Raw genomic sequence first — 117,220 nt, 5'->3', positions numbered from 1 at the left:
CCTCTCTCTCTTGAAAAGCAAATCATTTTGCCAACGCCAGGAAAAAATTTTCGGGTGTTAGCGGGCGAAAGACTTTTTTCCCCTTCCAATGGTATCACTTGCGTTTTGTCTCCTTGGACTGGAAGAGGGGATTTGTGAAGGTGACTGGATCTCCAGACTCTTCCCTTCCCCTCTCCTGCAGGTGCACTGCTTTAGTCGCTTCTTATTGGAGGGTGGGCCTGGGGAGACCGGACGTGAATCCTTGGCTGGAGGAGGGAAGCCAAAGAAGGTATGGATGTGCTCCTTTGGAGTTTTTTACTTGGCCCTAAAGGCCAGGTGACAGTATAAAGGAAGATGGGAGATGAAGCAGTGGGGATAAACCAGGACCCTAATTTGCACTGCTTCCCATGTTAGAAAAACGTGTGAATATCTCCCCCTTATCTTAGGGGGAAATTACTTCCCTCGATGGTTAAGACACACTTGGTTCACAAGGGAAAGCACATTTTAGTAGTTGAAAATTATTGGAAAAGAGATCTTTTACTTTCCTAATTCCTAATAGTTTTCATATTTTAATGAATGTCCTTGGGGTTTGAAATAGAAGCCATTTTCTTGTTTCAAAAAATAAACAACTGTTGTGACTATAAAATCCTCCCTTCAAGGTAACATTCATCTCAGTAAACATTTCAAATTCTTGCGGTGTACTCAAGAGAAAAGGAACATCAGAATCGAGGAACTTATTCAGATCCCTGATCATTCACCTGAGGATTTTTCTGTCGACAGTGGGAAAGCATGATGGAGTCATCATATGACAGGATTTTAGTAGACATTTTTTTTCCTGCTTAGCAGTCTTTCCCTAATCTGATCATTTCCTTTGGAGAACTATCCTTTCTTCACTCTCAGACCATATGGCTGGGGCAGGACTCCAGAGGAAAACATATTTGAGTTAATCCTCTGCCTTAGGTTAGACTTACTAAGAAGGGTGATCTCTCTTTTCCAATGGATTTAAGTCTGGAAAAATGGAAGCCTGAAGCCATCTTCCCACTCACAGATTCTGAGAAAGAAGGCAACATGGAAGAAAGCAGATTCAAAAATGGAGATTTGGCCTGGAGACATGTTTGATGCCCTGAATCCATTGTGGACTAGATAATTCTGGAAATTTCAGCTAAGTTACTCAATAAATTCTTTCATGTATTTATTGCTTAAACCAATGAGAAGTTTTCTGTCACTTGCGATCATGAGTCCTAACATACTGGTAGCAAGAGAGGAGGCAAGATTAATAATACTGATAAGGAAGGTTTCAACTAGACAAGAGGGTTTGAACGCTTTTCCTAGGATGTGGATGTTTGGATTTTATTCTAGAGAAAGTGATCTCATATTCTGCATCATCTAGAACCACATATCTTCAAAAATACCTTTGCCCTTTTTAATGGTTCCATTGTCCTCTTACTCACTAGGAATATATCATGTTCATCTTTGACTCCTTCCTCTCTTACTTTATGTATTTAATCATTTACCAAGACCTGTTGATAATCCCGTTTTTCTGCTCAGTCCTCTGCCACCACTCAGCCATTTCCCGTGGCTCAGTTCACAACTTATCTTTCTACCCATATTCTCTCCAAGACGAAAACTGTATATTTTTAATCACATTTCCAACTGCCAGACTCCACTTTTCCCTAAAAGAAAAATCCTACCTCATAGTTTCATAGACCCTAAATTGTCCTCCAGCCTAAATCCTCTCCTTAAACACAATTTATGTAATTCAAATATTGTTCATTTCTTCTTGTCCACCTTGCTATAATTTAAACTGAGCATTTCCAACTCCCTTCCCAGCTGATCTCCACAGTTGATGTCTTGATGGAGGCAATATAGCTTAGTGGCTAAGAGTACAGAATTGGGAATTAAAGGCCAGGATTTATTCCAGCCCCACTACTTAATATCTGCATGACTCTGAGTAAGTTATTTCTCTGTTCTTCACTTTCCTCATCTGTAAATAAAGGATAATAATAATCCTGTCTCATAGGATAACTGAGAGAAGATAAAGAATATAGATAGTGTGTGTGTGTGCGTGTGTGTGTGTGTGTGTATGGTACTACCTGGTGCATAAGAAATCCCACATTGGCTATTATTAATAATGTTCCTTTTTGTGTAGGTCTTAGATCTCTTGCTCAATTTCTTCCCCTAGTTCCCTGTGTCCTTATGTCCTTTCTGTTCTTTCATAATACCTCTCTCATCCATCCTTTCCTTGACATTCCTAGTTTTACCACTATAGTTTAAGGTGAATTAGAACATGGGAACTTTGATATGCATAATAGGGAATATATTGTTAGGGTTTTTTTTTTTTTTTTAAGAATCCTTCATGGTTTAATCAATTACTCTTATCCTTTCTAGATCCTTTAAAATAGAGGGAAGTCAATAATATGAGGTGGTATTATAAACTTTGTAATCAAAAGTCTAGGCTTAAATCCTGACTAATACTAAGAGACACTGAGCAAGTTAAGTAATTTCTCTGAGCATCAGGGTATTTATCTGTAAAGTGAGAAGAAAAGCATCTCAGAATTGTGATGATCAAGTGTAAATTACAAACTACTGCAGAAAGGTTAGGTGATAAGGATGGGTGGTTTTAGATTTTTATGATTTGTTGTTGAAACCCTAGGAATGGTTGAAACAACTCATAGATTTGCAACTCCGGCCTACACCTCTCCTTTGGGTTCCAAACACATATCCAATTGTCTATCTGATGTCTCCTCTTGACTGTCTCAAATATCTTAGATGCTCCCTTCAATCTCTTCTCCACAGAGCAACAAGAATATTCTTTTAAAAATATAAATAAAATCACATGTTCCTACTTAAAATCCTTATTGTTTCCCATTATATCCAAATTCCTAATTGTGGCCATAATAACCTCTTTGATCTAGCCCCTGCTACCTCTCCAACCTCATGTCCTACCATTTTCTTCTTTTCCTGTAACACTTCCAGTTCCTTGCTAATCTCTGTGTATTCTCAGACTTTGGTACATGCTGTGCCCTTGCCTGGACCACCCTCCTACCTTTTCTCCTGGCTGGTTCCTACTCAATCTTCATGTCTCAAAGATCTAACTACCCTATTTAAGAGGTCTCCCTCCTACCTCTCACCTGCCCCCCGCACATAGTGCCCACAGTTATTCTCTATTACTGTGCTTTTTTTGATATTTGTTTTCTTACCTATTAACTATCTTCCCCGTCACCACTACATGGTAAATTCCAGGAGGCAAGAACCATGTGTTTTCTTCACCACTGTACATGCAGCATCCATTTCAATGCTTGAGTTAAATGAATGATTGAATGAATGAGATGAAAGTTAAAACATGCTAGAAGATTTTTAGGATCATTCTTATATTCCAAATTATGATTGTAGGCAGATTATAGTCTTGTCAGGAGGTAAACTTAGCAATGTGTATTAAAGTACAAAGGAGAGATAAACTGAAAACGGTTAGTGAAACACTAGTACTGTGTTAGTAATTGAGTATTTGAGGACCCACAAGAATATATAACACTGTAATAGACACAGCTAACACCTGTATGAGAGGCTGCTGAATGAGGTCCAAAATGGGCAACAAAGAACATGAAGTACTCACCCTCTAAATAGCTGCTTACATGTGGACCCAGATACTTACTCCTTCAGCCAAGACTACAAGCTGGACAAAACTGGACCTAACATGGTCAAAACCTCCCACTCCCACTTTCAGGCATATAAGCAGAACACATGAGAAGAGGAGGATGAGAGAATCATTGGAGCCATGTCTTACGAGGTTCCTGGAGAGCACTGTGGCTTTTCATTTCCCATTTATTCCCCACCCCACTCTAAGTTAAGTGAACAAGGCTCCAACAGAATCAGCTAGAGAAACTGCAGTGACTGTAAGAAGAGACTGGCATCTCATCTCTTGCAGATTGTTGATATGCTCTGCATCCAACTACATGAACAGGAGGATAGAGACTTGGAGAGAAACAGCTAGCCAGGAAGTTGGCTGGAATAATGTAACTCCTACAATTTGGCATGGCAAGGATATGTAAATTTCTACAGGGTCCATCAGTGCTGCGGAGAAAGTGCCGTCCGGGTTTGAAACATCTTGACACCTAAGGGGAAAAGAAATTCTAGCAGCAAGAGGCTGGTATACTTCTGGGAGTGGGAACTGAGAGAGATCAAAAGAGAAAGAGCTGCAGACTGATCGCCCATATCAAGGAACCATGCAGTGGAGAGGCTGCCTCTGAGTTTCTAGAACTCAATGTGCCCATTAAAGAGTGAACATTTTGATGCAATATGGATTGTATTTACCCAGTTAAGAGAAACTTATCCCTTTCTTCCTTAATCTCCCTCCCAGTCCCCAAACCACAGAGAATGGACCTTGAAAAGAGAGGGAAGTAATTGGCTAAAAACAAACTCCACCTTCCATCTTGAGAGTTCCTGAGTCACAAGTTCAGCCAGAGAACACTTGCCTGGGAACTGAGATTGGAGTTTTAAACCAGACAGACTTTTCATAACCAAAAGTGTGAGAGAAGAGTTAAAGAATATGTTCAAGATGTCTTTAGGGGACTTGCTAACTAGTGCAGCTTAATCAACTGAGGATCTCATTAACACAAAAATTCCAATTCAGCTACTCTGGGATGGGGCCAGAGATTGCATTTCTAACAAGCTCCCTGGGGAGGCTGCTGATTCTAGGACCACACTTTGACTAATAAGAGACACTATAAAGTAGGGAAGGGAGTTTCAGTACAGCATGGTTGGCAGCAAGGAATAGAGAAAAATATTAGGTTGGCTATATGAAATATCCATTTTTGTAGGTCAAAAATGTTTGAATATTGGCAATTTCAAAAAACCTTTTAAGTGTTTATCCCAGCAAATAAAAATTCATTCAATAAAATGGGAAACACAATATTAAATATTAAATAATTCCCCCACATTCTAACAATTATTTATACCCTACTTAAGTGAGAATGTATAAATGAAGTAGGGTATGAAATAGCACCGACCTGTATTGGCAAGCACGAGTACTTGCTAGAAGAATGTATTTGTGTGTGTGTGTGTGTGTGTGTGTGTGTGTTACTTGAAAAAGGCTGAGGCTGGAATCAAAACCAGCCACCTCTAACATGCTATAATTTTATGAATTTTACAAATGTTAAAGTTTTCATGAACTGTGCTTGTATCTAAAAACTACTGCCACCTGGTGGATTTGAGTTAAGAGTTAAAAGAAATATGGATCTTTTTATTCAGACATCTTCAATACTTTTAGTACTTCCTCTGTTAATTTTAACTTAAAAATGGAAATAGGAAAATATGGATTTACTAAAAAAAGATTACATTTAGGGGAACCTTTTGCATTTAGTTTCAATTGGAAGGAAAATAATGTTTATACTTATATGTATTAGATGGCATTAAAGTTACATTTTAACTTTATGATAATATGGCTTTTCCCTTAATTTCCACAACTGTTTTATCCTCAATAGGAATTTTTCCATCCATTTGTTAGAGAATTTCAGGAGTTGGATCTTATAGGTAATTATGTCTCTGATATGTGTGCATAAAGCTATAATAAAGACCACTGTGTGCAACTCCCAACTTTCCTTCCCTTCATCCCAATATGCATATTTTCAAAACCTTTCTTTGCTATCTCAGAAGGGGTCTTCCTGATTCTTTCCAAAGTTAGATCATTTGATTTTACCTTATCTGGTGAAATAAATTATCATTACCTTACTCAATCTGTATTTAACTTTCCTCTACTTCATCATTCTCTGCAGCCTCTGTGATCCCAACTCACCCCCAAGAACAGCAAAGAGCCTTTTCTGATTCCGTGTTAAACTGCCTCAATTCTCACCAATTTATTTTTGTAATCTAATCATTTAAAGTCTAGATTCTCTCACAGACATCAGTGAATATCCATAATCAGAATGATGGGTCATCAATACAAAAATAGTAGAAGAATAAAATCTGTTATTGAACTATTATTACATGCTGGATTTAACACCATTTTCTCTAAAAGTGGTGTTAATTATTAAGCCAAGATAAAACATCCTGCAGGTCTTCTTCAGTGTCCTCGTATTACATATTTTCTCATGATGAATTCTTCTGTGATTACTATTAAAACATACGTAAGCCTCACAATATATTTTTCTCACTTCTCCTCATGATTTAGAAACTTACATTGTATGACTTACAATGTCATACAGTTCTAATGATTCTGTAGCCTAACTGTGAGTGAGTATACTTAGTAAGTCAATATTTTCTAACTTAATAATAGAACAACTATTAAAAACTACAATAATGAGTGGAGAAGTTTCTTGTGTACTTTTCAGAATCTTTAAATTGCATTTTTTCTATTGATTGGTTAATTTTTTTAATAGGTAAGAGATTTCAAAGAAAAGTCGTATGGTCATAAATTTAAGTATTTTCATTCAAAGCCCCTAAATAATAGACTTTAATATTGATTGAAGTAAATTAAATTAAATTTCATGGTTCTCTTTCATCATTTTTACCCATAGGCCTCTTTGGAAGTGAGCAGGCAACACAGAGGACTTGTAATATTTTTGTTTTTGTCCAATAAGGCCCCGAAAAAGGATAAATCACAAAAAAAATTAAGGGTTCAGTACAAATTCTAGTTTTGTTGGAGGCAATGAATATTCTAAAATAACTGAAAGTTTTTATAATGACATATAAGCTATAATTCTAATACAAAAAAGAAATTTATTTATGAATTTTCTGATCTTTGATTATAAAGGCAGTGGCAAATAAAATATTCCATATATAAACACTTTAAAGCTATTTATTAAATATTTCTATTTGGTATCATCATTATCACTGTTTGAACTATAAGTGTCATCATAAATAGAAGTGTTTCTAATTGAAGATACCATCACATCTACAATGACTTTTTTGGGGTTTTCTTCCAAATCAGTCTGTATTGCTCCAACTTCTGCTAGCTTCCATTCAAGTTCTGAAATAAATAATCCATCAATAAATCAGATAAAAATCTTGGAACATCTATATGAAACAGAAGTTGACTCTAATAAAATTAATGTGGAAATGATGATGTATTTAGAACTAGATTACAATGAAAGTACTACAATATCAAGATACACATTGGATACAGAAAAGTTATACTTAAAGGGAGAAATTATGGCTAAAATGTTTATTTTAAAATGACTGAAAATAGTGCTTTGAAAGTACAAATCAAGAAGTTAGGAAAAAAAACAAAGTAAACCCAAAGAAAGCAGAATGAGGCATATAATGAAAAAAAGACTTTAGCAAAAGTAGAAAAACAAAATCAGTAGAGGTGACCAACAAAATCAAAAGTTGATTCTTTGAAGAGACTAATAGACACACCTTGGGCAAAAATGATCACAAGTAAAGGAAAGAAACCAAATAATATAAAGATTTTACATGGGGCATAACCAAGATAAAGATTTTAAAGCCATGAGACTACTATGAGAAAAAAAGTATACCAATACATTTGAAAATTTTAGTGGGAAAATTTCAACAAAAATCTGAATTACGAAAACATATTCAAGAGAGAAACTGAAAAGAATTGAACTGATAACCAAAATCCCCCAACCCTGCAAATTCCTTATTTGTTAAATTTATTCCTAATCACTGTATAAATGAACAGACCATTTGTGAAGAAAATTACAAAATACACTTATGAGGAAAATTACAAAATATATTACATTATGAAAAGTAATACAATTGACCCTTGAACAACACAGGTTTGAACTGCAGGGGTTCACTTATACGTGGATTTTTTTCAGTAAATGTATATTATAGTACAACATGATCCATGGTTGGTTGAATCCACAGATGCAGAACTGCAAATATACAGGGCCAACTGTAAAGTTATGTGTGGATTTTCGACTGCATGGGGTCAGTGCTCCTAACCCCTGTGTTGTTCAAGGGCCAACTGTAAATATATTATATTTATGAGGAAAATTACCAAAAAATGAAAGAAGACCAAAATAAGTGACATGCTATATCTTATTCATGGATAGGAACATTCACTATTATTAGGATATCAAGTCTCCAACAATTAATCTATAAATATAATTCTAATAACTAACCAACAGTATTTCTCACAGAACTTGACTAATTCCAACATTTATATTAAATTTTGAAAAAGACTTGCCCTACTAGAGACAACTTGATTGTTAGAAAGGCACAGTAATTAACACAGTGCTATATTGATTCAGGGATAGACAAACAGACCAGTGGAACATAGTAGAAATTTCAGAAACAGATTGAAGCATTTTTTTTAATCCTGAAAAATGACACTGGAAATATTAAAAGCCAGTGGGGGAAAAACACATCACATACATTAGGATGGTTACTATTTTAAAAAACAAAACAACATAACAGGTGTTGGTGTGGATGCAGAGAAATTAGAACTCCTGTGTACTGTTGGTGGGAGTGCAATATGGTGCAGCCCCTATGGAAAACAGTATGCTGTCGCTCAGAAAACTAAAGTAGAATTATCATATGATCTAGCAACTCTACTTATGAGTATACACTCAAAAGAACTGAAAACAGGGACTAGAACAGGTTATTTGCACGTCCATGTTCATAGCAGCATTATTCACAACAGCCAAAGATAGAAGCAACAAATCTTTCCATCAACACATTAATGGGTAAACAAAATGTGCTATAAAAACATACAATGGAATATTATTCAGGCTTAAAGCCTTAAAAAGGAAGGAAATGCTGACCCATGCTACAACATGGATTAACCTTGAGGACATTATGCCAAGTGAAATAAGCCAGTCACAAAAGGACAAACACTGTATGATTCATTTATACGAGGTACTGAGAGGAGTCAAATTCAGAGGTAGAAAGCAGAATGGTGGTTGCCAGGGGCTGGAGGGAGCAGAGAATAGGGAGTTACTGTTTAAGGATGTAGAGTTGCAGTAATGCAAGATGCAAAGAGTTCTAGAGATGGATAATGGTGATGATAGCAGCACAACAGTGAAAATATATCAATACTTAATGTCACTTAAAGATATACTTAAAAATGATTAAATAAAATAACATTATTTATAAATTAAGTCCCAGGTATGTAATGTATACCACAATAACTACAGTTAATAATACCGTATTGTATATTTTCAAATGGTTAAAATGGTAAATTTCATGTTATGTGTATTTTACAATTAAAAAATTTTTTTCAAATATAACAATTTTAAAAAGCATGGACCAGATAACACGCTATTCATGATAGTGATTGCTTAGTGAGGCAGGGAGGGGAACAGGATTAGGAATGGAAATACAGGCAACCTCAACAATATCTGTACTGTTTTTTCAATAATAAACAAATAGCTGAAGCAAACATGAACAAATGTTCACATTTGTTATTTTTGGTAATGATTACATGAATATTTACTATATTATTGTCTGTATTCTTACGTAGTTTTTAAATTTAGAGGATAAGGTACAAGCTGAAAAAACAAGGTAGTAAAACAAAGAGGGGTCTTAGAGACTGGGAGAAGGAAAATTCTGGAACAATCAAAATACTGGAGGTCTTAGTAAGGCCAAAAGCAGTTTTAGGGGAATGAGAGAGTGAAAGAAAGAACTGTTAAAAATAGCTATTCACAATGGCTTTAATACGATTGTCTGAGAGAAAGATTTTAATAATACAGGATTAAAGCAGTTCCAAGAAATGACTAACTGAAGAATATGGTCTTAGAACTAGGTTAGAAAGTAAACATTATTAAAAAAGGTAAAAATATAAAGTCCTGTGCTGTGTACTATCAAAAAGAAAATAGTAGTAGGCATAGTCCTTGTACCTGTTAGGGAGACAAAACTCAAAGGGAATTGGTTAACCAACAAAATCTGACAGTATGTAGGTAAGTGGAAAATAAGTTGTATAGAGAATATATGCTATAGAAATTCAGTAGAGAAGATGAAAACAGATTATAAATTGGTCCAGAATCACATAATGGAATAAATGGTAACCTAGGAGACCCACGAAGGAATAGGGTTTGGATGGAAGAAAAAAGTAGGGTAGGGTATTTGGGGTACAGGGAAAGAGTATGAAACAAAGTAAAAAGCCATAAATGAGTTAAGTGCATCTGGGGTAGTGGTTGAAGACCAGCCTGGCTGGAGCAGCAACTAGGAAGCACTGAGAAGTATAATTGTATAGACGGGCTGAAAGTTTCAAGCATATGATTCTGAATTTTTAACTTATTTGAAACAAGGAACCATTAAGGATTTAAGCAAATGCATGTTATGATAGTATTACTGTAGGAAAATTAATCTGGAGGCATCTAAGAAGAAAGAGAAGTAAGAGGAAATAAGAGGAAAAACCTTATGTTTTATGAAAATAAACTTTCATGATATATGTTAATTTATAGAAGTTTTTTTACAAATGAATTTAAAAGTAACATCATTACCTTCCAGCTTGAGATTTATCCCTCCACATTCTATAATTCCAATGAATTTGCCTTCTATCTGACCATTTTTATAAACAAAAATTGTTGGTAAACAATTGTCATGGTAGTGTTGAATACAGCTATTCACAATGGCTTTAACAAATTTAGTTTCAGGAAACTTTCTTGCTAGGAGACTAAGATGCTGGTTAACCAACGAACACATTGGGATGCTAAAAAGAGAAACAGTACACACAACGTCGTTAAAAAACAAGATTACTCATCTCAATCTAATAAAATAAGTGAAACATCTCCATGACAAAAATATATCTTTAGATATTCTTTTAATATAAGAGCATATCAATTGCTATCCTCTATTTTTACCTTTAGTAATGATGAACTATAGAGTTATCTGATTTTTATTTAAAAATATTTATTTATTTATTTGCCTGCACTGGGTCTTAGTTGTGGCACACAGGATCTTCGTTGCAGCATGAGGGATCTTTTAGTTGCGGCATGCAGTTTCTTTAGTTGCGTCTTGTGGGATATTTAGTTGCATATTGTGGGAGCTTTAGTTGCACCTTGTGGAATCTTTAGTTGCATCTTGTGGAATCTTTAGTTGCATCTTGTGGGATATTTAGTTGCATCTTGTGGGAGCTTTAGTTGCACCCTGTGGAATCTTTAGTTGCATCTTGTGGAATCTTTAGTTGCATCTTGTGGGATCTAGTTCCCTGACCAGGGATTGAACCCAGGCCCCCTGCATTGGGAGCATGGAGCCTTAGCTACTGGACCACCAGGGAAGTCCCAAGTTCTCTGATTTTTATCACAAACACCGTTATAGCCTGGGAATGAAGCTTGCTAACACGGGAGTTTGCTGCCTAACTGAAGCTAACCACATCTGACTTAGCATCAATTTAATCGAGCCAGTTCCTAGTTTATAGCACATGGCGGCGGCGGTGGGGGGGGGGGCAGTGGGGGGGAGGAGAAAGAAAGAAAAAAGAAAAGAAAAAAACAGGACATATCTAGGGACTCCTTAGCAGCTCTGAATTGAAACAAGGGGATCCCAACTCTTCATCAAGGGTTTATTTCCACATGAGATCATCACATCTGAAGTTCTTATTTCAAGCTTCCTTGAATTCCTTTACTCTAACAAACTTCATCCATCCTTCTCTTTGACATGGCATACCCTGTTCCCCATCATCCAGAACTATTCTTTATCAGAAATTTAAAATTGATTGGAAATGTAACCAAAACCTACAATTCTTCCTGCTCTATCACTTAACTCTCATCACACTCACACTTTAATTAGTCCCTTTTCTCTCAGTCTATCACTCACTCACAGATTTATCAAATTCTTTCAAAGCTAATGCTCTGCTTTATCCCACACTCTTTCCATTTCCTATGGGGCCTTTATTTGTTATTCTGCTTCCCTCTCTTCCTGTTTTCTTAACCTTTCCTTCTCCACTTTACATAAACATATTCAAATTACTAAATTTTTTAAAAAGTCCCTTCTCACTCTCCCTCTAATAAACTACTCTCTCTCCTTCTGGTCACAGCCTAGATGAAAAAGATAAAAACAAATCTCTATGTTCTGTTCGCTTCCCTTGTTAAAGGGATAACACTTTCTATTAATTTCCTTTTTACTCCTTTGACTTCCTTCTTCTGTCTATACCTCAAATGTAGATATTCCTTGTAATTATGTCCTAGACCCTTTTCTAATTCTAGACACATTCACTGGGCAGTCTTATCCATTCTGATATCAACAGCTGATGAACTTCATCTCCCCTCCTCCCTCAACCAAAAAAAAAAAAAAATCTGATCTTTATCAGTATTTTCTTTAAAAAAAAAAACACTGAATTTGATACATGTATTTCTCCTTTGTATGCATTTTCTCATCATTCATATAGAGCATATTTGAAACAACAGCGTAGAGGAAAGAAATATTTGTGTGAACTGATGTTAATTTGGGAAAAGTTCTTTAAACAGACAAAATTAGTACTTTTTTCTCTTGTATTACACTTTATATGTCCTTTCAAAATATATATATAATGTTTAATTGGCCTCTTGTACTATACCATAAAAGCATCTTATTCCCCTTTGTATTCTGAACTCCTAAAACCTGTCACACCTATACTTGAAGTCGAAGCTCTCTTAACTGAGTGGCTCATGCCAGGGCATACTGCATGCCCCAGACAGGTGGTAACCCTTCTGGACTTTTGTCTGTTTTTTCCCTCTACACCTATTTATGCCCATTGCGCATTTTATTATAATTAACAAATAAATAAAAATGGGACAACAAAAATCATTGTAGTTCTTAAGAAAATCAAATGCATGCTTTGGAAAAACTTGATAAAGCTGAACCACTAAGAAAAAAAGTGCAGTTTAGTTCATTGTAGGCCAGACAAACATAAATGATAGAGGAAGAATAAGGATTTCTGCACTCAAAGTGCTTCGCATGTACTTTTGAGTTCTTGCTCCATTTTTAAACAAACCCTGAAAGCTGAAATCAATGGTAATGCGCTAGGTCTTATCAATATTTGGGGGAAGACTTGTATATTTTTTAATTTGGCTTTTCTTTACCAGTTTCTGGCTTTTATCCTCAATATATTTTGCTAAACTTGTTTCACAAATTAAAAAAAAAAAATCTCAACAAAGTGGGTATAGAGGGAACGTATCTCAACATAATAAAGGCCATATATGACAAGCCCACAGCTTATGTCATACTCAACAGTGAAAAGTTGAAAGCCTTTCCTCAAGATGAGGAAAAAGACAAGAATGCCCACTCTTACCACTTTTATTCAACATAATATTGTAAGTCCTAGCCAGAGCAATTAGGCAAGATATATAAATAAATAAATAAATGGCATCCAAATAGGAAAGGAAGAAGTAAAATTGTCACTATTTGCAGATGACATGATATTATATGTAGAAAACCCTAAAGACTCCATCAAAAAAAAAAACTGAATAAAAGAATTCAGTAAAGTTGCAAGATAAAAAAAATCAATCCACAAAAACCAGCTGTGTTTCTATACACTAATAATGAACTATCAGAAGGAGAAATAAAGAAAACAATCCCGTTTATAATTGCATTAGAAAGAATAAAATACCCAGGAATAAACTTACCCAAGGATGTGAAAGACCTGCATATTGAAAATTACAAGACATTAATGAAAGAAATTGAAAAAGAAACAAACATGAAAGATACTTTGTGCTCATGGATTGGAAATTATTTTTGTTAAAATGTTCACAGTACCCAAAGCAATCTACAGATTCGATGCAATCCTTATCAAAATGCCAATGGAATTCTTCACAGAAAGAGAACAAATAATCCTAAAATTTGTATAGAATCACAAAAAACCCAAATAGCCAAAGCAATCTTGAGAAAGAAGAACAAAGCTGGAGGCATCTTGCTTCCTGATTTCAAACTGTATTATAAAGGTATAGTAATTAAAATGTTATGGCATTGGCATAAAAATAGACACAAAGATCAATGGAACAGCATAGGGAGCCCAGAAATAAACCCACACCTTATATGGTTAATTTATGACAAAGAAGGCAAGAATATACAATGGGGAAAGGACAGTCTCTTCAATAAATGGTGTTGGGGGCTTCCCTGGTGGCACAGTGGTTGAGAGCCTGCCTGCCAATGCAGGGGACACGGGTTCGTGCCCTGGTCTGGGAAGATCCCACATGCCGCGGAGCAATTGGGCCCGTGAGCCGCAATTACTGAGCCTGCGCGTCTGGAGCCTGTGTTCCGCAACAAGAGAGGCCGCGATAGTGATAGGCCCACGCACCGCGATGAAGAGCAGCCCCCGCTTGCCACAACTAGAGAAAGCCCTCGCACAGAAACGAAGACCAAACACAGCCATAAATAAATTAATTAATTAATTAAAAAAAAAAGACCTAGGCCTAGAACTGCCAATTCATTATTAAAAAATAATAATAATAAATAAATAAATAAATGGTGTTGGGAAAACTGGACAGCCACATGCAGAAAAATGAAACTTGATCCCTATCTTACACCATACACAAAAATTAACTCAAAATGGATTAAAGGCTTGAATGTAAGATCTGAAACCACAGAACTCCTAGAAGAGAACATAAGCAATGACATAGGTCTTGGTAATGATTTTTTGAATCTGACACCAAAAGCAAGAGCAATGAAAGCAAAAGTAAATGAGACTACATTATACTGAAAAGCTTCTGCACACCAAAAGAAACTATCAATAAAATGAAAGGCAACCTACTGAATGGGAGAAAATATTTGCAAATCATATGTCTGATAAGGAGCTAATATCAAAATATATAAAGAACTCATATAACTCAATAGCAAAAAAAAATCTGATTTAAAAATGGGCAGAAGATCTGAATACACATTTTTCCAAAGAAGACATACAGACAGCCAACAGGTACATGAAAATATACTCAACATTATTAATCATCAGGGAAATGCAAATCAAAACCACAGTGAGATATCACCTCACACCTATTAAAATGGCTATTATCAAAAAGACAGGAAATAACATGTTGGCAAGGATATGGAGAAAAGAGAATTCTTGTGCACTGTTGCTGGGAATGTAAATTGGTACAGCCACTATGGAAAACAGTATAGAGGTTCCTCAAAAAATTAAAAATAGAACTACCATATGATCTAGCAATTCTACCTTTGGTTATTTATCTGGAGAAAAAAAACACTAACTCGAGAAGATACATACACCCCCATATTCATTGCAGCATTATTTACAATAGCCAAGATATGGAAACAACCTAAATGTCCATCAATGGATGAATGGACAAAGAAACTGTGGTATATATACAATGGAATATTATTCAGCCATAAAAAAGAACAAAAATTTGCCTTTTGGGACAACACGAATGTACCTAAAGGGTATTACGATAAGTGAAATAAGTTAGACAGAGAAAAGCAAATGCCGTATGATCTCTCTTATATGTGGAATCTAGAAAGAAAGAAAAAAAGAGCTCATAGATACAGAGCACAGATTGGTGGCTGCCAGAGGTGGGGGAAATGGATAAAGCGGGACCAAAGGTAAAAAAGTCAAAGCAGGGAATCACACAAAAATAATTTTAACTTAAATATTTTATTTTCATCTGACATATATAAACATACATTAATTTAGTAATCTTTGATATTGGCTCATGAGCTGCTCATCTATAGCTTTTCTCATCTAAACTATACCATAATACATTGTACCATAATACATTGTACCATAATACATCTGTATTTTCTCAGTGCACTCAGCCCAAAAAATCTCCATTTCCTCTATAATATCTAATAAGTAATCAAGTTATATTGATTCTACCTCCTAATCTTATACCTAACCTCTCCTCTCTTTCTCTACTGCTTTCCTCCTTTCCTGTCTCATCTGAGCAACATCAGATTGTCCTAAGTGGTCTCTGTGTTTCCAGTCATGGTTCCCCAAACCCATCCTAGACCCTACTGACAAAGTTGGCTCAGCAGGAAAATCTCATCATGTAACAAATGCCCTTCCCTCGATTCTAAAATCCTCCAGTGGCTCCTCACTGCCTTCAGGATAAAGTCTGGGATCCTCAGTGTAGCTTTCAAGGTTCTCTGTGGTCTGGCTCCTGCCTATCTCTCCAGCATTATTGTCTGCCTGCCACCATATTACTCAAGGTCCTCTAAAGCAAGATGACCCCTCTTATTTCTGTACCTTTGTTCAAGCTGCATACCCCATCGGAAATACCCCATTCAGTCTGTCTACTTCCTCCAACTCTGTAAACTCGGGGAATCTTTTCTTAATTTTTGAGGCCAAGACCAAGAATTATTTCACAGAAAGTTCTGTACTTCCACCCTCCAAGAGTAGAACTTACTACTCCCTCTTCAGTGCCTTTACTCTACTCTGTATAGAATTCAATCATAGCACCTAAAAGACATTATTATTACATCTAATTGTCTCCCTCTACTGAAATTTCTTTAATGGGAGAGATAGATGCCTTATATGCCTTTGCACCTCCAGCATCTACAAAATCCTCAGAAATCAGCTTAACGCTAAGTGATGTTATATATCAATTTATGTAACAAAAAGCTAAGAGAAAAACAAATTAAATGCATTATATGTTTAATTTACATTTCAGAATATATGTATACATATATATCCTGATAAGTATAACCTGCTACAAATCTAGATACTGCTTTATTTTAGTGGATAGCATACTAAAGGTCATATTAGAAAAACACGTACTGCCTAACTTAAATCAGTTTTCCACACAAAGCAATGACATAAATACTTTATAAGTTTCAGTTTCCCTCAAATAGGTGAAATGAACCCACAAATACCTAATTTAGAAGAATTTTATGATTACTATCACAATGAGAGCTGAGTCGGTGGTATGACCCACTTATGGGGTGGGTGGTGTTAATGGCAGAAGGCAGGTGGGCATTGGTGGTGGCAGTGGAAAGTACGGAATTCGGAGAGTATGGCCCAATAGACTGCAGTGCAGGGAGAAAGTGGCTACCTGAAGGCAGTTCTGACAGCAAGCGGTAGGGAAAAGACTTGGTGTTGGGGTTCAAGGGCCAGAATTCAACCCCAGAAGAACTGCAAAAACTAAGGGAGACCTCTGACATCCAAAAACAAGTTAAGGGCCTTGTTTATGATATTTGAGGCTCCAAATATACAGTTGGGTACAGGAATAATGTAGAAGCCCCAAATTAGAACTTGGACACAGGCGTAAGATTGAATAAGATCGAAAACAAGGCTGACTTGAAGTTAAGCCACTAGGTTCACTGGCCCAGAGTGAACTAGATCCCTTTAAGGTACCCTAAGCAGGCTGAGCCTATAAACTTAATGGCAAAGAGACATTAAAATTACAGAACTTAGGAATCTAGTTAAAAAACAAACTCTTACCCTCCTGTAAAATTTTTAGAAGGCAGCTAGAAACACAAATTTATCAGTTATACTTTACAATATTAAAAAGTTATTAAAAACTAGACTTTTCTAAAGAACGTGTAACACAAATAATTGTTTTCTGTTTTATAACTTTGATTATAGATTAATTTCTTAATTTTGTACCAACACATTAATACATTTTCTTAATGTCAAGAAAACTAATTTTATTTTTTCTTGGCTGCACTGGGTCTTAGTTGCAGCACGCGGGATCTTTGTTGCGGCACGCGGGATCTTCGTTGTGGCGTGTGGAATCTTTTAGTTGCAGCATGCGAACTCTTAGTTGCAGCATGTGGGATCTAGTTCCCTGACCAGGGATCGAACCCGGGCCCACTGCATTGGGAGTGTGGAGTCTTAGCCACTGGACCACCGGGGAAGTCCCAAAACACGTATTTTATGTAACTATCTTAGATTGCCCCCCAGGAACCTTCTGAGAAGGTCATAAATACTTAAAATATTATGAAAACAGATTCTTACTCTTTGAGTCCATCAAAGCATAACAGTTTGAAACAGCCTAGATGAGACTAAAACACATTCAACCTCTTTTATGAATTTTTGAAAATTATTGGTCAAAACTAGTTATTTATCTAGAAATAACCATTAAAGTAAATTTCATACTATGGTATGAGCATTCAAAACCAACATCTATTCTGCTAATCAGAATGGGTCTCAGAAAAGACATTCCGTGAATCACTTCAGTATATAACATTTATCACACACAGATCCCAGTATTATAAATGTCAGTGTTTCTCATACCTATTTGTGAAGAATGAAAATCAGCAGCATTTACACATTGGTTTTACCATATAAGTGGTATAGGTAAAATGGGAATTGATTCTTTCTAACGCTTTAAACTACTCAAAAATTAATTACCAATCTCTTTAGTTACAATAAAAGTAATGTCTTCTTTTATGGGGCATGGTGTCCTATTAAAATTTGTTTGAGAAACTGGTGAGTTGGTAAACAGCAGGGTTCTAATTTACCTAAGTTGCTCTGTTCAGAATTTCTCTGAGGATCTGAAGAGAGAAGAAATTTTTTATACAGAGAATGAGATGAGGACATGAGGGCTACTGTCATGACCTCTGTTCCTATTTGGCTTGGAGCCCAGGCAGAGGGGCTGGGACCAAAAGCTAGAGGGGCTGTTTCCATGAGAGATGTGTGAAACTATGGGAGCTGGCAGCTCCTCTGGCCAGGAGTTAGGGAAAAGTCCACTCTTCCTGGTAACTGTTACAGCAGGCTGGTGAGGCCTGGGGACATATGGGTTATACTTAATACAACTAGGCACTCTAAAATTATCTGTTTTGGGGGAATAAGGGAATGCAAGGGAATTATTCAGTTAAAAGAGACTTAAGAGCGGAATTCCCTAGCGGTCCAGGGGTTAGGACTCAGTGCTTTCTCTGCCGTGGCCCCAATATCTGGTCATGGAGCTAAGATCCTGCAAGCCATGTGGCTTGGCCAGAAAAAAAAGAGAGACTTAAGAGACCTGATATATCCAAATGCACTGCATGATCCTTGATTGGACCCTTGTTCAAAAATATATGTATTTATGAAAGAGATTTTGAAGTCAGTTGGAGAAATTTGAGTAAGGACTGCCTGGGTATTAGGTGAGAAAATGGTTATATAGAAAAATGCCCTTATATTTTGAAGATGCATGCTGCGGTACTTCAGAGTAAAGCATCGCGTAATTTATTTTGAAATGGTACTACAAATACACATATAAACAAAATGATACAAATATGGCAAAATGTTCATTGTTGAATCTACCTGTCTGGTATTTAGGGTGCTCATTTTATCATTCTTTTTACTTTTCTGTATGTTTGAAATTTTCTATAAGTTTTTTTAATTAACTGTCAAAGAGTACTTATTTTTCTAAGAAGTATGACAAGTTCTTTAAATTAGACATGAAAATATATTAAAATACCTAATTTAATCCCTGAAGCCAATGACTCTACACATATATTTTCCTTTATTTATTTTTGGCTGTGTTGGGTCCTTGTTGCTGCGCGCGGGCTTTCTCTAGTTGTGGCGCGTGGGCTTCTCATTGCGGTGGCTTCTCTTGTTGTGGAGCACGGGCTCTAGGCACGCGGGCTTCAGTAGTTGTGGCACGCAGGCTCAGTAGTTGTGGCTCACAGGCTCTAGAGCTCAGGCTCAGTAGTTGTGGCGCACGGGCTTAGTTGCTCCGCGGCATGTGGGATCTTCCCGGACCAGGGCTCAAACCCATGTCCCCTGCATTGGCAGGCAGATTCTTAACCACTGTGCCACCAGGGAAGTCCATATTTTTCTTTTTTTAATTGAAGTATGGTTGATTTACTTTATTTTTCTTGATTAATCTTTGTTATATGCTTTATAAAACATTAAAACCAGAAATACGTATATTAAAAATTAGTATATTAGCCTTTTGCAAAAAGCTATGGTAATTACCTTGATCTGTATAGGTGAATTATAACCCACACATCCTTTTCTGCATTTGTGACTTCATTCACATACTGATTTCCAGAAATTTCTCTTAATTCCCCAAATTTTTGTTTTTTCTTAAGAGCTTTCCATTCCTGTAACCGCTTTTCTCTAGTTAAGAAAAAGAAATTAAATTACATAAGAATATTGTTATATTCTTAAGGCCATCCCCATATACAGTAATAATTTAGAGCAATGAATGTAATGCTAGTACATATCAAACACTTTAAAGAATAACTATTAACGGCTTTACAATGCCAGTTTCTCTTTTTATATGGGCATTTGCTTTATCATGGGTATTGTAAAATATAAGAAATTAGCTATTGACTTTATTTTTGTTTAAGACTAAGTCAATCATAGCTATAGAGAGTTTATTTAGGCATTGGGCCAACAAATGCTCATATACAGCTTAAATAAATAAAGGGAGAGTATACATAATAACTAACATTTATTGAGGGCTTACTATGTTGCTAGGTGCTGTTTTAAGTGCATTAACTAATTTAATCCTTGCAAAAACTTTATGAAGTTAGTACTATTACTATCCCCATTGACATGCTCTTAACTATCATGCTAAGCTGACTTTCAGTTCAAAGCCTTTGTGAATAGATGCAATTAATTGTTATAAATGTATTGCAGGTAGAGAGGTGGTAGAGAAATGAGTATGGACTCTAAGGTCAGACTGAACTGGGTCTAAGTGCCAGCTCCCACTTACTAGTAGCGTGGACTTGGGCAAGTTATTTAATCTTTCCAAGCTTCAGTTTCCCCCAATGTGAATAAAACTAAAATCTGCTCTCATGGGATTGTTCGGGATTAAGTGTAAACATATAAATTTCTTAGGGCAGCGTCTAGCACACCATGAGCCTTTCATAAAGGTTACCTAGTTATTCATCTATAGAGAACCTTAAAACTTTGTTAAACAAATCTCAAAATTTACATACTTTGATTTAGCTGTTGAATACTTGAGTTTATGAAGCAAATCCAAATGGTTCTGACATATCTGCAAGTATGTTAAAAGTTACTGACTGTGTATCTCTAAGTACCTGGAAGTACTTACTCCCCTTCCTTCTCTGGGTATTAACTATATTTTCTTGTTTTCTGTACAGTAAGTCCTCTACATACGAACGAGTTCCATTCTGAGAGCACATTCATTAAATCCAATTCGTTTGTAAGTCCAACAAAGTTAGCCTAGGTATCCAACTAACACAATCGGTTATATAGTACTGTACAGTAAAAAGTTTATAATACTTTTCACACAAATAATACATAAAAAACAAACACAAAAAATAAAACATTTTTGATCTTACAGTACAGTACCTTGAAAAGTACAGTAGTACAGTACAACAGCTGGCATACAGGGGCCCTTTGGCATCTTTGAAAGTTCGCAACTTGAAGGTTTGTATGTAGGGGACTTACTATATTCAGCTCTGGCATCTGGGGTCTTCCTGATCCTAGAGAGACTGCCCCTCTCTGAGCTAGCTAGTTCCCAAAGATAGCAAACACTCACCAGAAAGCACAGCAAACCAACCGATCCAGAGCCCAGTCCCTCAACTACCTCCTTTACTGGGCTGAGCCACTATCCCCCTGCCCAAATCATACCCTGGGCTTGGTACCACAGAATTAGAGATAGGCACTACAGTCCAGAGCCTGCCCAACTTTTTTCAAACTAGCCAGTCCTAAGTCTGCTTACCCTGCCTAGCTCGTCTTTCCCACAGAAACTACATAAAGGCTCATATCCATGTTAGCCTCTCCCTCCTCCTGCCTCTTGACCAACTGGTGCTTCCCTGTGTGGCCCTGCATTGTGGGGCATGCCCCCTACTCTTGAGACCTGTGAATAATAATGACAATTATCTCCTGATCTGTTGGCTTCACCATACCTGAATATATATAAAATCCTGGGTCTATTTTAAAACACTGTGTCCTTATTTCACATATTAGAAACATGTCCAGTAAGACCACTCACTTTATGTAACAAGTAATCCAAGCAAAATTAAGCCTAGAGGAGAATGTCAAGAATAGTAATCCAAGTCTAGGGCCCTCTCAGTTTTCAAACTGAAGGTCTTCAATTTTCCTTCTACTGGCCCAGATATTCAGAACTTACAGTCACTCCAGAGAGCTTCTGGGAGCCCTATTTTGTTTGCATTGAGTATTTGGCATCACTATCATTAACGTCCCTCAATTTGATCTCATTGGCTTAATATCTTTGAGAATTTTCAAAAAGTTTTTGTTCCAGTGATGGCACTATGTCCTACTTAATGGTGCAGCTATCAACGACTTTTCTTCTTCCTCCACTCTTCCACCTTCTCCTCCTCATTTTTCTTTACTTTCAACAGAATTGGGCAGGGAAAGACATAAAAACCTGGGTTAGCTTTGCCATCAGGAAGTGACAGAGTGTTCAATGGCCTGCATTTTTCACCTAACAGTCATACCCCTTGTGATTCAGTCACATAAACAGAAAGCCCTCTAGCTATTTTAAGCAGCAAGAAGCTTAATCGGAGGAATTAAGTGCTTTACAAACTTAATGGAAAGGTGAAGGAGGAGGCTCCAGACTGGGCTACCAGGAAGACTCCCAGAACAACTTTGCAAAACTGGTCTGCCAAGGGGACAGCTTTCTCCGCTGCAATCCAGACACTGGGGCACCTGGAACTAACGTTCCAATTGTGCCCTAGTATCCCCTACTCTGGCGATCAGAAAACCCCTGTAACAGTTGTCTCTAGGAACCTATCTCCTTAGCAGAGACTGGGAGAAAATATTTGCAAAAGTCGTATCGGAACTGGACTGTTACTTGAAATATACAAAACTCTAAAAACTCCACAATAAGAAAACAACCTGATTTAAAAAATGGGCCAAAGGTCTTAACAGACACCTCACCAAAGAAGATACACAGATGATAAATAAGCATATGAAAGGATGCTCCACATCTATGTCAACAGGAAAACAAAATTAAAACAATGAGAGGCCACTACACACCTATTAGAATGGCCAGTATCTGGAACACTCATAACACCAAATGCTGGAGAGGACTGGAGAAACAGGAGCTCTCGTTCATTGCTGATGGGAATGCAAAATGGTACAGCCACTTTGGAAGACACTTTGGCCGTTTTTTTTTTTTTTTTTTACAAAACTAAACATACTCTTATCATTTGATCCAGCTATCAAGCTCCTTGATATTTACCCAGAGGTGTTGAAAACATGTCCACACAAAAACCTGCACACAGATGTTTACAGCAACGTTACTCATAATTGCCAGAAGTTGGGGACTTCCCTGGTGGCGCAGTGGTTAAAAATCCATCTGCCAATGCAGGGGGGACACGGGTTCGATCCCTGTTCTGGGAAGATCCCACATGCCACGGAGCAACTAAGCCCGAGCGCCACAGCTGCTGAGCCTGCGCTCTAGAGCCCGCAGGCCACAACTACTGAGCCTGCAAGCCACAACTACTGAGCCCGCGTGCCATGACTACTGAAGCCCACGTGCCTAGAGCCCGTGCTCCACAAGAGAAGCCACTGCAATGAGAAGCCCGCGCACCACGACGAAGAGTAGCCCCTACTCGCCGCAAATAGAGATAGCCCATGCACAGCAACGAAGACCAAATGCAGCCAAAAATAAATAAATAAATAAATAAATAATTGCCAAAAGTTGATAGCAACTAAGATGTCCTTCAGTAGGTGAATGGATAAATAAACTGTGGTATATCCAGATAATGACATATTATTCAGTGCTAAAAAGAAATGAGCTATCAAGCCATGGAAAGACACGGAGAAACCTTAAATGCATATTACTAAGTGAAAGAAGCCAATCTAAGAAGGCTACATACTATATGATCCCAACTATATGACAGTCTGGAAAAGGCAGAACAGTGGAGACAATACAAACATCAGGGGTTGGCAGGGGAGAGGAATGAATAGGCAGACCACAGAGGATTTTTAGGGCAATGAAAATACTGTGAATGGTACCATAATGATGGATATATGTCATCATACATTTGTCCAAACCCAAGAATGAACAGTAATGTACATTATGGACTTTGGGTGATTCTGATGTATCAGTGTAGGTTCATCAATTATAACAAATATATCACTCTGGTGGGGAATATTGACAATGGGGGAGGTTATGTATGTGTGGGGCAGGAGGTATATTAGAAATCTATACCTTCCATCAATTTTGCTGTGAACCTAAAACTGCTTTAAAAAAAGTCTTAAAGTTTTTTTTTTTGTCATTGCTCTTTTGTTTTGGCTTTAAATGAGGAATTTGCTTTAAATCAGCACTATCAAGATTACTACAGAATTTTCTCTTCTTAAGAATAAGTAAAATTTTAAAAGGCTACAGGTTCCTTTTTCCTTAGATCCAAAGTGACAGCAGAGATACTGAAATACTACTAGAATTTGGTGACCAGAATTAGAGTTGTACTTTTGATGTGGAACATGCAAGGGAAAGAACTTCTGTGTATAATATCTCTTTAATCTCTGTGGCAGAGACTGTTTGGGTGTTCATCAGTATAGCTTCCTCTTCCAGGACTCACAGGAAGACTATATTTGCTAGCATCCTTGGCAGTTAGATTAGGGCCATGAGACTGGATTACGTCCAATGGAACATGTGTGAAAATGATATGTACATTTCTATGACTTATCCCTGAAATGTCCCATCCCATCTTTCATACTGTTTTCCTGGTCCACAAGCCTGGATGTTAAGGATTCTGAGATGATGAAGCCCCTAATGAAATGTTCATTGCAGCACTATTTACATTAACCAGGACATGGAAACAACCTAAATGTCCATCGACAGATGAATGGATAAGGAAGATGTGGTACATATATACAATGGAATATTACTCAGCCATAAAAAGGAACGAAATTGGGTCACTTGTAGAGATGTGGATGGACCTAGAGTCGGTCATATAGAGTGAAGTCAGAAAGAGAAAAATAAATATCGTATATTAACACATATATGTGGAATCTAGAAAAATGGTACAGATGAACTTATTGGCAGAGCAGGAATAGAGACGCAGACGTAGAGAATGGACTTGTGGACACAGTGGGGGAAGGGGATGGTGGGATGAATTGGGAGATTAGGTTTGACATAAACACACTACCACGTGTAAAATAAATAGCTAGTGGGAACCTGCAGTATAGCCCAGAGAGCTCAGCTCGGTGCTCTGTGATGACCTAGATGGGTGGGATGGGGTGGGGGGTGGGAGGGAGGTCCAAGAGGGAGGGGATATATGTATACATATAGCTGATTCTTTTCATTGTACAGCAGAAAGTAACATAACATTGTAAAGCAATTATACTCCAATTAAAAAAAAAAAAAAATAGAGCCCAGGTCCCTAGTCATCACCTGGAGAAGAGCTGCTCAGAAGAAGCTTGTAAAACATGCATCATCTGTGAGTGAGGAACTTTCCTGTGTGAAACCACTGAGATTTTGCACTTGTTTGTTACAGCAGCTAGCATTATCTTAATAAATTCTGCTGACGTGACTGTATCAATAGATTTGTGATTGTTGAACGATCCTTGCATTCCTTGAATAAACCCTAATTATTCACTATATATGATTATTTTAATACACTGTTTTATTTGCTAATATTGCATTTAAGATTTTTGCATCTATGTTTCAAAAGTGAGATTAATCTAAAGCAGTATTTATCAAGTTGAGGCATGTGGACATCCCACATGAGAATTACTTGGGAATGGCAGGTTCCACAGATGGGCATATTCCTGAGACTCAACCCAAAGTTACTTAATATTACCTCTTGGTACTGGACTCAGGAATGTGTACTTTTAACTTTATATTATGGATGGTTATTAACACTTAACAGTAGTAAAGCGACCCCAGATGTATGCATCTTCCATCAATAATTTCTATGGCCAATTCTCTTTCATCTCAACCCCCACTAACTCCCCATTTCAAGGGCTATTTTGAAGCAAATATAAGACATCATGTCATTTTATCTGTAAATATTTCATCATATATCTCTAAAAGATGAGGATACTTTAAAATTTTTAATTCACATGGCATAATCATATATAAAACAATGGTAATTCCTTAATATATTCAGATATTGTTCAAATAATCCTATTTTCTCCATTTAAAATTTTTATTTAATTGTTATAAAATATCCATAACATAAAATTTACCATGTTAACCATTTTTAAGTGTACAGTTCAGTAGCATTAAGTTCTGGTCCCATTTTTTTTTTTGAATTTATTATTATTATTTTAAATTAATTTATTTAATTATTTTTGGCTGTGTTGGGTCTTCGCTTCTGTGTGAGGGCTTTCTCCAGCTGCGGCAAGTGGGGGCCACTCTTCACCGCGGTGCGCGGGCCTCTCACCATCGCGGCCTCTCTTGTTGGGAGCACAGGCTCCAGACGCGCAGGCTCAGTACTTGTTGGCTCACGGGCTCAGCCACTGTGTGGCATGTGGGATCCTCCCAGACCAGGGCTCGAACCCGTGTCCCCTGCATTAGCAGGCAGACTCTCAACCACTGTGCCACCAGGGAAGCCCCATGGTCCCATTTTTAAAGTTTGTTTATTCAAATGGGAATCCAAATTAGATTTATAGAGTGGTTATTATATCTCTTAAATCTCATTTAATACACAGACTCTTTTCCATCTATTTTTCCCCTAGAAATTTCTTTGTTGAAGGAAACTAGATTGCTTGTCCAAACTTTCCCACAGTCTGAATTTAGCTTATTATATTATCATGAAATCAATTTGCACAAGAAATCAAAATTTTTAGTAGTAAAGCTAGGTGATTATTTTGACTAACCAACTTAAGATCCATGAGTCTATTATTTCCTGTCTGTACTAGCCTTGTCTGATTGTGATAGTAAGATTATATTATCAATAAATGTAACAATGTCATATGCAATTTATTAGTAAGCTTTTCATCTTAATAAAAACATAGGGATTATCTGTGCCTTGAAAAGTAGAGAAAAATGAGCTATACAATAAATTTTAGGAAGCAGGCTGTCTTCTTAATTATGCTTTTCTCTCTCTTATTGTATCAATTTTGGAAACTATTTTTTCATTTTAAAAATGATATATATGATCATGTATCAGATACTCTCCTGTGTCTTGGCTGCTTTAATTCCATATAATGTTTTCAAATTTCACCAAAGTTTGTGTATATCAGTAGTTTGCTTACTTTCTTACAGAGTAGTATTCCCTTTCATGAACACACTACAGTTTGTTTATTCATTCACCTTGTATTCATTTATCATATTGATGGACTTTTGGGTTGTTTCCAGTTTCTGGCTATTATGAATATTCATGTACAAGTCTTCGTATTGACATATACCTTCAATTCTCTCAAGTAAATATCCAGGAATTTAATTGATAGGTTATATGTTAAATGCATATATAACTTTAGGAGAAATTGCCAAACTATTTCCCTAAGTTATCATATGAGAATTCCAGTGCCTCTAAAATCTTTAGTTTTAAATTGTAACATAATTCATATACAATAAAATTCAATGATTTAAAGTGTATAACTCAGTGATTTTTAAAATATTCACAAAGCTGTGCATCCATTACCACTATCTAGTTCCAGAATAGTTTTACTTACTAAAAGAAACCCCATATCCATTTGTAGTTATTCCCTATCCCCCCATCCCAGGCCCTGGAAATTAATAATCTGCTTTCTGTCTCTATAAATTTTCTTATTCTGAACATTTCATATAAGTAGAATCATATAAAATGTGACCTTTTGTCACTGGCTTCTTTCCTTAGCATAACATTTACAAGGTTCAGTCCTGTTGTAGCATGTACCAGTTCATCATTTCTTTACATGGTTGAATAATTTTCCATTGTATGAATACACCATATTTTGTTTATCCACTCACCAGTTGATGGACAGTAAGTTTCTTTGTACTTTTTGGCTATTGTGAATGCTGCTATGAACATTCATGTACACGTTTTGTGTTTTCGATCTCTTGGGTGTACATATCTAGGAGTGGAATTGCTGGATCATGGTAATTCTATGTTTAATATTTGAAGAAATTCCAGACTGCACCATTTTACATTCCCACCAGCAATGTATGGTGGTTCAAAATTCTCCACCTGTTCACCAACACTTTTGTTATTTTTCTGTCTTCTTTATTATAACCACCCTGGTGGGAGTGAAATGGAAACTCACTGTGGTTTTGATTTGCATTTCCTTAATAACTAATGATATTAAGCATCTTTTCATGTGCTTATTTTCCATTTGTACACCTTCTTTGGAGAAATGTCTATTCAAGTCCTTTGCATGTTTTTAAATTATTTGTTTTTTTGTTGTTGAGTTTTATGAGTTCTTTATATATTCTTGTTAGTAACCCCTTATTGTGTATCTAATTTGCAAATATTTTCTCCCATTCTGTGGGTTGTCTTTTCACTTTCTTGATAGTGTCCTTTGATGCACAAATATTTTAAATTTTGATGAAGTCAAATTTATCTATTTTTTCCTTTTTGTTGCCTTTTGTTATTTTTGGTGTCATCCGAGAAATCATTTCCAAATCCAGTGTCATGGACATATTCCCCTGTGTTTTGTTTGAAGAGTTTTATAGTTTTAGTTCTTACATTTGGGTCTTTGATCCATTTTGAGTTAATCTTTATATATGATATGAGGTAGGAGTCCAACTTTATTCTTCTGCATGTGGATATCCAGTTTTCCTAGCACCATTGGTTGAAAAAATTGTCCTTTCCCCATTGAATGTTCTTGACACCTTGTTGAAAAACCATTTGATTATTTATGAGAGAGTTTCCTTCTGGTCTCTCTATTCTATTCCTCTGGTCTGTATGTCTATCCTTATGTCACTATAACACTGTTTTGATTACTGTTGCTTTGTAGTAAGTTTTGAAATCAGGAAGTATTGGTCTTCCAACATTGTTCTTTCTCAAGATTGCTTAGTTTCCAGGATCTGGATGTGTTTCTTTTTATTCATTCTGCCAATTTCTGCCTTTAATTTTAGATTGCTTGGATTAATTTAAAATCCATTTACATTTAAAGTATGTAATATAAGTGCCTGACATTAAGCTTTTGATTACTGAGGCACCTATTTCAAAAGACATCCATCTTGAAAACCATACTGCCAGCTGTATGACACAGCTACTAGCAAAACAACAAGATTAGGAATTAGGCTGCTCCCACCCATGAAAGTCTTTCTTTCAGAGACCCCTGGGTAACCTAGATAACTGACCACTTGAGTGACCCCTCTTCTCCCTTCCTGTGCTCTAATTCCAGCTCTTATGCTCTAGATTAGCCAATAAAGAGTGAACCCATGAAACCCAGATACCCCATCAATGGACTCTCATAAAGGCACAGACCCAGGTCCCACTCCCACCCCTCCACCAGACCTGGCTGAGTGGCCCTCAGGCATGCTGTGTGTTCTTCAGGATTTCTGAGGAATAAATCTTGTTCCTCGAAGTTCTCTCAAAGTTTCTTGCTGAAGTGCATCCTACAATCATAATACAAACCACAGGAACTGGTCCAGTCACAGCTATGAGTAATCCAGGAGGTGAGTGCCTCAGGCACTCCTAGCCAATAGCCTCACTATCAATAGGCTGGGACTGACACAACAAATTACTGAAAAGGAAGGACTTACTTCTGCCATTTAGCTATTTTCTGTATTTCTATATCTTACATGCTTTTTGTTCCTCAATTCTTCCATCATTGTTTCTTTTTGTATTTTTGTATTGTGGTATACCATTTTGATTTCCTTTCTCCTTCCTTTTCTGTATTCTTTTAGTTTTCTCTTAGTGATTACCTTAAGGATTAAAATTAATATCTTAAAATAACCTACTGTGAATAATGCCAACTTAGCTTCAATAGCATACAAACACTCTGCTCTTATACATCTTCATCCCTCCCTCTTTATATTATTATTGTTACAGACTACATTGTTATATACTGTGTCCATTAACATCGATTTATAATTATTGTTTTATAAACTTGCCTTTTAAATCATATTGAAAAAAGAGTTAAAAACCAAAAATACAGTAATATTGGCTTTTATATTTACCTATACAGTTACCTTTATCTATGATATTTATTCTTCGTATGGTTTTGAGTTACTGTCTAGTGCCCTTTAATTTCAGGCTGACAGACTCCTTTAGCTAATTTTTAGGGGAGTTCTAGTACAGTAAGTCCCCTACATATGAACCTTCAAGTTGCAAACTTTAAAAGATGCGAACATGCGTTTTCATGTCCAATCATGTAAGTTAGTTCACGTGTCTGCTGTACATTGTCACATGCATGCATCCTCTACAAGTGGTTGTACTTTTGGTACTTTACAGTACAGTACTGTATACAGCACAGTAGTACAGTAGTACAGTATCTTTATTTCAAGCCCAGGATGTCAAGAAACAAGCGTAAAAGCAGCAGTGATGTAGCTGGTACTGCTAAGAAGTGCCAGCTGTTGTACTATACTACTGTACTTTCCAAGGTTAAGATTAAAAATGTTTTCTTTATTTTTTGTGTTTGTTTTTTATGTTTTATTTGTGTGAAAGGTTTATAAACCTATTACAGTACAGTACTATATAGCCAATTGTGTTAGTTGGGTACCTAGGCTACCTTTGTTGGACTTATGAACAAATTGGACTTACAAATGTGCTCTCAGAATGGAACTCGTTCATATGTAGGGGACTTGCTGTAGTAACAAACTCACTTAGATTTTATCTAGGAATGTCTTAATTTCTCCTTCATCCTTGCAGCATAGTTTTGCCAAATATGGAATTCTTGATTGACACGTGTTTTTTTTTCTCTTGCAGCCTCTAAGATTTCTGAGGAGAAATTGGCTGACAGTCTTTTTAAGGGATGTGTCTTTGTGTGGGTCTCTGAGTTTATCCTACTTGGAGTTCATTGAGCACCTTGGATTTGTAGATTTATGCCTTTTGTCAAATTTGGGGAGTTTTCAGCCATTATTTCTACAAATATGATTTGTGCCCCTTTCTTTCTCTTTCCCTTTGCTGGGACTCCCATACTATATATGCTAGTTCATCTAGTAGTGTACCACAAGGCCAGTTAGGCTCTGTTCACTCTTCTTTATTCTCAGACTCAATACTTTCAGTTGTCCTATCTTCAAATTTTCTCTATCTTCTGCTGGTTCATATCTGCTTTTGAAGCCCTTTAGTGTATATTTCAATTCAATTATTGTACTTTTTAGTTTCAGACTGTCTTTTTGGTTCCTTTTTATAATTCCAATCTCTTTATTGTTATTCTCATTTAGTTCATATGATGTTTTTCTGTCTTTGTCCATGTCTTCCTTTAGCTCTTTGAGCATCTTTAACTAACTTGTCTTAAGGTCTTTGTCTAGTAAGTCTGACACTTTGGCTTCCTCAGGTATATTTTGTATTGATTTATTTTGTTCCTTTGTCTGGGCCATACTTTCCTGTTTCTTTTTACGCCTCCTGATTTTTTTGTTGTTGTTGAAAACTGAATATTTCATTCAATTGGTAACTCTAGAAATCAGATTCTTCTTCTAACCCATGTTTTTGTTTTTGTTTTTGTTTTTTTTACAGTGGGTATGTCTGTGCCAGGATCAGCCTCAGGTGAAAGCATAAGGTCTTCTCAGGTCTTTTCTGAGTCTTCATCTTTCCCAAGTCTTTCTAAATTCCCCCATATATATGGTTGTTTTGAATGTTAAAAAAAAGAAACCAGAAGTGGCTCCTTAAAATCTCCTGGAAGCCACTTGAGCCAGTGAGGGTTGACACAATGACTGCCAGTCACTGGGTCTGTACCTCTGCATTTAGAGCAGCAATCTGCAATCAGAACACAGAATCCTGATATTTGAGGACAAAGTCCTTATTGCCTACCCTGGCTCCAGCAATAAACACAGGATGCTGTTGAAACAGCTGCCTGCCATGGGGCTGGGGGGTGAGGGATGGATAGCTGTTACTACACCGAGGACTGAAATCAACCAATACTAACTGAAATTTACCAGCCAAGCTTTATGCTGTAAGCTACAAGTGTTCAAATAGACTCCAGAGTTCCAAAGCCATCATTTCAGACCGTTTCTGCCAGTACAATTGCTGCCTAGGTGGACAGATGGATTCTTGGAGCTTTCTACTTCCCTTTCCTGCTGTCCACTTGGCCAGTCATTTTTGGAAAATCCCTCAAATTTGGGTTTCTCTAATGTATTCTTATGATTAGACTGATGCTATGCATTATTGAGAAGGATACTCCAGAGCTGATGAGTCCTCCTCAGCACATTATATCAGGAGTTACTTGATGTCAATGTGTATTACTGGTGATGTTAACTTTGGTCACATCCCTAAGATGGGGTCTGCCAATATTTTACAATGTAAACTTACTATTTCCTCCTTTATAATTACTAAACATTTGGGGGCAATACTTTGAGATTATGCAAATATCCTGTTTCTATTTAAACTTCCACCCACTCATTTTAGCATCTATCAGCAGATCTTGCCCATGGGGGATTATTACTATGGTGTTTTAATGGTGATCTTTCTATTTTTCTCATTCTGTCTACACTTATTAATTGGAATTCTTCAGTGAGGAAGAATTGTTACTTCCTCTGAATTTGTTCATGTATTCATTTACTTATCTATGTCACTATGGACTCAAGGATAATTATTTTATTACTTATTTTACAATTCAATATTATAGTAATTAATTTTGTTGTTCAAGTTGTTCCAACTCTGGCCATTCTGAGATCTTTTAGTTTGGCTCCTGTGCCTTGAAAAAAGTTTTTAGCACTTCCTTAACTTTCTGATACTACAAAATGCCCCAGACTCATACTTTTCTTTCTCAGCTCACACTGTTGAATAAAGCAGTTCTTTAAGAATCACTGGTTCTGGAGGAGACCTTCAAGATGGTGGAGGAGTAAGACGTGGAGATCACCTTCCTCCTCACAAATATATCAGAAATACATCTACATGTGGAAAAACTCCTACAGAACACCTACTGTACCTGGCCACGTGGCTGACAGGGTCTTGGTGCTCCGGCAGGGTGTCAGGCCTGTGCCTCTGATGTGGGACAGCCGAGTTCAGGACATTGGTCCACCAGAGACCTCCTGGCTCCACGTAATATCAAATGGCAAAAGCTCTCCCAGAGATCTCCATCTCAATGCTAAGACCCAGCTCCACTCAACGACCATCAAGCTACAGTGCTGGACACCCTATGCCAAACAACTAGCAAGACAGGAACACAACCCCATCCATTAGCAGAGAGGCTGCTTAAAATCATAATAAGTTCACAGACACCCCAAAACACACCACCGGACACGGTCCTGCCCACCAGAAAGACAAGATCCAGCCTCATCCACCAGAACACAGGCACCAGTCCCCTCCACTAGGAAGCCTACAACCCACTGAACCAACCTTAGCCACTGGGGGCAGACAGCAAAAACAATGGGAACTATGAACCTACAGCCTGCGAAAAGGAGACCCCAAACACAGTAAGTTAAGCAAAATGAGAAGACAGAGAAACACACAGCAGATGAAGGAGCAAGGTTAAAAACCCACCAGACCTAACAAATGAAGAGGAAATAGGCAGTCTACCTGAAAAAGAATTCAGAGTAATGACAGTAAAGATGATCCAAAATCTTGGAAACAGAATGGAGAAATTGCATGAAATGTTTAAAAAGGACCTAGAAGAACTAAAGAGCAAACAAACAATGATGAATAACACAATAAATGAAACTGAAAATTCTCTAGAAGGAATCAATAGCAGAATAACTGAGGCAGAAGAACGGATAAGTGACCTGGAAGATAAAATAGTGGAAATAATTACCGCAGAGCAGAATAAAGAAAAAAGAATGAAAAGAATTGAGGACAGTCTCAGAGACCTCTGGGACAACATTAAATGCACCAACATTCAAATTATAGGGTCCCAGAAGAAGAAGAGAAAAAGAAAGGGACTGAGAAAGTATCTGAAGAGATTAGAGTTGAAAACTTCCCTAATATGGGAAAGGAAATAATCAAGTCCAGGAAGTGCAGAGAGTCCCATACAGGATAAATCCAAGGAGAAACACGCCAAGACACATATTAATCAAACTATCAAAAATTAAATACAAAGAAAAAATATTAAAAGCAGCAAGGGAGGGCTTCCCTGGTGGCGCAGTGGTTGAGAATCTGCCTGCCAATGCAGGGGACACGGGTTCGAGCCCCGGTCTGGGAAGATCCCACATGCCGCGGAGCACCTAGGCCCGTGAGCCACAATTGCTGAGCCTGCGCATCTGGAGCCTGTGCTCCGCAACAAGAGAGGCCGCGATAGTGAGAGGCCCGCGCACCGCGATGAAGAGTGGCCCCCCACTTGCCACAACTAGAGAAAGCCCTCGCACAGAAACGAAGACCCAACACAGCCAAAAATAAATAAATAAATAAATAAAATTAAAAAAAAAAAAAAAGCAGCAAGGGAAAAACAACAAATAACATACAAGGGAATGCCCATAAGGTTAAAAGTTGATCTTTTAGCAGAAACTCTGTAAGCCAGAAGGGAGTGTCAGGGCATATTTAAAGTGATGAAAGGGAAAAACCTACAACCAAGATTACTCTACCCAGAAAGGTTCTCAGAAAGATTCGATGGAGAAATTAAAATCTTACATACAATCAAAAGCTAAGAGAATTCAGCATCACCAAACCAGCTTTACAACAAATGCTAAAGAAACTTCTATAAGTAGGAAACACAAGAGAAGGAAAAGACCTACAATAACAAACCCAAAACAATTAAGAAAATGGTAATAGGAACATACATATCGATAATTACCTTAAACGTGAATGGATTAAATGCTCCAACCAAAAGACACAGGCTCACTGAATGGAAACAAAAACAAGACCTGTATATATGCTGTCTACAAGAGACCCACTTCAGGCCTAGGGACACATACAGACTGAAAGTGAGGGGATGGAAAAAGATATTCCACGCAAATGGAAATCAAAAGAAAGCTGGAGTAGCAATTCTCACATCAGACAAAATAGACTTTAAAATAAAGACTATTACAAGAGACAAAGAAGGACACTACATAATGATCAAGGGATCAATCCAAGAAGATATAACAATTGTAAATATTTATGCACCCAACATAGGAGCACCTCAACACATAAGGCAAATACTAACAGCCATAAAAAGGGGAAATCGACAGTAACACAATCATAGTAGGGGACTTTAACACCCCATTTTCACCAATGGACAGATCATCCAAAATGAAAATAAATAAGGAAACACAAGCTTTAAATGATACATTAAACAAGATGGACTTAATTGATATTTATAGGACATTCCATCCAAAAACAACAGAATACACTTCCTTCTCAAGTGCTCATGGAACATTCTCCAGGACAGATCATATCTTGGGTCACAAATCAAGCCTTGGTAAATTTAAGAAAATTGAAATCATATCAAGTATCTTTTCCAACCACAACTCTATGAGACTAGATATCAATTACAGGAAAAAATCTGTAAAAAAATACAAACCCATGAGAGCTAAACAATACACTACTTAATAACCAAGAGATCACTGAAGAAATCAGAGAGGAAATCAAAAAATACCTAGAAACAAATGACAATGAAAACACGACAATCCAAAACCTATGGGATGCAACAAAAGCAGTTCTAAGAGGGAAGTTTATAGCAATACAATCCTACCTCAAGAAATAAGAAACACCTCAAATAAACAACCTAACGTTATACCTAGTGCAATTAGAGAAAGAAGAACAAAAACACCCCAAAGTTAGCAGAAGGAAAGAAATCATAAAGATCAGATCAGTAATAAATGAAAAAGAAATGAAGGAAACGATAGCAAAGATCAATAAAACTAAAAGCTGGTTCTTTGAGAAGATAAACAAAATTGATAAACCATTAGCCAGACTCATCAAGAAAAAAAGGGAGAAGACTCAAATCAATAGAATTAGAAATGAAAAAGGCGAAGTAACAACTGACACTGCAGAAATACGAAGGAGCACGAGAAATTACTACAAGCAACAATATGCCAATAAAATGGACAACCTGGAAGAAATGCACAAATTCTTTGAAAAGCACAACCTTCCAAGACTGAACCAGGAAGAAATAGAAAATATAAACAGACCAATCACAAGAACTGAAATTGAGACTGTGATTAAAAATCTTCCAACAAAACAAAGCCCAGGACCAGATGGCTTCCCAGGTGAATTCTGTCAAACATTTAGAGAAGAGCTAACACCTAACCTTCTCAAACTCTTCCAAAATATAGCAGGGGGAGGAACACTCCCAAACTCATTCTACGAGGCCACTATCACCCTGATACCAAAACCAGACAAAGATGTCACAAAGAAAGAAAACTACAGGCCAATATCACTGATGAACATAGATGCAAAAATCCTCAACACAATACTAGCAAACAGAATCCAACAGCACATTAAAAGGATCATACACCATGATCAAGTGGGGTTTACCCAGGAACGCAAGGATTCTTCAATATAGGCAAATCAATCAATGTGACAAACCATATTAACAAACTGAAGGAGAAAAACCATATGATCATCTCAAGAGATGCAGAGAAAGCTTTTGACAAAATTCAATACCCATTTATGATAAAAAACCTCCAGAAAGTAGGCATAGAGGAAAAATTTACCTCAACATAATAAAGGCCATATATGACCCACAGCCAACATCATTCTCAATGGTGAAAACTGAAACCTTTTCCACTAAGATCAGGAACAGGATACGGTTGTCCACTCTCACCACTATTATTCAACATAGTTTTGAAAGTTTTAGCCACAGCAATCAGAGAAGAAAAAGAAATAAAAGGAATCCAAATCAGAAAAGAAGAAGTAAAGCTGTCACTGTTTGCAGATGACATGATACTATACATAGAGGATCCTAAAGATGCTACCAGAAAACTACTACAGCTAATCAATGAATTTGGTAAAACAGTAGCATACAAAACTATTGCACAGAAATCTCTTGTATTCCTTTACACTAATGATGAAAAATCTGAAAGAGAAATTAAGGAAACACTCCCATTTACCATTACAACAAAAAGAATAAAATACCTAGGCTAAGGAGACAAAAGACCTCTATGCATAAAACTATAACACACTGATGAAAGAAATTAAAGATGATACCAACAGATGGAGAGATATACCATGTTCTTGGATTGGAAGAATCAACATTGTGAAAATGACTATACTACCCAAAGCAATCTACAGATTCAGTGCAATCCCTATCAAACTATCAATGGCATTTTTCACAGAACTAGAACAAAAAATTTTACAGTTTGTATGGAAACACAAAAGACTCTGAATAGCTAAAGCAATATTGAGAAAGAAAAACGGAGCTGGAGGAATCAGGCTCCCTGACTTCAGACTACAAAGCTACAGTAATCAAGACAGTATGGTACTGGCACAAAAACAAATATAGATCAATGGAACAGGATAGAAAGCCCAGAGATAAACCCATGTACATATGGTCATCTTATCTTTGATAAAGGAGGCAGGAATATACAATGGAGAAAAGACAGTCCCTTCAATAAGTGGTGCTGGGAAAACTGGACAGCTACATGTAAAAGAATGAAATTAGAACATTCCCTAACACCGTATACAAAAATAAACTCAAAATGGATTAAAGACCTAAATGTAAGGCCAGACACTATCAAACTCTTAGAGGAAAACATAGGCAGAACACTCTATGCCATAAATCAGGGCAAGATCCTTTTTGACCCACCTCCTAGAGAAATGGAAATAAAAACAAAACTAAACAAATGGGACCTAAGGAAACTTAAAAGCTTTTGCACAGCAAAGGAAACCATAAACAAGACAAAAAGACAACCCTCAGAATGGGAGAAAATAGTTGCAAATGAAGCAACTGACAAAGGATTAATCTCCAAAATTTACAAGCAGCTCATGCAGCTCAATATCAAAAAAACAAACAACCCAATCCAAAAATGGGCAGAAGACCAAAATAGACATTTCTCCAAAGAAGATATACAGATTGCCAACAAACACATGAAAGGATGCTCAACATCACTAATCATTAGAGAAATGCGAATAAAAACTACAATGAGGTATCACCTCACACCAGTCAGAATGGCCATCATCAAAACATCTACAAACGATAAATGCTGGAGAGGGTGTGGAGAAAAGGGTACACTCTTGCACTGCTGGTGGGAATGTAAATTGATACAGCCACTATGGAGAACAGTATTGAGGTTCCTTAGAAAATTAAAAATAGAACTACCACACGACCCAGCAATCCCACTACTGGGCATATACCCTGAGAAAACCATAATTCAAAAAGAGTCATGTACCAAATGTTCACTGCAGCACCATTTACAATAGCCAGGACATGGAAGCAACCTAAGTGTCCATCAACAGGTGAATGGATAAAGAAGATGTGGCACATATATACAATGGAATATCATTCAGCCACACAAAGAAACGAAATTGAGTTACATGTAGTGAGGTGGATGGACCTAGAGTCTGTCATAAAGAGTGAAGTAAGTCAGAAAGAGAAAAACAAATATCGTATGCTAACACATATATATGAAATCTAAAAAAGAAAAAAAAGGTTCTGAAGAACCCAGGGGCAGGACAGGAATAAAGATGCAGACATAGAGAATGAACTTGAGGACACAGGGAGGGGGAAGGGTAAGCTGGGATGGAGTGAGAGAGTGGCATGGACTTATATATACTACCAAATGTAAAATAGATAGCTAGTGGGAAGCAGCCGCATAGCACAGGGAGATCAGCTCGGTGCTTTGTGACCACCTAGAGGGGTGGGATAGGGAGGGTGGAAGGGAGACGCAAGAGGGAGGAGATATGGGGATATATGTTTATGTATAGCTGATTCACTTTGTTATAAAGCAGAAAGTAACACACCATTGTAAAGCAATTATACTGCAATAAATATCTTAAAAAAAAAAAAAAGACTCACTGGTTCCTTTTATTGGAGAATAGTATTGTGAATCAAGAGCTGAATTCTAGGTGTGTTCATTGCTACCAGAGTATTGCTGCTTCTAACACAGTTCACTGATTTGTTTCGTGTGGAAACAACCTTGTATTCCTGGGACCAATCCCACTTGATCAGAATGTATTCTTCTTCTTTTAAATTGCTGGACTTAATTTGCTAATATTTTGTCAAAATTTTTCATACCTACATTTATAGGAGATATTTTTCTGTAGCATTCTGTTTTTGCAATTTCTTTGTCAAGTTTTTGTATCAGGATAAGTTGGGAAACCTATGCACCTGTTCTAATTTCTGAAAGAATTTGTTTATGACTGGTAATTAATTATTCATTAAATGACAGAAACCCTTGACAAACATCAGGCTAGAAGGAAAACCATGGCCCTCTTTTTATTGGCCTTCTATTGACATTTTCCATTTATTCACATGTAACTTGATGAAGTTCTACCGTATATTATTGAATAGCTTTTTATTTAAGCAAAGGCAAAAAAGGTCAAGAAAAAAATCCATCTTATATAAGGTGAGTTTTAAAATGTTAATTAAAAATTAGTTTTGTTCTTTTTAAAATATAGTCTGTAGACAAAAAAGGACTTTTTCTTAGTTTCATTCTTACAATACTTCATTCATAAACTCATAAATTATCCAAATGAATAACTGTACCTATATATTTCAATAGCTCTCATATCTTCATCATCAAATTCATCTTCAGCTTCCTTCAACTGTGCAAGAGTCATCTTTTCGTATGGTTTAACTAAAACAAAATAAGTTGTAGATAACTGAGTTATTTAAAAGCCAATTTTACTTTAGAGTCACATGTCTAGAAAAAACAATATATTAGATAAATGGAGATCAAGAATATCTTTAATGTTGCAGTTTCTCCAGCATATTAGCTATATTGTGGCTGACTGCTTCAGGTTTGTTTAAAGTGCTATTACTCCCTCAGAGTTCACAGAACTACCAGGCTGCATTTAAAAGCAGATGTGAAAATCAATTAGACCTCATAAATTTAGATTTCCTCAAGTACCTGGAAATTTTGACAAATAATACATTTTGTATAGAATGATCAAAATAGAAAGTAATCACAAGGTAGAGAAATATGATAGAGAAAAAAAAGCTCACTAGGTTAGATACCAGGGCATTTCAGCTCTGATATTAACTAGCATGTAACTTTCAACACATGAATTAGAAATTTTAGGTGTCAGCATCCTAATTTCAAAAGTATGAGTGGGATTTATATTAAATTATTTCTAATGTCCTCTCTCCCTCTAAATTCATGAAATACATGATCACTGTCATAACTGTATTATTCCCTTCACCCAGCCCACCAAATGCACAACTATACCCATTGCTTCTTTCTGTAAACGTAAAACCATTTCTTCAATTTCATCTTTTGGCTCTTCTTTTGGAGGAAGAATGCCAAAATCTCTTAAAATTTCATTCCATTCTGTATCTTCATTTGGATCCTATATAAAAAAAATAAAAAATCTATTAGCACAGTTGTGCATTTTAATATATGTAAAATCGATTTCCAACCATGTAATTGTTCATGAACTCTACAGGTAAACTAGAAAATTAGTTTCAAAGAATACAACAAAATGGCCTACTTTTTTCCCATTTCCCAGTTCCGTAATGCAACTACATACTTTGATAAAAAGAATAAATCCTCCACCCTCAAAGTTACACTGAGATGTTTAATAAAAAATAAATCTAAAAAACATATATCAAATGTTAATGAAGAAACTTGTAAGTCATGGAAAATTCTCTGAAGACTATAATAGGCAAAACCAATTCACATCATGCAAAATACTGTTTTCTTTTTCTACATAAGCATTGAAGACCTCAAGGTGGACTTGCTTCTTTTCAGCTATCTAGCTTCATGGAATTCTTACTCCCAAGTTAAATCTTAGAAGAGGTTAGGAATCTTTTCATAGTTCAATTTTTGTCTAACCATAATTTCTTTCTTTGAAATGTAACCTTGTTTTCCATGTTACTCAGGCTTTGATGTTTTATTTGCTGCTCTTCCTGTAATTGTCTGTCACATATCAACTATATTGTCTTTCTAGTCTGCTGTACCTTTTCTCTGAGGTTTTCAGAGAAAAGGAGAACTTAATTATATACATGAGTAAATACTGCTGCAAACAAAGTAAAAGATAGCCTTGAATGAGCTCCACCTCCGGGTATTCACATCCTGCATAATCCCCTCTCCTTGATTATGGGTGGGAACCATGGCATGCTTCTAATCAATAGAATATGGCAAAGGTAAAGGAATATAATTTCTTTGATTTCATTCCATAAGATCGTAACTCCCATCTTGCCAACATTCTCTCACACTTGCTGGCTTTGATAAAGCAAGCTGTCATACTGTGAGGTCCCCCATGGAGAGAACTCTGTGACAAGGAAAATGTATTCAGCAATCAGCTAGACACTGAGATCCTCAGTCAAATAGCTCCAAAAGAACTGAATTCTGCCAACTACCATGCAAATAAACTTACAAGGGGATCCTTCAGATGTACTCTGTTGTACCTTCAGATTCAACCCCAGCTCTAGCTGACACTTTAATTGCAACCTTGTTGGAGACTCTGAAGCAGATGGCCCAGCTAAGCAATGCCTGGATCCTTGACCCATAAAAACTCTGAGATAATAAATGTGTTATTTTAAGTCACCAAGTTTGTGGTGATTTGTTATGCAACAATGGATAACTAATACAAGTATCATCTTATTTCTCCTCTTCATCCTATTCTTTGGGCAAAGTTTCGGTTTTTTATTCACACTGGTCTTTTACTGGTCTCTCTATCCACAAAATCTTCTGATCTCCATTCTTTCTATATGTCTTAAAACAATTAAGTCACCATCAGCAGGAGTTCTGCACTTGGTAATGGCAGACTAGATAATTTGATCAAGCCTCTTACTGAGAACAGCTAGTAAAACTGGACAAAATAGATGAAAATTAATTTGAAGGCACTGGAGAATCAACAAAGCAGTGAAGAGAATTATGGTAAGAAAATCCTGGATGAGAAGGAGACCCAGAGAAAGAAGCTCTATGTTTGGGTCCATTCCCCTTCAATCAACTACCAATTCTGAAAGAGGCCAAGAGGCTGAGAAATTGAATAAAGGTGCACAGATTCAAGCACAGTGACCAAAGACAGAAATCAATAAGAAAATGATAACTAGGAGATCATCATATATTTGGAATTAAAAAAAAATTCTACATGACCAAAGGGTCAAAGAAGAACTCACAATGGAAATTTAAAAGCATTAAGAATTGAATGATAATAAAGCCACGTATCAAAAATATGTGGGCTGCAACGAGAGCAGTTCATGAAAGGAATTTTACACCCTGAATGTAACATATTAGAAAATGGAAAAGGCTTACAAATTAATATACAAGCATCCAACCTAAAAAGCTGGGAAAAGAACATCAAAATAAACCAAAGGTAGGAGGAAGGAAATAATAAAGATGAAAATAGAAATTAATGAAATAAGAATCAAATATATAATAGAGTGGGTTAACAAGGCCAAAAATTGGGTCTTAGAGAAGACTAATAAAATAAACACTTGCCAAGACTGATAAAGAAAAAAAGTGAGAAGACATCACCAGTATTAAAAATGAAAAAGGAGAACTCCTGACAGATAATACAAATATTTAAAAAGAGAAGCCTCTCTACTGTGTTTTGCTCATATTTTTTTCTACTTTAAGGTGGAAGCTTAGATCAAACTATAAACCTTTCTTTTTTTTTTTTTTCTTTTCAAGCACACATAGAACTTTTTTATAGTCTTTTTTTTTAATTAAAAAAAATTTTTTAACATCTTTATTGGAGTTCTTTTCTAATTATAACCACTTAAAGCTACAAAATTTCCTTTAACAAATTCTTTAGCTGCATCCTACAAGTTTTGGTATGCTGTATTTTTATTATTATTCAGTTAAAAATATTTCTAATCTTATGATTTTTTGCTGACATTTTTACTTGGAAGGATACTGCTTAATTTTCAAATATTTTGGACTTTCCTAGGTATCTTATTAATAATTTCTAAGTTACTTCTGCATGGTCGGAAAACATACTTTGTTAAGATTTTGATTTTTTGAAATGCATTTACTTGTTTTATGACCCAGCATATGGCATATCTTAGTGAATGTTCTACATAGTGTGAAAAGAGTGTGTATTTTGCCACTGATGGGCTTTTTTCTCCACAAATCAATAGACTGTTGACAGATTTGTTCAGATCTTCTATTCTGTGATTTCTATATCTACTTGTTCTATCAATTACTAGGAGGAGGGGTGTTAAAATCTCTAGTTATGACTGTGGATTTGTCTATTTCTCCATCAGTTTTTGCTTTATGTGTTTGAAGATTGATTATGCAAATCCACAGCTATATTTATGATATTTTCCTGATGAATTTCTCCTATCATTATAAAATGTTCCTTTTAATTTCTAGCAGTAATCCTCATCTTGATGTCTATTTTGTTTGTTACTAATATAGTTTATACCCCTTATTCCTAAGTACTGTTTAAATAACATGTCTTTTCAATCCTTTTACTTTAACCCATGTTTCTTTGTATTTAAAGTGTGTCTCTTTTAGCAATATGTAGCTATGTTTTGCTTTTTAAACTATTCTGATAATCTCTACTTTTTAATTTAAGTGTTTACTCCATTTACACTAACTATAATTGTCTTTTTAATTTTTATTGGAGTATAGTTGCTTTACAGTGTTGTGTTAGTTTCTGCTGTACAGCAAATTAATATAATTGTTAATATTAGATGTAGAGCTACTATTTTCCTGTTTTTAATTAGTATTGTTTGCTTTTTTGTTCCTCTGTTCCTTTTTTGCCTTCTTTCGATTAAATATTTTCTAGAATTATGTTCTTTGCAACTGGCCTTTTAGGTATACATCTTTGCATTATTGCCTTAATAATTGTTCTAGAAATTATAATGGTATCTTTAAAATATTACAGTTAATATTGTAGTATTTTACATAAAATATGGGAACCTCACTTAGTATAGTTCCATTTACCACTATCCCACCCTTTGTCTTACTGCTGTTATATATATTAACATTTAAAATATATTTGAACCCCTATAATACAATGTTATGATTTCTATCGTAAACAATTATGTCTTTTAAGAAAATTGAGAATAAATATATTTAGTTTTTCGAATTTACCCACATATTTACCATTTAAGGTGCTCTTCACACTTACTGTTAGATCCAGTTTTCCACCTGATGTAATTTCCTTTCCGTCTGAAGAAACTTCCTTGCATTTCTTACCCTTCAGGTCTGTTGGAACCTAATTCTCTCAGTTTTCATATTTCTGAAAATGTCTATTTTTTCCCAGTTTTTTTGATGGATAGTTTAGCTGGATATAGAATTTTGGTTTGAAAGTTTTCCCTCCAGCATTTAAAGCATTTTAAAAGCCTTCTGGCCTCCAATGTTTCTGATGAGAAGTCAGCTGTCAATCATATTGCTGTTCTCCTGTATATACGTAACATACACATCTTTACATTATGTCTTTTCTCTGGATGTTTTCAAGATTTTATCTTTTGATTTCAGAAGTGTGTCTATGTGCTTGGTGTGGTTTTATTTGTATTTACCCTGTTTGGAGTTCCCTGAACGTCTTAGATTGTTAAGTTTATGTCTTCCCTCAAACTCTGGACAATTTTATCCATCATCCTTTTAATTTTTTCCTGCCCCCCCACCCCGTCTTTCCTCTCCTTCTAGGATTTTTGACAGGATGTTACATGTATGTTAACCATGTATTACAGTTAGATGTATGTTAACCAATTTAACAATGTCCCTTCAGTTCACTGAATCTCTATTCACTTTTAATATTTTTCTCTCTGTTCTTGAAGTTGGACACTTTCTATTGATGAATCCAAGTTCCCTGACTCTTCTGCCATCTGCAATCTGCTGTAAAGCCCATTCAGTGAATTTTTTATTTCAGTTGTTGATCTTTTCAGTTCAAGAATTTCCATTTGCTTTATTACTGTTTCTATTTCTCTGTTATGATTCTCCAACTGTTAATTCATTTTCCTTTAAGTCCTTGAATATATTTATAATAGCTGCTTTAAAGTCTTCTTTTGCTAATATCAACATCTGGATAGTCTCAGGATTTATTTCCATTGGTTGCTTTGCTTTTGAATATGAGTCACATTTTGAATATGGCTTTTCATTTTTTTTTCTTTTTGCTTATATAATTTTTATTGCATACTAGACATTCAGGAAGATACATCATAGAAATTTATGATTTTTTATGTTCCTCTAAAGTATGTTGATTTTCATACTTGAAGGCAGTTAACTTGGTTGGACTCAAACACCAAACTACTTCAATTGAAATGGGCAGCAGCCAAAACCTCAGATCACTTCAGTTCTTTGACCTTCTAGTGGCTGCTTTTTGCCAGGCACCTTGGGGTCTCCTATATACATATGGAGTTTGGCTGACAAATAAGAATTTGTGTGGATTTTATACGCAGAATTTAAGGATCATCCCTTCTGTGTTATTTTCCTTTCTGAGACTTCCTCATGATTCTCCCACCACTCTACCAGTCCAGGACTTTGCCCTCCAACATCTCTATTAAAATGGTAGTTTTCTGCCACCCCATGCCATATGATTGTAAAACGCCCTCAACTATATCTAATCTTCTTTCTAAACTATTGTGTTAATTTTAAAATATGTTCACAAATTCTTTCATGCACCTTTTTTGAGAGTTGAAGCTTAACCCACTTCCACTGAGTATACGCTGAACCTGCTGTCTCATTTCTAATAAACTGAAAATATGATAGAAGTGACACTATGTGATTTCTAAGACTAAGTTACAAAAGGCACTGCTGCTGCTTTTTCCTCTCAGTCTCTCTCATCACTTGCTCTGGGGGGAAACCAGTTGCCATGTTTTGAGGACACTCAAGCAAATGGAAATTCTTGAACTGAAAAGATCAACAACTGAAATAAAAAATTCACTGAATGGGCTTTACAGCAGATTGCAGATGGCAGAAGAGCCTGTGTTAGTCTGCTTGGGATGCCATAACAGAATATCACAGACCAGGTGACTTAAATAGAAATTTATTTTCTCACAATTCTGCAGGCTGGAAGTCTAAAATCAAGGTGCCAGCAGGGCTGCTACTGGTGAGAACTCTTCTCCTAGCTTGCAGGAGGCCACCTTCTTGTTATGTGCTCACATAGCCTTTCCTCTGTGTGTGTGCAAAGAGAGAGAACATGCTCTAGTGTCTCTTCCTCTTCTTATAAGAACACTGATCCTATCAGCAATGTTTTGTAGTTTTCAGTGTACAAGTCTTTTGCCTCCTTGTTTATGTTTATTCCTATTTTATTCTTTTTGATGCAATTATACATGGAATTGTTTTCTTAATTTCCTTTCTTATTATTCATTGTAGTGTATAGAAATGTCTTCATCAAATTTTATGGTCACTTTTTATAGTCTCCTACTCTTTGAAGATAATTTCAATTTGGTCTTTTGTTTTTTTAAACATAATAAGCATAGTTATTTTATACCTGTTTCTGATCATTCAGATAACTGAAGTCTCTGCAAGTCTGTTTTTGTTGGTTCATGCTCATAGTGCCCTGTTCCCTTGTGTGCTTGGTCACTTTTGACTGATTTCTGCTTGATGTCCTTGAAAACTTATCTCCATGAATTCTAACATAAAGATGTCTTCCTGCACGAGGATTTGCTATTTCTTCCAGGTATTTACAAGCACTAATTAGTATATAACTAATTTTTTTTTAAAGATTTATTTTTTATTGATTGATTAATTGCTATGTTGGGTCTTCGTTTCTGTGCTAGGGCTTTCTCTAGTTGTGGCAAGCAGGGGCCACTCTTCATCGCGGTGCACGGGCCTCTCACTATTGTGGCCTCTCTTGTTGCAGAGCACAGGCTCCAGACGCGCAGGCTCAGTAGTTGTGGCTCATAGGCCTAGTTGCTCCGCGGCATGTGGGATCTTCCCAGACCAGGGCTCGAACCCGTGTCCCCTGCATTAGCAGGCAGATTCTCAACCACTGCGTCACCAGGGAAGCCCCATATAACTAATTTATATCAAATTCACAGTTTGAAGTTTGTTGGATCACCCAGACAATATGCCTTAGGTTGCAATCTATGTGAGAGCTCTCTTGAGCCACAACTTCTTGGGGATAGGTTTTATTGCTTTTCTTTTTCTCTCCTGCTCCACTAGGCATCAAGACGACCTTCCCTGAATTCCCCTAGACATGGGTTTATCTCTGGTTCATACTCCTATTAGTTTCCCATGCTTCCATGGACCATACCCTTTGATTCCTCGTCACCCTGTGATTACACCCAGGAACGAACTGCAGATTGCTAAGATGGCCTTGTGGTAAAACTGGCTTTAAAGCTCTGGAAATCCATTCACCTGCTTTTCCACTTTCCCTTTGATTTTGGTCTCATCATTTACTATCACGTTATCTCTGATGCTTTTAAGGAGATAGGTTTTACATTCTAGCCAGCATTATTCAGCAGGAGAGTTGGTCCAAATAACTGAGCCCTCTATTATCAGAAAATCCAGCAGTCACCTTTTTAAAAAACCCTCCCTGCACTTTGCACCCCCTACCACCCTATCTCTCTTTTCTCCTTCCTACTCAAACTTCTTAAAATAATTGTCTATATATGCTGTAACCACTTCCACCTCCCATTCATTCTTTGACCTACTCCAAATTTGGCTTCTACCTCCAATACTCCTTTCAGAACTGTTCTAAGGTCACCTATGAGCTCCATGTTGTTATTTTCAATGGATTTTCATTGTATTTGATATCTCAGGCAGAACTGGGGAGAGTCTGTCATTCTTTTCGTTAAAACACTCTTTCTTGATATTCATGATATCACATACTTATGGTTTTATTCATACCTCTCCGTGACTGCTCTTCCTTAACTGATCTGGGAGTTAGTTGCAATGGGATTTAATAGTAAATGCTCTATACTCTGATCTTCCCTTCACCTTTAGAAATTATCTATGAAATTGTAATAAGAGAAATAGAAATAGGCATCGCAATCTATTTGATAAAGGTATTATGGCATTTATCATGACACAGTTATATCTGACCCTCTCTTATTCCCCCACAGTAAGCTCTTTTAGAACAAGTCCACAACTACACATAAGCACTGAATAACTGGCTATTGAATAAATCAATGAATAAATAAATGAACAAAGATTAATATGCTGTCATCTCTACTCTCAATTACATTTCAGCCTATTTCTTGAAGAGCAGACAAAAATCAGGACAAATTTGCAATGTTTTTACATAGTGAATAAAATGCACTTGCTAGGAATCTATTATTAACACAAAAGGAATACCCTTTAAAATTATATGTAATTTGTGTTCAAAATATCCTAACAAATTATACAGCATAAACGATTTCCAAAATTAAATATGTAAAACTAGAAAAATCACAGTGGTTTTAATCTGGGATAGCAGGTGGGAAGAAGCTTTTCTGAAGCTGGAAATGAGAATTTTACTCTGATTAAAAAAAGGAAATAAAAGCACAGCCTTCTGCTTAATAATGCAGCTTTAGATAGAGGAGCAACCTTCTTACGAATTAATGGAAGTTTAACAGAGTTTTTGTGTTCAGGTAGGAGAAACTCCAGGGACAGCTGGTCTTTCTCAAGACAGATGCGACTATTAGGGTTCCCTCTCTGACCTTTTTAAAATGTAGTGGGGCAGGATACTTAAATTTAATTACACTTGGGCTAAAGCTGATGGTCTATTTCTTAAGTCAGAAATAGCGCAGCAGTAAGATTTCCAGGACATAGGTGTGAAACGCAGTCCAAAGGCTTCCTCCAGCGACAAGCGGAAGTCTTTCTTGAGTGTTGAAAAAACGGCGTTCTCCTAGAGGTAATTTGAATTTCTCTCCAATCGTGACAGAGACGCAAGCAAAATTCACCTCTCACTGAAAACAAATGTTAGAACCTAACCCCGGTAGGCCGCCCTCCCCATCGCGCTCAGCCTCAGGCCCAGCCAGGGACCCCGCTGGGGTGTCCAGGTTCCCCGGAAGCCGCGACTCCCACCTGCATGGTGTTCCGCCTCGCCCCTCACACGCCGGTGTCGTCTAACTCCTGGCGGGGACTCCTGGCTCCGACGTCCCCTCGAAGCCACAAGGGAGCCCGCCGAGGTCCTAGCTAGTCCCACTGCCCACGGGGAGGACGACGGGAGAACAAAGGACTCTGACGCACGTGCGCCTGGCGCAGCTCTGTTGCTAGGCAACGCAGAGGCGTGGCCTAGGAAGTGGCTGTGGGTACTGACGCACCTGGACTTGGGCATTTATCCCAAGCAGCGCCTCTTTCGTTCATGATACTGGTGCCGGCATTCCTCCCACCCTTCCCTCCACCACCTCCAAAATCACGCGTTGTTTCCGTGCCTCCGGCACCCTTCAATCCCTGAGTCCTGTCTTCATGGAGAAGTAACAAAATCCTGGGGAGAGAACTCTTCAGAGTAGAAGTTCTTAACGTGGAACCCATAGCCTATATTTGGATGGACTTCAGGGGGTGCCTAGCCCCAGCCCTCGATGCACACATAATTGTGTTGTATGTGTAAGTTTTGGGGGGTATTTAAGGACCAGAGCTTTCATCAGATTCTCAAATGGCTCTCTGCCGCCACCTTAAAAACCCATTGCCTTAGGAGACAGGAGCCCAGACTTTAGGTAGGAAACCTAGACAGTTTGGTTCCTTGGTGTTTAGATGAAGGAAAGGATGTTTACTGGGAGCTGCCAGGAACATGAGGAAAACATATGATGTTATTGCCAAATAAGGTTATACCCATGGTCACAAAGATGCGAAAAGAGTTGGAAAAGAAGAAAAAATGTTTTTAGTGACACAGTTTTAAACTCGGGCTCAGCATTGGACTACTCCATCTGTAGTGCCCAGTTAATACAAATCGTACATTCCTAACAGCCTATATGTTTTGTTTTATTTGTGTGTAAAATATTAATATTAAATATAAAATATTTTAAAAATCACACTATTTTTGTAACCATGTTTTGTTTTCTTCTTTTTCTCATTCCCCTCCTCCTCCTCTCCCCTCCCCCCTTCCTCCCTCATTCCCCTTCTCCTCCTCCTCTTTCTTCTTCTTCTCCGTCTTCTTTCTAATATCAGGGGAACCCCCCAAAATGTAAGTGGCCTAAGTCTCTCTAGATTTCCGACAGGCCCTGGGAGCTGCTGCTTGAATTAGCAGTCAACTCCCTTTCTTATTTTGACAATCTAAAATCCAGGCTAGTTGAATTACTGTGCATAGCACTAGCTAACACTGCCTATACATTTAGAGCTTTAGAGCCCTTTTGTTACCGAATTAAGTCCTACGGACCCTGCTCAGCCCCTAGCTGGGCAATGGCTCTCTGCCTTGGCAGGGGGAGGGTTCTTTTTCCATTCACGTTCGAGCAGCCAAATAACGAAGCCAAAGCTGAGATCAACACAGCACAAGCTTTATTCAGTGGCCAAAGAATGGAGAAGCAGGAACTAAGTTCACAGATCCACTTCTTGCCCACGTGTCCAGAGGGCTTTAATTTTAAAGAGTAAAGACAAAGGGAGGAGGAGTGAGGTTAATGATGGGGAGGCATATGCATTAGTCTACTGGGGAAGAGGCAGAGTTTTTTCCAAGGGAATGGAGTGCCACCCCTTTTTATCCTTTTTTGGTCCTTAATATCCAGTCTTGGCCACCAGTAGGCATGTCATTTAATATGCTAATGTAGTAAAATCAGCATATAATGAGATTCAGGGTCTGTTGGAGGTCAGATCTGTCACCATCTTGGTCCTAGCTGGTTCCATCTGGTTTTTGTTTGTTTGTAGCTTCCTTTTTTATTTCTGGACCCTTTAAAGATTTATGTTAACTCTTGCTAAAAGTGGGGGTTGGCAGGTTTTGAGCAAAGACCTGGAGCAGCTCTGGCAACATTCTCTGTCTCAAGTCCGCATCTCATCAAGGCAATTCATTTTTTAAAGAAGATACTTTTTGTTCTCTTCTGCTCCTTCTTTCTCATGTTCTTCACGTGGGTTGACAAGAAGTGAAATTCAGGGACTCTGTTAGAAAAAGGCATAATTTAAGCTATAATCAGTGGTCATCATTAGTAAGACAAAGGCTTGTTAGATACTCTGAAGAATGTAAGAACTAATCCTACCCACACAGAGAGCCAGCCTTCTCTAATCAGCCAGCAACCGGCTGGTAGAGTAGGCGGTTATCCAAGAGGCCAGGTCAGAAGGGAAAATCCAGGGGAATCTGAAGGGAAAACCCAAGGGAACCTGAAGGGAGAGAATCTCAACATCCATATGAGATTAATTGTGCCCACTAGACACTGATTTGATGTAAAAAGTTCACCCACTGTGTTCATGATTCTCTACTAGTAAGATTGCATTCTTTCTGGACAAGGCTGGTTGCCTTTCAGATGCTGCAGGGTGAAACAACTAGATAACTAATAAGAATCTATTGTATAGCATAGGGAACTCTACTCAATACTCTGTAATCACCTATATGGGGTAAGAATCTAAAAGAGAGTGGGTATATGTATATGTATAACTGACTCACTTTGCTGTACAGCAGAAACTAACACAACATTGTAAATCAACTATACTCCAATTAAAAAAAAAAAGATAAACTTAATACTACTACTTGGTAGAAAAAGCTGGCCTCCTGTTATGTTAGTAGCAATAAGACATCTATTTTACAGTGTATATATCAGAACTTGCTTATTGGACTATTGGATGGATCATGGCCAAATCCTCCAACTAGTATAGTTTTAGTTGGTATTCATGTTCTAAGATTGTTAGCTATTTGGCATTCTGCTATTTTGTAAGAGCTGGTGATTTTGTCACTGAAGAAATCCAAATAGAATAAACTAAAATCGCTCATTAAAACTCAGCTCTACTAACTACCTTTAATAAAAATATCAAAAGAGCATTGTATATGAGTACCATAACAGCCTCAAGGATCTAAGGAACATAATTATTCACAGCTTTATTATACACTATCTATCATTACAACACTAAGAAAAAATATTTTAAGATGCTTCTTTAATTTTCAACAAATTAAACATTTACAATCTCAATCAACTTTTACTGAGAATGCTTACAACACAGGGATTCTCAAACATGTTAAACTTAGCAAGGATTGTTTTTCAGAAGAAAACAAAATGTCAGTACATCTTGTATTCCATAGCGTTGTTTCTGCAGAAAATAGTTGGCATTCTGTTAAAAAAAAATTGAATTTAGATTCAAGTATAAACGGGTATATGAATGTATGTATATAATGAGCATATATACAAGTCTATATACACTTCCTTTATATATAGACATTTCTATAAATATTTTGTCATGTATGATAAAATTGACATAGATATTTCTCAGCTATTCTTCAATCTGCATATTTTTAATTATCATTTAATATCTCTCTGAGGAAATGCTTATTCTGTATGCCACTATTTTCCAAAGTTTTACAAAAATTATTTAACTGTATAAAAGTAGTTTCCTAAAGCTCATTGATGCCAATAAGATTTATGAATATGTTGCAGTTATTCCTCATGTATTTGTGACTAAATCATCCTATTTTATATCTAACCATAGTCTAAATAAATATAAGTCATCGGGACAGAGTAAGATCTCAGATAATCAGATGAGAAAAACAAAGAAAAATTATTATTGAAGTGTTTCTCTACTGACAAGATAAAATGAAATCCTGAGTGAATTAGTATATGTGGGCCCTAATCTTGGAAACAATCCAAATAAAGCTATTTTTCTCAGTTTCAGAGAGAATTTTTTGCTAACTTGATCAAATCATGGATTAAATTCCATTTCACATTTATGAGCACTCTAACACTTAGTTTAGTGTTAAAATCAGACATTTTTTCCATTTAGTATTAAACGATTTTTTGTTCACATTTTATAAAATGCCTCAACATTTGGAATATTATAAAATACAGTTCTTTTCCATTAACTTTTTGTTCTTAGTTCCTTGAAACAAGAAAAAATTAGAAATATGATTGCTCATATTCTTTTTTTTAAATAAATTTATTTTATTTATTTATTTATTTTTGGCTGCGTTGGGTCTTTGTTGCTGCACGTGGTCTTTCTCTAGTTGTGGCGAGCAGGGGCTACTCTTCATTGTGGTGCACGGGCTTCTCACTGTGGTGGCTTCTCTTATTGCGGACCACGGGCTCTAGGCACGCGGGCTTCAGTAGTTGTGGCATGCAGGCTTCAGTAGTTGTGGCTTATGGGCTCTAGAGCACAGGCTCAGTAATTGTGGCTCACGGGCTTAGTTGCTCTGCAGCATGTGGGATCTTACTGGACCAGGGCTCGAACCTGTGTCCCCTGCATTGGCAGGCGGATTCTTAACCACTGAGCCACCAGTGAAGCCCTGCTCATATTCTTGATGTGAACATAACAAACCTTTGTTGAAACATGAGTTAATACCAAATATAGTTTGAAAATTCAAGTTCATAATTATGCCCCATGAGAACATAAAATTTTTTCTTCACTTTTCCAATATTTGTATCTTTTATTTCTTTCTTGTCTGAGTTGGCTAATGCATAAGAACTACATGAAATAAAAGAGAACAGAGCATCCTTGTTTTGTTTCTGACGTTAATAGAAATACTCCAAAATGTTTTACTATCAAGCCTTCTACTGACTTTGTTTCAGACCATTATATAAATATTGTTAATAAAGATTCATCTCTTTCTACAGGATCTTCTTTGAAAACATCAGAAATTGACATGGAACTTTACCAAAAGCATCTACAGGCATACCTCAGAGATACTGCAGGTTCAGTTCCAGTGAATATCTCAATAAAGCAAGTCATACAAATTTTTTAGTCTCCTGTTGCATATAAAAGTTATGTTTACACTATACAATAGTTTATTAAGTGCACAGTAGCTTTATGTCTAAAAAGACAAATGCACATACCTCAATTTAAAAATACTTTATTGCTAAAAATTGCTAACCATCAACTGAGCCTTCAGAGATTCGTAATCTCTTTGTTGGTGGAGGGTCTTGCCTAGATGTTAATGGCTGCTGAGGGATCAGGGTATTAGTCGCTGAAGGCTGGGGTGACGGTGACAATTTCTTAAAATAAGACAACAATGAAGTCTGCCACATCGATTGACTCTTCCTTTCAGGGACAATTTCTCTGATAGCATGCAATGCTGTTTGATGGCATTTTACTCATAGTAAAACTTCTTTCAAAATTGGAGTCAATCCTCTCAAACCCTGCTGCTGCTGCTGCTGCTGCTTTGTTTTTCTTTTTGGCTGCGCCGAGCGGCGTGCGGGATCTTAGTTCCGCACCAGATCGGACCTGCACTCCCTGCAGTGGAAGCATGGAGTCTTAACCACTGGACCCCCAGGGAAGTCCCCCTGCTGCTGCTTTATCAACTAAGTTTATGTAATATGCTAAATCCCTGTCATTGAAATTGTTGTCATTTCAACAATTTTTACAGCGTCTTCACTGGGTGTAGATTCCGTCTCAAGAAACCACTTTCTTTGCTCAGCCACAAGAAGCAACTGCTCATCTGTTAAAGTTTTATCATGAGATTATAGCAATTCAGTCACATCTTCAGGCTCCGCTTCTAATTCGAGTTCTCTTGCTATTTCTACCACATCTGTAGTTACTTCCTCCACTGAAGTCTTGAACCCTCAAAGTCATCCATGAGGTTTAGAATCAGCTCTTCCAAACTCCTGTTATTTTAACCTCTTCCTATGAATCAAAAATATTCTTAATGGTATCTAGAATGATGAACCCTTTCCAAAAGGTTTTCAATTTATTATACTTTGCCTAGATCCACTGGAGGAATCACTATCTATGGTAGCTATCACCTTACACAATGCATTTCTTAAATAATAAGACTTGAAGAAATTATTCCTTGATCCATGGGATGTTGTGTTAGGAGGCTTGAAAACAATCTCGCTGTACATCTCCATCAGAGTGCCTGGGTGACCAGGTGCATTGTCAATGAGCAGTAATATTTTGAAAGGAATCTTTTTCTCTGAGCAGTAAGTCTCGATACTGGGCTTAAAATAGTCAATAAACTTTGTTGCATAAGATATGCTGTCATCTAGCCTTTGTTTTTCCATTTTTAGAGCACAGGCAGAGTAGATTCAACATAATTCTTAAGGGCCCTAGGGTTTTCTGAATGGTAAGTGAGCATTGGCTTCAACTTACAGTCACCAGCTGCGCTAGCTCCTAACAAGAGTCAGCTTGTCCTTCAAAGCTTTGATACCGGGCAGTGACTTCTCTCTAGCTTTGAAAGTCCTAGATGGCATCTTCTTTCAATAGAAGGTGGTTTTGTCTACATTGAAAATCTGTTGTTCAGTGTAGCCACCTTCATTAATTATCTTAGCTAGATCTTCTGGATTTTGCTACAGCTTCTACATTAGCACTTACTGCTTCAACTTGAACTTTTATGCTATGAAGACAGCTTCTTTCCTTGAACCTCATGAAACAATCTCTGCTAGCTTCAAACTTTTCTTCTGCAGCTTCCTCAACTCTCTCAGCCTTCACAGAATTGAAGAGAGTTAGGACCTTGCTCTGGATTAGGCTTTGGCTCAAGGGAACATTGTGGCTGGTTTGATCTTTTATCCAGACCACTGGAATGTTCTCCATATCAGCAATAAGGCTACTTCAATTTCTTATTCACGTGTTCACTGGAGTAGCACTTTTAATTTCCTTCAAGAACTTTTTCTTTGCATTCACAACTTGGCTGTTTGGCACAAGCGGCCTAGCTTTTGGCCTATCTCGGCTTTTGACATGCCTTCCTCACTAAGCTTAATCATTTCTAGCTTTCGATTTAAAATGAGAGCCGTGTAACTCTTCCTTTCACTTGAGACCTTAGAGGCCACTGTAGGATTATTAATTGGCCTAATTTAAATATATTTGTGTCTCAGGGAATAGGGAGGCCTGACGAGAGGGAGAGTGACCGTGGAATGGCTGGTCAGTGGAGCAGTCAGAACACACACATTTATCAATTAAGTTTGCCATCTTACATGGGCGTGGATCATGGCACCCCAAAACAATTTCAATCGTAATATCAAAGATCACTGATCACAGATCACCATAACGAATATAATGATAGTGGAAAAGTTTGAAATATTTTAAGAATTACCAAAATGAGACATAAGACACGAAGTGAGCAAATGCTTTTGGGAAAAATGACACTGATAGACCTGCTCAACACAGGGTTGTCACAAACCTTCAAATTGTAAAACACATAATATCTGTGAGGCACAATAAAGCAAAGTGCAATAAAATGGAGGTATGCCTGTATTGAGTTGATTGTATAATTTTTCTTTTAATGGTAAAAATATTTTCATAGACTTCCTGATATTGAACCATCTTAGTTGCTGGAATGAATTTCACTTCATGGGGTCATATAATTATTTCAATGTATTGCTGAATACTATTTACTAATATTTCTTTTAAATGTTTGCATTGATATTTATAAACAGAATTGACCTACAGCTTCCTTTCTTATACTAACTTTGTAAGGTTTTGGTATTAGTATTTGCTGCTTCATAAAAATATTTTGAAATTTTTCTTCCTTCTCTGAGCTGGAAAAATCTGAAATTTCTTGTCCTAGTACTCTTGACAGGAGAGTTTCTAGATAACATTCTCAATTTTTTTCCAAGGCCATCAGTATGCTTAGATTTTTTTTTTCTTTTTTCTGAGGTCAATTTTGGTAGCATCTACTTTATTATATATTCTCCATTTTATCTAGGTTTTCAAACTGATAGGCACAGAGATTTGAAAAGTACTCTTATGATTCCCATTTCTTCTGTATCTGTTTTAATTTCCCTCTTTTCATTTGTATTTTTGTATATTTATGGTTTCTTCTTTTCATTGATTAGGCTAGGAAAATTAGGATAGTTTATTTCATTTTTTATAAAGAATAAGATTTTTGGTTTATTTACCAATTGTTGTATTTTACTATTTTATAATCAATTAATTTCATCTTTCATTTTATAATTTTCTTCCTCTGCTTTCCTGAGGTTCACCTTGTTGTTCTTTTTAACTTAATGACAAATTCCTAATTCACTCACTTTTTCTTGCTTGATAGTGTTTAAAGCCTTAAATTTTCCACTACATATGGTTTTGTCGGAGTCCCACAAGTTTTAACATGTAGTGTTTTCATTATCTTCATTTTCTAGATATTGTATAATTTTGGTGTTATCTTCTTTAGTTGGAAATAATGTGTTTTGATTTTCGTTTCTATGAGAAAATATTAAGAATTTTATATTCTTAAGCTAAATATGTGTGTATTAAAGGGTTGAGATAAATTATATGAATGAAATATTTGCAAAAATATGTTCAGCATAGAATCTGCATTTAGGATTACATAAAGTTAGTAGAATATAGTTTTATTTCTGTGGTATAAATTTATCAATGTGCATTTGCATTTAATTTTAAAATTCATAGCCTAATAAGATATTAAGATTAACATATTTATTAAATGTGTAGGGCCATTCAATAGCTACTAAGTGTCTACTGTATCTCCAGCACTGAGGTGGAAACTCTGGGAGTCCCAAAGTAGAAGTCATGCTTTCATGTCTTTCCACATTTTCTTATTTCTCTGGAAATGGTAAATCACAGCTCTTATAAAGAATCTTTGAATATAGGTCATTTGGAAGTCAGAAATGCATCCAGTCTGTAAGTTATGGCCCACTATTATGGACACTAATTACCAAAATAAGAACATGATCCCTGACACATTCTACTTGCAGAGTAAATGATGATTAGGTCAGTGTCTGCAAAACTGATGATGACTATTGTGACATAGTGTGAGGAATGCACGACATGGGCAAAGCAAACCTGGCCCTAAAATACTGGCATTTTCCGTCATATGAAGTCCTCACAGCCTCTATATTTGCAGTATTTATATAGAATATTAATGTACACATGCAATCAAATAATAGAAATAAACTGAGCATAGGTTAACTTGTGAAGATCTGAAAATGACAGAAATTTTCAAACTGGGTTGAATTGTGATGCACATACCATTTTAAATGTAACCTTCTGACCTTCTTCCATTGCGTGGCTGGAAAATAATAAGTGAGAAATACATCAATGTAACTAAGGAGAGAAGTTAATTTTCATAGAAAGCAGCCTAATGATCTCGATGAGTGGTATTATTTCTTCCTTATCTATATCTGTTATTTTCCTCCTTCTTTCAGTCCATTCTCCTCCAATTTATTGTTAGAATTAGTTTCCGAAATGCAAATCTTACCATATAGCTCTCCTTAGACTTTATAATAAAGTTGTAATTCCTTAGCTAAATATTTCATTGGCTAATATTTCTTTAGCTAAATATTTCATTAGAACTTAAGGAGTAATACATCTTTCAGACACGCATTTCCGACATGAAATGTTATGGAACTAAACTGTGAAATAGGCGAATGTCATTTGGGGTATTTACAAACATGAGTAGTGGATTAGAGAAGAAATCAGAGATGCCATGATATTAAGGCAATAAGGTGGTGACAGAAGTGAATCTCAGACTGTAACACTTGCTGTCAAATATCTTTAGATAAACTTCAAAGTTTAATTAAAACTTATGAGTTAATGTAAATAAATGCACAGTGAAAGTATTTTTCAATGTTGATGTTGATTGATTTTTTAAAAAATATAGTACGTGCATACCCTGAATAAAAAGAATCCTCTACTTTGGCCTGTAATAGGACCTTGGAATTCTTCCTGGAAGAGAAAATGAGGGCATTACAAATCAAACAACAGTAAAAATAAGTGCAAATGCTTCTTGAGAGTATAGTTATTTTCAACTATCATAATTAAATAATGAGGGAATCAAGGACTTGAGTATATAATTCATATCAATAAGTAATTTTTATACTTCTACTGGAAGAATTTTCAGTGATACTAGCAGTATCATCAGTGTGTTGTATTTTAAGGTAATTTCCTTATTAGTCTAACAGATACTATTTTCATGAAATTTGTCAGTTGTACATATATTCATCGATAAGTAGGCAGAGGACATTTCATAGATAATTAACTATATTTAAAATCTCCCTTCAGCAGTTTGTTAGAATGAAATTATTTCTTTACAATACATATTGTATGTGCTAACATATGAACAGGCAAAAATATAAAATAGAATTGTGTCATAGCTAAAATACATAATATATCTATAGAAATTTAAATTGAAATTGAGGGACAAATTTGGTAAACTATATTTATTCAATGAGACTTCTGAGGAGATTTTTCCCAATATAATTATATTAACAGAAATGGTAATGAAAAAAAAAACCAAATAGGAACAAACTGATTATTCATAATGGATGTATTTTGAAGTGTTTCTTTTCTCAAAATATTTCATTTCAAAGCTAATGGAAAAAAATATTTAACATTTTATGATTTCCATAAAGTTGGTTCTCATAGCTTCCTATTTTCAACAGCAAGTTATAAAAGTATCAGGACAGCAATTATATGAAATTTGTCATCAAGACCTTTTTCAAGTATTCCATAATATAAGTACAATCACATTTTTAGATTCTAAGAAATGGCCCTGACATCTATTAAAATTCTAAAATCCCTTCTTTACAACAAATGTATATTAAATTCTCAACATTCTATATCTAATTCTCATCCTGATTATTAAGTCCTCCCAAATTACTTTAAAGATTGAAATGTTTAATATTTTAAAATGTACACATAGAAACTTTATATTTATATGGTTATATAAGAACAGCTATGTATTTTATATTACACAGAAAAAAAGAAAAGTGGGACAAATGTAACTTAAAATGTGCCCAAATTAAAAAATTTCAAACTCAAACATACAGGTCTTTTTAGTCTTATTGGAGATAGAACAGTATATAAAAGAATTTGGGTGGTAGAGCTGAAAAACATGCGGGGATGGAAGTGAGGATGTCTAGCAAAGAACATGTAAGAAAAGGGTTTGAGTGCACTAAAATCTGAAAACTCATTTTCTTTAAGAACCCAAAATATTTCACTATCAAAAATATGGTTTAAAATTAGGTGACTTAGGCCCAGCAAAAGTAATACTTTACTGTAATTTTCTAAAATTCATGTTTTACATTTTTTTCTCTTAGAGATTCCTAGAAAACCTGGCTTGCTGCAAAATACTTTTAAGAGCTATCATTTGTCCAATAAGATATTACTACTAAGTCAGAGTTCACACTTTTAGATAGTTATCTGTAAATATAGATAGCCTCACTCAAGGTGGAACATTTAGATAAAGTACCAAACCGCCCACAATACTGAGTAGCTTTGATTTTGCAAATACTAACACTGAAGTGTTGTAGTAAACTAATAATTTGCTGGTGTATTTTAAGAAACTGGATCTTTAAGTTGAAATCTTACACTATTCATAAGTCGGGAAGATTCTTCAGAAAGTAAAAGTTAATTCAAAAAAGCATATATTCTAGAAAGTTTGATGAAAACTGATTTGATTTTTTTCATATTGGAAATTCTAAAATTTTAAGGGCTACTACAGTCCCTCTTACATTTCTCATTAAAGTTGGCAGCAGTATTGTCTTCCGTGATGAAAGCTTAGTTCAACGATGTGAAGAATTTAGGGAGGAAATAGTGATCATAAAAATAAATTTTGAGGAATTTATTTGCCTAAACTGTATGTGTTTTAAAAAGTATTTGAAAACTTTTGGTAGTAGAAGAATAAAATTAATATGGTATTTAAATTAAAAAAAATTTAACAATAATAGAAATATTCAAGATTAGACTACAAAGGAAACAACATAGTGAAAAAAAATATTTGCCTAGACTGGAAGTCAAGAGATTGTTATAATCTCTAATCCCACTTACTACTATGATCTTGGGAAACTCCTTTAACTATTCTGAGTTGTTTTCCTTTTTGTAAACTGGGGATAACAATACTTGTTAAGTGCCAACAGAGTTGTCAAAAGAATAAAATGAGATCCTATAAGACTAAAAACTATAAGGAATTCCAACAATGTAAGGCATTACTTAAAAATAACGCCTAGAAACTTTCATCATCAAAAGAGTTAGGATTCTTTTCAAAGGACAATAAAAATGCCACAATTTCTAGTTTAAAAATGTGTTAACTCATTTATGTTCCTCTTAGTTATGTTCATCTTAAACACAGACACTGAGTTTGGGCCATATTTTTGTTAACTGTGGAAAAAATGAAATACCTACGTTTAATGTCTGCTATATTTATAATACTTCATGAGCCTTACTCTTACTAATGCTTTAATACCTGAATAGAAAGCTTGTCATTCCAGCCATCTGCCGACCTGTACACAGAGGGGCAGTAAATGGTCCTTGATCTTTTCTCCTATTCCTATCTAATGACTAGGCACACTGCCATGTCCTTTCTTAAACCAAGAATGAATAGGTTTCCTCACTGGGAGGGGCACGGCCCTTGGCGGGAAGTCTAATTCCGGTTTTCCTCACTGCCCACAACCTGGGTTAGAAGGGACATATAATGGGGAGGAGGACAGCTCTCTTCTTCCTGAGTATGAAAACACTTCTGCGAACAGATGCTCTTCTGTAGGCTACCTGGGTGTTACATGAGGCTCACCCGGAAGAAGATCTTATAAACCACCACCACAGGGAATGAACAGAAAGGGCTGCCACGCACAGAGTGGCGAAGGAAGCATGCAGTCTGTGTTACGTACATCCCCTTTGAACCTCTTCATTCTTTTCTCATGCAGTTGTGGAACGAGCTGCAGCAGCGGATGCAGGACAGATGACTGAGAGACACGAACACACACACGTGATGAGCACACAGGTTTCTCAGCATTGGGCATAAAGACGGCTTCCTATTTGTTTTTTGTTTTTACCCACCATCCTTGCTCCAGACAAAAAAGAACAAGAAAGATGTGACCTAAGACAGTCCTTTGTGAGCCTTTCAAAGAGCTGTGGAGAATAAACCAAGAGATGGAGTAAAAGTTGGCAGTTTTATGCTGGGATCTTGGTCATTCTATTGACGATGCTCTTTCCTGAGGGCCTGAGCTCCATCTGCAGCAGCCAACAAGGAAAACACCCACCTGCATCTCTGAGAAGCAAAAAAGCTGTCTGTCTGTTTCCAGACTTACTCAGAATGATTTGGGACACATGAAGCCAACTCTGTGAGAATCAGTTTTCCATCATGAACATTTTTATCTGGAAGATTATACTGTACACACATCTAGTAATCTTCTTTATAAAATATATATTTCATTTAAATTGAACGTGTGGAACAAGACAACAGGAGACACAAAAAATGGCAATGTGTCATTGCTAGTGAAAAATGTGACTAAGATACATTTTCTCAAGATGTAAAGATGCCGAGCAGAAGAAAATGAAAGCACATTTGAGACACGTGGCTACCTGATAACGGTTTCATTTTAAAGGCATGACTTCAATTGAACCTTCTCACAAATATTAAATTCATTCACCAAATGGACTACTATAAGCCCATATAATGGTTATTTGTTAATCAATTCAACTTGTATTTCATTTGAAGCCAGTATAACCTATCTTTCAACTCCTCACATGTAAGAATATTCAACGGGATAAACATTTAAAACTGAGTTTATGGTTACAGTTACTTTCCCACAGGTAAACACATGTTTAAAATACACTATGCTCCTCGTTTCATAAATTGGTCCATGGTAGTGAGTCACAAGCTTAGAAAGAGTATTATAGTCAAGTAATTCTTAAGTATTCTAGATTGAAACACCAAAGTAGATTGGTTAGCATTTTAAAAATCCATGCATACAAAAAGAAAAACTACCACTAAAACCACACAATTTAGAAGTAAAATGAATTCAAGTTATTGGTATCTGGCTAATCTTAGAGAGTAAATTCTCAAATTAAGTGCCTAGTTACAAATAAGGAGCTCTTAGGAATACAACTGGTATTTCTAGTTATATTTAAATACATTTTTGACAATCATCTTTTAAAATAATTCTTAAAATGACTTTGCATAAGTCTGTTTTTCCCTTGCACTAATCACCATCTAAAACAATATGTTTTACTTAATCATTTGCTTTTTTTGCCTCTAAAATGTAAGTTGCATGACATTTACTGCTATATTTCTAGTACCTAGAATTGTGCTTGGCACATAGTAGATACCCAGTAAATAACTGTTGAATGAATAAATGAATGAATTTAATGTACTTGTAGTTATTGAGATATAAAATAAATGTATAATAAATATTGAATTCCATTTGTTCACCCACATGTAAACTTCTAAAGAAAAAAACATGAATTTTGATCTACTCTATAAGATAAACTGCAAAAACAGGTTTTTAAAAAAAAATACTAGTGATTACTAATAAGAAGTAATTCTACAACTTACCACAGCATTTGAATTGCCCAACTTTTGTGTCTTCGAATAATGAAATAAGAACTGTTAAAAAAAATAGTGAGCTTTACTATAGATAATTAGTGGTTTCCTTTATTATTTTTTAATGTATATATTTATGGAAATCACCTTACCCTTTTGGTATTATCTTTTTCATCTGTTTCCTGTTGAAAAGAGAGATATAGAAATGTCATTATATTATATTAGAAAATCATAATATGTATAATATAAATGTATAGTTTAAAATTTATAATTTATTATAAGATTATATTATATAATTTTTAAAATATATGACACATGTGCTATACATAAAACATAAGACTGCAATTGGTTAAGCATATATTACTCTAAAAATAAATGGGCAATTAATCAAAAGCTTTATAAATAAAAGTATGTTTATAAATAAAAGTATGAACAAAGATCTTTACTACAGCATTATTCATAAGAGTAAAAAACTAGAAACATCCTAAATGTTCAGTAGTGGTGGAATAGGAAATACTGATATGATCACATGATAGAAAATTCAGAGAAAAAGACGAGAAGGAATCACATCAAAATATTTGTAGTTGTTATCATGAAAGAACAAGATTATCAGTTATTTTTGCTTTCTTCCATGAACTTTTTTATAGTCCTCTCTCCCTACAAAAATCTGTCTTTAAGAACAAGACATATCATTCCTTTTTTGTTATTCTTTTTTTTTCTCATTTGCTTTTAAAATAAATAGAAACTCATGGATAAACACCATTGCCATTTATTTTCTCTTAATTAGGAAAAAAATCAATTAAGTGTTTTGGAAAACGTCACTATTAAAAACATTGGAAAAAAATACAGTTGTAAACACTTATTTAGTTTAAGAGAACATTTATGCTTTCAAAATATCAAATTTTCTTTGAATTACCATATGTGAAAGTCATGGAAGTCAGACCAAACCAGTGATCATAGGTTAAACTGCTAATGAAAAATACATTCGAAACCTAAGGCTCTTATCCTTAATAAGGTAATTTTAAAATTAGTTTACCTATAAGATACAGAACATAACTGAGGTATGGTACCTTATGCCATTTTTCAAGTTCCCATTGCCTCACTTTGGGACAAAAAGTTCTCACACAAGAATCAAATAATAATTTTAATAAAAACCGAGACATCACAGTAAGAATATAATTTTCAAACCGACATTGACAATATAGTTTGCTTTTTTTGCATTCTTAATGTCCTCTCTGACAAAGTACACTGTCCTAACCTCTGGGCTTAGAAAAATGCATCTGTTCTCCAATTGTAGTATGATTCAAGAAGAGAGAAAGCCAAAATGACCTCAAATTTCCCTCATGAGAACTAGAACACATCTTATACTTGAAGGGGACATACCATTTTCCAATTAGATGATTGCCAACTCCATTAATATAACCCTAAATTCTCAGGCGTCAAAGAAACTGAAGTATTTGTTTCTTATCCAAAGTTAATTTATGCTCTTCTAGCTCCTCTTGGCATGCTTCCTAAATTGGGTATATTTTCTTCCAGGAGGAATTCCAAGATACCACTGAGCAATTTTTTTGCCTACAAATTAAACACTATTTGAACCTTACCTGGGGCTTTTGTAGAGTCCCCATAATTATGAAGCAAAGCTCCTCCAATGCACTGGATGCCTAATGGAAATGAGAAGATATATAGGCCATGCTCTGCTTTATCATCATTTGTATAGAAGAGATAACCATAAAATGTTAGGATCACAAGGACATTCCAACTGTTAGGAGAACCACTGACCGAAACTGCCCGCCCTGGCCAGGCACCACAGTAACCACCTGCATGAGTTATCTTACAACAGGAGGTCCTGGTAAGAATGCGGAACTAACAAGCTAGTACCAACCGGAAGAATTCAGGAAAGGTCAAAAGGAGAGAAGAGAGTCCAGTCCATATGTTACTGAGTCCAAGCTCGCTCTGCTTGCCGCACAACAGGCCAATAAATCGGAGACAAGGTGCTGAGGCAAGGAATACGACTTTATTTGGAAAGATGGCAGACTAATGTCTCACAATAACCATCTTATCGGGGTTTGGATGCCAGTTTCTTTTATAGCACAGAGAGGGGGAGGAGATTAGGAAGTAAAGTAAAAAGGTCCATACGTTTTGCAATATCCCCTGGAATGGCCAGCCTCGGGGAGGGGATGTGTTAATTTCTTCTTTCTTGCAGCCATCCACAGGTGGACAGGGTCTGGATGTTTCCCTGAACAAAGGCACTTTGGTTTAACATTCAGGCAGAGGGGCAGGGTTCCCCGAGGCAGGCCATTACGTAGAGACAATATCCTTTTAGTGAACAAAAGCAATGGGAAGCAAAGGTTAAAGTAAAACAAACAGATGCAACATGTAATTAGATGTGGTTCTTCCCTGTTACACATGTCCTACCAACCTCCCAATATCCTTTTCGCTGGAATCCATCTTGGCTGAGTGATGCGCGCGCCACCAGGAAGGACCCTGAGTCGGAGTGATTGGCCAGAGACAACCCGGAAACTAACCCCATTACCATAAAACCCGAGACTGCGAGCCACGTGGCAGAACAGTTCTGGTTCCCTGCCCTGCTGCTCTCCGCCCGGGCTCCCCTTCCAAATAAAGTCTCTTGCTTTGTCAGCACATGTGTCTCCTCGGACAATTCATTTCCGAGTGTTAGACAAGAGCCCACTCTCGGGCCCTGGAAGGGGTCCCCCTTCCTGCAACACAACTACACCAAATAGAATCCTTGTGGCCCATTGACACTCTGTTGGAATCCCTTGATTTCTCTCATGACAAAAACTTGGCTCCTAAAAGTAAAACCTTCCTTCCAACCAGGAAAATGTAGAAGTTATGTATTGTCTATATGCACTGATTAAGGCTTCCGCTGTGGGTCCAGATACAAAATTCTCAGTATTTGCTAAAATTCTATGACTGAGAGTAACGAAGGCAGTGCCAAAAGAAGGATGATTATTCCCACCTTGCAGCAAAGTCTGAATCTACATGCCAAAGTGGTGAGCCTCGCTGAATAGTACTCATTACTGGCTAATTTGAAAATCCTTCAATTGCTCGCAAACAATGGGAGTTTGGAGGAGAAGAAGCCGTGTATGGTGCACCTAATATGAGTTCCCACCCTTCCAGGCTGCTGACTGCATACCCCAGGATCAGGGTTATCAAAGCACCCGAGCACAGAAGCAGGGCAGGGCTCTTGTGGTTTGCAGCCAGCTGGGTGTGGTGAGGAGGAGCCCAACTGGACAAGCAGGGGCGAAACCTACCTTGCACAGAATTCAGCATAGTCGCACCAGGAGTAATTGATTACTTAATAAATACATATGGGAAATAATGAGGAGCTGAAACAGTGTGGGAGTGGGGTAGGGCTGTGGAGTGGAGCGGCCTGCAACTCCAGAGCAGTGCAAATTCCATTTCGCCTCTTTATTAGCTGTGTGACCTTGGGCGGGTTACCTAACCTCTCTAAACTTCAGTTCCTGCAGCCGTAAATCGGGGATGACAACATCAATGCAGAATTCTTGGAAGGATTACACGCAGGTAAAGCTCTTAACACAGTGCCACATACAGAGCAATTAGTTAACAATAGTAGCGCTGAAAAATGTGTGACCTGTAAAGCTTGATTTAACAGCTGCAGTTACCGCTAATTCAGAAGACGTGTCATAAAGGATTGTTCAGGGCCAGCAAGATCCTCACCCTTTGAACAACAGCACATGTTTAACAGGATTGGCTGTAGTTTAGGGATACAATTGGAGTCATGAAACAGCTTCTCTGAGTATCCCACCTAGCATGTCAAAGACCTGCTTTGTTCTCTTCTATTTGTTTGCCTGCCCAATGCAAATTGTTGGGATACTTATTAATAGTATTAAATGGCTCATATTTAAGTAGTATTTCAATAAATTATAACACATTTTCATATACATAATCCACACTTTGTCTTTAAAACACAGCTTGACATATACAGGATGGGAATTGTTATTCTCACATATAAAGCAAGTGAGATTCTAAGAGACTGTCACTTGCCCAATACTACACACGGCTAGGTCGTCTGATCTATAGGTATCCCTGTGTTGCACTGGTATTGACTGTTAAGCCTACGGTTGGGAGTTGGATGAGAGAAGAAGTAGAGCGTGAACACTGATACATCTTTTCTCACTTTTTCCCTTCAGGATTGGGTGTGCAGTTCACCCCAGAAAAATCTAGAAATAAATCCCTGAAACTTCCTCTTATGGCCCATCTAGAAATGCTGAAAAAATACAAAATAATTTTTTTAAAAATCTAGTTATACCATGTGTCTCTTAACTCAAAGAAGAATAAATTTAGATATATGAGTGTCTCCTTAGAAAACAGCTTCTAAGCCAGCTGAGGCTTGGCAACAAGACTGAAGTTTGACAGAAAAAGTTTCAAAACAAATTGCATTTTCTCCAGCAACTTTTTACATGAAGCCATTATTCACTGAGCTACAACTATTCTTAAGAATTTTTCTCATCTGAGGTTTTTAATATTTTATTTTTTATTTGTGGACCTTTTAAAGAGCCTTTATTTTCTATTTGGCAAAAATGTTTTGAAGAACTATTCAGATAATCACATACATAATATAATAACAGTTAACAGGAAATTAATGATTTTTAAAAAATGGTATCAGTTAGTGTAAAAGATTTCATAGTAAATTTACAAGGCTCTCCTCAAAAGGTACAGTCTCCAAATCCAATAAAAGCTTAGTTTACCTTGATGGTGTTTAGATGAGTGCTTTAAAATTCATCCTTTTAATTTTGAAGACATAAAAGTGATTCTGAGGGTGTTCCTGAATTTCCAATGTAATGCATAAGCTTGTGTGCTGATTAATATCCACCACATGTTATATATCCGTCAATGCTCCTCAAGCAATTTGAAATATCATTCATAAATGTTGTCTATTTTGATTCCGGTCTTGCTTTACCACTTAATGCCTCTAACTTGCTGCAAGTGATCCTCTGCAGGCTGAGGAACCGGTCGAGGCAGGAGAAAGGCTGCTTCTCCACACCGGCCAGGATGACATTCTGGAAGGACTACGTGAAGGACAGGCATCGCGCCCTGGCCAGACCATGTAGGGGTTCGCCCCAGGCACACAGCTGACTGTGTTGAGAAGGTTGAACCGAGAGCCTCTGCTGAGCCCTCTCCTCTGTTCAGGAGACTTAGTGATGCTGACTAAGAAAGTTAAGACACCAAGCCTAACTCTGCTACACCTGCACTCAGAGACAGAGCTGCAGACAGAGGGAGCAGCGTCCAGTAGAGACATGTAAGAAGGACACACTTATTTCCCACGGCTCGTGTTTCTGAGACTGCTGGGACCTGGGACCCTTTGCTGCACTGCTGCAAGGCTTGCACCTGGACAGACCTCTCCTTGACCAACAAAATACAAAGAAACTATGTGGGACTAAAAATAACTGAGTGTATGCACAGTTGGGGCAAATTATGAACAAAAAGATACAAACAGACCAAAAAACCTTACTGCCACTTCTGAAGAGCTGGGGGCAAAAAACAGGGTGTGGGGGGCAAAAGCAGGGTACAGAGCATGCTCCCTGCACTCAACACCACCAGAGAAGTGGGCCAAACACTTAAGCCACCCCTCCAGCCTGACCGCTGGACATACCCCTACCCTCACCCCATAGAAGGAACCAGCTCACCCTCCTCGGAGAGTGAGCAAGGGCACCTGTTACTTGTTCTAGCTCCCCCTGCTGCAGCAGGGGCCCCAGTAAAGCTTTGCCTGAATTTCTTGTCTGGCCTCTAGTCAATTTCTATTGATTAGGGAAGGCCAGGAACACTGGTCTGTATCATTTCCAGGTACAGAAGCTAGACCAACACTCTTCTCTCCCCAGTCCTCTTAACTCTTTCCTGCGGGAAGAGGAGTGAGTTACCTGACAGATGACTGAGAGGAGGAAATTGGGCACGCTCTGTTGAGCCCTTTCCTCTTAGAGAGCCAGCTCTCTGGCCAGTTGTTCTTGCCTGATTGCTGCCCCGTGGCAGAAAACCTGATTCTGGCAGGAGGCTTGAGTCATAGCCTAACCTCAGTTTAATTCTGGGGGTAGTTTTAGCAGACACACTTGGCAGCAGATCTAAGGCCACATTCACAAGTTGACTTTTCAGTTACAATGATATTTTGATCTCCTAAGTCTGACTCTGTAAGTTCATCTCTCCATGGGTTGCAAACTCTATTGAGGGCCAGGATAGTAGTCCCCCAATAGAGCAATGGATTCATTATTTTTAATCTAACACAGAATTTGATTTTGAAATTAGCATTTTAATTTCAAAAATATTGGTATATTATCTGCAAATCTATTTTTCTTAGAGATAAAAGCCCTAACACTTTATACCATAAACTCATAGCACTCATTATTACCTGCAGATGATGTAACAATTTCTAATACGTTGACATTTTAGTAAGTCCATAAAATAATGATGGGTCCAAAGGGAGAGATGGAGTATTTCAGCATGACACAAATGCTTACATCACTATGAAACACCTCCATTTGGAATTACCTGAGGCAGAGGATCCATGGACAGGAAAGACAAACAAGCATCATCTATCTGTAGAAAACAAAAATGCCAGTTACATCTTGGAAACAGAGAGAAGATAGCGAAAAACGGGAAGCAGATTTTACGAAGTCAAGTTACCTATGCAACATTAATTAAAGTTCCATGACTGTTCAGGACTCTGGATTTGGGAGGCAGGAGCCTTTTAAACTATCTAAGGAAGTCCTGGAATTGGGATTTCCCCAAGATTCACCCCCAGGCACAGGGATATACATCCCCATTAACAGTCAGTAGGGATCATCAGAGCATAAAGATGCTTCAAACACTGAAGGGAAAAACTTCTGGTATTATTCAGCCTGAGAAACGTGAGTAGTGACTAAAGAATGGCCTCAAAATTAAGGAGCGCCCTGCTATGTGGTTCTTTAAATCTAATCATATCTGCATATAAATCTAATCACACCATCTAAATTAACATGATAATAGCATGTGTGCTAAATGACAAAGAGTGTAAGTAAAAAGTCTTACACAACATGGGCCATCTTCCAGTTCTCTACCAAGAAGCCAGCATGAGAAAATAGTTCTATTTTACAGTGAAGGTTTACTGAACTATGCTTGGCAACTAGCTGTCCTTGGCTTTTTTTATTTTTTATTTTTGCCAACTTATTTAATTTTTATTTTACATTGGGATATAGTTGATTTACAACATTATGTTAGTTTCAGGTGTACAGCAAAGTGGTTCAGTTATATATATACATATATCCATTCTTTTTCAGGTTCTTTTACCATATAGGTGATTACAGAAGACTGAGTAGAGTTCCCTGTGCTGTATAATAGGTTCTTGTTGATTATCTATTTTATATATAGAAGTGTGTCTATGTTAATCCCACACTCCTAATTTATCTTGAAGGCTCCTTTCTGTGGAATTTTTTTTTTAATTAATTTATTTTATTTATTTATTTTTGGCTGCGTTGGGTCTTTGTTGCTGCGTGCTGGCTTTCTCTAGTTGCGGCGAGCGGGGTCTACTCTTCCTTGCGGTGTGTGGGCTTCTCATTGCGGTGGCTTCTCTTGTTGTGGAGCACGGGCTCTAGGCGTATGGGTTTCAGTAGTTGTGGCTTGTGGGCTCTAGAACGCAGGCTCCGTAGTTGTGGCGCATGGGCTTAGTTGCTCCGCGGCATGTGGGATCTTCCCGGACCAGGGATTGAACCCATGGCCCCTACATCGGCAGGTGGATTCTTAACCACTGAGCCACCAGGGAAGTCCCTCTGTGGAGTTTTGATGAGATGTTTAGGAGGCCTTGCCAAAGACCTTGTTTCCACTGTTCTGCACACTCATTTGTGAAGCACTTTCTGCTGAATGTTATTACAAAGCTCTGCTGGGGGTACACCAGATCTTGGTAATGGTCTCGTGAAGGTTGAAAAAAGGGTCCATTTCTTCAATTTTTGTTGCACATTTAGGGAAAAAGCCTTCAGAGAGAAAACTTGGACCCTCTGATGCTTTGATGTCCTCATAAGTAAACCTCACGGTGGGAACTCCAAGATGGTTGATGAAGTAATCGGCATCATCTTGCATCTGTACAGAAATGATATTTGTTTCTGGGCACTGATCTCTTCTGGAACAGTTGAAATTATTTTTCTCAGCTACCAGTTGCTGAAGAGATGGTGAAAGCTACAGAGTAGAGACGTGAGTTACCGCTTACAGGACTGTGGAGACTAACATAAGCCAAAACATTTTTCTGCAGAACCTTCTTGAAATCCTCTCCCCATTCATATGAGCCAATATTTCCAAAAGCTGTTCCACTCCATGAACAGAAAACAATAGTGCGGTCTGGTCTCCACCCTCTCTTGACTCTTAACATCAAGGCCCGGATAAAAGCTGTGATGATGGCAGTGCCGCTGGCCCATTCTTGTCCATTATAACTGTATGCGGTATGACGATGGCTGCCAACTATGATATAACGGTCTGGAGATGTCGAGCATTTTAAATATCCAACAACATTAGTAACTATTTCAAATTTTGTGACTGTCTGAATTTGCATGCTGACAATTCTTTCCTCATTATTTGGAAGTTCTAGAGGGCCACAGGCACTGTGTGTGATTCTATCTTTCAGCGAAGAGATGAGTTTTGCAACGAGAGATGCTGAGATGGGCTGCACTAGTAGAGAGGTGAGGTTTGATCGGTTTTGTCTAAAGCTTCCATCTGCTAGTGTTGGAGGGTCTCCTGCAGAGGCGGGGGGCAGCTGTGGCTCACCAAGGGACAAGGACACTGGCAGCAGAAGTTCTGGGAAGTACTCCTTGGCGTGAGCCCTCCCAGAGTCCACAATTAGCCCCACCAAAGAGCCAGGTAGGCTCCAGTGCTCTGTCCTCAGCTTTTATCCTTAAAAGAAACCTTAAACTGTAGTATGAGATTTATACTAATCATTAAAAACTGTGCTGAGAAGTTAAGCACTAAGCTAGGTGTCTAGAGTTATCTATGGCATTTATTTCTTTGGTGGCCTTTTAAAACGGGACTGGAAAAAATGGTACTGATTCTTGTCTGTCTGGGATGATTTAGGTTGAGTCCTATTTATGGCATAACATCTCAGGGGCCCCCTTCTAGTTTCAGAATTGTTTGTTGAATTTAATTTAATTGCCATCCTCACACTAAACTGAAGGGGGATAATCATACCCTTTAGTCATAATTTCTCAAGCTCCTCTGGTTTCCAAGTTGAACATGAACTAATATATATAATTCTGTAATTTAGAGAATAACAAAGGTATACGGTATGATAGAAAAGCATACGTTTATGTCTCCTTTTCATGTTCACAGAACTTATCCTCTCTATATATCACAAATACTGGGAGAATTGTTTTATTCTATTTGTCCCTTGTGTCCATCCACCTGTTCCCTCTTCCATGCCATATAAACCCAGAATCATGGATACAAACACACAGACAGTGGTAAACTTCTTGAGGGCAGGGGCTATCTAACGTGCCCAAATAAGTGTTCAATAAATATTCTTTAATTAAATTGCATTGAGTTTGTGGGGAAAAAAATAAAAAGAGAAGTCAATTGAGAAGGGAAAGCGAAAAAGATACCCTTTTAAGCTTCAAATTGTGACTAATGCTTTATGTATCACCCCCAAATGTGATTTAATTTGCTCTAGTAGGGTAGGAGGAAGTGGTCCCTCTCGAAATTGTTGTGATGTTTAGGTATCTGAAGACTTTACATGTTCAAGGGGAAAGCTGTCCACTCCCAGCCCAGGCTGCTCATTTGTATGAGGTGGCCGTGTCCAAGGACAGCGGACCCTTGAACTTCAGGGCTCACTAATCAGTGCATCAATATGGCTTGAATAAAAACATCAGAATAAGAAAAAACACCAATTAATCAAATTAGGAGATAAGTGCAAAGCTTTTCAGTCTTTGTTCTCCTTTCTTTAAAAGGCATGGCTGCACTGCCCTCCCACTTTCCCTTTGGGGAAGCATTTGTTCACTTCACTCAGCTTATGGCCCTAATGGTTTTAAGTGCCACTAATGCTTTTGAGAACTCTGTGGAGTCCATCGATGAACCCGTTTGAAAATGGTTAGGTCTCTGTATACGGTTTGAAAAGTATGTGTTTCTAGCATCTGAATAGCTATGTAATATTTAAAACCTCCAGCAGAAAGCTTAACTATATGTTCCTAGCATCTTCTTAAAATATCTTTTTCTATAAAAGAATGTATAGTGCTTTTACAGCTCCATTTGAGTTTTTTCCCCAGCATTATCATCTAAAAGTTTTTTTCAAAGATTTTCCTCAGAAATATAATTTCAAGCTAAACTAAATGTTTCTGTACTCTACATTAATACCTGTTTCTAAATTATTCTTCATCTTGCTTATATTTTTCAAGCATGTATTATGATATACCAAGGCAGAGGCCCTTAAAATAGTCTTACAAATTTCTGTGCTATTTAAGACTCTTTAGTACTTGGCCCTTATCATCTGTCTTATCTTTGCCCTTATGTATTTTGTTAGGGGGTGGCTCAGGTATAAAGGGTATTCTCCTCAGTTCATAGCTTGCTATCATCACTGGACTCACTTTATTTATCCTTTTATATTTCCATTTCATACTCCTATACCATCCTCCCATAAGCAGCTCTTCTAATGTATTTGATGTGTATCCTCTGTTTATGTTCTTATAAAATCTGTACTGCTGTTTGCTGTGCACATATGGTATTTTCTTACTTTTTTTAACTTAACACTATACTTTAAGATCTCTCCCTGCTCCTGGATACCTCTAGTGTGTTGCTCCTAACTGCCAGAGAGTGTTTATAATGTGCATGCACCTCATGTTGCCTACCTACTCCCCAGTGATGCGAGGCCGGTTCCCTCCACTCCTCGCATTACCTCCTTGTATCTGTCCTCCACATATGGTTCTGTAGGAGAATATGTTTGGGCTACACACTCAGGAGAGGGCATGCTAAACCACAGGGGTATCTAGGCGGCTTTCCAGATGGCTACACCAGTTGATACTCTCATCAGCAATGCATGGGGATTCCTACACCCTACATCCTTGCTAACGTTTGCCATTCTCTCGATTTCAATTTTTTGCCAGTCTAACGGATAGAAAGTGACAATATTTTTGTCTTAATTTTCATGTCATTGTTACTAATGGATTTGAGCATCTCTTTAGATGCTCGTTGGTCTTTAGGTTTCCTCTTTGTAAATTGTTCTATTCTTTGACTATTTTTACTTTGGATTCCTGTCTTTATCCAATTAGCTAGAATTTCTTAGATATTCTAGAAACTAATTCCTTATCAGTTTTAGGCATTGTCAGTATCTTCTTTCCAAGGCTCTTACATTTTTTCAAGGGAGTCCTTTGTTGAAAGAAATCTTTACTTTTTTTTTTTTAATCCTAATCGAAACCACTTTTTTTAAAATTAATTAATTGATTTTATTTTTTTATTTTTGGCTGTGTTGGGGCTTCGTTTCTGTGCGAGGGCTTTCTCTAGTTGCGGCAAGTGGGGGCCACTCTTCATCGCGATGCGCGAGCCTCTCACTATCGCGGCCTCTCTTGTTGCGGAGCACAGGCTCCAGACGCGCAGGCTCAGTAATTGTGGCTCACGGGCCTAGTTGCTCCGCGGCATGTGGGATCTTCCCAGACCAGGGCTCGAACCCGTGTCCCCTGCATTGGCAGGCAGATTCTCAACCACTGCGCCACCAGGGAAGCCCAGAAATCTTTACTTTTAATGTAATTCAAATCATGATGTTTTTGGCCTTATAATTTATGGTGGAAGTTTTTTTATGGAAAAACTTATGGAAATTTTTTATGGAAAAACTTATTAAAATTTGTGGAAAGAAGCCTCTCCCTGCTCCTAGCTCACAAAGATGGTTTCCTAATAGAAAAGATATTTCCTATTAACTCTATAATTTTACCCTGTATGTTTAGACCTTTAATCCACCTGGAGCCTACCTTTGTATGGGGTGTTAATTTTATGTTTCTCTATACAGTGAGCCAGTTTCTCAACCCTCATTTGCCAAACAATCTGTCCTTTTGCCTCTGAATTTTCGTGTTACTTCTATTATAAGTTAAGTTTATGTGCACATGCATTTGTCTTAGGTTGTCTTAGGTTGGGTTCCCCCAGAAAGAGACCTTGAGATAAGGATGTGGATATGAGTAGATCATTTGAAAGATAACCCAAAAAGCACTGGTAGAAGAGTGGAGAAGTAAAACAGGGAAGGGAAGGAATCCAGTCAAGGGTATGTTATCAAGCAGGTTACCACCATTGTAACTGGGATCAATCTGCCTGGGGTACTCTGAGACACAATGCAGAATACATCTCAGAGTTATCCCACCTGAGGGGAGAGGCAGCTAAGGTATTCATCCACCTACTCTCTTGGGTCACCAACTGATGGCTATTCCTGTGGTGGGGGCATTTGGTCCCAGGCACTTCTGGTCTGTCCTGAGCATAGGCCAAACAGGCAGAGTCACATGTGCTTGCAATTAGAAACAGTAAGTTTGGAGTGTGCTAGAATGGTGAATGACAAAGGGATATGACAAGGCACTGACAGTATCTGCTAAACTCTCCAAGCTCTAGTCTCAGTTCCACTGGTTCGTTCATCTATTCTTACGCTCTCACCATACCTTTTTTATTAGTACAGTTTCTTAGTATATCTTGATATCTGGTAGGGCAAGTTCTGGCTCTTAGCTCTTTATATTTAAAACTTCCTTAGCCATTTGTAGACCTTTATTTTTCCACGTCAATTTTAGGTTAAATTTATAAACTTTCCAAAAAAAAAGTTAAGTGGAATTCCGATTGGGTTGCATTGATTTTATAGGGTTTACATTGACTAATTTAGGGAGAATTGATATTTTTATTACATTAAATTAATTGTTCCATCCAAAAGTAAAGAACGTCTCTCCATATATTCACATTATCTTCTAATTCCTTTATTAAAATTTAATTTTTTCTCCATAAGCTATTGTGTATTTTTGGTTAATTCCTAGATACTTATAGTTTTTGTTGCCATTGTGAATGATGTAATATTTTCATGTTACTTTTTCCTAGTGAAAAGAAATGTTATTGATTCTTGTATATTGGTATTATATCCAAAACTCTTCTAAATTCTCATCTTAGCTCTAATAGTTTAAGAGCGAGAAATTTATTAATGTAAATTATCATGATTATAGATTAAAGGAGAAAAGGCTTATTGCTTATCTCCATATTGGTGCAGATAAAATGTTTGATTAAGTTCACATTTTATTTAGGATTAACAAAACTCTTAGGAAGATAGGAGAAGAATAGACGTTCCTTAACTAGTAAAGGTTATATAACAAAATTCTAGAGCAAATTTATACCCTATGGAGAAGCTTTAGTTACATTTATTGTGTAACATAGTACTGGAGGCCTTTGGCCAATGATTCGAAGGAAAGAAGAAACTGTTTCTTCAGTGCTTATTGTATTACTATAGCACCTTTTTGGCATCAGATATTTTTCTAGGAATTTATTCATTTCATCTAAGTTTTCAAAATTATTACCATATAACTGTCCATAATACTTTGGCGGGGGTAACAGCTTATTGAAATATAATTCAGATTCTGTATAATTTGCCCATTTAGAGTGTACAATTCACTAGTTTTTTTTTTTAAGCTATTATCCCGTTTATCTAGAAAGAAAATAACAGCTGGATATAATAGCCTTCTAGAGAATATATATGTACACACAGAAATTAGGCTTGTGAGTCAAGATAAATGTCAGAATTTAACCCTGACGGTAGCAAGAATTAGCTTACCTCAGATGAAGGCTATAACTCAACTAGTTAGAGCAGAGAATGCCTTAAGGTAATAGAACAGGTGCCGCTTCCAGCGCCCTTCTTTTCTCTCCCTGAGATGTGCCCTGAATCTGTGGGTTTATGGGACTAATGCAGGATGGGAGTCCCGCCAGATTAGAGGGGCACTGAGTCTCCTCAGTCTGTTTTTTTCTTTATCAGTTTAGAGGGTGATGTCATTGATAGGTAAAGCAGTAAATCTACACTCTAACTACCTTGTTACTGGACCTAAAGTTCATGTTTTGAATACAGACCTTCACACTGAACCACAGAATATAGGAACTCTCCGGTTCAGAGCTACAAATAACAAAGGGTCTTTCCATAGGGCCTTTGCATCCACGGACTTTTTAAATTACAAGTCATGACCCACCACTGTCCATCCCTTAGCTGATAATTTTTGTCTAGACCAGTATGATGACTCCAGACCAACATGACACAATTCACTAGTTTTTAGTGTTATTTACTGAGTTGTGCAAACTTCGCCAGTCAATTGTCCATAATACTTATTTAAAATTTTTTTTCTGTTTTTATTTCTTATTAATTTTTATTGGAGTATGGTTGCTTTACAATGTTGTGTTAGCCTCCACTGCACAACAAAATGAATCAGCCATAAACATACAGATATCCCCTCTCTTTTGGACTTCCCTCCCATTTCGGTTACCACAGTGCATTAGGTAGAGTTCCCTGTGCTATTACAGTATGTTCCCATCAGATGTTTATTTTATACATAGTATCAATAATGTATATGTGTCAATCCCAGTCTCCCAATTCCTCCCACACCACCACTTTCCCCCTTGGTATGGACGGATAAAGAAGATGTGGTACATGTATACAATGGAATATTACTCAGCCATAAAAAGGAATGAAATTGGGTCATTTGTAGAGACACGGATGGACCTATAAAGTGTCATACAGAGTGAAGTAAGTCAGAAGAAGAAAAGCAAATATCGTATAAAACATTTTTTAAATCTCTCTTTTTCTTGGTGATCTACCCTTTTTCAGTGTATGTCTTTTTTAATCTTTATCTTCTCCTCTGCCTTTTTAAATCAGTACTGCCAGTGCTTATTAACATTTTGAAAGAACAAACATATGATTTTGTTAATATTGTTGATTGTTCTCTCCTCTCTCTTTTTAATATTTATTTCTGCCCTTATTTTTATTACTTACTTCATTCTTGTTTCTTTGAATTTTCTCTGTTGTTCTTTTCCCCCACATTTTTCAGTTGAATGCTAAGCATATTTGTTTTTAAATTTTTTTTTCCTGATAAATATATATGAAGTTAAAATTTCTTTCTAGCTACTGTTTTAGTTGTAGCATACAAATTTTGACTCATAATATTTTTATGTCATTCTTTTTCAGTCTAGGGCTATTTACCGAAATTCCACTTATTTTCCTAACAGATGGGATATTTAAGTTATACTTTTGTTAATAGTTTCTAACTTCATTGCATTATGATTGGAAAACATTTAAAATGGATCCTAACTCATGAAAACTTTCTTTGTCTTCTAAGACATGGTCTGTTTTTAAAATGCCCCAATTATTCTCAAAAAGAATGTTCATACTGTTTAGTACAGGTTTTTAAAAATATTTCTAAAAGTTCAAATTCAAATTTATTAATTGTACTGTTGGGTCTTTGACATATCTACTTGTGTGCTATTTGCTTTAACTATCAGTTTTGAGAGAGGAATATTAAAATCTCCAACTACAAATGTTCATTTATCTATTTTTCCCTGAATTTCTATCAACTGTTAAATAAATTTTGAGATTGTTCTGTTAATATATATTAATGATGGCTGTATCTGTTTGCTCTGTTGTTCTTTTATCAGCGTATAAGATCCTGCTTTGTCTATTAAAATGGTTTGTATATTTGAATTCTATTTTATCAGATATTAAGACTGCTACTCCAATTTTCTAGCAGTTTATATTTGCTTGGTATGTCACTTTCCATTCTTAGCCATTTTTCGTTTTCTGCTTTAAGTGTGACTCTTATAGAGATCATATTGCTAAATCTGTTTTTAAAATCCAGCCTGAGAGGGGGCTTCCCTGGTGGCTCAGTGGTTGGGAGTCTGCCTGCCAATGCGGGGGACACGGGTTCGGGCCCTGGTCTGGGAGGATCCCACGTGCCGCGGAGCGGCTGGGCCCGTGAACCACAATTGCTGGGACTGCGCGTCTGAAGCCTGTGCTCCACAGCAAGAGAGGCAGCAATGGTGAGAGGCCCGCGCACCGCGATGAGGAGTGGCCCCTGCTTGCCACAACTGGAGAAAGCCCTTGCACAGAAACGAGGACCTAACACAGCCATAAAAATAAATAAATAAATAAATAAATAAAATCCAGCCTGAGAATCTCTTTTAAGGGGTGTATTTTAGCACATTCATATTTATTATAATTACTCTATTATTAGGACATATTTCTGCCACCTTAATTTACCACTTACTGTATTTTTGGTTTCTTTTTCATCTTTCCTTCTTTCACTTGATAAAGAGAATAATTTTGAATTCAGAATGTCAGTAAAATCACAGTTGTCCCAAAGCTCAATTACATTATTTCACTTTACCATGATAATTTTAAAAAGGGTAAAGTTTCCACTAGTTTGTGTAAGGATAATTCTTTACCTCATTCCACAACTGTAATCCTTGTTCCAGCTGTAATCCTTGAGGCAATATTGGAGCACCTAAAAATAAAGTTTTGGATGATAAAGTTTTGATTTACTTTTGGATGATATTTCTCATTTTTCACTGTACATCACTACCCTCCTATTTCAACTAGATATTTCAACATCTGACTTAGTATAAAGAGACATAATTATTAAATAAACCTTAAAACATTACAAAGACATTACTCTCAAGAGTGAATTTCTTACATGTCTACACAAAACTTGTACATGAATATGCATAGCAGCATTATTCATAATAAGCTCAAAGCAGAAAAAATCCAGATGTCCATCACCCGGTAAACAGATAAACAAAATGTAGTACATCCACACAATGGAAAATTGTTGTCAATAAAAAGGAATGAACTACTGATATATGCTTCAACAGAGATGAATCTCAAACATATCATGCTAAATCAAATAAGCGAGATGCAAAAGATCAAATACTGTATGAATCCATTCATATGGAATGTCCAGAGAATGCAAACCTATAGTGATAGAAAGAATAGTGGTTGCTTGGGGCTGAGGGTAGGAATGCAGATTGACTGCAAATGGACATAACAGATCTTTGGGGGGTGATGGAAAATTGTATTGTTGTGATAGCTGCACAACTTTTTTTTTTTTTTTTTGGTGGAGATGAAACAACACTTTATTTGTTAAGGAGAAGTAAAAGTACAAAAAGGCTTATACGACAGAACATAAAAAAGTGAGAAATCCATTGTACTTAATTCAGAACGCTTGAAGAATCATCTATGCCACTATGTATGAATAATGCAGGGGCAGAAATTTATTACAGACACATCTATTTTGGTTTGGATATAGTGCTGGACCTTGTTTGACTTAAATCTTGTAAAGAATGATATTCAACTAACTGAAATAACATTTTTCAAGTAAGACAATGCCTCCAGGGTATTGCTAGTGTGATCCTGAAATAGAATTTGGATGATGAAGTATCAGATAAAATTTATGTAAATGGTATGATGTTGTAGCACATTAACTATGATGAGTGAGGATCTTTTTTTTCTTCTGTTTCTTTTCTTCCCAGTTTTACGAAGATGTAATTGACATACAGCACTGAATAAGTTTAAGGTATACAGCATAATGATTTGACTTACAGATATTGTGAAATGATTATCACAATAAATTTAGTTAATATCCATCACCTCATATAGATACCCAAAAAAAAAAAAAAGTTTTTTTTCCTTGTGATGAGAACTCTCAGAATATACTGTCTTAACTTTCAAATATACCACAGAGCAGTGTTCACTACAGTCATCATGTTGTATGTTACATCCCTAGTACTTATTCATCTTATAACTGGAAGTTTGTACCTTTTGACCACCTTCATCCTAACTTATTTTACCATAAATCGCAAATTAATTTAAATTAAAAGACAAATGAGGGCTTCCCTGGTGGCGCAGTGGTTGAGAATCTGCCTGCTAATGCAGGGGACACGGGTTCGAGCCCTGGTCTGGGAAGATCCCACATGCCACGGAGCAGCTGGGCCCGTGAGCCACAATTGCTGAGCCTGCGCGTCTGGAGCCTGTGCCCCGCGACGGGAGGGGCCGCGATAGAGAAAGGCCCGCGCACCGCGATGAAGAGCGGTCCCCGCACCGCGATGAAGAGTGGCCCCCGCTTGCCGCAACTGGAGAAAGCCCTCGCACGAACCGAAGACCCAACACAGCCAAAAATAAATAAATAAATAAATAAATAAGAAAATCCTTTAAAAAAAAAAAAAAAAAAAGACAAATGAAAACTCCCAAAATGTATGAAACATATTTAATAAAATGTGATGGTAAATATCCTTATAATATAGAACTCTTTCAAATCAATACATTAAAGAAAACATTAATAGGCAAATGACTGCCCAACTCCTTAAGTCTACTTAAAAATCACTGAGTTGCAACATAATAAAGGCCATATATGACAAACCCACAGCCAACATCATTCTCAATGGTGAAAAACTAAAACCATTTCCACTAGGATCAGGAATAAGACAAGGTTGCCCACTCTCACCACTGTTATTCAACATAGGTTTGGAAGTTTTAGCCGCAGCAATCAGAGAAGAAAAAGAAATAAAAGGAATCCAAATCAGAAAAGAAGAAGTAAAGCTGTCACTGTTTGCAGATGACAATACTATAAATAGAGAATCCTAAAGATGCTACCAGAAAACTAATAGAGCTAATCAATGAATTTGGTAAAGTAGCAGGATACAAAATTAATGCACATAAATCTCTTGCATTCCTATACACTAATGATGAAAAATCTGAAAGAGAAATTAAGGAAACACTCCCATTTACCACTGCAACAAAAGGAATAAAATACCTAGGAATAAACCTACCTAGGGAGACAGAAGACCTGTATGCAGAAAACTATAAGACACTGATGAAAGAAATTAAAGACGATACCAACAGATGGAGAGATATACCATGTTCTTGTATTGGAAGAATCAACATTGTGAAAATGACTATACTACCCAAAGCAATCTACAGATTCAGTGCAATCTCTATGAAACTACTAATGGCATTTTTCACAGAACTAGAACAAAAAATTTCACAATTTGTATGGAAACACAAAAGACCCCGAATAGCTAAAGCAATCTTGAGAAAGAAAAACGGAGCTGGAGGAATCAGGCTCCCTGACTTCAGACTATACTACAAAGCTACAGTTATCAAGACAGTATGATACTGGCACAAAAACAGAAATATAGATTAATGGAATAGGCTAGAAAGCCCAGAGATAAACCCATGCACATATGGTCACCTTATCTTTGATAAAGGAGGCAAGAATATACAATGGAGAAAAGACAGTCTCTTCAATAAGTGGTGCTGGGAAAACTGGACAGCTACATGTAACAGAATGAAATTAGAACACTCCCTAACACTGTACACAGAAATAAACTCAAAATGGATTAAAGACCTAAATGTAAGGGCAGACACTATCAACGTCTTAGAGGAAAACATAGGCAGAACACTCTATGACATAAATCAGAGTAAGATACTTTTTAACCCACCTCCTAGAGAAATGGAAATAAAAACAAAAATAAACAAATGGGACCTAAGGAAACTTAAAAGCTTTTGCACAGCAATGGAAACCATAAACAAGATGAAAAGAAACCTCTCAGAATGGGAGAAAATATTTGCAAATGAAGCAACTGACAAAGGATTAATCTCCAAACTATACAAGCAGCTCATGCAGCTCAATATCAAAAAAACAACCCAATCTAAAAATGGGCAGAAGACCTAAATAGACATTTCTCCAAAGAAGATATACAGGTTGCCAACAAACACATGAAAGAATGCTCAACATCACTAATCATTAGAGAAATGCAAATCAAAACTACAATGAGGTATCACCTCACACCAGTCAGAATGGCCCTCATCAAAAAATCTACAAACAATACATGCTGGAGCGGGTGTGGAGAAAAGGGAACCCTCCTGCACTGCTGGCGGGAATGTAAATTGATACAGCCACTATGGAGAACAGTATGGAGGTTCCTGAGAAAACTAAAAATAGAACTACCATATGACCCAGCAATCCCACTCCTGGGCATATACCCAGAGAAAACCATAATTCAAAAAGAGACATGTACCACAATGTTCATTGCAGCACTATTTACAATAGCCAGGTCATGGAAGCAACCTAAATGTCCACAGACAGACGAATGGATGAAGAAGATGTACTACATATATACAATGGAATATTTCTTAGCCATAAAATGAAATGAAACGGAGTTATTTGTAGTGAGGTGGATGGACCTAGAGACTGTCATACAGAGTGAAGTAAGTCAGAAAGAGAAAAACAAATACCATATGCTAACACATATATATGGAATCTTAAAAAAAAAAATGGTTTTGAGAACCTAGGGGCAGGACAAGAATAAAGACGCAGACGTGGAGAATGGACTTGAGGACACGGGGAAGGGGAAGGGTAAACTGGGACAAAGTGAGAGAGTGGCATTGACGTATATACACTACCAAATGTAAAACAGATAGCTAGTGGGAAGCAGCCACATAGCACAGGGAGATCAGCTTAGTGCTTTGTGACCACCTAGAGGGGTGGGATAGGGAGGGTGGGAGGGAGACGCAAGAGGGAAGGCATATGGGGATATATGTATACTTATAGCTGATTTGCTTTGTTATACAGCAGAAACTAGCACAACATTATAAAGCAATTATACTCCAATAAAGATGTTAAAAAAAAATCACTGAGTTGTATACTTAAAAGAGATAAATTTTATTGTACATAAACTGTATCTCAATCAAGATTTTTTAAAAACGAATTACTTGGTAAGGCCTTAATTATTATTGAAGTAAAATTTTAACTAGCCTACATCCTCCAAAATAATATTTTCTTCATGGGTTTAATTTTCTAATTCATGCTATATAAATTATAAATATTAAATGTAATTACTGGTTTTCTTTATATGTATACATTTACCTTTACTAAAATCAAGAAAACATCCTTTAGTAGAAGACTATAAATTTGTCTAAGATTTCAACCACACCTAAATCAAATAATTAAAAAAATAGAGAAGTTTTTAAAAATAAAGATAGCACCTACTAATACTGATTGAGCAGTTACTTGATGCCAAGCTCTATGCTAAGCATTAAAATGTATCATGTCCTTTATGATACTACACATAGAGAATCCTAAAGATGCCATCAAAAAACTACTAGAGCTAATCAATGAATTTGGTAAAGTAGCAGGAGACAAAATTAACGCACAGAAATCTCTTGCATTCCTATACACTAATGATGAAAAATCTGAAAGAGAAATTAAGGAAACACTCCCATTTGCCACTGCAACAAAAAGAATAAAATACCTAGGAATAAACCTACCTAGGGAGACAAAAGACCTGTATGCAGAAAACTATAAGACACTGATGAAAGAAATTAAAGACCAACAGATGTTAGATACCAACAGATGGAGAGATACACCATGTTCTTGGATTGGAAGAATCAATATTGTGAAAATGACTATACCACCCAAAGCAATCTACAGATTCAACGCAATCCCTATCAAATTACCAATGGCATTTTTTACGGAACTAGAACAAAAAATCTTAAAATTTGTATGGAGACACAAAAGACCCCGAATAGCCAAAGCGGTCTTGAGGGAAAAAAACGGAGCTGGAGGAATCAGACTCCCTGACTTCAGACTATACTACAAAGCTACAGTAATCAAGACAATATGGTACTGGCACAAAAACAGAAACATAGATCAATGGAACAAGATAGAAAGCCCAGAGATAAACCCACGCACCTATGGTCAACTAACCTATGACAAATGAGGCAAGGATATACAATGGAGAAAAGACTGTCTCTTCAATAAGTGGTGCTGGGAAAACTGGACAGCTACATGTAAAATAATGAAATTAGAACACTCCCTAACACAATACACAAAAATAAACTCAAAATGGATTAGAGACCTAAATGTAAGGCCAGACACTATCAAAGTCTTAGAGGAAAACATAGGAAGAACACTCTTTGACATAAATCACAGCAAGATCTTTTGTGATCCACCTCCTAGAGTAATGGAAATAAAAACAAAAATAAACAAATGGGACCTAATGAAACTTCAAAGCTTTTGCACAGCAAAGGAAACCATAAACAAGACGAAAAGACAACTCTCAGAATGGGACAAAATATTTGCAAAGGAATCAACGGACAAAGGATTAATCTCCAAAATATATAAACAGCTCATGCAGCTCAATATTAAAAAAAACAAACAACCCAATCCAAAAATGGGCAGAAGACCTAAATAGACATTTCTCCAAAGAAGACATACAGATGGCCAAGAAGCACATGAAAAGCTGCTCAGCATCACTAATTATTAGAGAAATGCAAATCAAAACTACAATGAGGTATCACCTCACACCAGTTAGAATGGGCTTCATCAGAAAATCTACAAACAACAAATGCTGGAGAGGGTGTGGAGAAAAGGGAACCCTCCTACACTGTTGGTGGGAATGTAAACTGATAGAGCCACTATGGAGAACAGTATGGAGGTTCCTTAAAAAACTAAAAATAGAACTACCATATGACCCAGCAATCCCACTACTGGGCATATACCCAGAGAAAACCACAATTCAAAAAGACACATGCACCCCAATGTTCATTGCAGCACTATTTACAATAGTCAGGTCATGGAAGCAACCTAAATGCCCATTGACAGATGAATGGATAAAGGAGATGTGGTACATATATACAATGGAATATTACTCAGCCATTAAAAAGGAACGAAATTGGGTCATTTGTTGAGACGTGGATGGATCTAGAGACTGTCATACAGAGTGAAGTAAGTCAGAAAGAGAAAAACAAATATCGTATATTAACGCATACATGTGGAACCTAGAAAATGGTACAGATGGACTGGTTTGCAGGGCAGAAATAGTGACACTGATGTAGAGAACAAATGTATGGACACCAAGGTGGGAAAGCGGCTGGGGGTGTGGTGGTGGTGGGATGAATTGGGCGATTGGGATTGACATGTATACACTGATGTGCATAAAATTGATGACTAATAAGAACCTGCTGTATAAAAAAAAAATAGAGAAAACCTATTTATTAGGTTTATAGACATGTGTGCAATTTAAAAAAAATAAAACACTACTGTTACCTTGAAAAAAAAAAAGACCAACTCAATGAAACCTTGTGAATACAATGTTAAAAATTATAACTATGAATCATAAAATTTAAATTTAGTATGAAAAGATAAGAATGGAAAATTATATTGAAGCTATGTGGAATTATGTTTTTAGACAACAGGAAGAGAAAATAAAAATGTAAATATTGCTTGATAGGGTAATGAGATTAGAGACAGTCTTTTAAATTTTTCATTGTTATGCTAATACAATACCTTTATAAAACCTAAAAATCGTCAAACAACACATTTTTAAAAAATTGTGGTAAAATACACAAAACAGAAAATTTATCATTTTAACCATTTTAAAGTGGACAGTTCAGTGATATTAAGTCAACAAATTTTTAAAACTTTCAGATGGCACCTGAATAAAAGATGTGTTGTCCATTGGTGATTTTAATGTATCTGGTATATAACTAAAGTCACCACAAAACTTTTTCTGGGAAATTGGCAGATCATAAACATAAAAAATTTATTTTGCTTTATATTAAACCTTATTGTTTTACTGTTTCAAAATTCAAATTTACTCACAAGAAAGAGTCAGTTTCATATTAGATTTGGTTTCACAAATGCTGCTCCTGCTATTCATTCTTATCACCAGAAAAAAATAAGACTATTTGTGACTAATGATAATATGTTCCAGAAAATAAAAAGTTAAGGTCTCTTAGAAACAATACAAACTTTATCAGTAGAAGTGAATTATAGCAAATTTATATATTCAGGAGAATGTGAACCTTATACCATTGATTGTTAAAGGGTTTTAAAAGCTTTTCATTACATTTGGTAACAAAATTATAGGCTTAGTTGTAAAATCCAGGGTTAACTACCATTGGGAAAATTAACTATACATTACAGTAAACATTTAGAAAATGTTTTTCTAAAATGTTCAATCTAGGTCAATAAACTTGTCTGTAGAAGTAAAAAAAATAATAATAATAAAATAAAATAAAATAAAATGTATCATGTCCTTTAACCTTCATACCAACCTTTTAAGTTAGCTCTTCTACTTATTCCCATTTCAAGATGAGGAAATTGAAGGAAGGAAAGATTAAGTAATTTGTCTAAGATCACCAAAATATATACATAGCAGAAGCAGATTTCAAACCAGACTCCAAATCCTGGCAGATTGTTTTTTTCTAATTCTACCACTTTTCAGGTAAATCTTGCCTTGAGTGCACAAAAATTTGTGCTAGTATTTAATCTATGTTGTAATAATAGTAATAGTATTTAGCTACATTATCTGTACCCAGCAATAGAAGTAACTTACAGGGGTCATGTAGTCCATAGTAGAGAGTTGATTTGTTTGAATCCCCTTTCATGGGACAGCTATTCAAGGTGGACAAATGAACTTACACACTTCTCAATTAAATATTTCCCACCCTAGCACAAATGTATATCCCAAAGTCACTGTTGTCTGGTGGGTATTACTCTGAGCTGATTCTGTTTTCAGGAAGGGATAAAGCTGTGCTTCTCAAATTTTCATGCAAAACACCTGGTGATCTTACTTAAATGAGCTTCTGATTCAGTCACTGGGGGACAGGCCCAAGAGTCTGCATTCCTAGCAAGCTTCCCGGTGATACCGATGCTGCTGGTGCATGAATAACAGTGAATAGCCAGGGGGAGTGAGCGCCGCATTGTAGAAACAGAGGATGCCTCTTATTTGACAGAACTAGGGACCTCAAATAAACATTTTAGGTGTAACCTTTCTAACAAGTCTGAATATTTCCAAAAGGGGGATACAAATGTTGTCATGAAAAAAATCTAAAATCCATAGGCCCATTCCTTACAGCTTGGATGCATTACTCATCCGTTTTTACTAAGAGTGCACAGCTTTGAAAAATAGGAAGGTAAAAGAAAGAGGAATGGAGGGAGAGAGCAGTATTTGATTGATGAGAACCAGAGTCAAGTATGATGCAGGGAAATACACAAGGAATTCCACTTGTTGGATTCAGTCTTCACCTGCCTGTACTTCTGATTTCTCCACTCAAGATACCATGGTTAATCTCTGTTTGACAGGGCATTCCTGTTTAAAGAATACAGTTTCATATTATTTCTTCTCCTGACGAACCCCCATCCTCCAGTAAAAGTGGAAGCTCCCCCTCCCCACTGCCTTACCAAGAGCATGGAGAGTTTGCCTCCTTCCATGTCCCGAAGCTAGCATGGGCCACACCAAAATTGCCATTATGTCTAACCTAGTCCCAAGCACTTATATAATCAAAAAGGGGTACTCTGTGGCTCTTACACAAAACACAGTCTCAGGGTAAAAAGGTTAGAGAAGCCAAAATTTCAAAATGTTTATCTATAATTTATAGAAAACCATTAATATCCTATGACTGAATTCCAAACATAAGGGAAAAATTTTCCCCCTTTGTCTATTTGTTAACTAACGTTGATGTGATTTTCCTCGCAAGATACCCCAGATGTGGGATTTATACTAATCAAATAGCCATACTAGATACTTTCCCAAGTATTGTCAGGGACAGTGCCACTGTCATCTACAGCCTAAAAACTGCATTGTTTTTGATCAGTTTCAAGATATTTATACTTCACACTATCTAGTTAAGTGAAATCTTTAGTCTTATACTGTACAATCTAACTAATGCAAATAATATGGATAGACAACCTGTGATCTGTAAATATACCATGTGTAAGAGAAAGAAAAACAGACTTGATTATTTTAAAAGTGGTATCAATTTTCTTTTCTCATTGCTAGTACTTAACTAGTGTAGTGTTTGGAAGTCAGAAACTGTTACTGCTGACTGAATTTTAAGAATTATTCCATGAATAGGGGTCTGAGTAGGAAAAGACGCTTCTTAATTTAGTCTTGGGCGCTTGATCACTTATTGTCAGAGGCCACATCAAGTGACAGTTTGTTGCAGATATACAGATGTGCCCCTCTTTCAGGAAATGTCCTTTATTTTAATGTTCTCTGAATAGTAAACCATTTCCAGCCACTGAATCTGTGGCTGGTCCTTTATCTTCCCATTGCTATTTTGTGCTCTGCTAACTCATTTTTGCCAAGGATGTTGCACTTATTGACAAGATTTTTTTTCCTCTGGCGTTGTGGCATTTGCTTTGTTGTTTTTCAATACATCCACTTGCATGTTGCGTAATGATTAATCTTGGTAGATTATCTCCCAGTTTTGCTTATGTATGTCATGCTTCCCCTCCAGTGCTATCTTTAGGGGCTCAGGACTAGGGCAGATCACCAGGGCAGATCATACTAGGATAAATTCACCCTCTTCCCTCCCCATCACATTTTTTAGAGAGATAAGATTAATTTTTTGGTATCAAGAGCAGATCTGAAGGGGAAAGAAGACAGAAAAGGGTAGTAGGGAAAGAGGTATCTCATCCCTTTGCTTGAGAAATATTGGGGATATTTATGAGATGACTGGTCAACCACATGATATGCTCTTTTGAAAATAAAACCCAAGACTTGCCTTTTTTAGAAATGAGCTGCTGCTTTCTATAGTTTCTGCTCAATCACCGGAAGCCTGAAAATTTCCCTGCCTCCCCCCCCCAAAAAGAAGTTACCTCCCACTGATGCAAAAATCACTGCAAGCATATAGTACGTAACATGCATGGAAAGTACATTTGCTTTACAGAGGAAAAAAATTAAACTATGATTATCTTCTTCCTTAATAAGGTAGATAAAAATTACCAAACTAATTTTACCAATAACAAATTTAAAACTGAAAAAGATTAATATTACTTTGCATAAGTCATGCTGTAGCACTGCTGAATATGTGATGGAGAAGGTTTAGGTCTCCTAGCTTCTGACTGCTTAGATTTCATAGCCAAATTACCTTACTTTTCAAGCACGGGTGTCCCCACCTCCCTACATCTCCAATTCCTTAAGGAAAGGGGGAAAACAATGAAAGGACAGCAAAAAAAAAAAAAAAAAATTAGGAAAAGAATAATAGTTTCAGTTCCCCCACCTCTAACTGAGGGCTGGGCTACATGCTAAGAAAGGTCCCCACAGTTATGGTTTCAAGTCCCTAACATTCTGAGCAATGATGAAACAGTCAGCCCTCGTTTATCCTACTGACAGGAAGGAGAGCAGAGGGAAACTAAGAAGACCTGCTGAGAAGCTAGAAAATTCATGATCTTAGTAGGTCAGTGGCTGGCGCTGGAGGGGCCCTGGCTCAGAGCTGGGAGATGAGGGATGGTCCCCTCAAGGTACCTGGAAAGGTAACCTTAAGGGAACAGGGAAGTGATCTCTCCACTGGAACAAGTTGCATCTGCTCTACACTGTCTCCCAAGCTTCAGACACCCCTTCCTGACCTTGCTTTTGCTTTTCCCACACCTTTCCTCTAAGCGAAGCTCAGGAAGTCCCTACTGTTATCAAACCACATCTGCCTTCACTGGCTTTAGCTGTAGCACTGACTGAAAGCCCAGCTTGCACATTTGCTTCTCCAACTCCGCATTGTAAGAAGGCCTCTATTCCTTTTCCTGATCTGGTCCCTGAAAACCTACGAGGCACAGAGCTGACTCTTTCCCCTTCGATACGGCCAGAACGGGGCATGTTATTGCTCGGGATTATCTGAACAGATCACTCACCAAGGAAGCTGAGCACTTTGCAAGTTGACCTCGCATCAGCAGGGGAAGTATCAAACCTACTCTAGTTTTGCTTCACCGTCAATCCCCTCCAGTGATTGCAGTCAAAGGAAAAGCATTTTCATTTTCACTGTTTTAACTCCCATTACCCGAGGGAGCCCTACAAGTTTCCACCGACCTCAGGCTGCCCCGCCTGGGGATTTAGGCCAGGCCCAGGTCCGCGCTCGAGCCCGGCCACTGGCACCTGCGCCGCTGGCTGCCCTGGGGCGCCGACCCGCTCCTGTGATTAAGAGCGAGAACCTGGGGAGCCCTGCGGCACGAGGGGGTGGCAAATCCCAGAAGCCAAGAGAAGAGGCAAGAAAGCGAGGGAAGAGAGCGCGGCGATCACAGCGGGGAGGAGCGGCGCGGGACCAGGCGATGGCGCGGGTGCCCTGGGAGGCGCGGGGTCGGCTTACCTCCGCAGGTGTCCGCGCAACAAGACAGCAGTAGTAGCAGCAGGAGAGGGGACGCAGCGGCCACCTGACCGGGGGGCGGCCCGGGGCGGCGGCTCGCGGCTCGCAGCATCCCGGGACCCTGCACTGCACCAGCCCGCGCTCCAAGCGATGCTCTGGCTAAGCCTCTGCGTCCCTGGCGCGCTGTTCGCCAGGTTCGGCCGCCAGACTGACCCACCCGCGCTCTGCCAACTTTTAAATCTCGCGGACACGTGGGCTGAGGCGGCGAGGTCCCCGCGCGCGTCACCTCCCCGCCCCCGGCCTCCCTCGCGTCACTCCCAACCCGCTGCCGGCTCCCGCGCCCCCTTCACAAGTTTCTGACTCAGAGTACCACTCATTTTCGTCGCCCCCGCCCTAGGGTCTCTGGGATAGAGGAGAATGGAATTAAAATGAGGAAAGTCCCTTCCCTTCTTTGGAAGCAATGAATGGGAGCTGGAGGGAAATGGCAAGCCAGGCGGCCCGAAGAGTCTGGGATGCCGGTTTTTACACCGGACGGTGGCGACGCTCTGCCTGGGACGCCCCTTATGCATCCTCCCCGGGAAGCCTTCTCTGCCCCTCCCTCCTGTCCCAGCGCTCCAGTAACCACCTAGGTGCAAAGCACCTCTGTTCTGCTCCCTTGCTCATCCTCAGCCCCTGGCCCAACGCCCGGGGCATATTAGAGCAACACAGGTTCATGGTGGTGGTGTTCCCCAAATTCCCACCTGGTCTGAGACCTTTTAGGGAAAAGCGGTTGTCTGTTAGAGACGGTTAAGAAGAAAGGGCTGCTGAGGCTTGACCACATTACATTTCTAACAGTTCTAGAAGGTCTCTGGCTGTCCTGTGGAATTCCAGTCCTAAGGTAACTCCATTTTCTATGCATTTCCCTGCTGTCACTCCCTGGCTGTTGCATTCTGATTTCCAGAGTGACCTGACTTCTGCTATCCCTCTCCATACTTTCCTTCCTAAGCGGAAACATCCACGAAGCAGCCTCCTCCAGGGCATCAGCTGATAGTTTTAATTTCTTTCTCCAGAAAGTTGGAAGACGGATCTTATTTGACCTCCTTTTGAAGGGAACGCTGAGGAAAGGGTAGAAAAGGAAGTACATTAACATTTCTTAAGAGACATCTTTATGTCAGGCACTTTCCCATGCTATTTCATTTAAAATGCACAGTAGCTCTGGGATATAAAAGTATTATGATTCTCATTTGATGATGCTTAGAGATATTAAACAATCTAAGGGTATCAGCATGTGAGGGAGCCGCTGGCCATTCTACTCTCTGAAGGTGCATCTCCTCTAAATCAGGGATTTTAATGTATCAGACATGCACTGTGCAACCCACCATAGGCAAGACATGTCCTTAAGGATACAACATTTAGTAATCTTCCCAAAGGAAATTACAATTTAATAAAGGACCCCAAACCCACACTCAAATAGCTATATTACAAGGCCCATTGGGATGGTGCTCTGTCAGAAATACAGAGAGGCAAGAGAGTAACCCTGATAGATAAAGTGAAAAAATAATGCCTACCACTTTAAAGTTCCTTGTACCCCTAAAGCATGTGAGCAAGGACAGATTATAGAGTCTGGTCCAGGTTCAAAGATGGATGAGAATAGATTTGAGTCAAGATTGTGTGTACCTTGATTTATGCCCAAAGTAGTAAAAAAGTAGTGCAAAGAATGTAAATGAAATAAGGATGTTGGCGGGGGAAGAATCCTCTGGTTTCCCGTTGCCTTCCTTGTGTCTCCTGGCGGCGCTGTGAAAGATCACTAGTCTCAGCCACTTGTGTGGGGTGAGATGTCAGTGAGAAGAGAAAAACCTGGAAATAGGGGGCTCGATGCTTTTATACCCCCAGCAGGTCAGGAAAAGAAATGACTTGTGTATTACAAGGTTTTTTCCTGCATGAATCAGGCTGCTCTGGATGTGCCTGTACATGGCCCTTGGTGCACATATGTAAGAGTTTTCTGAGTTATATACCTAGGAATAGAGTTATTAGGTCATAGGGATATCTAGTTAAACTCTGGATTGTTTTCCAATGTGTTGTACCAATTTACACTTCACTAGCAGTGCATGAAGTTTCCATTGCTGCACATCCTTGCAAAAACCTTTGCCACCCTGGTGGGTGTGGTATCTCATTGTGGATTTAATTTGCAATTCCCACTACTAATGAGGATGAGTATCTTTTCACAAATGTATTGGCCATTATTGTTTTCTCTTCAGTGAAATGTCCATTTATCTCTTTTTCCCATTCTTCCCCTTTGGGTTGTTAGCTTTTTTCTTACCCATTATAGAAATGCTTTATGCATCTGGAGCTTTTGTTGGTTAACTGTGTGGCAACTATTTCCTCCCTATATAGGGCTTTTCCTTTTACTCACTGTATATGAGTTGTTATTTTGAAGAAATGCTTAAGAAAAGACTTGCAGACAAATGGTGGTGCTATTGTGTGACTTGGATGATAAGAGAAGATGGACGAGGCAATGAGGGAAAATAGACACTTTATTTACCTAGGAGCTAAGTGGGGCGGGGGTGGGGTGTGGAATTCCACAAATGACTAAATGGGAAGAAGCTGATTCCCAAGGTTCCCTTTTGTCCAAATATTCCAAAGAAGCAAGATCCCAGATCTCTACAGTGGAGGCTTAACAATTTAGTTAGAAACATTCTAATCTGTATGTAGCTCACATTCATCTAACATGAGCTTATACATCAGTATATACCACCAGGTATAGTGCGGCATCTAATGCATTCCTACTTACTCTGTTCAAGACTGAAAGTTTGATTCTTGGTACCATGCTGATTCCTCTCACCTATTTATCTCTTGCAAATTGGCAACTGGACTGTGCTTTCTGTTTACAACCTATAAGAATGAAGACTCAATTAGATCATGGACCTACAGATTAGTGAGACCTGCTAGCTTGTGACAGGGGTATCTAGAAAAGTCATCATGGAGAGCATTAGGAAGGGGAGGATGGTTGAATGTCAGGAGAATGGGAGAGTCAGCAACAGATGGAAACTCAGGCAGGCAGTAGTTGGCAACAGCTAAGTCTAGTAAAGTCTAATAAAGAGACCCAGTTTTAGGAGCTGAGAGTAGGGCAAGATCTGGAAGATTTAGGAGTTCTAGGCAAGATAGCCATGCATTCCTTCAAATATTAATTGAGCACCTTCTAGGCTCCATTCTAGAAGCTTGGGATATAGCAGAGACCAAGTCAGTTAAAGTCTCTGCCTTCATGGAGTTGACAGATTTTCAAGGAGAGGTAGATAATAAGCAAGTAAACAAAACAGAACAATTTCAGATAGTAGTAAATGCTATAAAGAAAACAGGGTAATGAAATGACAGAAGGTGACTGGGAGTTGGGGGAAAGATACTTGACACAGGATTATCTAGGGTTGCCTCTCTGAGGGGATGATATGAAAGGCCCTGAAAGATAAGAAGAAACCAGAAAGTTCTGTGAAAAAAGAGCCTCAGGCAATGGGACCATCAAGCGCAAAGGCCCTGAGGCAGAAACTGAAAGAAATGCAAGCCTGAAGTTTCCAGGAGCAGAAGGAAGCCAGTGTAACTGGCACAGAACTGGTACAGAGTGAGTAAGTGGAATATGGGGAGCTGATGTTGGGAAGTAGGCAGGGTAGAGTCCTGATCACTGAAAGGTCTTAGAGACCATGGGAAGGAGTTCAGTTTTTTTTCTCTAAGTAAAATGGGAAGTCTCTGAAGGATTTTAAGTAGAAGAGTGAGATGATTCAATTTACATTTGCAAAACATCACCCTGGCTTCAGTGGAGAACAGACTGTGGAGGACCCCAGTAGAAGCAGGGAGAACATGGTAGAAGTCCACACCAGAGCCATAAAACTGGAGGAAGTACTGATGCATGCTATAACATGGATGAACCTTGAAAACATTATGCTAAGTGAAAGAAGTCAGACACAAAAGGTTTCAAATGGCATGATCCCATTTATACGTAATATCCAGAAGAGGCAACTCCATACAGACAGAAAATAGATCAGTAGTTTCCAGAGGCTGGGAAGAAAGAAGAGTGACTGCTAATAAGAATAGAGGATTCCTTTTAGGGGCATTCCTTTTAGGGTGATAAAAAGTATTCTGGAATTATACAGTGATGATGTGAATATAGTAAAAATCATTGAAGTGTACACTTTAAAAGGATAAATTTTATGGTATGTTAATTACATCTCAATTAAAAAAAAAAAAGAAAGAAGTTCAGGCCAGATACAATGATGATGACCTGTGGCAGAGGATGGTGGCAGCCTCTGCAATTTAGCACAAGAAAAATTTGTCTATTTTTGGCATTAAATATCCAAATTTTGTTATTTAACAAATAACAGTACAAAATAACAAATTTTGTTATTTAACAAATAACAGTACAAAATAACAAATATTGTTATTTAACAAATAACAGTCCTGGATGTTCTTGGTAACTATGAAATCCTCCTCTAGAACTTTGTGAAGGCATTCACCTAAGACATGTCTGTATCAATGACATGTCTGTATCATGCTATAGTCATTAACTAATTTTTTCAGGGCAGAAAATATATACTTCATAAAACCCAGATGGAGAATGTTGGTCTTAATAGTCACTTTGATGTAACTGTTATTTATGAATAGCATCATTATATAAATAATGGCAAGTGGATTTTGTGATGACCTGTTCTAAATGGTTTATAGGACACTCACTCATTCAGGAAGCATTTATTAAGCCAGTGTCACCTGTAAGATTTATAGACTAACAAAATGCTGAAAACTCTGCGTCTTGTTTTATCTTTTCTAAGACCACCTGCACCTTGTCATGCATCTTCCCAATTTTCTGTTATTTACTGCTTAAGTTCATGCAGGATGAGTCACTTAGAAATACCACCCTAATATCAAATTTGAAATTTAGAGAAAAGTTTTTGCTTAAGCGTATCTAATACTGAAGAGTAAAGTTCTGATGAGATTACGGAAGTTAAAAGCAAACTGCTCCAAAGACTCAATTTAGCCTTTGGTCTCTAAATAGAATTCAGGGGAGAAGCCAACTGTGGGGTTACAGAGCACAGGTTCAAGGGGAGAGGGTCATTTGTGGCAATTACAAGAAAATGACCAAATGATTGGGGGGTCTATTTACTTCTGAAGATGGGTATCTATTATTTAGTGACAAGGATACTTTTCAGCTCTTTCCACAAACAACTTTGGCATCTGGATGAAATTCCCAGTTTATAACTGAGTTTGCCTTCTCTTTGAACAATAGTATTTCATACATTTTATAGTAACTCCAATAATCCTAACTTTTCCTTTTCCCATCTGTGTCTTCTAACTAGGTAGATATCGACCTCTCTGCTTCCAGAAAATCTCTTGACTCAGAAAGACTTTTGGATGAACTACACTGTCCTGAGAAATCAACGCAGGAAAAACACTCTTCTAAGAGACAACAAAAGAATAATGAATACAAGAAATGGGGGACCACAGACCAAATACATCTACATTTCTTAAGGCTTTCTGTTGTAGGATAATTAACTTTGCCCTGATAATGATGTAGCAGCTCACAAAATTTAAGAAATGCAACATCATCGTTTACAGGAGAGGGAAACTCTTCTTATTTTCTCTAAGTATTTGATAAAATTTATTTTAAACAGTTTACAGGAATAATGAGCAACATCATTAAAAGTCCTTCCGCTTGAGGTTGTTTTTCAGGTTCATCCGATGCACGTAGTGACTGTGGACTAATGGTGAATAAAAGATTTATATGTTCAAGAGGCATTCTTGCTAATGTCTTTGCAAAAGGAGCTAGATTTCATCTCTTCAGTCTCTTGCATTCAGGAGGAGCGGTGGGTGGAGATACTGTTGGTGAATTCTCTAAGTACAGGCCAGAGAAGGTTACCATGCAGCCTGAAAGCAGCATAGGTTTATCGCAGAGAGACTTTAGAGATAAATTCCTTTTGAGAAAAGTAATAAGAGAATTTCTTAAAAAGCAAAAAGTCAATAACTTCTTGCAGTTACACTGATGCCCACAAGGCTAGATTTTCACGTGATAGATGTTCCGAGGGTAAAGCCATTATAGAAATGCAGCACTGTTATTACTAATTTGAAACATGACGTTAAAAAAAATTCCAATCCGTTGAAGGCAGAATCTTTCCCTGTTCCTTAAACTGCAATTAAAATATTTATACACACTAATGAAAGATTTATTAGATTTTCTTGACATGCTTATGAATCACATCGTGGCAAAGCTGGAAGCAAAACAGATACTACCAGACATAGGAAGTTTTATAAAAATGGAACCTAAAATTAAATGACAGTTAAAAAATACAAGGATAAAGTAAAATTTATTATTTCTACACAATAAGTTGTACAACCATTTTTTATCACTAGACTGGTTTTTCAATCTATTTCAAAATGAGTCAAAACGATTATATTTTCTAAAGACATCTGTATTTATGAAAAAATATGTAATTTCTTTACACAGGTGTGTTAAAATAAAATTTTTTACTGCATTTGGTCAAAGGTAATTGAAAGAAAGGAAGAGAAAATTGATACTATTTGATCTTTTAAAAAATGCTAAAATAAACTAATCAAAAGAGACCTGGAATGAGTTTCTGAATATAAAAATAAGTGCCATTTCAGTTAGTATCATAAAAGGAGTAATCACTACTCATTTTATCTCTAGTGTCTCAAATAATTTTAGCTCTGATTTTTTAAGTGGACCATAACAGATATGAAATGCTCAATGTATATGGATGTATGTCATGTTGCTCTAAATTAAATACTAGAAATTTAAGACATTTCTGAGAAGAATAAAATTAGTCAGTGTTGAGTAGTTTATTCCCTTTGTTCATCTATGAAGTGATCAAATCCCTTTTTCTCAAAAATTAATCACAGGTCCTTTTTTCTGTTTTCACCCATTAGTACATATGTAAGCTACTTTCAATCTTGAGTTTCAACCCTAATTTCAGAGTTTTTAAACAGCTTAAAAGGAAAAAGCAGAAGTAGGCAAAATAATAGATTTACTTCTTAGAGAAAGCTGAAAAATAAAATTAAGGCAATCATTGCCTTAATTCAGTGTGTTTCCAAGCAGATCAACCCTGATATTCTCATCATGACATCCATATATTTAATGGTTTAACTACCAACACTTGATTTGTGGCAATTGTAGTTGATCAATAAAAATAATTTGAGCTTCTTTTTCTCATCCTTCTATCCTCCTGTACTTTTATTCTCTTTAAAAATATACCAAAGAATTGCCTTCAACTCCTTTCCTATCCTACCGCTTTATACTCTATCATATAATAGAGATCTTCAGGAATGTTGAGTTAATTCTATATTGGGCAAAGCACTCAAGGCAAATATGTTACATAATTGATGATGTCTCCCTTCCCCGATCCCTGGATAGTAAATAGCACCCTCTTCCTCTCAGCACTTCCCGTCTCCTTTACACAGCTTTTCCTCCTTAACACTTATTACCACCTGACATCATACTAGATATTTCTATCTATAGAGTTGTTGGTTTGTTTTTAATTTGTCTCCCTTTGCTAGGAGAATACTAACTCAGGTTTTTAATCCTTTTATCCTTTTAAAAACACTTATGGTCACTTTCATATTGTTCTATAACTCAAGTTCTCGGTGTTAAGAGTACTTGGCATGCAATAAGCACAAAAATATATATACATGAATAAGGAAAATAAAAAACTGATGTATAAAACTTTTATTTATAATAGTATACAACCTTTAAGCATATATCTACTGTATAAATGGTGATACACCCTATAACTATATTGGAATGATAAAGCGATCTTTCATTGTCCTGGGTCCTGTTTCCTATTCTGACCTAGTGAGTGTGGGAGACTTGAGAAGATGGAATTTATAAAGAAAAGAGTCAATCAGCATATGGTAGAAAATAAACATAAATATAGAAATGCTGTTAGACACTGGGATTATGTAACCAGGAGAGCAAGAATTCTTGGAGGCAGTATGACCTCATGATTGAGAACTTGAGCACAGGAGCTGGACAATCTAGCTCTTGATTCAGAGCAGCACGACCTACTAGCAGCAAGACGTTGTGATACTAATTGACCTTTGAAAGATCCAGTTTTGATTATCTGTAAACTAGGAGTGCATAAATTTTTTTTGCCTGCATAACATCCCTTCCTTTGGAAAACCATTCCTTTTTCTGTAAGAATCTCACATGATTCAAGGATTGATCCCTGAATTTGCCTCAGAGCTATAGCAAAGGCTTTCTCTTTCTCTGTGAGTCTGACATACATGGACCATGTGGGTTACCACATGCAGAGAGGCTGTCTTGGAATGATACCAAGTAGCCATGAGAAATGGAGAGACAGAGAAAGAGAGAGAGATGGAAATTGTTATACATGCCGACATCTGGCCAGGCCTGAAGCCAGGTCATCCTTTGATATTCAGAGTTAAGTAAATCAAAAATTTCCATTTCTCTTTTAAGTTGGGATTCTTATATTTGCAACAGTGACCGGCACGAAATAAGTGCACAGTAAGTTTTACTATGTTGGTGATGACTAACAAGTGGATGAAGAAGAGAAATCATTAAATATAAGAGAGGGTTTTGAAAACTTCTTCTAAAGTTTTACTCCATTTTTGTGTATTTCATAATGAAGAGTGTCAATGGTGAGAATAGGAAGAACAGACACAAGGAGGAGAATTCATTTACTTCCATGAAACTTTCAAGATCTAGACCCACCAATTTTTCAGGAAGGCAGAAGGAGGTGATGGGACAAATTACTGCAATGGTCTTTTACCATCCAGACCTCTTACTAAACACACAGCCCAAGCTCTCATAAACTTTTTAAACTTTTTATTTTGAAATAATTATAGATTCACAAGAAGTTGCCAAACAATTTACAGAGAAGTCCTATGTGTTCTTTGCTTATTTTCTCCCGAAGTTAATATCTTGTATAATTATAGAACAATATCAAAATCAGGAAAGTGACATTGATACAATCCATAGAGCTTATTCAGATTTCACCAGTTTTATGTGTACTTGTGTGTGTGTGTGTGTGTGTAGTTCTATGCAATTTGTGGTTCTATGCAAATCTGTGCAATTTATGAATTGCACAGATTCTTATAACTACCATCACAATCAAGACACAGAGCAATTCCATCACCACAAATCTCCCTTGTACTACCCTTTTTTAGCCATACTCACCCCCTCTCCTCATCCCTAACTCCAGCAGCCACCTGCTTTTCCTTTTATTTTGTTATTTTAAGAATGTTACATAAATGGAATCATATACTATGTTACCTTTGGAGAATGTCTTCCCCCCCCCCCCAACTCAGCATAATTCCTTTGGGATACATTTAAATTGTTATATATTACCAGGAGGTTGTTCCTTTTTATTATATTACATTTAACCATTCACCTACAGAAGGGCATCCAGTTTGGGGCTATTGTGAATAAAGCTGCTGTGAACATTTGTGTACAGTTTTTGTGTTGACATAAGTTTTCACTTCCATGAGATAAATGCCCTAGAGTGCAATTGCTGGGTCATATGGTAAGTGCTTATTTAATTTTATAAGAGATTGACAAACTATTTTCCAGAGTGGCAGTACCATATTACTTTCCCATCAGCAAAGAGTGATCCAGTTTCTCTGTATCCTTTCCAGCATTTGATGTTATTGTTATTTTTGTTTTTATCTCAGCCATTCTGATGGGTGTATAGTGATATCTTGTTGTGGGTTGAATTTGCACTTTCCTAATAGCCATTGATGTTGTGCATCTTTTCATTTGCTTGTTTGCCATCTGTATGTTCTCTTCAGTGAAATGCGTGCTAATGTCTTTTGCCCATTTTCTAATTAGATTGAGTTTTGAGAGCTCTTTCTGTATTCTAGATACAAGGTTTTATGTTGAATATGTGATTCACAAACATTTTCTTCCAGTTTGCAGCTTAGCCCTTCATCCTCCTCATAAAGAGCAAAATTTTTAATTTTTTTGAAATCTAGAATATTTTAATTTTTATTAAAAATTTTCATTGAGGTATAATTGATGTACAATATTATATAAGTTTCAGGTATACAACATAGTGAGTCACAATTTTTAAAGGTTATACCCCATTTATAGTTATTATAAGATACTGGCTATATTACCTGTGTTGTACAATATATCCTTGTAGCTTACTTATTTTTTACATAGTTGTTTGTACCTCTTAATCCCCTATCCCAACTTGCCCCTCCCCTCTTCTCTCCCCACTGGTAACCACTAGTTTGTTCTCTATAACTGTGAGTCTGTTTCTTTTTTGTTATATTCACTGGTTTGTTTTACCTTTTAGATTCCACATAGAAGTGATATCATACAGTGCAAAAATTTTAATTTTGGTGAGATGCAATTTATCACATTCCTCCTTTTATGAGTCATGCTTTTGGTGCCAAGTCTGAAAGCTTTTTGCCCAGTCCTAGGTTCTGAAGATTTTCTCTTAAATATAAAAGTTTTATATTTTTGTATTTTGTTTTTAATTAAGTCTGTGATTATTTTTAAGTTAATTTTTATACATAAAGTATAAAGTTTAACTCAAGATTCTTTGTTTTTTCTTTCTTTCTTTTTTTTTTTTTTTTTTTTGCCTATGGATGTCTAACTGCTCCAGCACTGTTTTTTGAAAAAGCTCTCATAAACTTTTTTTAATAGTTTTTTAAAAATTTATTTTATTTATTTGTTTTTGGCTGCATTGGGTCTTCATTGCTGCGTGCAGGTTTTCTCTAGCTGCTGTGAGCGGGGGCTACTCTTCGTTGCAGTGCGTGGGCTTCTCATTGCAGTGGCTTCTCTTGTTGCGGAGCCCCGGCTCTAGGCGCGCAGGCTCAGTAGTTGTGGCACACGGGCTTAGTTGCTCCGCGGCATGTGGGATCTTCCCGGACCAGGGCTCGAACCCGTGTCTCCCGCATTGGCAGGCGGATTCTTAACCACTGTGCCACTAGGGAAGCCCTATCGTAAACTTTTAAGAATATTAAGTTGCCTTTGATTGTGTTTTCATCCTTTTGGTATTATTTTAAAAGCTGTTCAGAAAGTGGGATAACCACTTTTTATTCGAAGTCAATTTAGGATAATATTGTTTGCTTTGATTAGATTTTACTGTATCTGCAGCCTCTGAAAGCCATTTTTGCTAACAGATCAATTGCATCTCATTACATCTCAGGAAAGGGAACAGCAGCGGCGACCCCCCACCCCCCCGCAAAAAAAAAAAAAGAAAAACAGAAATGCTGTGAACTTTTCCAGACCAGAGAAAAATGCTGCTTGTAAAAATAGTAATATCCACGTCCCAAGGGTCCCATCATTTAGCCTAGTTTCTTCTTCTTCAACAAAACCTGGCATTTATATGGGAATTAATGCAATTGCAAGAAAAATCAACACCTCAAGCATTACATGGAAACTGTTTTCAAAAAGCCCATGTAAGGAATAAGTCAGTTTACAGTAAGTGAGATCAAAACATATGCTGGGACAAGACTTCATTTTCAAGAAAACATACTCTGTTTAGAACTTGAAAATGTCAAAGGAAAGAACTGTGTGATCCTTCGGTCAACTGGAAAACTATACTGGAAAGTGAGTATGGGTCTGGAGATGGATGGAATAATACAGTCTCTTTTCCCCTGCATCCAACACAAAGACCTTTACAATCCTTGGGAAAATTTGTGCAGATTTGTGGATACCCTAGAGAAAGAAATCAATCCGTCAGAAGACAGGCGAATTACACACTGCTGCTGCACACATGTATGTCCTTTACCTAACTGTGGCTTAGATACGAACACGATAGAATAGCATCAGATAGTATGCTTGGGGCTTCAAAATCCAATATGGTTGATTTACTAAGATTTATAGCTGCAAATTTGACCATTTCCTCAGTAATATATGCCTGTGAAATGATGATGATGATGATGATATAGCACTTTATATATATTATTTCACTAAGAGGCAGTTGCAAAAAAAGATAAGAAGAAATACACCAGAATGGTGATTGTGATTGTTTTTACTTTCTCTCAATTTCACACATTTTACAATGTGGCCAATTTACCTTTTAAATTAGAAATATGTGTTCATATTCAAAAGATCATCAAGCTATACACTGAACACTTTGCATTTTATCATATGTAAATTATTTCTTTAAAAAGTACTGAAAAAATGGAGTGAAGGAAATGCATGTGCAAAACACACACTACCTATAAATCAATTTTGTTATTTTTCTTGAGGAAAAAAAAGACTTGAGAGACATACCAGTTAAGGGCAATGTATGGAATTTGTTTAGATACTAATTCAAACAAATCAATATATACAAATAAACAATTAGGGGATTCAGAACTGAATATTCTATAGTATTAAGGGAAGTATTGTTATGATTCTAATGAATGTATAATTTGCATACAATAAAATGCACAGATATTAGGTGTTCAGTATGACCAGTTTTAATAATTGTATCTGCTTTAACAATTTGGGTAGCCACTACCCAAAATAAGATATAGATGTAGATGTAGATGTAGATGTAGAAAATTTCCATCACCCCAGAAAGTTTTCTCCTGTTCCTTTCCAGTCAATAACCCCCAACTCTTACCTCAGAGTAACCAATTTCTAGCTTCTAGCACAATAGATTAATTTCACCTATTCTTGTACTTCATATAAAAAGATCATACACTAGGGGCTTCCCTGGTGGCGCAGTGGTTGAGAATCTGCCTGCTAATGCAGGAGACACGGGTTCGAGCCCTGGTCTGGGAAGATCCCACATGCCACGGAGCAGCTGGGCCCGTGAGCCACAGCTGCTGAGCCTGCGCGTCTGGAGCCTGTGCCCCGCAACGGGAGGGGCCGCGATAGTGAAAGGCCCGCGCACCGCGATGAAGAGCGGTCCCCGCACCGCGATGAAGAGTGGCCCCCACTTGCCGCAACTAGAGAAAGCCCTCGCACGAACCGAAGACCCAGCACAGCCAAAAATAAATAAATAAATAAATAAATAAAATTAAAAAAAAAAAAAAAAAAAGATCATACACTAACATACTCTTTTGTATCTGGCTTCTTTACATATCATTACATATCATTAAATTCACCCACTCTAAGTATACAATTGAATGACTTTTAGTAAGTTTACCAAGATGTGCAACGATCATATAATACAGTTTTAGAATATTTTATCACCCCAGTAAGATCCAGTAGGCTCGGGCTCCAGATGGCACAGTGGTTAAGAATCCACCTGCCAATACAGGAGACACTGGTCCGAGAAGATCCCACATGCTGTGGAGCAACTAAGCCCGTGTGCCACAACTACTGAGCCTGCGCTCTAGAGCCCATGAGCCACAACTACTGAGCCCATGAGCCACAACTCCTTAGCCCTTGTGCCACAACCACCAAAGCCCATGCGCCTAGAGCCTGTGCTCCGCAACAAGAGAAGCCACTGCAATGAGAAGCCTGCCCACCGCAACGAAGAGTAGCCCCTGCTCGTCACAACCAGAGAAAAGCTCATGTGCAGCCAAAGACCCCAATGCAGCCACAAACAAACAAACAAATAAATAAAAAGAATCAGACCAGAAACCAAAATTTAAAAAAAAAAAAAAAAGATCCAGTAGGGTCATTTTCAAGTAATCCCCATTTCTACATCCAACCCAGGCAGCTACTAATCTATTTTCTGTCTCCACACATTTGCCTTTTCTGGACAACTCATATAAACTGAATCATACAATTTGTGGTCTTTGGGTCTGGCTTCTTTCACTTAGCATAATATTTTTAGATTCATCCATGTTGTAGCATTCCTTTTTATCGGCTGAATAATATTCCATTGTACAGATAGACCATATTTTATTTATCCATTCATCTGCTAATGAGCATTTGGGTTGTTTCGAATTTGGGGCTAGTGTGAAAATGCTGCTGTTAACACTCACATGTGATTCTTTGTCCTCATATGTGTTTTCATTTATCTTGTGTAGATAAGTAGGTGTATTACCGGGTCATATGGTACATTTATGCTTAACTTGTAAAGAAGCAGTCAAACTATTTTCCAAAGTGGCTATGTCATTTTACTCTCCCACCAGCAAAGTATGAGAGTTTTAGTTTTTCCATATCCTTGCCAACATCTGTTACTGTCTTTTTGATTGCATCCATTCTAATGATTATATATCAAATACTGTTTTTGAGATCTATCCATGCTGTTGCATATACTAGTAGTTAATTTCTATTTATTGCTCAGTAGCATTCCATTGTATAAATATTCCACTTTAAAAACAATCCATTCTCCTGTTCATGGACACTTGGGTGGTTTCCAGTTTGGGGTATTATGAGTAAAACATTATCAACATTCTTGCACAGGTCTTTCTGTGCACTCAGATATTCCTTAACTTAGGATGGGGTTACTTCCCAATAAACCCATTGTATGAATATATCATAATTCGAAAGTGAATTTAATACACCCAACTTACCAAACATCATAGCTTAGCCTAGCCTATCTTAAACATGCTCAGAACACTTACATTAGCCTACAGTTGGACAAAATCACCTCACACAAAGCCTATTTTATAGTATATTGCTTAATACTTCATGTAATGTATTGAACACTGTTTTGAAAGTGAAAAACATAATGATTGTCTGGGTACAGAATGCTTTTAGTATATTGGTTGTTCACTCTTGTGATCACATGGCTGACTGGAAATGTGGCTCACTGCTTGGCTCAGCAGCATGAGAGAGGATTGTACCACATATTGCTAGCCTGGAAAACATCAAAATTCAAAATTCCAAGTATGGTTTCTACTGAATGCATATCACCTTCACACCATTGTAAAGCTGAAAAATCCTAAGCCAGGACCCTCTGTATATGTTTTTGTTTCTTTGGGGGTAAATTCCTAGGAGTGAAATTGCTAGGTGATAGTGTAGATGTATATTTAATTTTATAAGAAGTTGTAAAGTAATTGTGCTATTTTACACTCCCAACACTGGAGTTCCAGTTGCTCCACATGCTCACCAACTTTTGATATCAATCATTTTTAATTTTAGCTTTCCTAATATTATTACTTTTTAAGGTGATGATAGGATTGGAGTTAATTTTTTGTGTGGCCTTATATTTTAGCGATAATGCTGAAATTTTTACAAATGAAATTAAATGTTATCTGGAATTTGATTCATAATAATCCAGTGGGGGGAGGGGCAGGGAGTGAGGCTGAGTTAGATGGAACATGTTTTGATGGTTTTGTAGCTGGGGAATGAATGCCTAGGTGTTCATTGAACCTTTCTCTCTAATCATGTGGTTTGAAATATTCCTAATAAAATGTTAAAACAATAAAACATTTTTTAATATATGTATACATTTTAAAAAATGAACCAAGTATTTAAGCTGTTGAACCAGCCACAATATTTCATTTGGGAACATCTAAAATTTGTTCCTTAGGTATTACTTAGCAAATAACTGCCTCAGAGTACTAAAAGTTAATAGAGTATAAGTACCTTACACACAACTTCTCCTTAAAAACTACCCTTCTTGTATGAAAAAAAATCATTGTTACATTTAGTAATAAAACAGCTCTATTGTCCCATGATTTGATTATTTCAGAGAGAAACAAGTCTTAATAACGAGGAAATGTTATCATTTAGAGCTTTTCTGACTAACATGGGTGATTCTCACACGGGCTAATCCTTGTGAAATCCTGATGGTATCAGTTGTACCATCTAAGAAAAATCTATTGGCGAGAAAATAGAAGCATTCATAATAACTTTTTTTCTCTGAGCACTTTGATTATCCTAGGAACATGGAAAACTATTTAAAGTCACTGTAATCAATGTAGTAAGTGCTCAATAAATATTTGTTGAATGATGTCCCACCCATGATTGATTGGTGGACCATAAGATAGGTATAGCAAAAACCTGCTGACCAAAGTTCAGTTTCCTTAGGCCTTAAATTGAATGACCTGGTGTTGGGATCCTGGATACACCTGCTTTTCAAGTAAAGTTTCTTTTAGAGCTTTGTGTATGTCAGCTTGGAGTCTGTCATTCTGGGGGATGGTTACCCTGTGTGCCATAGTTTACTGTGAATCTGGGATGTGAATATAATCTCAGAGGGCTGTGAGGGATCATGGATTTCGTTTTATTTTGCGTCTCTGTATACAGGGGAAGTTACAATACAATACATACTTTTTTTGGTAACAGTTTAACACCAAATTTATAAAGATATTAACTTGAAATCATGGCTCCCTAGATTTCCTGGCAAAGTTTGGAAATCTTTTAATTAAGCTTTTTAGTGATGGAGTGTTTTCAGTCTGTAAAGTGTGATATTCAAGGTTAAAAGGAGTAAAACAGGTTGTGAGGCTTTGGGTAGGTATAACTCTTCCTTCCAGTAAGACTATCCAAAAAGCAAATTGGCTGTAAATGTTGGACTATGTTTCCTAAAAATATTTATTTATTTATTTATTTATTTCCTAAAAATAAACAAAAATTTATCAATTATCAGAAATATTGTTTACATGTAATTTATATTGTATAGAAACTACTTTAAAAGATTTTCTCCTCAATATTTCAAAGAAAAAAAAAGAAATCTTGGAAATGCTTCCTAGAAAAATTGTAAAAAGTACTACCACTTGCCCTTGACTTCAACTACATAAATCTATAACCTCCTATTGGATATATTTTCTTACCTGTTTTGAAATCTCTTTGTAAGATTATTCACGTTTCTACTAAACAGAATTTTATAATAATAATCCTGACATTACACACCTGAAACGCCTGTATATTAGACTAAAAAATGTCAGGAACGCAATATTGTGATATAAAAAGATACGCATTAACCGGTAAAATAAACGTCAGAAATTTTTCTCTTTTTTTTTTTTTTTTTTTTTTTTTTTAATTTTATAGCTACTTTATTTATTTATTTCTTTATTTTTGGCTGTGTTGGGTCTTCAGTTCTTGCGACGGCTTTCTCCAGTTACGGCAAGTGGGGGCCACTCTTCATCGCGGTGCAGGGACCGCTCTTCATCGCGGTGCGCGGGCCTCTCACTATCGCGGCCCCTCCCGTTGCGGGGCACAGGCCCCAGACGCGCAGGCTCAGCAGTTGTGGCTCACGGGCCCAGCCGCTCCGCGGCATGTGGGATCCTCCCAGACCAGGGCTCGAACCCGTGTCCCCCGCATTAGCAGGCAGATTCTCAACCACTGCGCCACCAGGGAAGCCCAGAAAATTTTCTCTTTAAACGTTATCTGTCATTTTAAGGAAAATGTTTAGAAGTGTAATTGTAAACATTAGAAAACTGTCAGAATAAAAGAAAATTGAAATCTAACAAAACAATAAAGTCACTGTAATCAAATTATTATTAAATCATTAGCATTATTTTCAATAACTTAAGGAGACTAAATAACTTGTCCAGATGACAGATGAATAAATGAGAAAGAAAATTATCTTTGGATATAGATTTCTAATGTATTATTTTTGTTCTTATTTGTTAGAAGTTAGTTATAATATTTATTGGTGATATCAAAACTCCCAAACATTAGCATTCTCATTTATAATGGTTGCTATTTTTAAAAACACAGTAAGGACACACTCAAAAAGGACACCATCTAGACCCAGTCACACAAGATAACTGATCACTCTTATGTCAAAGGACAGCTCAGAGAACACAGCCCATTCTAAACACCACCCCTAAGCATTATTAACATTCTCTTGGGACAGAAGCAAAGAAGGCTCTCATTGCCTGTCAGTAGCTTTGACGGCCAGACTTTCATTTCCAAGCACACACTGTACTTATTTAAAACATAAAGATATCAAGTGGAAAATGTATCCTTTCTTCTCCAAGGTTTGATTGATGATTTCATTCTGTGACTTTCTACTCTGTGAGGATATGATTTCAGGGGAGTCGTTTTAATTCCCTAAGAGAGAACTGAAGTGTTACTTTTTTTATTATTAATTGTGAAATCTTAAAATTCATTTGACTCATTTTTGAATCTTATACACCAAAAAATGACACACTCCAGGCATTCTGAATTATTTTACTTTATCCTGTACAACTCTAGATTCATGAACCATACTTAACTAAGCTCAGCTGGATTGTGATTATGGTAAATGTAAATGGCTCTAGAGATGCCCTAAATCCTGTATCTCCTCAAGTGAAGGATCCTTAAACATCACAAAAGTACCTGAAAATTATATGCCTGTCATGAATTACATTAAAAATAACATCAGCAGAATGTCTATTTCCAAATGCCTTTTTTTGTACAGAAATACAAGTAACAGAAAAGTGAAAATTTAAAGTTTATAAAAGTTTGTTTTATGAACAAACCTTCTGCCGACTTAGGTATTTAAAGTGCCCTTGCTTTGGCAGCCATTATTGAAACTATATTTACTATTTTTTCTCAACCTCTTGGAGAAATTTTCATTTCAAATTATTGAGTTATTTGATGTAAATGACTACTCTTTTCAACACTTTCCATGCACATTTTTTTTTCTAGTTGTGACCTTCAAACAGCATTTTCTTTCATGATATAAAAAGTCCAAGCTAAGCCTCATATTTTTCTTTCATATTTGGATGTTTCTCGTGGAGGTGTCATGCCCAAGGCAAGACAGAGCTGCACATAAGGAACAAAGTGTGTCTCCCCATAAGTGACTAAGAGATGCTGCATTAGAGGCAGCCAAAAAAACCAACAACAGTCATTTTTGTTCCAACTGCCTTTTGAATAATCATTTCTTATGAGCTCCACCATCCAGACCTCCCCACTACTTGTAACTATCAACAGATTAGCTAGAGGATAAGCAATTGGGTTCAGTAACAATATACTAAATTTTGTGAGGAGATTTATATTATCTAGAGATATTCACAAGTTTGTAGTTTCATAAGTTCTCAAGATATATCCTGGGAGAAGGCCAAGGGTCCACAGAGTTAACTATACATATTTTATATAGGAGAAAAAGAAAGTTCACGGACAGTGACTTTCTCAAGTCTGATTCATACCCAGATCTGTCTAACAAGAAAGCCTATTTCCTTCCGCCATGAGTAGGACCTTCTAAGCAGTGACACTGAGCAAACATTCTGGGTACAGGTGATATTTGCCCTTTTAAATCCAAGTTTGAGCTATGTAATTATAATAATAATAATAGAGTCCACAAACCCATAACTGCAATTTTTAAGTCACAAAAGCCCAAACTAGGTTTTATAACTCATTTGGCAGAGAAATCTGACATGACCTGAATTAATTTGGTGGCAAAACTTGGCCTGAAATGTAAGGACTACTCATAGCCCTTATTTATACCATTTACTTTGAGTATTCAACACTTTGCAGCAGAGCTATTTATCTGTTCATTACAGGATTCTTCCCCAGACCAAATGGGAGTTTTTTTGTAATTCATGGTAAACATATGATGTTATTTTTCAAAAGCCAAAAAACTCTGAATTCTGACACACATCTGCTCCAAGGGTTTTAGGCAAGGAATTAGAGATCTGAATAACAACAGCAACAATAATAATAACACCGATAGTAAAAGTTGAATTTTACAGTTTTATCTCATCTTTATTTTTTTTATAAAATAATTTCATATATATTTTTATTGCATTTGTCATCATAATGTGAAAATTTCCTAACTTCTTTGAATAGGTTTGCCCTGATTATCTATTTAGAGGGAAGGAAAAACATGACTCAGCTCTTGACTCCATGAAGTCTCTTGGTCATATGTAACCTGACATCAAAAGACCTGGCTTTGGAGCTTCCCTGGTGGCACAGTGGTTGAGAGTCTGCCTGCCGGCGCAGGGGACATGGGTTCGAGCCCTGGTCTGGGAGGATCCCACATGCCGCGGAGCAACTAGGCCCGTGAGCCACAACTACTGAGCCTGCGCGTCTGGAGCCTGTGCTCCGCAACAAGAGAGGCCACGATAGTGAGAGGCCCGCGCACCGTGATGAAGAGTGGCCCCCACTTGCCGCAACTAGAGAAAGCCCTCGCAGAGAAACGAAGACCCAACACAGCCAAAAATAAATTAAAAAAAAAAAAAAAGACCTGGCTTTTGTAAATAGTGCTGCAAAGAACATCACGGTGCATGCATCCTTTCGAATCATGGTTTTCTCCGGATATATGCTTAGGAGTGGGATTGCTGGGTCATATGGTAGCTCTATTTTTAGTTTTTTAAGGAACCTCCATACTGTTCTCCATAGTGGCTATACAAATTTTTTTTTATTAATTTTTATTGGAGTATGGCTGCTTTACAATATTGTGTTAGCCTCCACTGCACAACAAAATCAATCAGCCATACACATAGAGATATCTCCTCCCTTTTGGACTTCCCTCCCACTTGGGTTACTACAGTGCACTGGGTAGAGTTCCCTGTGCTATACAGTATGTTCCCACCAGTTGTCTATTTATACATAATATCAATAATTTATGTGTGTCAATTTCAGTCTCCCAATTCCTCTCACCCCACCCCTTTCCCTCTTGGTATCCATACATTTATTCTCTACGTCTGTGTCTCTAATTCTGCTTTGCAAATAAGATCATCTATACCATTTTTCTAGATTCCATATATATGCATTATTATATGATATTTGTTTTTCTCTTTCTGACTTACTTCACTATGTATGACACTCTCTAGGTCCATCCACGTCTCTATAAATGACCCAGTTAGATTCCTTTTTATGGCTGAGTAATACTCCATTGTATTGGCTTCCATGGTGGTGCAGTGGTTAAGAATCCACCTGCCAATGCAGGGGACACGGGTTCAAGCCCTGGTCCAGGAAGATCCCACATGCTGTGGAGCAACTAAGCCCGTGCACCACAACTACTGAGCCTGCGCTCTAGAGCCCGTGAGCCACAACAACTGAGCCTGTGTGCCAAAACTACTGAAGTCCGTGTGCCTAGAGCCCGTGCTCTGCAACAAGAGAAGCCACTGCAATAAGAAGTCCACATGCTGCAACAAAGAGTAGCCCCCGCTCGCCGCAACTAGAGAAAGCCCACACACAGCAACAAAGACCCAATGCAGCCAAAAGTAAATAAATAAAATAAATAAATTTATAAAAAAAATATTCCATTGTATATATGTACCATATCTTCTTTATCCATTCATCTGTTGATGGACATTTAGGTTGTTTCCATGTCCTGGCTATTGTAAATAGTGTTGCTGTGAACATTGGGGTGCATGTGTTTTTTTGAATTATGGTTTTCTCTGGGTATATGCCCAGTAGTGGGATTGCTGGGTCATATGGTAATTCTATTTTTAGTTCTTTAAGGAACCTCCATATTGTTCTCCATAGTGGCTGTATCAATTTACATTCCCACCAACAGTGTATGAGGGTTTCCTTTGCTCCACACCCTCTCCAGCATTTATTGTTTATAGATTTTTTGATGATGGCCATTCTGGCTGGTGTGAGGTGATACCTCATTGTAGTTTTGATTTGCATTTCTCTAATAATTAGTGATGTTGAGCATCTTTTCATGTGTCTCTTGGCCATCTGTATGTCTTCTTTGGAGAAATGTCTATTTAGATCTCCCCCCACCATTTTTTGATTGGGTTATTTGTGTTTTTGATATTGAGCTGCATGAGCTGTTTGTATATTTTGGAGATTAATCCCTTGTTGGTTGCTTCATTTGCAAATATTTTCTCCCATTCTGTGGGTGGTCTTTTTGTTTTGTTTATGGTTTCCTCTGCTGTGCAAAAGCTTTTAAGTTTAATTAGATCCCATTTGTTTATTTTTGTTTTTATTTTCATTACTCTAGGAGGTGGATCAAAAAAGATCTTCCTGTGATTTATGTGAAAGAGTGTTCTGCCTATGTTTTCCTTTGAGAGTTTTATAGTGCACTATTTACAATAGCCAGGACGTGGAAGTAACCTAAATGTCCATTGACAGAGGAATGGATAAAGAAGATGTGGTACATACACACAATGGAATATTACTCAGCCATAAAAAGGAATGAAATAGTGCCATTTGCAGAGATGTGGATGGACCTGGAGACTGTCATACAGAGTGAAGTAAGTCAGAAAGAGAAAAACAAACATCATATAATATCGCTTATATGTGGAATCTAGAAAAATGGTACAGATGAACTCATTGGCAGAGCAGAAATAAGAGTCACAGATGTAGAGAACAAATTTACAGTTACCAAGGGGGGAAGGGAGGGTGGGACAAAATGGGAGATTGGGATTGACATATATACACTATTGATACTATGTATAAAATAGATAACCAATGAGAACCTACTGTTTAGCACAGGGAACTCTGCTCCATGATCTGTGGTGACCTAAATGGGAAGGAAATCTAAAAAAGAGTGAATATGTGTATACGTATAACTGAGTCACTTTACTGTACAGCAGAAACGAACACAACATTGCAAAGCAACTATACTCCAATTAAAAAAAAAAAAGACCTGGCTTTTAACTTCTTCAAATAGAAATGAATTCAAATCAGAAACAGAGAATGCTGGGGTGTGTGTGTGTGTGCGTGTGTGTGTGTGTGTGTGTGTGTGTGTGTGTGTGTTTCTTTTTTCTAAGTTTTTCTTAAATAGAAGCGTCTCTGGTGATTTGATTTAAAGAGGAATGGCACTAAATTTTTATTTAGTTGTCTTAATGTAATTTGACCACAGTAACAAATTAAGGGCTTTAGTGACCAGTGTTGTAAAATAGGCTTCTGGCAGATATTAAGAAAATGACAGGATATAATTCTCATATAAGCATAAAAAATGTTTCTTTGCCTCATAAATTATGGATGATCAGTTGTACATATTTAATCAAGATATTTCTTTACTCTCTAGAAAATTTTAAATTTAAATCAAGTTTTCAAATATTAGTGGTTTTCTAGATCAGTAGTTTTCAATCTTCTTTTTTCTGCCTCAAAACACAGAGGGATACAACATATTCCCTTCAGTAACAGCAAATCACAAAATATCATTTACACAGCCAGCAACAGTTCCTATGCCTGGAGTCCAACAGAACAAGACAGTGTATCAGTTTGGGTTTTAATAAACATCCAATACATTTCATTTATTTCCTTTTGCATGTTCTAGATGCTCACTTCTTATAGCTTGAACTTTGCTAGCCTAGGTTGCAGGCTTAAGGTGAGGGGAATCTAGAATGGATGATAGAAGAGGTAGATAGCAAATATCATCTATAGCCTTGAGATCATTTGCAGCAGTAGGGACTGTAGCTTGTTCCATTAACTGTCCTGACTTGAGTCTTTTGTAGGGATTGTGGCCAGCCACCATCATGAGGGCTCTGGACTGGACTCAATGTAGGGTCGGGCCTCAAGCATATAAAAATACTCTTTTCAGTGAGTATATTCTAAGGAATCAGAGGTTATCTCCTAGGAGTTAGTCAGGGGTCAGTCCTATAGAGACAGGCTTTCTTTGGAATGCACAGGTTTGGGGAAACCCAGACCTGCTAAGTTAACCTTTTACTGCACACATGCATTGGTTTCATCTTCCTAACTAGAGCACATGGTCCTCAAAGAAAAGGATCATATATTTACACAGTTTTACCTGAAGTGAATACATACTTGGTTGTCTCTTTGCCAGAATCAGAGCAAATCAGCATTTCAAAATTCCTGAACTTAGTTTTCTCCCAAGAACATGTTTCGGTATTACATTTTGAAAAATACTCTGGAACTGCTCTATAAAACTGGTTTGACACCCACATTGATTGCATGCACTTATTATTTACCTCTGTGAAAAGCTCAAGGATCCCCACTCTCGTTGACTTTCTACTCCAAATGTGGATCAGGGTCAAGGGCAAGGTTATTTTATTGGATCACAGTGCCAAGAAGGAATTTCATTGTTAATGCAGAGGAGTGAAAAGTCCAAGCTTTCCCAGAATCATGTCTTTCTGACCCTTCCTTTTTGGCTCTCTTCCATAAACCCCAAACCAATTAAATCAGAATATCTGGAATTGGGGACCAGGATCCCAGGCGATTGTAATGTGAAGCTAGGGATGAGAACCAGTTATGCAGAGGGCCGAGATTCAGGTGAGGGCTCAGACAGGCAGGTGTAGAAGAATCCTTCTAACCTACTTAGACTGGCTCCAGCCTCGGCCTCACTAACATGTGGCCCATGGATCAGCAGCATTGACTCCACCTGGAAGCTTGTTAGAGACGCAGAGTCTTAGGCCCTCCCCAGCTAGATTGTCAGAATCTGAATTGTAACAAAATATTTAGGTGATTTATTGTATATTAAAATTTCAGAAGCGGTGACCTAGGCAAGAGGACTCCTCCTTATACCCCAGGGCTCCATATTGAAATTAGAGACCAAATCTCTAGCTGATAAGTGTTCCTTGGTCTGGCACATTTCTTCTTGTAGATGGTTGGTGAAGGATGGAATCAGGTTCCTATCATTTCCATCTCATTCAGTCTATCATCTTAACTCTACTTACAGTTATTTGCAGGGGGTAAAGAGAAGAATGGGAAGATGCCAGAAGCTAGTCCATCAATTATATCAGCTTATGTAATTAGGAGATATGTTCACAGTGGGTTTCCACTATACTCAAGAGGCTTATTTTACAAAGTAAAGATAATAAGGTTTCAGGGAATTGGCTAAAAATCTTCTGTGACTTTTAATGAGTAAAATTTGGGAAAAGAGAAGTCAGTAATTAACATCCCATGGTCATTACACTTAGGCACTAAGCTACTAAATGGCAGTCTATGCCAGGCCTAGACCTGCCTTAAAGGAGTTTCAGTCAAATCCTTCCACCCCAGATGCTCTGAGCTGACCAGCCTTGTCTCTGGACCACTCTGCCAGCAACAGCCTTAGAGGAAGACTTGAGATTTTAAGATAATGGCTTACAAAACTCAGACCTTGAAAATGATGGTAATGAATCATTTTTGAGCACTTACTATGTGCTAAGCATTGTTCTAAGAGCCTTAAAAGTATTAATTCATTTAACCTTCACAACTGTTTGAGATACTATTATTATTCCTCTTATACAGGTGGGGAAACCAAGATACAGAGAAGTTATATAAATGGTAAAGCAGGATTCAAACCGAGGTGGCCTGATACCTCCAACACAAGGCAGTAGACCTTACTATATGGAGAATCAATATAGTAAAAGGGAAGGAGGCCATTGGACTCTCTCTTTTGCTCATCTGGGAGTATTTCTAAGTTCTACAAACAATTAGATAGATGCAGACTTCAAAATCTTCAGTAATATTTTATCTCTCCAATGCAACACCTTTCAAACTTTAATGGGCATATGAATGAGTCGGGAATCTTTTTTAAAAAGCAGATTCTGACTCAGAATATCTAGAGTAGGGCCCAAGATTTTGCATTTCTAATAAGCTCCAATTTAACGTTAATGTTGCTGGTCCAGGGTCCACACTTTGAGTAGCGAGGCCACAGGATACATAAATATATATTTTTTAATGCATAAAATCACAATCTCACCTCTTGCTAAATAGATTATGTAGCAAGCATTTCATCCTACAAGTCTGTGAGGTTGCTCCAATCTAACTGTTAGTAGGACTTAGAAATGCTCCGCAGAGGGGCAAAGGGAGAGTCAAATGGTTTCTGATACTCTGTGGTGAGAATCTGAATTTTTGTACTCTTGTAATTTGGTATCACTGATATGTTTAGCATGAAGGTATTCTAAAGTATGTTTCTTACCTCACTGATGATAATAGTTGCTAATGTTATTTCCTTAGTTGATACCTAACCTGCTTAATGTTTCAAATTTTGCCTAAAATAATAAACACATGAACCAAATAAATAGTAAAAAATAGTAATTTAATTTCCAGATTGTAGACACAAGTGAATTCTCTTTTATTGCACTCTGTCATAGTGAAACAAACAATAAAAATGTTTTATATATATTATTTTGAAAAGATGCTGAAGTTTGGATTTTAAAAGTGGGCTACAGAATGTAGATCAAAAATATTTATTGCCTACGTGGCACAAGGGAGCACAAATTGCAAAATGATAACTCACACCTATCCTTTTAAATTTTAAAGTGAGGCAAATGTCAAAGGTATTTGCGTAATATGATGTATTATTCAAAAAAGAAAGTACACAGTTTTCAGACCAGCATATATAATTTGATGTCAATAGTACAGACAGACTCACACACACTCAAGAAAGAGACAAGAGTATGTACTGAGATTATCTATACCAGAAAATGGCCCAGCAGCTCCTTGTGAACATGAAACTTCTTAAGACTCAAGTTCATCATGCTTTATGATGAAAGTTGAATTCCACCTCTTCTGCTTGCCTCAGGGTGGAAGACTCAGTGAAAAGGACAAAAATCAGGAAGGATATATTGAAGCAAGCAGTATAGTCATGCAATGGTTTTCTGAAAAAGTTGCAATTAGTTCAAATTATGAATATAAAA

The 117,220-nt window shown here is 37.1% G+C and overlaps 2 protein-coding genes across 3 annotated transcripts; both read right to left on the bottom strand.

Annotated features, from left to right (window-relative positions):
- Nucleotides 1–6,785: 6,785 nt before the first annotated feature.
- On the bottom strand, nt 6,786–49,079 carry PDCL2 (phosducin like 2). The gene is made up of 7 exons (XM_057546310.1): nt 48,869–49,079; nt 46,111–46,292; nt 39,951–40,071; nt 39,269–39,359; nt 19,703–19,846; nt 10,383–10,591; nt 6,786–6,943 (listed from the first exon to the last, which is right to left on the bottom strand). The coding sequence occupies exons 1-7, from the start codon at nt 49,077–49,079 to the stop codon at nt 6,786–6,788; spliced, it is 1,116 nt and encodes a 371-aa protein (XP_057402293.1).
- Nucleotides 49,080–50,017: 938 nt separating this feature from the next.
- Nucleotides 50,018–91,280, bottom strand: NMU (neuromedin U). 2 transcript variants are annotated; one of them, XM_007168438.2, is made up of 10 exons: nt 90,980–91,275; nt 79,285–79,343; nt 69,397–69,444; nt 64,476–64,535; nt 63,027–63,056; nt 62,887–62,937; nt 61,220–61,294; nt 58,227–58,280; nt 57,585–57,624; nt 50,018–50,630 (listed from the first exon to the last, which is right to left on the bottom strand). In XM_007168438.2, the coding sequence occupies exons 1-9, from the start codon at nt 91,086–91,088 to the stop codon at nt 57,589–57,591; spliced, it is 522 nt and encodes a 173-aa protein (XP_007168500.1). In that variant the 5' UTR covers nt 91,089–91,275; the 3' UTR covers nt 50,018–50,630; nt 57,585–57,588. The 2 variants fall into 2 exon arrangements, with proteins under 2 accessions (XP_007168500.1, XP_057403175.1); XM_057547192.1 differs by lacking the exon at nt 50,018–50,630 and adding an exon at nt 51,601–51,791 and having other exon boundaries at nt 90,980–91,280.
- Nucleotides 91,281–117,220: the final 25,940 nt, after the last annotated feature.

The sequence above is a fragment of the Balaenoptera acutorostrata genome, chromosome 5, assembly GCF_949987535.1.
Source record: "Balaenoptera acutorostrata chromosome 5, mBalAcu1.1, whole genome shotgun sequence".
NCBI classification, from domain to species: Eukaryota; Metazoa; Chordata; class Mammalia; order Artiodactyla; family Balaenopteridae; genus Balaenoptera; species Balaenoptera acutorostrata.
This window is presented reverse-complemented; position numbering and strand designations above follow the sequence as displayed.

Bases quoted from the DNA above. Each gene is read 5' to 3' on its own strand.
- NMU (XM_057547192.1), bottom strand. From the start codon at position 91,088: ATGCTGCGAGCCGCGAGCCGCCGCCCCGGGCCGCCCCCCGGTCAGGTG. The intron at 63,057-64,475 runs GTAAGGTTCAAA...TCTTTTCAACAG, and splicing joins GGACTCTACAAAAGCCCCAG to GAAACAGATGAAAAAGATAA. The intron at 57,625-58,226 runs GTATGCACGTAC...ATTATTTTCCAG, and splicing joins GAGGATTCTTTTTATTCAGG to CCACGCAATGGAAGAAGGTC.
- PDCL2 (XM_057546310.1), bottom strand. From the start codon at position 49,079: ATGGGTTCCACGTTAAGAACTTCTACTCTGAAGAGTTCTCTCCCCAGG. The intron at 40,072-46,110 runs GTATAAAATAAC...TTTTTTATATAG, and splicing joins ATCTGAATGATCAGAAACAG to GATCCAAATGAAGATACAGA. The intron at 6,944-10,382 runs GTAATGATGTTA...TATTTATTTCAG, and splicing joins GATAAATCTCAAGCTGGAAG to AACTTGAATGGAAGCTAGCA.